The following is a 144,179-nucleotide window of genomic DNA, read 5'->3' on the forward strand; positions in this document are numbered from 1 at the left end:
TACAGCCACATCAATGTTCATAGCTGCTCAATTCACAATAGCCAGACTATGGAACAAACCTAGATGTCCTTCAGTTGATGAATGGATAAAGAAACTGTGGTATATATATATATACACACATACATACACACACACACAAAGGAATATTACTCAGCCATAAAGAATAATAAAATTATGGCATTTGCAGGCAAATGGATGAAATTGGAGAATATCATGCTAAGTGAGATGAGCTAATCTCAAAAATCCAAAGGACGAATGATCTCACTGATAAGCAGATGATGACACATAATGGGGGGTGGGAGGGGTGCAAGAATGGAGGATGGACTGTATAGTGGGAAAAGAGGGGTAGGAGGGGTGGGGGGGAAGGAAAAAATAAAAGAATGAATCAAAAACATCATTACCCTATGTAAATGTATGATTATGCAAATGGTATGCTGTTACTCTGTGTACAAACAGAAACCACATATATCCCATTTGTTTACAATAAAAATAAATTTAAAAAAAACCCTGCTATGTCCCAGGTGGCTACATGCCTTATCATTTCTAAACAGTGAGATTTAATGACAGAATCAACTCTGGTGGTACCTTTGTACTTTCTCAGTCCCTAATGCTTGACAAGGGACAAGTTGGTGGAGACAGGGGCTGAGGTGACCAAGTGTGCCAGCCTGGGTGTACAGGGGAACAAACAGATGTGCTCACTGGGCAGGGTCCTCAAAGCCTGCTCCTCCAGCGAGGCCTCTGGTGGGGAGGGAAGCAGGCATATGGCCTCCCCCATCCAGCAAGGGCGCCTCTCTTTCTGGGTCTCCCAGCTCTGCATTGGAAAGGAAGCCTAACTGGCCACACACAGGGTCTTAATGAGCAAGGACCTCATTAAGGAATCTCAATGACGAGTGATCAAAAGGGGTGTTTTGGAACATCAGTGATGAGTGAGTAAAAAGAGACAGATATCCCCCATCCCAAGAAGGAACATTCTTTCTCCTGGAGAGAGGTACTCCGGAGGAGGTAACGGTTTCATGACAGCTTACAAGGGAGGGACCTGTCTGATAGTGGGTATGGTGTCCATAAAAGAATGGTTTCTCCCAGGAAGTGACTTCAGGGCTGGTAAGGAAGAATGAGGAGACAGGAGTTAGGAAAAGAGGAAGGACTTCCCAGGAAAAGGGTAAAGAATGTCAAAGGCCTTGAGGCAGAGAAACATGAAGAGGAACCATGGAGGTTACCAGGGTCTGAAAGCCCAGGCCAGGCAGGGACTCCTGAGCCAGCCTCTTCACCCTGGGACGCCAGCATGCTCGGTACCCATGAAGATTGCTCAAGCCCCTTGAGACCCTCAATTTCCGCATATCCTCCACTTTAAGATGGATCTGCCTGAGATCAACCCGCACTGGGGCAGACAGGAAGATGTCCCTTTATCACCTTACCTCTCAAGCATCCTTTGTCCCTCCTTGGATGGAAAGAGAGGCTCACCTCTCACCCAGTGTAACTCTGACTGTCTTAATGTTACCTCGTCCTGAGGCATAAAACCATCAGGGATAATGTTGGTGCCTCTTTAATCAAGGCTCAAAAAAGTTCTCTTCCTACTCATTGAGTTAAGTAATGCATTTCTAATACATTTTTCTTTTTTATGTTTAATAACTATTTATCAAAATTCATATTATATATAATTCATATTATATATAATATTATAATATATGTAATATATTATATGATATAATATATATCATATAATATAATAATATATTATATATATCAAAATTCATATTATATATATAAGATATCTTGACCATTTGTGCATCGCTCATCATTATTATAATCAAACAATCCTGAAGGCAATTGAAAAACTTAGAGCTTGTGGTCATAAGAAAAATTTAAACAGTCGATGCATATCCACATTTGTTGCACTTCACATAATAGATGTGGTGAATAAAGAAGTGAAGGGAAGATCAGAGCAGGGTAAAATTCTGTTGGAAGTGGAATGAAAACACTTTGAAGGACACAATGTAAATTTTTTTGACTGTTAAAGGGAAACTTATTTGTATTTTGAAGCCTAAAGTGGTAGTACTTTTGCATTTGTATGTTTATATTCCATCAGATACATTTTAAAAAGAGATGTGATAGTTTTTTATATGAAGGTCAACATATGCGACAGGTCCCAAATTTGTAATTTAAAAGACCCATCTTAGATGCCAACTTAAAAAATTTGTAAGGCATATTTATTTATTTACTTATTTGGTATCAGGGGTTGTACCCAGGGGGACATAACCACTGACCCATATTCCCAGTTCTTTTTATTTTTTTATTTTGAGACAGGGTCTCCCTAAGTTGCTTAGAGTCTTGCTAAAAAATTGCTGAGGCTGGCTTTGAACTTTGATCCTCCTGCCTCAGCCTCCCAAGTTGTGGGGATTACAGGTGTGTGCCAAAGTGACTGACAAGGCATATATATTTAAAAGGAAATTCTTATGGAGTGGGGTATCATAAGTGTGTGAAGCTATCATGTCCTAGGAGTGGTGGCAGAGACCAGTAGCAGGCGTGTTCCTTGGAGCCATCTTCCTCCAGCTGGCCAGGCTGGAGTTGGGCGTGGCTCCCTGTGTTCCTCATTATCATGTGGCTACCAGATGTCAACACTCAAGGGCAAGGATTTTGTCTGTTTGGGTCATTTCTGTCCCCTCAGCATCGACCATAGTGCTGGTACACGGTAAGTACTCAACCTATTGAATGAATGAATGGCCGTCACTGACTAGGCTCTCACCATGAGCAGGCACTATGCTGAGAGACACCCACTCATGCCCGCTAATTCCCATAACCACCCTGCCTTTGGTCCAGTTAGTATTCCCACTTGAGAGATGGGGAAACTGAGGCATGGAATAGATACATAAGCTGCCCGTGCTCACCAAAGAAGTAGCAGACTGGGACCCAGGCATCCTGGCAAGACTCCTTAGAAATGACGCTTCTTTGAACCTGGGGTCCCTGTGTCTCTAAACCCAGCACTTGGGGGCACTCCGCGGATGTGATTCCCTCCACCGCCATCTTAACGGCTCTGTGCTATCTGCTTTTTCCTGCCACATGATTTTCCTTCTCCTTCTCTGTTTAATATTTAAGTCACATATATGCTGGGACTGCCTGGAGACCTATGTCACTGACCTACATACCTAGCCAACCATCTTTTCTTGCACTTGGGGGAGAGTGGCAATGGAAAGCATGGGGGGTCTCTGGAAGGAAGGAAGGAGGCGGAGAGAGTGGGGATGGCCACAGAACACACTGCTGCTCCGAGCAGACTCCTGCTGACAGCAGAACATTAATAAAACAAGGTCAGACTCCTCTGCCAGGAGACTGTGACAGGATAACACTGATTCTAAGTGGCTTTCCAAGAAAATCTCTCCCATTCCTCTGACCCAGAAGACGGGCCTCCAAAGCTCTCGCTATAAGTGTGTGTGTTGTGGGGGGGGGTGTTCTCTGTTTTGTAAAAGGACTTGGAAATCCAAGGGGGGTTCTTACCCCTTGGTAGTGAGAAGAGCTTGCATTCAGCCACAAACAGGCACTGTGTCCCTCTGACTACCTCTAGCCAGACCCCAGGCACAGCACTGAGGAGTGCCTTTCATCAGGGCACTAACTAGCTTCATCTGCCTGTAGCCAGGTGATCCTGGTGTCCCCAGAGGTCCAGGCCTGTTGTTCCTACTTCCTGAGACCGGAACTCAAGGGCCTGGGGTCCTCTCCACTCCCCATTCTCACTGTGGGCTGACACTGAGAGATGTACTCTTGTCTCATCTCGGAGTCACTGGCTTGAGGGTTCCCAGGGCTCAGACTCAAAGGGGAATGTGCATCAAGCTGCAGAGGTGGGGGAAGGTAGGCAACATTAGGTTGCAGGAGACAGCTTCCAGAGTGTTAGGGTTTGAATACGAGGTGTCCCCCAGAGCTCCTGTATTGATGCAGGAATGTGAATTGATTAGACTGTGAAAGCTGTAATCTAATCACTTCATCCTAGTTTGAATGGACTGGATGGTAACAGTAGGCAGGTGGGGCATGGCTGGAGGAGGTGGGGCACTGGCGTATGTCCTGGAAGGCTGCATCTTACCCGAGGCCCCTTCCTGCTCTCTCTGCTTCCTGACCCCCAGTGAGCTGATCAGTTTTCCTCCACGAGGTTGTGACCCCATGTTTTGCCTCATTTAGGCCCAGAGCAATGGAGTTGGTCGTCTATGCACTGAGACCTCTAAACCCATAAACTCCAAATAAAATTTTCCTCCTCTAAGTTTTGGTCACAGTGACCAAAAAGGTAAGTAACCAAAAGGCCTGGGAAGGAGAGGTCATCCCTGGCTTCCAACAAACACCTAAAGCCCCCTTTGATGGCACTTCCCCCACCGCCTTCTTTCACGTACTCCTGGGCCATTTCATCCACACCAAGGCTTAGAGGACCCTGCAGAGCAGCTAGGGTCACCACTTTGAGTCAGAAAAAAGCACAGACCCTGCCTCCTCGCCTTTGGTCCCCGACTCTTCTCCCGGGACCGTGGATCCCTCGCCCCGGGCTTCTGACCCCATCCCTCTGCACCCCTACCGCTTCACCTGGCCCAGGTCCCCGGGGCGGCGGTGCCTCCGCGGCCCCTCCCGCGCGGCCTGCGACGCCGTGGGGTGGGCGGAGGCCGGGTGCCCAGCCCCCAGCCCCCCGCCCCACTTCGCGCCGGCCGTGACGTCAGAGTCGGACCCGGTAAACCGAGCGCCGCGGCTCAGCGCTGGGCGGAGACTGCGACCCGGAGCCGGGGACAGACGGAGCCCACGTCGGCCGGGAGGCGCGGGCGCGAGGAACCGGCAGGAGCAGCAGGCGACCCGAGGTACGCCTGCCCGCCCTGGTCCCCAGCGTGGCGCGGAGGAGAGAGGGCGGGGAGGCCCCCAAGCCACACGCGCGGGCTCCAGGGACCCCCGGGAAGCGGGGGAGCGCGGGCCCCACGGCGCTCTCGAGCCCGCAGTCGAAGAGAGGGGACCTTTGGGCGCGGCGGGGAGCCGGACAGCCAGCGCCCAGGGGTGCCAGATCGGGTCCCCGACGGCGCTGGCGTGCGCTCGTGGGACGAGCTGGCAGCAGGTGATCGGAGGCTGGGCGCGGGCCGGCGTCGCCAGTCGCCCCTTCGCAGCCCAGCCGGGCTCAGTCTGAGCGCTCCGCCCTCACCGCGGTCGCTCCCGCAGCTGCGCCCCGAGCCATGGCCCTGAGCGAGCTGGCACCGCTCCGCTGGCTGCAGGAGAGCCGCCACTCCCGGAAGCTCATCCTGTTCATCGTGTTTCTCGCGCTGCTGCTGGACAACATGCTGCTCACCGTCGTGGGTACGTACCGCCCCGCTGTCCCCCGCCCTTCTGGCGCCTTTATCCTGGGCGCCCTCTTCCCGGTTGCGGTCCCGGAGCTCTGCGCCTGCCCGGGAAAGTTGGAAAACACGCTTTGCAAAAGAAAAACGAAAAAAGAAAAAAGGAAGAAAGAAAGAAAAGTTCCTAAGAGAAGACTGCAGCGCCTGGACTTGGAGGAGTTGCGTTTGTGGCTTGGCTTTCCTGGTGGTCAGGTCAAAACTGCGACATCCGATAAGACCCGAAACTTATGTTTCCTCTTGATAATTTCTTGTTTCCCTTTACCCACTTTCACCGCGATGAAAAAAAGGATTTCTATGAAAGAGGAGCAATTTCCCGAGTTCAAAATAATGCGTTAGAATAATTATGCTAAGGGGAAAGGTGTGCTAATAATTTGGTGTAATCCTTCCTAAAATAAAGGAAGTGACATTTAAATGTATCAGTGAATGACTTGAAATGGAAACATCTCAGCACGCAGTGTAAGAGCAATTGCATCAATCCCTTTTCCTATGATGGATTTTTGGAAAACTAAATAATCGAAAATCAGACCTCTTAATTAGCATTATTAACAGAAGAGAACTTGGCAAGCTTATCCTTAATATCCCAATTTGCAGCAAATGAAAAATCCATTTTTATTCAAACTCTTTAAGTGCTGAGTTATTTCCTTTCTCCCGGTTTTCAGGGAGTTCTCAGAGCATCAGGCAGGTTTTCAGCTCAGGAGTATCAGAGCTCATGCCAGTTCAGGCAGTTTGCCTTTGTCTTGAATGCTTTGTTTCATATATGCCCAAAGCTTCTGTTGTATGGCATAGTTTTCTTTTCATTTTTGAAAGTGTACAGAATTTTTAAATCTTACAGGTGGTATGGCAAATTGCAGATTCCCACTCACAGGAAGATGAAATCAGTCTGTTGCAGAATTTCCAATTTGTTGCTTCCTGCAGGTTTATTTTTTCTAAGATGTGTAGATGTGTCATGAAATTTGGATTCCTGTTTTGCTTCATTCATTTACAAATCTTAAGAGCCTCTCAGAGAAGCACTCACTGGTTGATCCCAGGTCAGTAATGACTTGGCTTCAGCCCAAAATTTGCTCTTTTACATATTTTTCTGAAGAAAAGCCATAATGAGAAACCCCACAAATGACAAAACCTCTGGGACCAGTCACTTTGGCACAGCAGCTGCCCCTGAGAGTAGACAGAACTCCCAGGGCGTCTTGGAGCTTTGCTCTCTCTCTCAGGGACTGAGCAATGTGAAATTGTTCCAGCAGGGTGGTCCTCCTTCCGGTGTAGATATGTCCCCTTGTTGGGTCTCATTTGGCTTTTGACTTGACCATAGTTTCGCTGGTTTTGAGGGTGGTCATCACCTTATTCTGCTCTTGTCCCAGTTCCCATCATCCCTAGTTACCTATACAGCATTAAGCATGAGAAAAATGCTACTGAAATCCAGACCTCCAGGCCTGCGCTCACAGCCTCCACCTCAGGAAGCTTCCAGAGCATCTTCTCCTATTATGACAACTCTACCATGGTCACCGGGAATGCTACCCGAAACCTTCATGGGGAACAGCTGCATAGAGCTGCCACCACACAGCACATGGTGACCAACAAGTCCACTGCCCCTTCTGACTGTCCCAGTGAGGACAAAGACCTTCTGAATGAAAATGTGCAAGTTGGCCTGCTGTTTGCCTCCAAAGCCACCATCCAGCTCCTTACCAACCCTTTCATAGGCCTGCTGACCAACAGGTAGGTGACGGGATGCTCGTCAAGGGTTTTGTTTTGTCACTCCATTCTCATCTCCCCGTGCAATTCTGACTATTCATGGGTCCAAGTCAATCAGTGGCACGTGGGCTGGGGAAACCCAGTCTCCCTACCCTCACCTCTCCATCCTCAGCCAACCGGGACTTCCCACTTGTTCCCTCTTCCCTCTGTTGTTCAGAGAGTATGAAAATAGTAAAGAAGACAGAATAAAGAGAACAAAGCACTGGTTCTGTCTAAATGCCGAGTTTCTTAATTACATTTGGCACAATCACCCTTGGGCAGCAAGAACTCAGCAGTCACCATGGCCGTCATCAGATTCTATATGCTCTGTGACTTTCTCTTGTCTTCTGCCTCTGGTTAAGCACCTGCTTGTTGAAAGCTGAGGTGGCAGAGGACCTAGTAGCTGTCCACGTGGGGAGTGTGGGGAAAGTCTGGGGACAATTGCACGGATCTAACTCTGAACTGATGCCCAGGGCCACGCTTTGTTCCTTACTGAGCTGTGTCCATGAGCACAGAGGAAGAGAACTGAGGCTGCTGTCTGGAGTTCCAAGCTGCCCACACTAGCTTTATATGAACACGGGTGTTCTAGATGGTTTTGCCCCTGCGTTATTTGGAGTAATGGTTCACTTCTCCATTGCTGGTGGCCATCCAGTATTTGTTCTTCTATAGCTGAGATGGCCCAGTTCTGCCTGATACCTGGGGGCTCATAACACAGGACATGGAGACTGTCACCAAAGGTGTCAGCTTCAAGAAGTGGAAGCGGTTGGGATTAGGCTGTCATATGAACAAGTAGCCCCACAGGCATATTCAAAAGTGGCAGAGAGGAGGGTGCCCAGAGTCTAACCTTCCAGTCAGTCCCAGAGCTGTCACAGAGATACAGACTAAAGGATCAAGAGGAAATGGAGGGGGAAGGTGAACTTAGGGGACAGGGCTCCAAGGGAGAGGCCCCGAGGGGAGACTGTGAGGCCCCAAGTGCTAGGCCAGAGTGGGAGGCAGTTGGGAGCCATTTGAGATTCCAGAACCGATCTGAAGAGTCAGTGAACCAAGCATTGGGAGGAGGACAGGAGCAGGGGTGGCTGTATCCTTTGGGGTCCCAGTGTAAAATGAAAATGCGGGCCCCTCGTTCGAATGCTATGAAGCCTTTCAAGATGGCAGTGATAGAGCACTGAGCCATGCAGAGACCCTCCTGAGAGTGGAGCCCTGTGCTTCTCTGGACGTGGGTGGGGGCAGGGGCTCAGAGAAGGTATAGCAGATCTCCTCTTCCTCCAGCATCAGTTGTCCTTGGACACATGAGGTTGGTTGCTTGGCCCTCTTGGTGAAGTGCATAGGAGCACATTTCCAGCTGCAGTTGAATTTTCTAGACTGAGTAGTGCCGTTGAATCCATGTTTACCATGCCAGGCCATGGCCAGCCCTCTCATCTGTGCAGAGCAGGATTATAAAGATCCCACAAAATATACTCAATTAATCCTGCCATGGACTGATTATGAGCCCACCAAGAAGCACCATTATGGAGGTGACATTCTGCCACTCCTCTGTTCTCCAGGAATAACAAACACATACCTCAGAAGTTGCAGAATTATTTCCTTCCTTCCTTTTTTTTTTCCTTCAAGGCTAAGAGTGCTTCTTAAAATACATGTGGCATAATTACAGAAAACTGCTCAGGGTTTTGTATTCCAGCAGAATAAACAGCCCTAATACTATATGTGAAGATTGAGGATGTTATTGTAGCAAGGTTTGCCAGTCTCATGGATGGGAATGTCACTAACCCTGGGTGTAATACTTGGAAATGCCCTGAAATGATGTGGCAAATGAAAAACCTTTTAAGAATCCCTGTCTTGTTTCTAAGATGTTCTGCTTATGCCACAAGGAATATAATCAGTGGAGACCTTTCCCCTACTATTGCTTTGAGGTTGCAGCCAGTTTGGGGCGACAAAAAGTTGACTTCCAAGAGAATACTTACTTTTGTCTTGTGACTCATGAAATTTAGTCTATTCTTGTAGTAGGCGATCCAGTTTAGAAATCATTTGGAGCAAAATTGTAACCCTTAACTGGTTTCCCCAGTTACCCAGCAGATAGAAAACCATCACCAGCATCCAGTGCTGCCTGTAATGTAGAAATTCAAATAAATTTTAATATTGATATAGGCAAAAATATTGAGTAAATTCTATCGTCCCTTCAGAGTGATCATGATACTTTCTAAGCTCAGTAGATGTGAATTTGGGGATTTATGGTTCCTCTAAGCACTCTGGGACTCTGCTTCCCTCCAGAGTTCAGATGGAAACTAGCACAGAAAGGACAAATACATTCCATTTGGACAGAAAGGACAGGTCCCTCTGCCCTTGTGAGCCATTGCAGATACTCTTTTGATGTAATTTGTGCCAGTCAAATCCTCAATTATCAAAAGGAGGTATGACTCACATTTTCTGTGTTGTTTATAAATACACGTATTTACAACAGCATTCTAAAGTTGGTTAGTGTTTTTGATTAAAAGAGGAGCAAAAACCATCATGCATAACTTATGTTTTCAGTGAAGTAAAAAAAGTGTGCTTACACAGCATTTTAAGATTGGTTCCTATATTCCTGATTAGTGAGAAATTAAAACCATGGAACACGGGAACTTGCAGAGACTTTCACGAAAGCTTTTGGGCCTGTCCCAGGATTTTATGGGCAAAGGAGTTTGCAGAGTGGGAGGAGAAAGTGTGATGGGAGTCCTTGACTTCAGGGGTCCCAACACACCAGGTCTGGCCACTGCCTGCAACAGAAGAGGTCATGGCCAAAGGCAGGAAAAGAGCTTTAATCAATATGGCCACACTGGGAAGGCAAGATGAGATCCAGCATCTCAGCCCTGTTTGGGGTGCTGACAGGAACTTTAAGTTTAAATACAGGAAAAATTGGGACAGGGGACAGAGGTCTGCATCATTCAGTTGTCTTGGCCAAACTGTAGTCTGGTGGATCATCATTTCATTTCTGGTTCTGAAGGGGGCTCTGGGAAAGTCCTTACTGCTTGAGGGGGTGATTTTCACTTGTTCCTGGGGGTGTTTGTCCATCAGACCCACGATCCTGGCAGGGGGCAATGACTGGAAGCTTCTAGGCACCCCTGCTACAGTCTGGAATGGGATGTTGTGAATCTTACCTAAGTCTCGAAGGGGGACCCAGAGAGGTGAATAGAGGGCTAGTCAACCTCGTGTTATTAATACTCAGATGAGCACTCTTCACATGATCCATGTGTCTGCCTGCAGAGCTGAGCAGGACCTGACCCAAGTTTAAGGTAATGAAGACCAAGTCAAGGCAGGGACACTGAGCTGTCTCCTGCTTTTACTTACCGTCGGGCACCTGCAGGCTTAAGAGTCACTGCTTTCAGTAAAGATGGACTCTAAGTCTCTGTGAGGAAAGCCTTTGCCCACAGCCGCATCTAATCCCACCTCCAGACACTGTCCCTGTTTCAGGCTGTGTTCTCCCCCCTCCTGCTCTTCCTACCTGCTTACCGTGTACAGCTTGTGCTTTTAGCTACTGAAAATAAAGAAAACAGGCTTAAAAAAAATCTGTCATTCTTGCATCTTCTTGGGTCCTTTCTGGTTGTACCATGACAAATAGGTAAAGGTGCAGGGAGTTTTAATCAGCGGGCAGAGAATTTGGAAAAAAATCAGCCAAATTTCTTTGGACCTAGACCTTTTCTGGCTCCAGAAAAATAGTCTTTTTCCAGTTCCTAATGTGAGCTGGAAATTGCCCCAAACTCAGGGAACTGCCTAGAGTCAGACTGGTAGGAGCCGCTCCTCTTTGAAGCCCCTGGCATATTAAGGGGGGCCACTCTGAGATGAGACACCAGCCCAACCCCTGTATTCCTGGTCATGGTGGTGCTCCTCAGTGGCTGTAATCAGATGAGCCAAAAAGGTGGACAACTTGTCTGTTGTTTTAAGTACTGGGGTGAGTCTCTGGCCAAACTCTGAGAACACAAAGTAGCAGTCTTAGGAAGTATTTAAATGTCTGTTTGGCTAGTAATCTGATACAAATTATTCTTTTGTTGACTCTTGGGTTGCTATATTTCTACTGAAAATATGTGACCAGATAAGGAACAAAGGGCCTTTAATTCTGTGGTATGTAACCGTCACACAGCTAGGCACTTTTCAGTGCCTGAGGCTGCCTTACTCAACTGTTTCCATCTTGGAGCTTCGTGTGGCTTACTTTATAATGCCACTTGAACTGTTCATTTCTCAGTTGTGGCCATGAAAACAGGAGGTGGCGTAATCACACTAATGACACCTGCCATCCTTTGGTCCAGAAGTGAATTTAGGCTTAGAAAGGAGTGTTCACAGACCATGTGAAAACAAGTTTTCCTTTCCCTCTGCCATAATTCAGGCCAAAATATGGCTCTTTTTTCTATTCTTTTCTTCTTGGTGCTGGAAATTGATCCTGGGGCCTCATGCATACTAAACGTGTCCTCTATGACTGGGCTACCCCTAACTCAGGATGTGGCATCCTGGTCTTCCTTTGCTTAGCGTAAAGTTTAATAGTTTCAGCTTTAGAACCAAAAGATATTCCAGACCATCCAGCTGGCTTGGGAAAGAGTTAACTGCGTCTCTGGGGGCTGTCTCCCTTGGCTTCCTCCTCAGCGTCATTATCTGGGTGGTCTGTTTTTTATCAAGCCAGCGTCAGTGGCTTAATTTATTTCCATAGTTACCTGGTGTATTTGAAAGCAGTTATTTTTCCACGCAAATCTTAGCTAACATCTGAATGAAAAGGAGGAAGTCGCAGGGCGTGACTCCTCTCTGAAATCTACTGGGGTTGGCTTTTTTTTTTTCCCCTCCAGCTTCAGCCAGTTTCTCTGAAGTGGGCTTTGCAAGAGTCACCAGTGACCTATTCAGCTTCTCTGTGAACAGGGGAACCAGCTGTTCTGGAAAGGGATCTCCCACTTCAGGTGTTGTGGGGATATTAAAAGTACAGTGTGACAGGGTCTTTGCTTTGAAATCAGAATAAACGACAGTGGAATTAGAGCACTTCTTGTGGGAGCACAGAGGGCAGTTGAGCTGGTGTTGGGAACAAGGCCCACGACAGGAAGGGCAGTCATCTGTGGTGCACATAAACCCCCGCTTACATCTTCTAGCTGCAGAAAACCAGCCAACCTAAGGGCTAAACCTGAGGATTTTTTTTAATTTAATAAATGACTGACAAACTTCCTATTACATCCAAGAAAATTTCAGATTTCATTCTGCTCCCTGACATCCATTTTCCTATCCCACCTTTTAGGCGTGATCTTGAGATCATTAAAAGGGAGCAGCTCCCTTTATCTTATCTGGTAGTGGTTCATCTGCCGGGTCCTTACTTTGTGTCCTTCCTTTTATCATTTCCCAAGGTAGAAGAAAAGGTGGCCTTTGCAAGCTGAGAATAGTCTCCCTTAGTTTCTAGGACAAAGAGAAACTGCTTGCTAGCATTTGAGAATAAATATCACTTGTCAGTGGCTATTAAGGGACATATGGGATTTCTCCCCTGACTAGGTATATATAATTAGCATAACTTTGGTTGTCTTCCTGTATTTTCCTAGGATTTGATATATAATTTTTATTCTGACTCGAATCGGGGTAGCTGCTCCCTGATACTCTTAGAGGGCGACCGTGGGCTGGGATGACTCATAGAGGATGGACGCGTGGTTAAAGGTCCTCTGAATCAGGTCTAGCTCTGCTAGTAATGCTGTAATTGAGATGGCATTGAATCCAGATAAGAGGCCAACTCAGATGGTCATGACTAATGTCAGCGGAGCTTCTGTCCATTTGGAGACACTAGGGAAAGACAAAGGGCTTTTGTATTCTGCCCACTACCCAAAGACCTAAGGGTATGGATGACCCTCCTTCTGAGGTGAGCGTGCCGTCTGTGGGCTGGAGGAGTCTGAGGGTGGTGACCCAGCAGCCACCTGTCAGGTCTTATTTGCCTTGGGGCTGAGGACCAGGTAAAGACGCTGCCAGGCCCTGGCGACTGGGTAGCCCTGTCAGTGGCTTGGCCAGTGTCGCAGGGGCTACAGGTGTGTGTCTGGTGGGCAGGTAGCTTTTGGCTTGCTCCACAGTTGAGGTGAGTCACTCCATCTCCCTGAGGATGAGTCTACGGACCAGCCGGTGGTGCTTCCGCCCAGCCCTGCACGCACCCCTTCCATGAAGGCTCTGCTAAACCCAGAGCAATTGAAAGTGGGTAGCATTGCAGTGTTTCTAAAGAAATGCAGCCTGGGGCTTGGTGGAAAGACCCCGTGTGACCCAGTGAGCCTGTGCACCCTCTGTCCCAACCATCACTAGGAACACCTGTCCCTGGGACTGGCGTACCCGCCTGTATGCCAGAGCGATCTGGCACGTTTGTATGGGGCGGTTACTTCCTCTGGAGCCCTAGCGTTGGCTGCTGGAAAGCAGGTGTAAAGGCCAAGGGACTGCACTGAGAATCCCAGGCCACCCACCTTCACAGTTGCAGTCACCAAGTGCCCCAGCCTCCTGGGAAGAGCAGGTCTTAGTGGCTTCCAGCCAACCTAGCTGTGTCCTGCCATGGGACCTTGGCTGTTGGCCACGGAAGACTGGCTGCGGTATTGCTGATGGTTTGGGAACCACCAATAGGTTGCTGCATTTTCTTGAGTTCTGGCCTGAAACCATGCCGAACTTCTGCCTGCAGTCTGCAAAGGGACCAGAAATGTCTCATGTGGCCACAAGGCTCCCGGTTGGGGCCTTATAAATAACCAAAGTGAAGAACTGGTGAAGGGAGGTGACCCCGAATTCCAGTGCTCTGACACACATATCGGGCACTTCAGCTGCTGGGTTTCCCAGTGTGTGTGGAAAGGGACAGGAGGCCTGCCTTTATTCCAGGGGAGCCAGGGGCATTGTGAGCTGTCTATTCTTCCACAAGATGTGTCACAGTTGCTGAAAATAAACTGCCTGTGAGTTCTTGCTAAGCCTCTTGAAGTTTTTCTTATTCAGTGCCCAGCAATGCCGTGGAAGACCCCGGTCGGGTGTCTTTGGTCCTTGTGAATAAGGAGCACAGAGGCAGGGCTGGGGTGGCTGAGGGGCGAGACGCTGCCCTGTGACGGCCGTATGAACTACAGTTCAGGATCCCCGTGTCTCTCCTATTCACCTGATTTGCTTGGAGCCCCCTTTGTGAATTATGAGCTCATCTCAGTTCACCTCAGGGAATCTTTCCCGGCAGTGGGACTGACCAACTGGAAATCTGTTACAATTTTGAGAGGCTATTTATATTTTTGGTGTTTGGTTTCCGGAAGCACACAAAGCCATTTTAAAAACTGTGAGTATAGTCAGGAGAACTTTTGGAAAGTTTCCCTTTAAAATCACTTCTGCCCTTTACCTACCTGGGAAAAGCCACCAAAGGAAAAGCTCTAGACTGGAGGGAAATTAGTGGCCCAGTTGAAACTAGACTGGTGACATTTGGCAAGTCACTTTTTCAAGCCTCAGTTTCCTAATCTGTAAAATGGGGATGTGACTTTGTGCTTTTTTGAAATCATTGAACTGGTGGGTCTAAGTGTTTGGAGGGTTGGGTGCAACCTTTTAATGAAGATGCAGTGATTGTGACATTTTACAAGAGCCTGGGACTCAGGCGTGCCTGGGCTCATCATGTTTTGTCCTTCTGCCTTCTTGGGTTCACTTGGTCCCTTTCCAGGTTCCCAGGGCCCAGAGATGGAGGGAGAAGAGGTCTAGAGATGCCCTGGGCTGTCGCGGTTTGGAATAAGCCTACAGTAGGGCAGTGGCTCATCCAGTGTGGGCCCCTGCTGCTCAGGACTGAGGGCCGGGAAGCTGCCTGCATCTGCCTGGCCTGCCGCAGAGCTGGGAGCTCTCGACTTAGCCCGGCAAGGCAGAGGGAGGAGAGGGAGGAAACAAATGTCTGAAGCTCCTGTCTGTGCTCTGGGCACCTGGTAGACAGTTTATCTTTCACATCTCTACATTCCGGCCCGGGAGATAGGGGTAGTCTCTTCCTGGGTCTTTCCTGAGCCACCAAAGGAAAAGCTCTAGACTGGATGGAAATTAGTGGCCCAATTGAAACTAGACTGGTGACATTTGGCAAGTCACTTTTTCAAGCTCTTCTGGGTCTGACCTGCCTGGGTTAAGGGTGGGGCCAGGTGTCAGCAGGCATCTAGAGCCCTGTGTGGGAGGTGATCTTTCTTGGAGAGAAATTTGGGTTTGGAATTTTTGTGCAGAAACATGAGGTCTGTCTTTTTAGGTGGCCTCAGGTTTTAAAACCTTGCTTCTTAACGCCTCCCAGATAGTGTGGTCTCTGCTGCCAGTTGAAGCACTTGATAGCCTTTTACCAGAGTCAGCTGATGGCGGTTGGTCCCCTTGGGGAAGTTCTAGCAAAGACTATAATTAAAGGGATTAAAAAAAAAAAGGTGTATATAGGGGCCGTGTATTTTGGATATGTTCTGGGTTACTTGCTTCTACTGTGTTGACATTTATTCCAGAGCACTCTGTTCAGAGTGGCAGTCTACAATATATTCACGTTCCAAGACAGCCAAACACTGAAAGGTCACATAGGAAGCACTGAGGATATGAAATCTTAGAAAAGCCGACCAAGTGCTTATCTGTCTGATCCCCAAGGGTAACCAGGAGAGAATCAGTATAAAGCCTTAAAAAAACACTCAGCAGTCACCAGATTTTCCTGTGCTTGTGTTTTGCAGAATCGGCTATCCCATTCCCATGTTTGCCGGATTCTGCATCATGTTTATCTCAACAATTAGTAAGTGTCTCATGTTTGCCTTCTAAGCGTGGGTCTCAGGATGAGTCTCATGGTTCCCATGAGCTGCATGCAGATCACAATCCAACCTGGGATGTGTTACACACAGGAGTGGACAGAGGGACCCCCTGGAGCCAGAGCCCTGTGGAGGAGGGAGGGCCTCGAATGCCCCTGTTGGACAGGTCCCATCCTGCCCCAGGGCTGTGGCCCTGACGGCTGGCCTGGCTCTTCTCTCCGCAGTGTTTGCCTTCTCCAGCAGCTACGCCTTCCTGCTCATCGCCAGGTCCCTGCAGGGCATCGGCTCCTCCTGCTCCTCTGTAGCTGGTAGGTGTGGCAACAGCTGCTGGAGGGGAGGCCCAGCACTGTCCTGCAGCCTGCGCAGTTTGTTGAACTTGGGGACTCAAGGCTGGGTGGCGGGGGGATCCTCAGAGAAGGGGCCCTCCTCCTTCTTGGCTTCCACTTGGTCTTCTGTGTCAGTTGATCTCGCAGGTTCTGGGAGATCACTGGTCTGGCTGGGGAGGAGGGTGAGTCACGGAGCCTGACTGCTCTGCAGAGCCCGTTGACCGTGTCTCTCTGCTTAGGGATGGGCATGCTGGCCAGTGTGTACACAGACGACGAGGAGCGAGGCAACGCCATGGGGATCGCCCTGGGAGGCCTGGCCATGGGGGTCTTAGGTGGGTAAGGCCCATGCGCGCTTGCGGGCAGGAGGGGCCTGTCTGGCTTTGGGCAGTGACTGTCCTTGCCCAGTGGGCCTGGCTGCAGTGGGAACAAGTCCTTGTTCACACTGACAGATTTCCCAGTTGCCCCCCCACCTGCCTTTCTATTTCCTGCTTTCTGGGAGACTGTGGAAGGTGGTGGGAAGAGTCCTGAGCTGGAGGGACCTGATCTTCTCTGGCCTCCCAAGCCTCCTTTGGTCCTGATGAAGAAGAAAGGGTTGAGCAGGAGGGTCTGTAGACCCCTTCCTCCCAAGCATTCTAAGTTATCTGAGAGAACTTTCCAACCTTCTGTGTCTGCCTCCCCAGACTGCCCTCCTAGGCTGACCTCACGGGCCAGGGGACAGATCTCTCTCCTGTGGGAGGGTTGGATGCTTTCCCACTTCTCTGACATTTGGCTTCATTTTGGAGCTGTGGTTCCCATCTGCCAGGGTGGGCTCAGGGGAGCCCCTGTCCTGGCTGAGCCCTGGCTCCCGTCCTGGCCACCCTGGCCTTTTCGTGCTGTGTATGCCCTTCCCCACTCTCAGGTGAAAATCCAGCAGGAGGAAGCTGCTGAGGCAACTTGGTATTAACTACACAGAATGTAGGGTGGGTGCCCCAGATCTCTTTTGCAGCAGAGTAGGGAGAGAAATGCAAGAAACGTTCTGGTCTGGGGCAAGGCGTCCGAGGCTGGCATGCCGCTCTCTCCCGCAGTGGGCCCGCCCTTCGGGAGCGTGCTGTATGAGTTTGTGGGGAAGACGGCTCCCTTCCTGGTGCTGGCTGCCCTGGTGCTCCTGGATGGAGGTGAGTGAGACCCTGTGAGCACGGTAGCTGTGACCTGTGGCATCCACAGGGTGCTTCCTGAAAGGGGATCCTCTGTTTTTCCCTTGTAGCCGTTCAGCTCTTTGTGCTCCAGCCGTCCCGGGTGCAGCCAGAGGTGAGCAGCTGGGGAGTGAGGGCCCTGCTGTGGCCACAGTGACTGTTCTAACCCCTATTTTTCTTGACAGAGTCAGAAGGGGACGCCTCTGACCACCCTGTTGAAGGACCCGTACATCCTCATTGCCGCAGGTGGGGCTCCCAGGTTCTTCAGAGTCAAGGACACACCCTTGAGGTGGGGGTGGGTGGCAGGGGCCAGTTTCCATATTGCTGCCGGAAATGTAGGGCAATACAAAGGCAGAGGGGTCATAAGTCTCCGGAAATGGCTTTCTTCTGTCATTGATTTCCAACCCTTAGACAAGGTCATTTTTGGTTTTTACTGAATGGTATGCAGTGTACTCTGCAGAGCGCTGGCGTCACAGAATGCCATGGGGATGCCCTGCCTCAGAGGTTGGTTTGAAGCTAAGCCTGCTCATTCCCTTCCTGTCAAACCCATCATCCTTTGGCCTTGAACTTTCTAGAAGGGTTCGCACTGCAGGGGTCTTAAGTGGGCATTCTGCTTCTCCTTGGTGTGGATGAATAGTGACTGAGAGTGGAGCCCCAGAGGGCCCAGAGGACCCCTCTCCTCCTGCAGGAGCACATCCCTGTGGAGCAGCAGGCAGGTCAGCAGAAAGCACCCTTTAGTGAAAGGTCATGCCTTTGGTTTCTTGGCCTAGGTGGGTTAGAAGAAAGCTCTAGGGTTCTATGACTCCGGGGACGGGGAAAGGGCTGCATTCATCCAAGCAGCTGACCCCCAGTCTGTCCAGGTAGCAGTAGGTCACCTCCTACCAGGTCTGGGGCTGCTTAACAAGGAACCAGGCTCCTGCAGGTGCTGCCTGGGTCTGAGGTCAACGTCAGTAGGGCCCTGGTGTCAGGTGTCAGGCCTGGCTGGTGCTCTCTTGCAGTGAGGCATCAGCTATGGAGAGATTTTTCTAAGCGGGAGGACTGGGCCCCATCCTCCCTAAGGACATTTAAGGGCTAGTTTGCTTAACCTGCTGCTGTTGGATTTTGTAGCCTGAGAGTTGGGAAGCTGGTGCTGAGACTTCGTCATGCAGTGGGGCCCGACTAGAGCAGGCAGTGTCCCAGAGCTGAGATGTCCTTCCTGGAGCCACTGAAGTGGAGATGAGGAGGGTATGGTAGGGAACCAGGTCCCAGAGATGTGACTCTGTGAACCTTGGGCATACCTGGTCTGCCTGCCTAGGACTTCTTGAAATCTTACTGCCTGGACCCCATTCATGAAAGGAAATAAAGATACCTGGTACTGTCAGACCCCATTTCTGGGACAAGGGAATTAGGAGCAAGGTAGGTAGGAGGAGAGTCCAACCATTTCTGTGTTCTGCCTTTAAATGTCACAGAGAATGAAAAAAATCTTTCATTATGTATGTGACTTCATCACTATTGCAGAGTTCTTTGAATTTGTTCTAGTAAATTACAGGTTCCTGGAACACAACACAGGAGGCTCCCGGAATGGTGGAGACTGCTGTGTGTGTCTTTTTCCAGATTGTTGTTTACAAAGGATTGGTTAACAGAGTGATAATATTTGCACAGATACCTTATATGCTTAGTTGATTTTTAAAAATCCCTCCGTAGCACACCTGTGCTAACTGTGCTGGGATCCTTCTTGGATTTTCTGGCATTTCAGAGAGTCATTAGAAATGTCCATGTTCATTGCACAACAAAACAGAGTCACAAGAGCTCAGGTTGCCCGACACCATGTGTGGCCTGGAAATTGCTGGCGGCTGGTGGCCTCAGGCAGGTTCCTTCATTAATAGATTAGGTAGGCTGAACCAAATGACCAGTTAGCTTCCTCCAGTTCTACACTTCATGACTCTGGGATTCTACTTGTTTAAAATCATAATAACAAAAAACCCCTTGTTAGCCCTTTGGCTTCTTGTTTCATCTTTTCCTTATGGAGAAGTTCTAGATAATGAGAGCTGGGGCGCATAGGGTCCAACTGTGTTTGGCGAGATGGTGGCGGACACTCAGAACCTGAAGTCAAAGCACACTCACCCTCTACCTCCCTAAAGGCTCCATCTGCTTCGCCAACATGGGGATCGCCATGCTGGAGCCGGCCCTGCCCATCTGGATGATGGAGACCATGTGTTCCCGAAAGTGGCAGCTGGGTAAGGACTGGGGTGGTCTCTTTGGATTCCAGAACTTACATCCCCAGAGTGGGTCACATCATGCAGCCCTGTTGAGTTGAACCAGGATGATACAGTGATTGCTTCTGTTTAACTGTTCTTAGAGTCAATGTCTAGGGCGACTTTTGGGGTTTGTTTCAGCTCTGGGTTTTGTATCATCCCTGATGAATGCTTCAAGTGAAAAGGTGAAAGTATAATATGAGATTGAGATTGATATAAAGAATATTCACCTAACTTTTATTAAATTGTTATAATTCTTTTATTTCATTATTGTTAATCTTTTACTGTGACTATTTTGTAAACTTTGGCACAGGTATGCATGTCCTATGTAGGGAAAATTATATATGTAGGATTTGGTGATATCTGCGGTTTCAGCCATTCACTGGGGGTCTTGGAGCATTTCTTCCCGAGAAATGGGTACCACTGTAAAGCATTATAGTTTGAAGTTGTTGACGACCAGCATTGATATTTTTGTGGCTGTAAATAGTGATTCAAGCTGAGCATTGTGGGGTACTGCAATTACATTTTTTTCTCTCTACAAACTTGTTTTTCCTGAAGTTATCAGTGCCTTGCTTTTTCATTTTTCTTAGGTTTCTATGTAGCATTTACGAAGCTACCCTCTAGACTCAGCTGGAGTCGAAAGGTCCTCTAAATGCAGTCAAGTACATCGGACGACCTCACCTTTCTGCGGTTTTGCTCGTGTGTGGCCATTGCCCCGGCTCTCTGGTCTAGACCTGGGGCTCTCCAGGCCTTGCTCCCCATCCCGGGCCTCTCTTTTGTTTCCTGTGTTCTTCTGTCCTCTGTCCTTTCTCTTGGGTCCCCCCTCATCTTGTGGAAGTGCGCTGTCCGGCAGCTCTGGGAGAGGTGCATGGTGGGAGTTCGGAGACTGCGTGTCTGCAGCCGTCTTCACTCTCCCCTGGATTTACTAGTTTGCCCTCATCATGCTGTCATTTTCTCCCAGTTTCGAGGCCGCTGTTCTGTTGCATTCTAGCATCCAGCACTGCTGCTGAGGAGGCCCGGGCTCTCCTGATCCTGGTTCTCTGTGGGAGCCGGAGGGACCTTGACCTCTTTGGGCGGTGGGGTGCTAGCTGAGAGCCCATTCACCTGGAGAAGCTTTTTCTATGATTACTCTCATTAACTCCCTCCCTCCTCGTTTTCTTCTTTTGTTCCACTTAGTTGGATGTTGGACCTCTATGTTTTATTCTTTTTATGTCTTATCTTTCCTTTCTTGCCCTTAATTTATTAATCTTTTATCTTTTAAACTATCAAAATTTTAAAGTTGGTGCTATCACATTTAATTTTGTTTCTGAACACTACGGATTGAACCCAGGGTTTTGTCCATACTATTACTCTATCACTGAGCTACATCCCCAGACTTTTAAATTTTATTTTGAGACAGGATCTTGCTGAATTGCCCAGGCTAATCTTGAACTTGCATCCTCCTGCCTCCGTCTCCTGGGTAGCTGAGATTACAGATGTGCTTTGCTGTGCCCAACTTCCTGTCTTCAATTTGAAGAGCCCTTTTATAGATACATTGAGTGTTGGGTGTGTAAGGTGGTCCTTATTGAAATGATACCCCTAGTCATTTCAGTAGGGACTTTCTTTGAATCTCCATTTCAGTTCTGTTGTCCCTTGCCTCCATGCTGCCCATGTCCCTAGGGACCCTAACATTCCAGTTTAGCTTCTCTGGAGAACCTCATCCTGCCGGGATGAGGATTGGAGGGCTGGAGGTCCAGCTGCCCTCACAGCCCTCTTCCTCTCACCCTCTTCCTGTCCACAGCCCCAGCTGACCTTCTCAGCACCTCACGCCTCACTCCTGAACCTTCTGAATTATGAGGCACAGGGCTCTTGCTTCTTGTTGGCATCTCCACACGCAGGTTCCAGTGTTCTCTGTGTCCCCACCACCGTTCCCCTCTGCTGCTTCTCCCGGCCCATCCTATCTGTCTTTGGCCTGGGGGAAGTGGGTGGATGTGTATCTAGAACTTTCATTTATTCTTTTAGGAACACTTAAATAGAGATTGGGTAGAAGTGGAGTATATCCCAGAGATTCAATCTGCCTTGTTTACCTGCAAGGCCATTATTTATTTTAATGGTGACTATCATTCTGTTTAAGATTGTGCCATAAATTTTCAACCAGTTCCTATTATCAGGCATTTGGATTCCTTCCAGTTTATGCCATTAGAAACCATACTGCAGGGAATATCCGTCACCTGCACCCCCTTCATGTTTGGAGACATATCTGTCAGGCACAATCCTAAAAGTCAAATGGATGTTTTAGTACCTGGCAGTGCATTAACACAGCTGTTATTGGTCTTCCATCTTTTCCAGTGATTAAAATGTGTAAGAAAGAGGAACCCATTTTAATTTTATTTAATAATAGGTTTATTAGCCAATTTTCTTATTGATGTAGTTTGCCTGTTTTAAGAATTGATTGCTATCCATCCTAGGGATTTGTTTTCCTTCATAGTTCTTTGAACTCTCATGGGAAGATCTCGGGAAGGCTCAGCTTTGACTTCGCTGGCATTCTTATGCCCTCAGCCTTTCTGCAGGCCACCTGCATTTGTCGTTGGGCATCCAGCCCTCTGCAGGGGTGTCTCCTTGGAAGCTCCTGTCTCCTGGTTTAGACTGTGCCCTGCTCTGCCTGGCTCCACCACGTGGCCCAGCCTGAGAACCCAACCCACTAGTCCTTCAGGTTCTGATCTGTTCTCTCACCAAATAATCCTTAAGCAGTCCTGAATTAGGGGCTGCAGATGGGAAGGGCCTGCTGATGGGTGTGAGGTTTCTTTTTGGGGTGATCATAGTCTTATGGCTTCAGTTGGTGGTGGTGATTGGAAAACCTGGTGAATATCCCCAAAGCCATTGACCTGTACACTGTCAAGGGCAAATTTTACAGGATGTGAATTATGTCGCAAAACCAAACCCCAAGCAAGCCCCAAATAACAAGAGTTATTCCCCCATAGGAAGGAGGATTCTTGTAGCTAAGTGGAGGCTATCTCTTAGGCAGAAAATGTATCTCTGAACTTCCTGGCAGTCAAGACAGAAGAGGAAATCCAGGGACCTTCAAGGTCCTGGGGAAAGCACCACACTCTGCAGGAAGGGTGCTTGCCTCTCATGCTTAGTGCTGAGCGGTTTTGCAAAAGCTGAGGACATTTCAGGCTTGCTGCTGCTCTTGCAGAAGTGTCTCCAGCTTTTCCTACCCTCTGGTCCTTGGGGACCTGGGTCTCAGGTGTCCTCAGGAGGCACCATCTCTCAGGTGGGCAGGCACAGCCCAGCCACGTTCCCTGCGCTGGACTGCACACTCTGGGCTGTAACTTTCCCCGTGTCTCCCATGTTCCACTTAATTGACCCGTGATCCTAATTGAATAGGGCTGGCACGTGCAGGGCACTTCAGCTGCTCCGCTCTTGTCCTCTCCAAAGCCCAAGGCTTCCTTTGTAAAGTCTGTAAGGTCAGCCCGGAGCCCTGGGCCACATGAGTGAGATAGCAGAGCACAGGCTGCCAGATGTCATGGGGAGATCATCTTGCAGATTCACCACCTGCCCTCCCAGTGTCCACTGACCAGTGCCGCACATTTCCGCCACTGAGTTCCTCCCACTTGCCTCGGAGGCAGACTCATCTTTCTCTGAGCGAATCCAGTTTCTCCTCCTGTTTTCTACAGGTCCAACTTGCTAGAGTTTCTGAAGTTTGGGGCCTATGGCTCCTGCAGCCCCCCAGACCCCAGGAGGGCCTGAGGACACTGTGGGAAATGCAGAACGAGGGACCAGTGCCTGCAGGCCATAGCCAGTCCCCAGGAGCCCAACAGCTGCCCTGTGGCCCAGCCTCTCTCAGCCCACAGACAGGAGCCATTCTGCCTCTATGTGTCCCTTGTCAGTTCTTGAGAAGGACCGGAAGTCAGAGCCAGATGATCCTAGGAGCTGTGTGGACAATACAGGGTTACTCTTCTTGGGCCGTAGTTTTTAGGGGACGTTAAGGGGAGAGCACATCCATATTCCAGAGGACTCCCTTGTGGGCCTGCCCCCCAAACTCCCGATGCTTGGCAGGATGGAGAGAGAATCCTTGCATGGTGTTTTCTTTTTACCCGAAGTTCTAGTCACATGACCTCCCCAGACACCTTGATTCTTAGGAACTCAGAATTCAGGGTGAGGCCTTATAAACCCCCAAGGGGGAGCGTAGGCCCAGGAAAGGCTGAGTCAAACTCACTCTTCTGCTTCTTCCAGCCTGTTTGTCTTGTATGAGGTGTGGTGATCCCATGTGGGAGGGAGCAGGGCACAGTCTGAATGGACAGGGGCCATTCTGCTCCTAGCGAGCTGTGAGCTCATGGCATGCCCTGTGCCTGTCCAGCAGGGATCCAGGACAAGAGGTCTGCCAGCATCCTGTGGGTCCCTGATGTGAGGCTTCAGCCTGCAAGCCTCCCCGAGGATAGGGCAACCTAAGACCACTGTCTCATTTCACTTCCAAGCACAACCCTGGGAGGATGGACATTTGGGGACAGCTCATCTGGAGCTGGGAAGAAGCCCAAGGGCACGCTTCCTGCCTCACTTCTAGGACTGCATATCCAGCACTGGCTCCTGGGCTTCCAGCTCTACCTGGTCTGTTGGCCATGGCTACAGGTGGGGCCAGACTCTTTGTAGGGCATGGGGCTGGGTAGAAGAGCTGCCAGGGGTGAACTTTCTGGCATGACCAAAGATGAGTGAAGAAGTCACCAGCATCCCTGTCAGGACAGCAGCGACCTACAGAAGGAGGGGCTCATGCATGTGGCCCTGGGCACCGTGTGAACACCAGGTCCAGCCAACACTTTTCATTGAATTCTGAAAAGCCCCAGGGAAAATTCTTGTTTTTAGCTGACAGAAATTTGGGAGGGATATAGAATCAGCCAGCAGATCACAGATCTCCATGGGCAGAAAAGAAGAGCTGAAGGGACATGGTGCAGTTTCTTTGATGAGAAGGTAGCATCACATCCTGCCTACAATTGGAAAAACTTTACTGTAGAGAGTAGGTGGGGGGCCTGGTGGGAGAGCCCCTTGTGGTCTAGTGACAAGGGGGCTCCTGAGAGACGAGAACAGGGAGGAGCAGAGTGACGAGGAGCTTGGGAAACAAAGCCTACGGGACACATTTGGTCCTTCTTTTCTTCCACACATGCTTATTGCTCATGTGTGTAGCCAGCAAGAACTTGGGGGTTGGGTCAGCTTTAGGCATCATGTTTCCAAGTAGAGAAAGAACTTGAACTTGTCGAGAGGGCAGCTGGTGGGAGCCCTGTACTGGTGAAGAATCCAAAGTCCTGGTGCCTTTCACTTGGACAGCCAGGTCTTGCTCTTTGTGTGCTGGTGGCTGTGTTGGGACAAGGTTGGAGCCATCTTCTGTTGACTCTGGATGCAGACCAGGACCAGCGGGTGGGTGTGCCCAGGGAGAGTTTAGGGCTTTGTGTCCAGAAGCCTGCCTAGTTGTTGGAGCTATCTGAGAAATGGCTGGAAAAGACCCCTGATTCTGGGTCTTGGAGCAAAGGTAGATGACCACCTCTGTCCACCACTGGCTGAGGGCTTCCCACCCCTTATGGGCTGCCACTTGAGACACATGTTCTGGGATTCTGTGGTTCTGTAAGTTGTGGGACAGGCTGGAGCCCTGGTGAGCAGAGGGTGCTGAGCAATATCAGAACAGGTGCTAGCAGGCTCTTCCCTCTCAATGGCCAATGCCCTGGGTACCTCCTGTGAGCCACTGTTAAGCTAGGGCACAGGGGACAAGCGGGGGGTTCCTGCTCACTGGAAGGCCAGCAGGCTGAGGTAGAAGATGGGGAGCTGGGGTTTGCATGGAGTGACAGGGCACTGAAATCAGACTGGAAGGGCTGTTTGCCAAGGGCCACGTAGTACACCTTGCCATTTGATCCTTAAAACCACGCTGTGAGGTGTGCACGATGGGAGCTGCCTATGGCTATTTCTTGGGTTCTAAGAGGTTGAAGTTCTAAGAGGTTCAGGCCTCAGCTAGCAAGTTCAAGTTGAAGTGAAAACCTTACTTCCTGCCTACCAATCTAGTGCTTTTTGCTTGAGACTCACGAGATGGAGTTTGCTGTAGAGCCCTTGCTGTCTGTGGGCGAAAGGGTCTTTTGACTCCTTGGTCCCATGTGTGAACTCTTCCCATTCAGCCGGTTGGGAGGCATGGCGGCTCTGTGGGTTCTGCTGGAGCTAATCTATGTCCCTGCCTGAGGTTCTTGGCTTCAGTGCTGCATCCCAGGCTCTGCCTCTGGAGTGAGTCCCCACCACGAGCTCTGGAGCCTGGCTGGGCTCCCTGTGAGCTACTTCATTTGACCAGACATTACAGTGGACTATCTGTGGCCCAAATTAATCTCTTAAATAGGTTTTTTTGAGTGACTGATATAGTGTAGACTTCTTGGGGTTTGTTTTTAAAGAATGAATCACCAACATTTAAAAAATCAAGAGATTTCCTATAAGAATCCAGAATTCCAGCTTATCTAGAAAACCTAGATCTTCCAATACTGAAGCTGTGGTCCCTGAGGGTGGCGACTGACTGTAGAGAGTGGCAGTTGCTTTCTCTGATGCGATCTAGGCCCTGCGGGTCACCACAGCCTCCTCCCCACTCCAGGGTTCAGTTGGTTTCTCTGACTCACGGGCTGAGCGTCGCTGGCTCTTTATTGTGGGACTTGTACTGTTATTTTTCTTATCGTTTCTTGCTTCCTTCATTTACTCCTCCCTGGCCCCAGAGTCACTTATCATGACACAGAACGACATGATTTCTGTACACAGACCAACAGTCTCTGGAGTGTGGGCAGTCGGCCGCTCACCTCGGAGGCCAGGTGTAGATTCCGTCTGCTCTGGGGAGCTTGGGTTCTGGGTTCCTGGATCATGGTGCCTGTGCTTTTGTTGCATTCTTAATAAGAGCATGTCTCTGTTCAAACACCATCTGATTTTTTTCTTTCAAAGACATTTTTGTGGTGACAGGAGCCACACTGTTGTTGCCTCTGCTGTAGGCCAGTGCTGTGCTGGGCACATGGCTGTCAGTAAATGTTTGCTGAATCAGATTACACTGAGCAATTATTTGGCCACTGTATATTGCCAAGTGTGATGGAAATGATTCCCTGGAACATGAAGTGAGATTGCTCTTTATTATTATTTCCCAGAATTCCCAGGCCTAGAATGATTTAGTTTCGAATTTTGCTCATGGAACCCATCATTCTGAAGTCCCTACTGTTTTGGAGGATTGACCTTTCTCCGGGTTTGATGGCTTTCATTAGTGCCCTATTCTTAAAGGTACAAGATCACACTTGTCCATTTGTGTGCTGGTGAGCTGCCTGGACCAGGAAGGCCCCAGGGCCTCTGCATTTGGAATGCAGCAGGCGCTTATGGAGTCTGGTATCTGAGGCCATCATGATTGAAAACAGGGAAGCTTTTACCATTTGTGGACAACGCTTGGAATCAAATATAGTTTATCTGATTTCAGAAAAAAGTCCTAAAATTAATAAGAGTTTGAAAAATAGTCTCTCTTAAAGAGGGACTATAGTGGACAATGTCATCCTATAGTGGACAATGAGTTGAGGTTGACACAGCCTGTGGTAGCCAAGCCTGTCTGTCTTGACTAGCCTTCCTGTTCAGTGCGGGGGCATGTTCAAGGCAGCCACTGTCCCACCTGCAGGAAATCAGAACCCAGGGGATGCAAGCAATTAGACCATGGGCACAAAATTGCCAGTCACATGACTTTGCTGCAAAAAGTGAGCGCACAGGTAGTTTTGTTTTTGACATGTAAAGCTGTTCATAAAGCTAACTGAGAGAAGCAGAGGCAGAGCAGTAGGCACAGCATAGCCCCATCTGAGGGCACAGAATCCTGCGCGCGTGCACATGCACAAACTTAGAAGAGAGAAATGGGGTTTGGATAATTTTAACTGCTTTCTTTTTGCTCAACTTTCCCTAATACTTCCGATGATTGTGTTTTACTCCTGATACGCAAAATCGAGAAGAGAAGCAGGACACGTACGTAGACGCCTGGAACACACAGGCACCTTTGCTGGCCTCCTGCAGCTGGGCGCTGTGTGTATCAGTGCACGTGTAATCCTGCTCCAGACAGATGAAGCCGAGGATAGAGAGATGGTTTTCATCTCTGGAGTGTCTCAGCAGCCATGTGGGCCATGTGCGGTCCAGACTGGAGCCGTGGGCTGCCGGATATGAGCTGCTTCGGCGCAGGCCCTGGGGCTTCATTTCATCCGCTTAATCAACACTGGGGTGTCTGTGATTATTAGTTTTCCTAACATGTGACTGCTCTCAGTACTGATAAGGTGTCCTTTTCATAAATTTACAGGCGTTGCTTTCTTGCCAGCAAGTATCTCTTATCTCATTGGAACCAATATTTTTGGGATACTTGCACACAAAATGGGGAGGTAAGATTAAATGAAAACAGCCTTCTTTCTGTTATACTGATGTGGTTCTTTTAAAACAATTCTAAGTGTTTCTGCCTTAGATGTTACAATCATTTTAATTTCTAAAATGAATATTTGGACTGGGAAAAAACCCTAAGTGTTCATTTATTGACGTGCTTTTTCTTTTGATAGGTGGCTTTGTGCTCTTCTAGGAATGATAATTGTTGGAATCAGCATTTTATGTGTGAGTAAAAGATGGCATTTGACAAGTGGGAGCAGTCTGAGACTGAGACTGGTTTTGGGCAAGACTTACCAAGCACCATTACAGCAATTTGAGTTTGGTGATATTTAGTTTTGTCATCTTCCATTTTTTCATCATCTTAAACATTTTTGGACAAGACTCTCCAATGGGTATAATTTTATGTTGGGAGTTAAAATGTTTTATTACGTAGTTTGCCTTATCCCCTTTCTCCATTATTTAAACATTACCATGTCTTAAACACGATAGAGCAACTAGCCTGAGACAACAGCAGGATGTCTTTCTAGAAGAGAACATCTGCCAGTGGCCAATCTCTATCCCGAATGAGACCTCCTTGTCCTTGTCAGACACTGAGGGTGGGCTTGGCTGATCCCTCACAGATGGCAGTTGACTAGTTTTTCATGGTAGTCAGAACACCTGTTTAAAAGACTGGGATGACAAGTCCTGTCTTCCTTTTCCTTGTGAAGGGAATAGCCTCATCAGGCCCAGAGAAAACATATGTTTAAGAAATTTTCAAGATGACTTGGAGTTGGATAGCTTGTTATTTTATCATGACATTTATTTCTTCTTACAGATTCCTTTTGCAAAAAACATTTATGGACTCATAGCTCCCAACTTTGGAGTTGGTTTTGCAATTGGTAAGTCACCTGAGGCTTGTGCCTAAATTTGACACTTATTTCCCTCTAGGCGAGATTTACTCTGGTAGAGTAAGTAGACTGTAATTCTCAGCCTAAATTTCTAGAAGTTTGAGCAGAGGCTACTGGCAGCTTAGCCCAGTGACAGCCTGTAGACCATCCCTATAGACACTTTCTTCCACATACTCATCATTTATGTCCTGGAAACCAGTATTTCTAAATGTCTGACGCTTACAGAAGCAGACTGCTGTGAGTGGGCAAACGGGGGACTCCCTCACCTGCAGCAAGCACATCTGCCAGGGCTCCTGTCTTGGGGACAAAACCTTGAAGTCTATTTTTTATAGGGCTTAGTGAAGAAAAGCAGACGAGGAGTGCTGAGCACTGTGTCACAGATTTTCAGATACAGGAGATGGGTTTTTGTGACCTCAGAAAAAACGATGGTAGGAAAGGGCTTGTTAATATTAGAGATGAACAGCTTTTGTTTCTCATTAACTAATGATTGATAATGATAAAGGTAAATGCCAAATCTGTCACAGCATCAAAGAGGGAACTTAATCTTTGAGTGGCACAGGAGAGGGGATGAATGGAGCCGTTTCCAACCCCTGAGGTCAGGATGGACTGGTGTCTCCGTGCCCCTCCAGCACCCTCAGCACCAGTCCCTGTCACATTCAGTTCTTTGCTTGGCATTCAGCTTGGCTCACCCCTTGGTCCCCAGCACCTTGGGCATATAAGGTGATCAGCAAATGCTTTTTGAATGAAAGACATGCCTCTCTGCCTGCTGCTGCCTGTGGAGGGGAGGGAACTCGCATTTCTGACACTGGAGTCCTCCACTGGGTGTGTTCGCAGACACCAGCTCTCTGCAGCCAGTCATCAGCACCTCCATTCTGTAGATGGAGAAACAGTGTTCAGAGAGGGTAGGCCTGGCCATGCTCACTCAGCCAGGCATCTGGACCCAGCATGCTGAACACACGTGCCCTTTATGCTCCCTGTCCCTGGCTGTTCAAGAGATCAGAGATTCAAATACTGGTCCTTGTTATTGTCAGTTTTAGCCAACTAAATGAGATGCCCTCTTTGGGTTTTGGTTTCCTGAGTAGCACCAGATGATCTCTCAGGTTCTGGTACCCTCTGATTTCTCCCTAGCATTTGCTACCTTGGTAACTCAGATGTTTGAGTGTGATGGCTGGTATGGATGGGGAAGAGCCGGGGTGAGACCTGCAGGTGTGCCAGGTAGCAAGGGACAAGAGGGTGAGAAAACAGTGAATCAGGGAAGCACCAGCAGGAAGTAGGCTACTAGGGATCCACACAGCTAAGTCCACTGGATCTGAAGAATGGCACGGCAGGTCACCAGAGAACTAGGCTCCGCCACCCAAAGATGGGCCATTTTGACAGAGAGGGGTACAAAGTGAGGTAAGGCAGAGAGCAGGCAAATGGCGGCCTGATAAGGACTCAGACTTGAGTTCCTGGGTTCCACCCCCAACCTCAGTTACCTTCTACCAACTGTCCTCAGTGAAAGGTTTGCTGTCAAGAGTGCCATTGCAGGTGGTGATGACTGAGGGGAAGAGCTGGCAGTGTAGTGAATTTAGGACACCGACACTCAGCCCATTTTTGGTTTATATTTGTTTTCTATACACTGTGCTCCCTGACTGTCCACAGGGATGGTGGACTCGTCAATGATGCCTATCATGGGCTACCTCGTGGACCTGCGGCACGTGTCTGTCTATGGGAGTGTGTACGCCATTGCAGACGTGGCATTTTGTATGGGATACGCGATAGGTAAGAACATGGCTTTCAAAACAACCTTTCATCTCGTGCAAGACAGATGATACTGCCTAAAAACATTGTAGTCTTTGCATTCTCTGTTGACAAGGCATTTGGAGAGAGCTTTATCTAATCCTCTGTTTCCTGAAAGGTCCTTCTGCTGGTGGTGCTATCGCAAAGGCGATTGGCTTTCCATGGCTCATGACAATTATTGGGATCATCGATATTGTTTTTGCTCCCCTTTGCTTTTTCCTTCGAAGTCCACCTGCCAAGGAAGAAAAAATGGTAAGAAAAATTGGGATTCAATGAAGTATGTCATGATCATTTTAATATGGTCATCTGGGTTATTTCCTCATGGTTCAATTCGAAAATATATTTCTGTTCCTTTTGAGCAGAAGCTTCCAAACACAAATAGAGATCCCTTTTTAGTTTGTACCACAAGGGTAGTTGCTTCTTTTATTTTTACTACCTTTACAGTTATTTCTTTCAAGTAGTATGTTTTTAAACTTGAAGAATGAAGTTATTTTGCACATAGATTAGCATCAGTACTCTTTTTCAACCAAGTCTAAGCCTGGTAGCATTCGATTTGATTTTCTGTGGTTCTTGCAAATCTTGGACATAATTTTTCTGCCTTCCAAGGTTCACTTTCTTTGCTTTCTCCTAACCCTTTCGGTATTCAGTGACAGTTCGTGTCTCGTTCCTTACTGTGCAAAGAAATACAGAGATGGTTTTAGGTATTTTTTAAATTGAAAACCATTGTATATGCACCCTGTGGCCCACATGTGAATATGTAATAGTTTTTAATTTATAATGTCATGACCAGAGTCATAGCCACAGGCAAGGCATAGAGAATAAATTGTCTCTTTCGAACAGATTCCAACTTATTGGTTCTAAATTTGACTTTGGAAGTGTACAAGTCATTCTGCCCTTTGGGAGGTGTTTACCCTACTCAGCAAAGAGAAGCTCAGTGTTTCTGATAATCATTCATACCTGGTAGTGACCTTCCTGATTTTTTAAATATCAAACGCCCATGTTCGTGTAATTAAAAGGCGAGGGACTTGGACAGGGCGTGAAGGAGAGATGAGCATGGGGTGGTGGTGTTTTGCGTTTTCGTGAGGTGGGTTTGTGATGTTCTCTTGGAAGCACATCAGAAGTTCTTTCCAGGAGTTGAACTGAATGGGTCCTAATGTGCTGGGCATTTGGTGAACTGCCCTCTGTTGATGGTTTTCTCCAAAAGTGGATTTAAAGACAGACTCTAAAGTTAGATTATATGTACCCTATGTTTTGGGCATTTAAAAAATTCATTAATTCATTTATCAAGTCTTAAAAAGACATCAAGTTTAACTAGACAGATAAGTTGCTCACGACCCACTAGACTCTTGAGAAGAAAAGGAGGGGAAGGTGCCATGCCCTCGAGCCCTCCTCCTTTCTTTCCTCTTGCTAGTGTGCATCTCCAGCTCCCTCCTCAAGTGGGCCTTGTGGCTTTCCAGTCTGGTTGTGTATATTCCCGCTCCATCTTGGTCTGGCTGACCCTAGCATAGTACCTTGCACAAAACAGGCCAGAATCCTTAGCACAACAATATATATAAGTTACCTGCAAATACTTCTGTCACTCAGACTGAGACTCTTGAGATGTCAGGGGCTAGCATGGGCCTGGGAGCAGCTGAGCTGCCCCTGCCCACAGGCCTGTGTGATTCTCAGTTTCCTCCATTGTCGTGTGGGGAAATGAGAGCTTCTGCCTCACAGTTGTGTGAGGAGCAAATGGAAGTGTCCCAGCAGAGTGCTTGGCTGTGTGGTTTAGTAAATGTGCTACTATCGCCAGGATCACCCTCTCGTCCTTGCTTTATCTACCTCTCCGCTTACTCTGTCCACCCAGTGGTACTGAATATCCTCCCTGCCCTGCCCTGCATCATCACAGCTTCCTTCCTTTGCTATATAGATCCCAGGGGCTGGGTGCCCCTCACCAGGGTGGTGGGGGGTGGCTGTGGTGTTATCTGTCTGTGGGCCACAGCATGATGGCTTATCTGAGGGAGAGGAGGAAATTAATCAGAGCAGAGGATGAGTGGGGGATGTGCTTGCCCACCCAGCTGCCGCTGTGTTCCGCAAAATGATGCCAAAGGCAGGCCTCCGGACCCCTTTTCTTTCTCCATGTAAACCAGTGCTTTAGTTCATTAAAAAATGCTGGAGGAAGTAGAAGAGACAATCTTGAAAGGCAAACAATAAGAATTACAGGCTTCCAGAAAGCCACATTCATTGTAAAATGTCACAATCCTTAATAAGTGGCTAGCAAGATAAATCATTAAAATCTTGAGAAAAAATGTGCATCTCACTGCCTATAATTGATGCCCCTAATGAAGGATGCCATTTGACTGGCATGGTGGTGACATTTGAGGGTGTCAGCCAGCAGCTGCTTGCCTGCTCGTTGTGAAAGCAGAGCAGGAAGAAAGCGGGTGGAAGCTGATAGCACCTAATGACAAGGGGATGTGCGGTGGGACACTGTGTGCCATGGAGGAGAAGGAATCGATTACTGCGCACTTGAGAAAACCCAGCCGAGACAAGTGGGGGCCTTCAGGGTTAGCAGGAACCTGGCACAGTTCTCTCGTTAGACCGCTTCCCAACAGCAAGTGTTCAGACTTGAGCTCTCCGACGCTACTGTCATAGACCACAACTCACAGAATCATGAATTAGCTTGTAAGCACTTGAGTCTTCCTTCCATTTGGTTTTATTGGATTTCTGTTTTTTATAATCAGTGTTGACAATATAGGAAGAGGAAAACAAAACAAAACAGAACAGAACAAACCCTTGGTGTTACTCGAATCCCTCTGCAAATACAAGGAATATCCATATTGCCATTAGGAAAACTGTTCCGGGGCAAGGCAGCCCTTAACTCTCAAAATACCCAGTTGAGAATAGCTGAGTTTCGGTATGGATTTTTCTCTTCCAGGTTGAATAGTAAGTTTTAAAGGCAGGGCAGGTTCCTAGTCTTGCTCTTGAAGTTGCTAACTGTTGCCAGGGCAGAAGAGTCCGTGGCAGGACTGCTGATTGCTTTGACTAGATGGCTCTGATAGTGGGCCATGAGGTCCTCCAGCAACAACCCTGTCTCCTGGATGCCACGGCTGGGCAAGGATGGGTGGCAGAGGCTAATGAGACGGATATGCTCCACACATAATCTACTTGTGGAAATCTGTTCCTTTGCAAGGCACTTACATAGTGGGTGCAAAACCACTGTGTTTTCTAGTTATGTTAAGAAAAGGATTTTTTTTTTTCCTTTACTAGATCTGGTACCTTTCAAAGTCTCTAAGACTAGGATAGTTCCTTCTAATGCTCTGTTTCCTTAGACCACAGTCACATTTCATTTGTTCTGACATGGTTTGCCACTTTGAGATCCAGGCTCTGCTCTGTGTCCGACTTAAGCTAGGTGTTTGCGGGGGCTAGGCTTGGCTCTTAGCATTTGGGCTTTGCTCTGCCTCAAACACCAATGCCCTGTTTTGATTTTCTCTTCATTTGAGAGTTGACACATCTTTCTCTCCACAGCGACGTGTGGAGTGCTGGTTTAAACTGCAGGCCTGTTGGGCCAGGGCGGAAGGGCACTGGCCTAGTGTAGTACGCAGGAGACCTGGGTTCCAGCCCAGGGATCCCTCCACTCCCACCCCTACACAACTGCCTGCCGCTCCAGACTTCCCGAGGGGGTCCTGAGTGCAGGACTTGCTCCTCATCTTACACTTGACTTACCCACTTATGCTATTTGTGTCTTGCTTTTCCTTCCTACCTCCCTCTCCCTGTCTCCCTTTCTCTCAAGCCCCAGGTGATCTACCAAAGAGCTACATTCCCAAACACTCCCTCTTTTTTGTTTCTTTGAGACAGTTAAGTTGCCCAGGCTGGCCTTGAACTTGTGGTCCTCCTGCCTCAGTCTCCCAGGTTGCTGAGATGATAGGCATGTGCCACCACTCCCAGCTGGTGCTCGCTTTTCACGGCACTTTTGCAATATTACATGCCATCTGTCTGTATTTAATCACATATTACTTAAAAAAAAAAAAAAAGTACGGCTATTGCATAATTACTCTTTCAAGACAGGTTCAGAAGCCAGTGAGCTAGGTTTTAGAAGCTCTGAAACAGTATTTCATGGAAGAAACTTCTTTACCGGAAACAGGGTGTGTTGCCACACACCATTTGGCTGTGTTAATAAATACTGGTCATTTACTTTTGCATAATGCCAAATAATCAGTCTGATAAAACTTTTCCCCCTGTAGTGCATTTAAAAAAATTTTTTTTTGCAGCGCTGCAGATGGAACCTGGGGCCTCAAGTATACTAGGTAGGCAAGTGTTGTACCACTGAGCTACATCTCCAGCCCAGCAAGGCAGTTTCACAGAAATTTTTTGTTGTTGTACATTTCACTTGTACATAATGGTGAGATTCATTATGCCATATTCATACATGCACATAATTTGATCAATCTTGTTCTCTAGTACTTTCTTTTCTCTCCCCTCAGCAATGCAATTATTAGTAAGTTCATATTATGTGCTGGTCCTAGGTTCAGGGCATCCTTTAGACTATACATTCAGGTGTAGTGGTGGGTGAGCCAGGAGATGGAAGGCAATCATAGGTAAGGCAGTGATGGCCATCTTCCCAAGGGGGTCTTGCTGCCTCTGGGCAAGTGTGGCTCAAGGCTCTGGTGGGGTCTGGCTCTGGTGGAACTTCCCACTGTCTTCTCCCCTTGCTTCCTGCCCAGATCTCTGGTGGTCAAGCTGGCTTCCTGCTGCCCTGTTGCTGAATAATGCATGCTTTGCTTGTTGCCTCCTCCCTGGGGTCCAAATCCTTTTGTCTTTCAAGGATTTTCTCAACTCCTTTTCTTCTGTATAACCTTCTCTGGCACTTGACCCACAGCAAGCACTCGATCTGTGACACTGGAGGACCTGTCCTTACTTGTGCAGGAAAGTAAGTAAGTTGCTGACACTCTAGAAGGTGTCCTGGAAGTTCTCGCTGGCTGGATGACTGCTTAGTATAGATAATGCCTTATAACTAGGGTAGTGGTTTTCAAAGCTGTTCAGAGCACTGTCACATGAAAGTAGGGACCTGGAATTTCATTTTTAACGTGATCCATACCACCACCCCACCCTCACAGTGATCCTTGGACACATTTCTTTGAGAATCACTAATCTGGACGGATGGGACAGCTACCAGGGGGTTAAATTAAACCTCTGTGTAACACAGGGAGAATGGTCCTGGTGTACGATGTCTGTTGTCTCAGTTTTTTTTTTTTTTTTTAATACTCTTTTTAAAAATATAAGCATCAATTCACTTGGCAAGCAGTATAATCAGAAACACAGTTAAGTCTGAAGCTGACAGTATGAGCTGGCGGCTCCACTCTGAGGTCAAAGAAGTCTTATCTTTATGTGTCACACAGGCAAATCATTTGAGAATTTCTTGGGAAATGATAAATGGGTTAAGCACTAACTGGAGTCTTATCACATCTGCAGGACAAGAGCTGGCCTAATAGCTAACAGACACCGAGATAGGTTGCGATAGGCCAGCATCAGAAACATTCTAATCCATTTAGATTTGCAGACTGCACAAAAAGGATTGGTTCACACGAGGGAGGAAAACCGCACGAGACATACCTGAGGAGGGAAAGAATCCAATCCACTATAGTTGCACGGGGCATCCCACTAGCGGCCTCTGCACGTTTCCAGCTGCCTGGGGGCTTGCCTTCGTCCTGAGGTTGCTGAGCCTCCCTCCGCCCTTCTGTCTCCTTCTGCTGTACTGTTGGCCCTTCACATCTGTGGGTTCTGCATGTGTGGATGCAATCAAATGGGTTGAAACATTTGAAAAAATTGTATCTATATTAATAGGTACAGACCTTTTTTATTATTCCCTAGACAATACAGCATAACAAGTCTATGCATAGCATCGTCAGTATGTTAGGTATTATAAACTAAAGGTGATTTTAAGTATACAGGATGTGTAGGTTACATGCAAACTACACCACTTTATATAGGGGATCTGAGCACTTGTGCATTTTGGCATCCCAGCAGGGGTGGTGGTGGTGGTGGTCTCCTAGAACAAATTCCCTGATAATTCAAGGGATAGTTGTGTATCCCTTGGTCAAATTCTTTAATCATTTTGTGCCTGCTTCCTCAGTCTACCCACAGGGTTATCCTGAAGTTCAGGCACTGCATCTAAAATGCTTAGTATACGCCCAGCCTGGTGAACATCAGCTGTCACCAGCCTGCCTGCTTGGTTCCACACACCTTCTGGAGGAAGATGGGCTACAAGTGCTTAGTGGTTGAGTATGCTTTGAGAACAAAGCAACAGTATTAGTAAGAGGGCATGAGACTTTTATGTTCATCAGAAGAGAAATACATTTTTTTAAAAATCACACATTTGGGCGAGGGAGGACAGCAAGGAGCTGAGGAAGAGGTGATCTGGACGTCACACTGATGAAAAGATAAGAGCCCTGGGATGTTTGGCCTAGGAAGAGATTTAACACGCCATATTTAGTAAATAATCTCAAGGCAGCATGTGAATATGGCTGATATCAAAACCACATCCATAAATGGAAACAATGGAGTAGGCTGTAGTCCAGACTTCCAGAGGTTTCTAAGAAGTGCGAGCTCCCCTCAAGTGGCCTTGTGAAATGTGCTGTCACAATAGTCTGTAAACAGAAGTTGGTCTGTAAACAGAAGTTGGTGACCCCCGAGTCCCCATGTCCATTTCCAAGATCCTAGATCCAACTCTCCTTAAACCTGATCCCTTGCTGCACAGAGTCTAAGTTTCCAGAATTGACTTTTCCTCCAACAGGTATACGAAAACATGGCAAAGGCCATTTCTGCTATCTCCTACCTGGAATTTTCACTTAATGGAGAATTCCAGGTCTTTTAGGCCAGGCACCTGGCAATTGTACCAAATGACTGGTTAACAGCAGATAGTGCAGAGCTTTCAAACTAGTAATCCTAAAAAAAAAACAATAGGCTAAACCCATCTTACCTTTACATAACAGGAGGGTAACGTACTTGCACTGTGCTCTCTTTTAGGCTATTCTCATGGATCACAACTGCCCCATTCAAACAAAAATGTACACTCAGAATAATATCCAGTCATATCCAGCAGGTGATGATGAAGAATCAGAAAGTGACTGAAACCCTCAAAAGTCATTGGTGTTTAATTGTATACAAGTGTTTCCAGTGAAATGACTCATCCAGAGCTGTCTTAGTCATACCATCCATCCCTGGCGAAAGAGTAAAACAACCAAAGGTTATTATTTCTTTTCTGTGGTTATGATCGACTGCCAACAGCCTTATAAAGAAAAAGAAGCTTTTCTAGGGGTTTGTATAAATAGTGTTGAAAACTTTATTTTATGTATTTGATTTTATTAAATATTATACAATATATTTTGACGAAATAGGTATATTGTAAATCTATAAATATTTGAATCCAAATCAAATATAATTTTTTAACTTACATTCACGAACACTTGGACAAAAATATCTTATCTATTTTCTGAATATTGGTAATGAGTGTTTAAAGCACACATTGAGACTCTTCCAATAATTAGAAACTAGAAGGGAGTCTGAAAAACAATCATATGACAGCATGTTATGTAGCGACACTGCAAGTATTATTTAACTTGTAATTACTATCTATATTTGAGTTAAAAGCTAGTTTATCTCAAGTGCAGAGGACAAGAATTTGAATCAGTCATCTTTTGGATTTCTTTGTAAATCTTTCGCCGGCATTAGTTTTGTATGTAATCACCTACTTGGAAAGGGATGGTTGTAAATGATGTTACACGTCCTATGGTTGGCAGCCGACATCAAGGTCAAGAAGGGGAGATGGTAAATGTTCTGAAAGTACAGAAAAGCACCCAAATGTAAAGTTAGGAACCAAAAGCTTTCCTTGTAAGATGCATACTTGTCTTAGTGGATGAGAATGGAGGACACAGGCACCTTACACTGTCAAGGTTGTAAAAGCAAGGTAAGGTTTGTCAACACCTTGTTCAAGTTTTAGAGAAAAACAAGGCTAATTGCTGCTATAAATTGAAAAATCAAGTCTGTAATAATCTTCGACCGTCTGTAGGTCATCCAAGTGTCTTTTTAGGGATCTGTTAATTTTTGGTTGTCTGAAACTATTATTTGTCCGGACTCCCGAAAGTTGTTCACAAATGTGAAAACAAAGAATTGTTTATGTATTTAATCACATTAGAAAACGAGATAAAAATAACGGGGTGGTCAGAACACACCCCCTTTCCAGGGCAAAGAAAAGCCAAACATAAAAAAATGTGTGTGTTACCATATCATCTGTGTGCTGGGTAATATACATTTTCTAAGCATGATAACATTGATGTCTTTCAGCATACCAGCAAATAGTGTTAGTGACTATTGTCAGTTTACATTGTTTCATATGAGATGTGACTGGAATGTGAAGATAGTGTGGAATATATCCCAAATAATACTTATCCTACAATTCTGTAATCATAAATTGTCAGTTTGGTTCAGCTAAATTGTGTTTGTGTTAACTTGGACATCAAGGAGCAAAGATCTTTAGAACAAAGTCTCCTCAACCTTTTTGACTACTACATATTCTCTAGGAAAGTGGCTAGTACTTCTTTTGTTTTATGAAACTTTCCTGTGGGGATTAGATGATGTGACATTTGGTTTCAAGGGCGGTGTTGAGGAAAACAAGCTTCTTACTCACTTAGTAACACTGGACTATTACAAAAGTTGGTTACTTTGGAAGATGGCTCTGGAGGAACTCTTAAATGGCTGATATAAAAAAGGCATGACTGTAGGCTTGTACAGAATAGCTTTTAAAAACAACATGCTATGAGCTGGGATGTGGCTTGGCAGCACAGAGCCTGCCTGACATGTGAGACCCTGGGTTCAATCCCCGGCACTGCAGAACAAAACAAACAAACAAACAAACAAACAAAAAACCAGTGTGCTGCAAATTGGTTCTCTTGGAGGGGCTTGAGGTTCTCCCTGCCCCTAATGCCCTACAATTTATTCCTATTTTACTTTTGCCTTTCAGGCTTTAGCTTCTGTAAGAATGACTGGCAAAGGCATGCCTCCTATTGATCCCTAGGAAAAAAAATAAAAGCTTGAGAACTGTTTAGGGAGCAAAAGATACGTTGCATGTATTTGAGGAAAAAATGATGTCTTTTATATAACTAATACTCTGGGTTAGCAAGACTATGAAAACAGAGGTGATGTTATATCATATATGTATCGGAACAATGAAAATACAGCTCTCTGAACATTTGTTTTTTGAAGAGGTGGCTTTTATGTTTGTACCTGGTAATACAGACACAAACATCTAAATGAGGTAGTAATGAATATTCAGCTTTCTTTTGACTGCTACATGTATCTGTCCTAATAATGTTCTAGCTAGTCTATTTAATAAACCTGATCACTATACTGTGCCTGTTTGTACTCTTTCATAAACTAAATATTGTTGGAATAAAATATGTAAGGTATCATTTTGATTGTGGATGTTTAATTAAAAACTATTCATCTGTGCTTGCAGGCATCAAGTAAAAGTCACTCCAGGTTGGTGTGAACAGTACTTTTTGGCTTCCTACATTTGCTTTAAATCAAAATGCATAACTAGCCACATTATGTCAATGTGGAAAATATAGTTATGCTCAAACCTCAACACTTGTGTTATTATTCTGATTGCTGTGAACAATAATTGTACCTGATGAAAAAGAACTATAATATCCAGCCATTTGGCATAATGGTGCTTAAGCCAAGGCCTCTGGGTCCTGGAAGTTTTGTAAAACCCTTGAAATCAGGGGCACTCTGAATGGGGTGAGCACCGTACAGCTTCCAGGGCTAACGATCCATAGTTTTAACCAGAAATTAAAGGGCAGCTGAGACTCAAAAAGGATGAGGGGAACCTCCCACTCTTTTGGGGTAAGGAAAACTATTACTTCAATTTAGAAACAAAGACAACATTTTTTTATTAAAGTGATTTTAAATTTATTCACTTATAGAGGACTTGAGAATTTTATTCTTCATTATCCTACTGTTAGAGCCAAATATTTTCAAGTTGCCTTTAAAAAATTCAGATACATTTAAATTTAGAACTTGGCAGTACCCTCAAAATTTTTATGTTGTTTTCTCCCCTCAGAATCACAAAATATCCACATAATAAATATTTCAACTAGTTCTGATATTGAAGAATGTTTCTTGATATTAAGAAATGTAGCATATTATGATTGCAAAATAATGCTAAAATGTTGCTCATTTTGTCTAACCCATTCATTCATGTAAATACCAATATAGAAAATACACTTTAGTCTATTACTATATAGCAGAAGCAAATCCATAAATATGATATTTCACAAGTTAAGAAAACAACAATAAAAAATTGTTTCTGCAATTTCATTCTGCAAAAGTGGACTTCAGTAGCTTATCTGCATGGCCAGATTACACCAGGCAATAATTCCACAGGGATGCAGCAATCACCTTTTTTTTAGATGTCATCAAATGAAGATATTCCTTTTTTCTGTGGTAGTCTTTATTTATTATTTTTAGCTATTGATAACATAGCATGGCAGCAAGATTACATCAGTAATGTAATAAAATACAACTTTTTCTCTGAAGCCTTATACCTTACTATACTCTAGGCTGTCTGGAGTGTTCCCCCTTTGCACTAAAGTACAACTGAGATGCCTCTACTGCTTCTCCCAGCAGATAGAAAAATATTGCACTACATTCAAGGTATATTTTACAAATGTCATTAGCAGCATTACTGAGCTTTCCATAATCATGGTTCTAAAGAGTTAAATACTTTTAAAACATAAGTAGATTCTTAGGAAACCAAAGTGTTGCATTACTTCCAATGCTCTTTCTAATGCATCAGCTTCAGGAGCATGCTTGGGTGTCACTAAAACTTCCATGGTTTAATCTACAAACACCAGCCACTTAGACACTCCACTTTTCCTGGTTAGCAATGGCAAGTTATTTTACAATATGAAACATGGTTATACATTGGGCAGACAGGTTCACACATACGCTGTGGGATGTTTGAGCTTCCAGGGGATTTGGTGTGGAAAGTCTTCTGTAGCAGTGTTCTTTTAAAATTCAAGCATGCTTAAACAATGAGAAAGGGGGGGTACACAGATACATTCTTATTATAAACCTGGCCAAGAAAGATATTTAGTGTCCTAATATTTTCCTTAGTAAAATAGTCTATTGATTTTGAAACTGGAATAACTTTCCTACCCTCAAAAATGTTTTTCTCATATAAATAAATCTTTTATCTATACAGCTTTTTGCTGTTCAAAACGCTTTTGTAGTTACGCTCCTATTTTCCTCACAACAACCCTGTGAGGTAGAGTAAGCAGTATTACCCTTGCTCTGGAGATGAGGAAACGGCTTCACTGAGCCCTTCCGTGACTGGCCTATGGCTGCGCAGCTCATTAGAAGAGTGTTTACAGTCCTGCACTACAGACTGGGTCACAATCCTTACTGTGCCTTTTTTTGCCCACTGTGAAAGCTGTTCCATCCCATTTTAAACTCATGTTGATTTATTTATCAATTTATCTGAGTAGTTAGTTACCTATAAAAGGGGAAAACATACATGTGTTTATTTTATAGGCATATAATAGGCCCAAACTATTAAGGTATATGAACAGAGGTCAGGTTTACACATTTTCCCTCAGGCATGTGTTATACTGCATCCATAAGTGGACCAGTATCAGAGAAGATCTTCATTTTCAGAGAACTGGTTCCAATTCCTATGTATATGGTCGGTCAATTTTTAATCTCTTTTAAAAAAAGAATGACAGTCTGCACTACAGAAATATTCAGAATGATCACCATTCCTTTAAGCCTGTAAAACACCACATGAAATAGTAAGTACACTGTGCATGACTCCTCTCCTTCACAACATAGTCCTACATGAGAATGTTTTTAAAACAAAACCAATTATCAATAGTCATTTAACACAGTCCTCTGCAACTTTAAATATCCTTATACATGCTTTATTTCCTATGAGAGAACTGAAGATAAAAAACCATCATGAATGCTTAGAACTTCCATTTAAAGGGAAAGCACTGACATTTTGAAAAATATTTCAAAACCCTACTGGCTACTATTTTTCAGTAATCTTGTTCTACAAAATTCTTGACCAACTGTATTCTATATTTATTCCCTATTATTGTTTTTTTTGATACAAGCTCTTCAGATTCATCACTATCTATCTACTATACTTCAGCTGCACACAAGCTTTAGAAAAAAATCTCAGAAGCATTGATAGCAAGCAATATATGTTAAAAATAATTTTACTCAATAGGCATAACAGACTAAAGCTGCAGCATCTGCTTCCATATTATATTTGGCAAAGACAAAAGAAAAAGCCCCACATAACTCCGAAGTAACAAAAATCTCAAGCAAGTAGAGACGACAAACTTTGTAACAAAAAAACAAAACAAAACAAAAAGATTCAAAACCTGTTCCCTCAATGATTGCTGTAGTCAATTTGGGCATGCAGCAAACCCGTTGTTATAACCGTGATGGAAATGAAAATACTAAGAATCTGGACAATATCCTATTGAACGCTAATTCAAAAACTAAGTTGAAGGAAAAATAACACAGTGAGACACTACACATACATAAATGTGAAAAATTAGCTTACATAATTAGAAAAAGTTAAAAATAAATTAGTAAAAATAAATTCCCAGTATAAACCCCCAAAAAGCATAGCTATAAATGCAACCTGAAACAATCAATTATTAAGCTGGTCATATTTTTACTGGAAAACAAACTTTCATTCCTGTTCTTATACAAGTAAATAACTGGAGAAGCAGGCTGAGGTGCATTACAAGAGGACTGAAACATGGTTGTATCCATGGTACTTTAGATGCATCTTTTCCCCAATCATTTGAAAGTTGACACAGCCTGCCGGTTACACAGACTCAGATGGGCCAAACAGGTCATCTGATATACTGCTGAATGGCTGAGAGTCTATCAGTTGGCTTATTTCACTATCGAGGTCTTCTTCTGTATCATCTGTGTACTTGCTTATTTTTTTGGAGTGCTGGTCTAAAGACAGACTTTCTAAAGTTTCAATATCTTCAATGCCTGCCCTATAGTGGATCATAAGAAGCGTGAGAGCTTGTAGTCTTTCACCCGATTTAGCCAAAGCAGCAGAAAGAAGTGATTTTTTCCTTGAATCAGTTGTCTCTTTTTCTTCTCTAACAAGGGAATTATTGTGTTCCAACTCCTGATCAATTTCATTCTGTAGTTTATCCAACATGAACTCCAGCTTCTGGATCCTTTCCTCTGTAGGCAAGCCCCTGTAAAGATCACGGCCAATTTCTTTAACTGCAATGAAAACACTGTCATCCAGTCCGCCTTCCTTTCTCACTAACTTTATTCCTGCGCTGTTTCCCCGTTTGGAAGGACTGTTTGGACCACAGACCTCTGTGTCACTGCCTTCATTGTCTGATGTGTTGGGTGTGTGTTTTGGTGAAGGTTCTACGAGATCGGTTCCTGGTTCAGAAAGGCGAGTTTTAGAGACTTGACGTAAATTAAGCAAACGAGAGCTTGTATTAATAATGTGCCTCGTCAAACCTGTTGTTTTATTAACTGACTTGTTAGCTTCGGCATCAACACGAGGAGACAGGCCCAAGAGGGGGTCCTGTCCTTCCAGCCTGAGGTTTTTCAGGGTTCGGTCTATTCGCCTCTCAGTTGCTCCACAAAGAGGAGTCTCAGCTAGACACTTTTCTTGACATTTTTTATGGCAAACATAAGCACAGAACATACACTGGGAAGCTGCTTTTGTCCAAACTTTTTTTTTACAGTAATCACACCAAGTTGGGTTTTGGAACTGAGTATCCTGGAAACTATGCTTATTTTCTGATGAACCCATCTGTCCAACAAAGTGCTCCTCTTTAGGGAGGGTAGAAACTTCTTCAACCAAATGGACTTCTTTTTCTTTCTCTATATTAGTGACTACATGGTGGTCTGGTTCTCCTTCCTTCAAATATTTGAAGTGAATAGTAATGTCACCAAAGCAAAATTTGTCATTGAAGCCCTTTTGCATACTCAGATTGCGTAATGCAGTTCTAGTGACCATGGCCTTAGGTGCAGGGGCTTCCAGCCTGAATTTTGAAAGGTATTCCATATTTGATGTGGCTAAGCATCCTAAAGCCACCTCTTCAAGTTTTAAACTAATGTGCCCCAAACAGATGAGACCCCCTAACTTGAAAGGATCCCTGCACCACAGTGCAACATTCAGGTATCTGTGGCATGCTTCTATATCGAACAAACAGGATGCTCTGGTTCTTGTCCACTTTCCCAGCTTATTCCGATAAAGAATTTCTGATGATTCCCACATCTGATGGTCATCCGAACTGTCTTTAGTAGGGCAGGAACTTTCTGAAGTAAAATCTTTAGTCACTTCTTGCTTTGTAAACTGCTTGGATGTAGTCACATCTTCTACGTGATCCACAGTTTTTGCCTGCTTTTCAGATTTATCTGCAGGAGGAGGAGGAGGAGGAAGCACCTTCTCTGGCTTTTCAACAAGAATGTCTGGTTCTGCCTGATTTGGGGTGTCAGCAGAAGGCAAAGGAACTTTTAATTGTGGTCGTGGTGGCACAGGTGGTTTGAAAGTGGATCCTTGGGTGGGTTTTGACACTTGTGCTGAGTCTAGTACCTCAGAAGTTTTTAGGGCTAGCGGTTTATTTCCTTCTTTGGATGGAATTTTTGGTGGTGGGTGACTTCCTGCAGCTAATTTACGGTTTAAAACTGGGGATATAGCGCCAAGAGGTTTAATAGTAAGTGTTGTTGGAGTGCGTTTGGGACTGTGACTTAGTGCCTGTGTCTCATCTTTGAACTCGTTTTGTACTCTGACATCACTTGCCAAGTCTTCAAATTCAGAATCCAGATCTCTATTTTCACCATCCACTGCCAGTCCTGCAGCTTCCTCTTCATAACTTGGTTGGCATGAACTTGACAAAAAGTTTTCTTCCAACTGGCCAAAATTGTCTTGCAGCACAGTACCTTGATTACTCTGGCCAACGGGCCTTTCGTAGTACACAAGGACTCGGTCACCAGCCTGCTTGATAAGCTTCAGCACTTGCAGTGTTGATGTAATTTTTACACCTGGTTCAAGATTTAAAAGGGAAAACATGTAAATTACTGCAATAAAAATGGCCTAACTTGTTAAATATAATTGCTATTACCTCAAAATTATTTAACATGGAAGAGTAATAGGGAAATCTAAGGATATCTGACTTGACTCTCGTATTGAATCTTAGTCAAATATGTGGATATTCTGCACACGTATCTTGTCAGCCTGGCTACTAACTGCTAGTTGCCTCCCATTCTTTTTTTTAGGTTAAATGACATTATTTCTTAATTTGAAATGAGAAAGTGAGCAGACAGAGACGTATTTAAGAGGGCTTTGTTACTGTTTAAACCAGACTTAGAATGACGAGAAGCTGTGATTCCACTGAAAGAAATTCCAAAATACTCCAGAGATTGCAAGCTATGTGCCAAACGATTCGAATTAAGAGCCAATCCTTAAAATAAATGTAGCAAAATACTATGCTAATAAACAATGGAATCTTTCTCAGATTCTTATTAGCTGTAGCCACACAACTCATCTTTTTCAGGATGTGAAAAAACAAGGGATAAATTGCTTAAAGTTAAACAAGTTGGTTACTATCTGAATCTGTGATATCTTAAATTTTATTATTTTCTAATTGTGATACCAACATAGTTTAACATTCAAAAGACACAAATGGATATAAAAAGTGAAAAACTCTCCACCTCCACCTTCTAGCCATTCTCCCTTTCCATAAGGTGTCCCATGTGTTAGATATACTTGGGGATTTGAAGATGTGACTTGTTTCCTGGAAGTCTTCCCACCTTCCCCAGAAAGTACTTGGCCACACTCTCCCTTATGTAGGGCTTAGGATTTAAAAAATCCTGTCCTTGTCTCATCTCTTCTCCAATCATCAGGTGCTTTTGGAGATGGCCACTCTAGCTTTCAGGGCTAGGTCATTCAGGTTTGGATTTTTTTTTTTGAATATTTAAATCATACTTGGAAGCTCCAAAAATAGTAAAACAGATTGTTACTGAAACTAACTATAACATTTTGCCAATCTTATTTCAACTATCACCAATACCCTGATACTAAGTACCTTAAAAATAACTGTATATCCATAAGTGAATCAATTACAAATAAGCAAAAAATAGCTGTTGACATGGGGTAAAGTTTATGAGATGTTAAAAAAAAATAAAGCCTATTACCAAAAATATATTGTAGGATTGTAATTTGATCCCTAGAACTGGGGCAGAGGATGTATTAATGTATAATTAATAAAATGTATAATTAATTATTCTGCTATGCTTCAAACCTTTTGTCAATGTTTATTGCACCTGTCTCATCAGTAAGTTTTCATAAATGTTAGATTTGAAAAGATAACTTACTTTTTTTACTCTGTATACATTTGTATTGGTTGGATTTTTTTGTTGTTTATTTTGAATTATAGGTATTCACTACTTGTGTAACTAAAAACAAAACCATAAAAGGGACATAAAAAGTAAAAATATTAATTTCATCCAGTACGTAAAACTGAAACAAAGTATGTGTGAACATAAAAAATTTACACTGAATTGTAATTTTAGCAGTTTGTGTTAGACAACTAACTTATTTCATGCCCTTCCTAGTATCTTCCTAGTGTTAATGGACTAGTAGCACAGGCATCATCTAGGAGGTTGTTGGAGAATTCTGGGCCCTGCCCATGTCTACTGAGTACACATTTGAACATCACGTCTACATGACAGAAATACACATGGAAGTGTAACAAGTCTGCTTAGGCCATGATCAGAGCATGTGACAATGCTAACTTAGCTGAGTTTCATTATTTTCTTGTCATGATGAAATTGAATCAAAGACAGGTTTTTAGTTTTCTGTATTAGGAATTGAACCCAGGGGCACTTTACCACTGAGTTACATTCCCAAGTCCTTTTTATTTTGAAGCAGGATCTCTCAACGCTGTTGAGGCTGACCTTGAACTTTGTAATCCTCCTGTCTTAGGATCTAGTCACTGGGATTACAGATGTGTATCACTGCACCCTGACAGTTTTTCAACATATAATCAAGAACTGCTCTTTGATTTGGGAAATGCTCTATCATATTTAGTGTCTTAGTTGTGAAAGAACATGCCACAATGCCCTGGAAAGGATCAAATGTGAACAACCATGTGCTCAAGAAATTTCTTACAAGTCACAATGGCCAGGTTCTGCGAGGTTAGAAAAGGGTTTGACTTCCCCCCACTGCTGTGCTGTGCTGAGGCATACGTAGCCAAGAGAATAATCTGCCTATTAGTAAAGAGTTTTTGGTGCTGTTATTAATAATCTAATTGATAAAAAGGTATGCAGTATGCAAATGATATATTTTTCCACTAGCGATTTAGGCTTAACGCTAACTAACAGCCTCTTTACAAATGGCTGGCTATTCAAACAACATAGCACCTTAGGACAGTGCAGATGTATCCTCTTGGACAAGGAATAATATTTCCTCTCCTCTTCATTTTCTGGTTGTTTGGGATGGGGGCAGTAGTTCCAGAACTCAGAGTAGCAATGATAGTAATTATGAAGAAATTGTAAGTAAGAGTAAGTCTTAACTTATCCTTATTTTAACATCCAATAAAAAAATTAGAGCAGTACAAGATAGGAAGGGAAGGAAAATTAGAGAAGTTATATAATAGTGGTCTAAAATGAACTATTTTAATGATTTATATAGTAGGACTAAAATAGAATCTACTTTAAATGCATTTTTAAGGTATTCTTCCAACTTGCATTTAAAATAGTTTATTTCTTTCCATTATAAAAGTAACAGGTGCTTATTTACAGAAGGAAGAAGAAAGACAGGAAAACCTCCACATCTACTTTCCAGTTTCTCTGTAAATATCAAATATGTATACTGCACATTAGTATAATTACCTCCAATAGCAATGAGTCGATCTCCCCGCTGAAGATCTGCAACTGCAGCAGGTGAGTTTGGGGCCACAGTTTCAATTATGACATGCCCAGCATATCCATCAGTTGACTGAACAAGGCGAAGTGTAAGTCCAACGCTTTGTAAATTCCCTTTTATTAATTCAACCTTTGATAAAGCATGAAAAAGTAAAAACAGATTCAATGGATTCACAGTAGTAGAGTGAGATAATAGTAACACACCGAGATCACCACAGATGACTGTGACTTTTGCACAATGGCAAAGATAATTACAGACAAAGGAAGAATGAAATCATTATTGAAGCAATATAAGTTTGAATTCTCAGACTACACATTAAAGTCACTGAAAAATTAAGCACTTTGTCTTTTGTGTGTTTTATTAAAGATTCATGCTCACTCTAGAAAATACGGAAATAATTGAATGGAAAAATAAAAGAAAATCACTCCAAATCATACCATCTAGAGCTATTGTTAATATTTTGTATTTTCTAATATGTATTTTAATAGAAAATTGAGAAATGTCTCAAAACTGAGACATTGTGAATATAAACAGACATCCTATTAATATAACCACATATTTTGAGTAAAATTCTAAATCTTGCTTTTTTCAGATACAATGGGAATAATCACTTTTTTCCTTGTCATTATTCCCTGAACAATATAGTATGACAACTATTTACATGGAATTTACATTAGATAATATAAGTAATCAAGAGATGATTTAAAGCATATGGGAAAAGATGCATGTTATATGGAAATACTTTGTCATTTTATATAATGGACTTGAGCATCTGCTGATTTTGGTATCACAAGGTAGGAGGCTGGGGATGGGGACCAATCCCCTGCAGATACTAAGGGTGAACTGTGTGGCTGTTTCCTTTTCTGGGGGAAAGCAAAGAAAGAGTTTACATTTACATCTTATTATCTTATAAATGAGATGCTTTGTTCTAATTCATCAAGATCAGTCACCTAATTTATCAGGAATATAATCCCAGATTAATCTCATCTATGAATTAAGAAGAAAAACATGTCATTCAAATCACTAATTTAAAACCAAACAAAAAAAATGACAGATGACAAGAATTCAACTGGTGTTTATTGTGCTCAATTAGAAATCAACCTAATTATATTATCCTCTAGTCTATCCTATTCTTCTTAGTCCTATTCTTTAAGGATATATCATGAACTTTGTCAAATACCCTAATATCCAAATCTATCATTGTTTGTATGGCTTTAATACATAAATCACACTTAGCTAGAAATTCAGTTTCCCTAACTAATGATGCTGGCTGGTAAAAGAACCCTTATTAGAAGTTGGGTGTAAATAGGGTTTATGGTTTTTTTTTTTTTAATTTGGGGAAAAACTTAATCATATTATGTTGGTAGAACAAGAAATATGGCCAAGGTCTGGATTACTTAGAGATTTACAAAACATAAAGATAACCCCTATAACAACCATAATTTTGTGTTCAGATCTCCCCAGACACCCATCACTGAATTCCTGCCTTATGATCTAGTACATAAATCATCTTATAAAGTATGTTTCAGTTAATAAAGCCCTAAGAACACATTCTTGCAAATCAAGGGATATAAAAATATTTTAATATACAGAATGCCAAAGCTAAAATTCAGAATGCAAAATCTTCTAGTTACTCTCAGAAACGTAAAGACAGCCAAAAAGAAATGAAGTTGTATGAGTCTGAATACTGTATATTTAAAAAATTAACACCTGGGCTCAGAATGTGTTTTCTGTGACTCTTTGCTCTTAAAAGTAGAACAGAGGTTGGGGGAATGGGTTTGAGAAATGAACTGGATCTAGTATAAGTATCAGAATAATTTAGCTTCTTTATTTTCTGCCTATAAATAATGTTCTTTCTCATTTCAAATGATATTTGAAGTAAACATTCCAGATGAAGAAAAAGATTAATCAGGGGAAATACAAAATACAAGATGAAGAAAAAGATTAATCAGGGGAAATACAAAATACACTGTCCAATTAAGTATGGACAGTGACTCAAAAGTTTCCGAGTATAAAAATATCTTTTAATTAAAAATCTGACAGAATGATGCACTTAAAATGAGTATCACATGAAAATACTGTATTTTATGATAAAATTTAAGATAAACTTTTCAAGACCATTCGAATGATACCTAGCTTGTAGAACAAAACTGACATCTCCGTGGAGTTACGACTACTCTTTTTAAGCAAGAACAGTGAAAAACACATTATATAATTATTTCCCATATATATGTATCTATATTTTAAAGCTATACATGTCAATGAGATATACCATGCACTATATATATTATAAAACATATGCCCAAATACAACTTCTGAAAAGATATGATAATAAATAGAAATAGAAATCCTAAATATTTTTTCTATGTCTGATGAAGCATATGACATGCATTTCCTGAAATATGATGTATTACCTGAGAAGTTGTTTTTAACATTTTATTGTGGAAAATTTCAAATACATTACAAGACTACAGAAAACAGTAAAATAAACTCTATGGTCAGTTGTAAAATACGATCACAGATTTCTCCTGTCCTTGTATGAACGTCCTTTGCAATGTAACTTTACTAACCCTGCAATTAGAAGTGTAATTTATTTCTCCAGCCTTTTCTCAGCAACTAATATAATTAAAAGGGGGTGGGGAGCAGAAACACAGGTGATCTGAACTTTACAACTTTAACTAACACTTGAAGAACAATCTACCTGACCGTGGGAGAATACACTTTCAAAAGCTTCCAGAATGTGGAAGACCATAAAACAAGTGTCAATACATTTAAAAAGACTGAATTCATACGATGTATGTTTTCTGACCATAATGGAATTAAGTTAGAAATGAATCATAATTAGTAAAACCCTAAACGTTTGGAAAGTAAAACAATATACTCCCGAATAGTTCATGGAGTCAAAGAAGAAAATTCAAAGAAAACTGAAAATGGTTTTAATGAAATAATGAAAATACAATCAATGTGTGGGATACACCTAAATCAGTGTGTAAAGGAAATTTATAACTCTAAATGCTCATGTTAGAGAAAATAATCTAAAATTAGTAACATAAATTCCCACTTTCAGAAATGTAAAACCCAGAAGTAAGGAAACAATAAAGGGCAGAAACAACTAAGTGAAAAATAAAAGAGAAACCAATGAAATCTGAATCAATGAAATGATCAACAAAACTGATAAGTCTCTAGGTTAAACTGACAGATGGTATGCATTGTTAAAATCAAGAATGAGAGAGAGAGACAGAGAGAGAGAGAGAGAGACAGAAAGCACCACAGATCCTAAGGACAGTAACACGATAGGGCAACAGCATGAACAACTCCACGTCAACACTGTTGACAACTTAGATGAACTGGAAACATTTCCTTCAAAGATAGAAATGACAAATACTCCCAAAATACAGAAAATTTTAATACTCCTATTATCAGCTGAATACATCGAATTTACAATTTTAAGACTCCCGTCTCCCCCAACACAAAGAAAGCCCCTTCAGGTCTAGGTTACTTCACTTGTGTATTTGTAAAGAAACTGTAACAATCTTACCTGGAATCTTTAGAATGAGAGAAAAAGGGAACACTTCCCAAATCAATTTTCACTGATTTCAAACACACAACAAGAAAACAGAACTATGAAATAATATCTCTAATATTCAAGCATGAATGAGAAATGAAACAGTTCAGCGATATTCAAAAAGGGTAATAATCATATCCAAATGGGGATTAATTCCAGGAATTCAAGACTGGATTAGCACTCAGGAATTGATCAGTGTGATTTATCATATTAACAAAAATAATGGAGAAAGCCATATAAATATTTTAACTACCAAAAAAATTAATTAAATCCAACATCTATTCCTGAGAAAAGCCTTCAGCAAACTAGAAACATAGGGAATTTCTTAAAACTGATTATGGGCATCTGCAAAAATCTACAAATAACATAAAACTCAAAGGTGAAAGAGAAAAGAATCCATGCTTTCTATCTGAATGAGTAATAGAGCAAAGATTTCTGCTCTTATCACTTCAAAATTCAATATTGTACAGGAAGCGACAGTGTGATGAAAAAAAATAAAGCATACAGACTGTACAGGGAGGAGAAAAACTTTTTATTTGCAGGTAACAGCATCCTATTCATAGATAATTCCAAGGCATAATGCCAATTTCTGTCTCAAGATATTTAAACATACAGATCACTATTTTAGATAACCCTTAGTTTTTCAATTTACCTAATTTAATAAAAACTTGGGATTAATTTAAATGATTTTTAAGTTAATCAGGAGAACACTTAGTTTCTTCATTTAACTTGTTAATCAAATGCATAATAACTTAATTACAGATAAATGGTATTAACAGACTATAGATAAATAATTAAACCACATATAATTAGAAGCAAGAACAAAAATGTTTATGAAAGGAAAAAATGTCACCAAAATAAAATCCAAGTTTTTATTTTACTACTATTAGAGAAAAAGAATTAGACCATTTAAATTTTTATCAAGTATTTGCATGTGATTAAAAAATAAGTGGAAAGAATTTAAAGAACAATAGTCTTGTCTCCCCAAGTTGCCGCCACCACCAAGGCAACTACTTTAAAACTCTGTTTTTGGTTGTTCTGGAGGTTACCTTTTTTTTTTTTTTTTTGCTAGATAATATAGGCATATGTCATCATTTCTTAATATGTCAAAATTTAGAAAACATTTTGACTTTCAACTATTAACAGACAAGTATGTTGGCCTATTAGCCTTTCCCCAAATTATCATAGAGCTGTAGCACTATTTTTAGTTCTGCTATATAACCTTTTTGTAACTTTAATACACTTATACCCCTATTTCTTATTCATCAACTACAGATAATATATATTTTGATATTTTTATATGTATTTTTCACATGTTGATGAATCTTATTTTATTCATTTATTTTTTATATGCGGTGCTGAGGATCGAACCCAGTGCCTCACACATGCTAGACAAGCACTCTACTACTGAGCCCCAGCCCCAGCCCCGTGTTTTGATATTTGAACTTCTACCCTTCCTTTCGCCTTTCCTCTTTATACCTTCTAAGTTCTACCATCAAAGTTAAAAGTTCTTGTATTTGTTTTCTAACTATATTTGGGCTATCAAGGTTGACTGATTCTAAAAGCTAAAATTTGGGGAAGGGGCGGGGCTTAGGGCCCGACCAGCGGGCGGCGGTCACCGGAGCCCGAGGGCCGGGCGGCGGACAGAGCCGTGCCGTCCGCCATGACAGATCAGACCTACTGTGACCGCCTGGTGCAGGACACACCTTTCCTGATGGTCCAAGGGCGCCTGAGTGAGCAGCAGGTGGACAGGATTATCCTTCAGCTGAATCGCTACTACCCACAGATCCTCACCAATAAGGAGACCCAAAAGTTTCGAAACCCCAAGGTGTCCCTGCGCCTACGACTCTGTGACCTCCTGAGCCACCTGCAGCGGAGCGGTGAGCGGGACTGCCAGGAGTTCTACCGAGCCCTGCACATCCACGCCCAGCCCCTGCACAGCTGCCTGCCCAGACGCCACACGCTGCAAAACTCAGATTGCACAGAGTTCGACTGGGGCGGCAAGAGCCACGAGCTGAGTGACCAGGGACCCATGAGCTTCCTGGCGGGCCTCGGCTTGGCCGCTGGACTGGCCCTCCTCCTCTACTGCTGTCCTCCAGACCCCAAAGTGCTGATAGGGGCCCGGCGTATCCTTGGCATCTCACCTGTCATCATCGATAGGCATGTCAGCCGCTAACTGCGGGCCTTCCTGGCAGATGACCTCGGGGGGCTCTGACAGATCCAGGCCTAGAGGATCTTGCCCTCTGCTCAACCAAAGAACCCCCTGGCTGCCTGCCTAGGGGCTGGCACTTCTTTTTCTAAGCGCTATTTTTCATTATTTATAATTTCTATATGAAGAACATCACCTTTACCCTACGAAGTGCTTAATGATATTAAACATTCACGTCCAATAAATAAGTAAATAAATAAATAAAAGCTAAAAATTAACAAGGTGTTTATAATATTCTGACTATATTAAATGCCGTTTATTACAAAGATGAGTATCCCTGCATTTCCTGTCATGTATGCCTTTTATTTTTCTTGGAGGTTAATAGTTTGAATGTCTCCTCATGATGAAATTTAATTGCCACTGTGACACTTTTAAAGAGGTGGAACATTTAAAAGGTGATTAGGTCCTAAGGGCATGGCCCCATGAATAGATTAATGCTGTTACCACAGGAGTAGCCCACTTATGAAGAAGTGTGATTGCCGCAGTTCAGCTCCCTCTCAGTCCCCTCTGCCTCACAGATGTTCACTGGCCTTTCCAGGTGATAAGGAAGCATAAAGGCCTTGGCAGATGCTGGAACCATTCTCTTGGGTTTCCCAGCCAAATACACTTCTATTGTCTATGTTACCCATGCGGTATTTTGGTACAGCAGTAGGAAACTGACTAAGCAGTGTTTTTTCCCCCATCAAGATACCTATTACTTTAGTTGTAGGATTTATAAAGTGCTACTTCTGAGATTAGCTCATAACTTCATCTATTCACTCATTTATATATTACTTAACATCTGGTTGAGGAAAAGTTTATCTGTGATGCCCATGCCAAAAATAAGTTAGTGAACAAAGGATAAAAGGAATGACCAGATTGGGGGGCGGGGAGAACACCCTTTTGCACACCCGCCACTCCCTCCCCAAGTAACATGAATCTTGATCAGATCCCTAGCTCTTTTTTTTTAAGCCATGAAACACATTTATGACATATGGTACACTTTGGAGACATTTTAATAGTATATTAAATATCACATATAATACCAAAAATCAGATGAAATTAGTCAATTACTGATTTTCTGATGTGTGATAATGATTATTATGGTTATGCAGAATGTTCTGTGAAAACTCATACTGAAATATTTAGGGTGAAATATTATTATGGATAGGGAATCTGAGCCTGTGATTTTTAGGCAAATGTTAATCTCTTTGAACTTCATTAGTGAAACAGGATAACAGATATTTTAGGTGGTGTTATAATTTAGATATGAGGTGTTCCCCCAAAAGCTCATGTGTGAGACAATGCAAGGATTTTCAGGTGAAATCATTAGATTATGAGGTGTGACCTAAACAGTACATTAATCCACTGATATGGATATGGGCAGTAACTGTAGACAGGTAGGGCGTGAGGATGTAGGTCATTGGGGGCCTGCCTTTGGGGTTTATATTTCGTCCCTGTGTGAGCAGAGCATGGTAACTGTCCTGAGCTGCTTTCCTCTGCCATGCCCTTCTGTCAGGATGTTCTCTTTTACCTTACAACCCAGAGCTATGGACTGAGACTTCTAAAATGGTGAGCCAAAAATCATCTTTTCCTCCTATATTTTGTTCTAGTTTGGTCCTCTAGTCACAGAGATGAAAATAGCTGACTTAAAAAAAAAGCTTTAAATAGACTCAGTGGATTATCATTACTGTTATTGGTAAGACTTAGCACAACTAGTTGAAAACAGGAATGCAAAAGGAAATTTTCAATACCAGTCTGCAATCAATGAATGCAATATCCAGTTTCAGAAACAAGACAAAAATATTATGAAATAAACATTAATTCAAGACACAAGAATTAAACTTCAGACCAATATCCCTGATGAACATAGATGCAAAAATTCTCAATAAAATTCTGGCATATTGCATACAAAAACATTAAAAAGTACACCACAATCAACATACGGAAATCAATAAATGTAATTCATTGTATCAATAGACTTAAAAACAAGAATCACATTGATCACCTCCATAGATGCAGAAAAAGCATTTGACAAAATACAGCACCACTTCATGTTCAAAACACTAGAAAAACTAGGGATAGGAGGAACATACCTCAACATTGTAAAAGCCACATATGCTAAACCCAAGGCCATCATAATTCGAAACGGAGAGAAATTGAAAGCATTCCCCCTAAAAATTGGAACCAACAAGGATGCCCTCTTTCACCATTTTTATTCAACACTGTCCTTGAAACTCTAGCCAGAGCAATTAGAAGAAAGAAATTAAAGGGATACGAATAGGTAAAGAAGAACTTAAAATTATCACTATTTGCTGATGACATGATTCTATATTTAGAAGATCCAAAAATTCCATCAAAGTATTTCTAGAAATAATAAATTAATTCAACAAGTAGTAGGATATAAAATCAACACCCATAAATCAAACACGTTCCTATATATCAGTAATGAATCCAATGAAAAGAGAAATGAAGAAAACTACCCCATTCACGTTAGCCTCAAAAAACAAAATAAAATACTTGGGAATCAATCTAACAAAAGAGGCAAAAGACCTCTACAATTAAAACTACAGAACAGGGCTGGGGATATAGCTCAGTTGGTAGAGTGCTTGCCTTGCAAGCAGAAGGCCATGGGTTCAATCCCCAGCACCGCAAAAACAAAACAAAACAAAAACCTACAGAACACTAAAGAGAAATTGAAGAAGACCTTAGAAGATGGAAAGACCTCCCATACTCCTAGACAGGCAGAATTAATATTGCCAAATGGCCATACTACCAAAAGCGCTACACAAATTTAATGCAATTTCTATTAAAATCTCAATGAATAGAACTAGAAAAAGTAATCATGAAATTCACTTGGAAAAATAAGAGATCCAGAATAGCCAAAACAATCCTTAGCAAGACAAGTGAGGGAGGAGGCATCACAATACCAGACCTCAAAATACACTACAGAGCTAGAGTAATAAAACCAGCATGGTAATGGCACCAAAACAGACACAGACCAACAGACAGAATAGAAGACAGAGAGACAAATCCACATAAATAAAGTTATCTCATACTAGACAAAGGCAACAAAAACGTTCACTGGAGAAAAGAGCCTATTCATCAAATGGTGCTGGGAAAAATGGAAAGCCACACGTACAAAATGAAATTAAACCTTTATCTCTCACCCTGCAGAAAACTCAACTTGAAGTGGATCAAAGACTTAGGCATTAGAACAGAGACCATGCGCCTACTAGAAGAAAAAGTAGGCCCAAATCTTCACCATGTCGACCTAGGATCTGACTTCCTTAACAAGACCCCTAAAGCACAATAAGTTAAATCAAGGGTCAATAAATAGGACGGATTAAAACTAGAAAGCTTCTTCTTAGCAAAGGAAATAATAATGTGAAGAGAGAGCCTACAGATTGGGAGAAAATATTTACCACATGCACCTCAGATAAAGTATTATTCTCTAGGATATATAATGAACTCAAAAAACTTAACACCAAAAAACCAAATAACCCAATCAATAAATGGGCTAAGGAATGGAACAGACACTTCACAGAAGAAGAAATATAACTGATCAACAAACATGAAAAAATGTTCATCATCTCTGGCAATTAGAGAAATGCAAATCAAAACTAAGATTTCATCTCACTCCAGTCAGAATGGCAATTATCAAGAAAACAAGCAACAATAAGTGTTGGCAAGGATGTGGGGAAAAAGGTACACTTATACATTGCTGGTGGGAATGCAAAATGGTGCAACCGTTATGGAAAGCAGAAGGGAGATTCCTCAGAAAACAGGGAATGGAACCACCATTTGACCCAGCTATTCCACTCATCGGTTTATACCCAAAGGACTTAAAATCAGCATACTACAGTGACGCAGCCACATCAATGTTTATAGCACCTCAACTCACAATAGCTAAACTATGGAACCAACCGAGGTGTCCTTCAACAGATGAATGGATAAAGAAAATGTGGCATATATATATAATGGAACATTACTCAGCTTTAAAGAAGAATGAAATCATGGCATTGGCTGGTAAGTAGATGGAATTGGAGAATATCATGATAAGCAAAATAAGCCAAACCCAAAAAACCAAAGGCGGAATGTTTTCTCTGACAGCAGATGCTAATTCACAATAGGGGGCAAGCACTAGGGAAGAAGAGAGTTACTTCAGATAGAGGGGAGTGAAGGAAGGGGTAGAGGGGTAGGAATAATAGTAGAATGAAACAGACATTATTACCTCATGTACACATATGACTGCATGACCCATGTGATCCTACAATAGGTATAATCAGAAAAATAAGAAATTATACTCCATTTATGTATGATTTATCAAAATGCATAAATGTACTCCACTGTCATGTATAACTAATAAAAAATTTAAAAATTTTTAAAAAGACTAGAATTTGTTATATCATTCAAACATTAATTCACTTTATAGTATCAAAAGATTAGAGAACTAAAACAATTTTATAATTATGTGACTAAAAAGCTGTCTTCTCAAAAAAGACAAAGATGATGACTAAATGTCAATGTTTAGTAAAGGAAAAACAATTAGCTCAAAGGAGTTCGGACACACTAGAATAATGTACTTCCAAAGAGTAGAAATGACTGATGCAGTAAATATCTTCTTTTCTACAAACTTACAAGTCTTCATTCCTCCAGAATGTGTCCTCTATGCAGGGGACTAAAGACATATCATGTTTAGGTACAGACAGAAGAAAAAGGAACAGCAGAGGAGGAAATCTGTATTTCTTACAGCAGAGGGAAGAAAGAAATCAATATGGCACAACTGATTGTCCTTTGGACTGCTAACCATGAATCCTTTATTAAAAAAGAAAAGCGGGGGTGATAGTTGAGATAAACATCTATGATAACAAATACATACCACAGATTATACAGGGGGGAAGGCCCTCAACAATTCCAACCATCATCAGTAAGAGTGTTTCTTTTCTTACAGGAAATCAATTGGCTGTTTGAAGTTTCCCCAAGATATGGGTGCTTTCCTACTCCAAGATAATCTACAATTAAAGTAAAGTTAATATCTATAAAACTTCTCACTCAAAATCTTTGTAGATGGTGGAAGTTTGCTGTGTTTCTCTTCAAGAACCAAGAAAACCTGGCTCCTCACCATTCCAAGTAAAGATCAAGACTGATACAGCAGCAGAGGTAATAACATGGCTTCACCACACCTCTTACCTTTCAAACAGTCCTGTGTTACACTTGTGGAATTTGTCTGGAAGTTTCAGGCTGAACTTTGCAAGTCTGAATCTGTAGTGATGTAAGCCAAATCAATTGCTCAGCTCACAAGCACCCTATCTTTGTCAGAGTTGACATCATCATGGCCAATATCTAAACAATGGTTAACGTTGTATTAGAGTATCTAAGCTATACTTCCAAGACTGAACCACGATGTACATGACATCCCTATGTAAGTATGGATAAGGTGTAATGGGAATTCAAGGGAGGAAAAGACTGCCTCTGGGTGAGTGGTTTGAGGAAGTCTTCACGTAAGCATATGGCATGCAGGTTATATCTTAAAAAGCATGAGAAGGTTTTGAACAGACAGTCCAGGAGCTGGAATGGGAGAGGCCATTATTCTGGGCCATGGCAATAATACTATTAGAGCAAAGAGAAGGCAGCAGAGGAATATCAGGAAATTAAAATCGTCAGTGTTATCAGCTGAGATTTAATAGAAAACTCCCACCCTGATTGTAACAGAGTATGATTTACTTGGAAAAAGCAGCAGCATTTCACAGAACATATCACAAAATCCTACATATTCAGGTTATCTAATAAATGAAAGATCTTACAGTATGTTATCTTGCAATAAACATATGAAGTTTATATTATCCATTAATAGGTTTTCTATAAACATGTTTCTAAAACCTACGCTTTGAGGCATAACTGACATTTTACAAGAGAAATAAGAAATGAAATATATAACAATTATTAAATACTTACTATATGCTTATTATATACACCAATGTTTGCCAAGCCCTCTCTGGTTTTAGAATCTATGCAACCCTCTAATCTCATATATGGTTAGAGTGGGAACATCATTCTTATGTAAACCTGGTTCTACAGCCTTGCCTCATTTGATGGTTCAGGGGCACACACCTGGTCAAGGTAAACCAAAGTTCCAAGATGGTCTGAATTTAGACTCAAAGATTTCTTGAATCTCTTTTTATTCTAAATATAATTACAGCTCTGTGTGTTCTTAGGAACTGGAAGTGGAGAATATCCCCAGAATGAAGAACAAAACACCCAAGTAACCAAGAGAAAGCAGACAGAGATACCAGCCCCAAAGTGGCTTGGTCTTCTGTTCTGTTCTAGTTTCTTTTCTTTCTTTCTTTTTTGTACTGGGACTTTTACCACTGAGCTCTATCCCAGTTCTTTTAAAAAATATTTATTTTGAGACAGTGTCTAAGTTGCTGAGGGTCTTGCTAAATCATCCAGTTTGGCTCAAATCTGTGAGCCTCTTGCCTCAGTCAACTGAGCTGCTAGGATTAGGTGCATATGCCATTGCGCCCAGTGTGTTTCAGTTTGTTTGTAAGGCCTGCTTGCACACTTGCTTAAAGGTGTGCACAGCTTAATCCACACTACCATGCAGGGGCACTGATGGCTGCCCTGGGGTCCAGAAAGTAACCTAGTATCCTTAGGGTAAGTACTTTTTTTTGCTTGCACTAGTTTTAGTGTGTATCTGATTTTCTCTAACAGGTTCTAGCTTTGCCAGACACTGTGTTAGACACTGTTATATACAATATCTTAATTAACTGGAAGTGCTGATTTACCAAATTGGAAAGCTGAAAATAAATTATAAAGGTAGGATGTACTCTGTGGCTTAGCCTGTGTTAACTGGCCTGAATTTTGTTGAAACCAGGTTGATTTCTTCTGGAGTTAGAAATACTATTTCTATGGCATGCACAAAAATGTCTATTAATTACCAAGAATTGTGACACATGCTAACTAAACATCAATTTGCATTAGTTGAATCACAGGGGGCAATACACACAAGATTGTGAACAGCCTGTGTTTAACTTCACCAGTCATGTCAATCACTGTTAAAAAATTCTAGCTGTTTGTGCATCTCTCTTGGAGACAGCCATTTAATAACAACAATACTGCCTTTAAGAGCTCTCACACTCTGACAGCCTTTTAGTTTTTCTTGGACACAGCTGAGAAGCCCCTTGGCAGGGGGACAACACACGGATCTTTTAAAAAATCTCTTCTTAACATGGATGAACATCATTTTATATGCTAGATAATAGGGGATATATTTTAGTAGCATCAATATAACTCTTACTTTACAAACTGTCCTCTCCTTCACTGGCTTATAACATCAATGAAAAAACAAAAATCCAAGAAAGAGTTAAAGGAACACCAAGTCGAAGACCCTAAATTACTATGATCAGGCATATTTTAAACATACTTTTATCAAACAAAATTCTTCAGTGGTAGAAAACTTGCCTAGCATGTGCGAGGCACTGGGTTCGATTCTCAGCACCACATATAAATAAATAAAATAAAGGTCCACTGACAACTAAAAAAATATTTAAAAAAAATTCATCACAAGAACTACTTCTCAGTTTTATTTATTTATTTTTGCAGAATAGTGTCACAGGAAAGGGGGAAATGTGATATAAAACATAACAATCAGTACATGTATGTCCATGACACTAATATAAAACTGAATTTTCCATAGAAGGTATACAATTCTGAACACAGATGAGCTTCCCTGTCCTCATAGAAGCAGGAAAGGAGGACATGAGCAAGTAATTGTAACCATACTTATTTTAGTAAGAGTCACCTAATTAACATGAATAAGGGGAGGTATGTTAGTCAGCTTTTTATCACTGTGACAAAATGCCTGAGGGAAAACAGCCTAGAGGATGAAAGATTTTTGGTTCACGGTTTCAGAGGTTTTAGTTCAGTTTGCTTTGAGCCTGAGGTGAGGAAGAGCACCACGCAGAAGGGTGGAAGCCCAGAAGCAAAGAGAAAGGGGCTTGGGACAACATACAGTTCCCAAGAGCATTCCTCCAAGTGACTAATTCCCTCAATAGGCCCTACCTCCTACAGTTTCCACTACCTCTCAAGAATGTCTTAATCCATCAATATATTAATCCACTGATGAGGTCAGTGACTAAAGATCATTGTTTTTGATGGACCAGCATATTGATCACCTTTGCTTGGCTTTCTTTTGGAATATCAAAGACTCAAGCAATTATAATTAACATATTAAAGGTTTATCTCCAAACTTTGTATTATAATTGAGAAGTCAAGATTTCTTTTTCTTTCTTTCTTTTTTTTTTTTTTTTGGTACCGGGGAATGAACTCAGGGGCACTTAACCACTAAGCCACATCGGCAGCCCTATCTTGTATTTTATTTAAAGACAGGGTCTTACTGAGTTGCTGAGTGCCTCACCGTTGCTGAGGCTGGCTCTGAACTCACGATCCTCATACCTCAGTCTCTTGAGCGGCTGGGATTACAGGTGTGCGCCACTGCATCCGAGAGAAGTCAAGATTTCTAAAACTAAATTTAAACTAAGTTATTTTATTAATTGTAAGGTGAACTTCTATGTACAACATATTTGGCATAGAATATATCAGAAATGTAATTTTCTGATCATTTCATGTATTAGTTCAATTTGTTTGTGGTTACCAGGAACAAATTACTACCAGGTTAGGGACTAAAAGAAAGTTTACGATCCACACAACTGGGAGCAACAAGGTTGTTGAAGAGCTAGAATAGATTTCCTTTTTTACCATCCCTGTTACCTTTAAAAGTCACAACTATAAATGATGATTCCCACTAACTCCATTAGTACCAGGAAAACACTCACAAAAAGAAGCACATTTTTGTTCATATTAATTTTCTTGCTCCTTCCTTCCCCAACCCACTTGGTATATTAGGGTTCTCTAGAGGAACAGAATCAATAGGAAGTATGATTATAAAAAGGGATTTATTAGAATGGCTTACGGGACCAGAAACTGGATAGTCCACAATGGCTGTCTGCAGCTGGAGAGCTGGAAGAACCAGCAGCTGCACAGTCCATGAGATAGAAGTCCCAGAACAAGAAGAATCAACAGTGCTACCGAGTCTGAGACCAAGGCTTCTGGAAACTACCTGGAGAATCACTAGCAGAGTCTGCTTTGGAAAAGCGAAGAAGCAAGAGTCCAATATCCTAAGATGATCAAAGCAGTGACCAAGAACCCGTTCAAGAAGACTTGAGCTTGCATCTGCATCTGCTTCCTTGTTCTTCCAACTTTAATTCCACCCAAGCCACCATCCTATTGGGCAGTGCTGCCCACGCTTAGGGAGGGTCTCCCCTTCAGTTCACAGTCCCACATTCCAATCATTCCCTCCTGACACACCCAAAAGCCTCTTAATCATGGGCATCCCTTAATACAATCAAGTTGACCATTCAAATTAACCATTACGCTTGGGTATAAGGTAACACAGGAAACATCTGGCTTAATTAGAGGAGGCTGAGTTAGAAACAAGAGTACTATTACTCAACATCTATTTAAAAGGCTATTTCTTTCTTTACAAAATATATTTTTAATTTTAAGACAGGGTTTCACTATGTTGCCAGGCTGCCTTTGGACTTGATTTTCCTGCCTCAGCCTCCTAAGTAGCTAGGGTTACAGGTGTGCACCACCATGCCCAGTTTAATCCATTTTGTCTCATTGTCCTAGGTATGGAAAATCCATAAAAACTTAAATATATAATACATAAGATAATCGTATAATTATACAATAAGAATATAATTATAATATCAAATAATATAATACATAAGCTCTATGATTTCCAACCTATTTTAATGTGCCTGTCAATTTCATTGAAAATTTGAGGATTTAATGGATTAAAAGGATATGCCAGTAAATTATAATCCCAAGAAGTCACTAAAACATCCTCTAGATTCTAGAATAAAAAAGGAAACATAAGAAAGAAAGAAAAACCAACTCTGAAGGGTCATTCTGGTATCAGTCTACTCTACTTCTAAACACCAATTATTTTTTTAAATACACAGAAGACACAAATATTTCCTGCAGCCTCCCTCAATTACTTAGAAATTATGTATACTTTGTTCCCAAGGACCCCATTAAATTCTCAACTATCATTCAGTTCCATCACACTTAACAAAAGAAAGGAGATACGATATTTATTAGCTGTCTTCTTTGAAACTGTCTCTTACAAAGTAAAGATTCACAATGTGAATGCACACAATCATACTGTCTTTTTCACAGGAAGAATAACTCGTTGAAACCAAAACATGGCAAGTACCTTGCTTTTATCTCTTGGCAGAAAAATTACTATCAGCTCCCACAGAACTTTTCAGAGGTCTGTCATTTAAGTTTGACCAATTCCTAAGGGTATAAATTAGAATAGTTCTTAGAACCTGTGAGCCAGATAAATGAAAAAGAATGTCAACTAATGTATTTCTGCTGAAGTAAAATTTGATGTCCCCATTCCAAAGATGACAAAAATTACATGTGTGCATGTGTACACACTCATACACAGTTTTGTTTGTTTGCTTTGGTACTGGGGATTGAACCCAGGGGCGCTTAACCTCTGAGTCACATCCCCAGCACCCCCCGCCACTCTTTAATTTTTTTTAGAGTCAGGGTCTCGCTGAGTTGCTTTGTTATGGGCCAGGCTATATGGACAATGACCAAACAGACTCCATATTACCCTGAGACTCCCTGTCATGTAGGAAATGCTTCTCCCATGGGAATACCCCACTCATCAACAGTTGGTAGCATAGCATGTTGGGCAACACAAAATGGCAATTCTTACATATTGTAAAATTGTTCTCTTTTTCGTTCCTATTTTTCTTAGACAATGTACCCTGTCAGAGAACGACTGTGTAAATGTTACTTGACTAAATGTTACTTGACTAAGGTCGTTTTGACCCACTTCCCCTTCTGCTCATGATTTTAGTTCTCATGATGTTAGTTTGTAGTTTTGAATCATTGCAACAGGCACTTATGATTAATGTACTGACATGCTTTACTTATGGTATAAAACCCCTGCAACCCTACACTGGGGGCTGCTATCCCAGTAGCCATTTTGGGTACTGTATGAGACAGTCAGTTGGCCAGTTAATAAAGACTCTCAAATTAGAACTTCTCAGTGCTGATCAGTCTGTTCTTAAGTTGAGCCCCACAACAGCTTAGGGCCTTCCTAAGTTGCTGAGGCTGGCTTTGAACTCACCAACCTCCTGCCTCAGTCTCCCAAGATGCTGGGATTACAGGTGTGTGTCACCATACCCAGCTCACATAAAGTTCTTAATGGGAAAAATCTGAATAGTATAAGATATGAATTCTAAATTGTCTCACATGGACACTCAGAAGGTAAATATTTTCTGTGTTATAATAATGCCTACATTTTCAGTAATTACCTCTTAATGGATAGTAAAAAAACATCAAAATCAGACACCTCTACCCTGCTCTGGTGTGGATACTGTGGTAGATGGCCTCACAATAAGGGGAGCACATGTGGGAAGAAGAGAATACATAGCAAAACAGAAGTCAGAGAAAGATCCTGGGCCTGGGTTCACTCTTATAATCTGCTGTTTCAAGAGCTCAGGAGTCCTAAGAGAGCTACTTTCTGAAGGCAGCTCCCCGTCCCCCAAACCCTGACCTAAGGGTTTCCTACTAGGCTCCACCTCTTTAAGGTTCAATCACTTCCCACACTACCAAATTGGGGACCAAGCTTCCAAAGCCTAACCCTAACCTTTGGGGGATATACTCAAACCATAACCAACCCATAGCAAAGAGGCTACTAATAATGATCTACCACACTGGGGGGTGGTTGTCAAGATTAAAGGAAACTATGGACATAAATGTCTGGCACTTTCATTATCTTCCCTCAGGAAGACTTCTTTCTAGGTGATGCAAGTGAGGTCCCTCAAAACAAAATGCCACCTTGGCCATCTGATAACTTGGTCTCTAAAACTACTAGAAAGTAAATTAGGACTAAATCCATAAGTATGCTAAAAACGTAAACACCATTGTACAAATGCAACATACCTAAGAGATCTAAGGAATAAAAACATTCCTCTAACTTAAAAGGGTTCAAAAGGCGGTTAGGAAAATAATCATATCTGAATGATTATAACACACTCAGGTTTCTTCTTTTTTCTTTTTAAAATCTGATTGAAGTCTCCATTAATGTTTTGATTTAAAACAAATTAAATTTTATACAACCATTTCAGTAAAATAAAAAGCTAAGAAAAGTAGGTAGAGGTTGAGGTTGTTATGGAAACAATAGAGTAGAACATTCTTGCCCTTTTTAATTCCTTTGTCAAATAGAAACAGCTCTTATTTTGAATCAGGAATTCAACCTTTGCCTTCAAGTATTATCACTATAATCATGCAGGGTAACTTGTATTTTTCTAAAGAAGAGGGAGAACCTAAGAGATAGTTCTTTCTTTTACAAGTTTTTAAAAATAACTTTTTATCTTGAAATAATTCTAAAATAACAGAAAATTTGTGAAAAATATGAAAAAGATTTCCCATTTATCCTAAACCTGTATTTCTCAATTGTTAATAACAGCTTGCCACATTTGTTTTTTTCCTGAATCATTTAAAATTTAAGTTTCAGACATCATATCTCTTACTCCTACTTAAGTATGCATTTCCTAATAAGAACATTCTCTTACATAATCATAGTACAATTATCTACCAGTCAAAAATTAACATTGGCACAATATACATATATTGATATTAATTACAGATTTCATTAAAATATCAAAAAATGGAATAAAAACCCCTAAATCCCTAAACATTCATCAATAGATTGAGTGATTAAATAAGGTACATGTTGAAATATCATGCAGGCATAAAAACAATGACACATGTACATGCAGACAGAAACATGTCCTCATTATATTGTTATGAAAAAGGCAGGTTATAAAAGAATCCTGATTTTATTGTTAAAATATGCAAGCTTCCTTGCATTTTGAAAATGAGTACATCATCTCAAAAATTAAAAATATTTCATATTATCTTCCTTATACTCAATGGCTTCTGACAGACTACTGACAACATTCTCAGCACTGATCAATTTATGAAAGATACACCATTTATCATTTAGAAGACAAGTCATCTATCTGTCCATACTCTAAAAATTACTAGATAACTTTTTTGGGGGGGGCATGGGGCGTGGTGGGGGCACTGGGAATTGAACCCAGGGCCTCATGTGCGCTAGGCCCACTGAGTTACATCCCCAGCCCTGAGCTAAATCAAGTTCAATAGCAACCATTAGTATGTGCCAGTATTGTACTGTTTCCATACATTTAACCCCTGTATGCTGTAAGGCATATGTTATTCCCCTTATTTTAGAGATAATGAAACCATTTGCTCAGAGTCATAAAAGCTGAGTGGAAATGTGGATATGAACCCAGGTCTACTGGGTACCATTTGTAGAGATGATGAAGTAGTGTTAAGAACACCAGTTATGGAGTCGCTATACCTGGGCTTGCAGATTGTCTTTATCACTTGCCAGTTAGGTGTTATTTTCTTTTTGTACCTCAGTTTCCTCATATGTAAAATGGAGATAATGACAGTGACTATTCTCATTTAATGAGGATTACACAGTTAATGTATGCACAGTCTTAAAACTGTGACTGGCATAAAGAGACTGCATCTTGAAAGTGCAGACATCCCCTGGGTTGAATACATCTGGGTCACGAACTGGATACAACCCCAGTTTTCTGATAACATCTCTCCTAACACTGTTCTAAATCATTCATGATCTAGTTCTACATCTGCATAAATTCTGTATATGACTCATAATACAAGTTATATGGCTAAGTGAGTTTTTAATGGGAAATTGCTACTGTGCTTGATGTTTTAGTCTGTGAGAAAGTATGGATTGAGTCGATCAATTTTACTTGGGTCATAGTAAATTGCAGGGTCCTGAGAAATGAAATGTACAAGTAATGTTTAAGTTTTATGAATATTTACAACTTAACTTTCTCTAAAAAACTCTTTTTAAAAAACTTTAGAGCTACGGATGTAGCTCAGTGGTAGATTGTCTAGTATGCATGAGACCCTGCATTTGAGCCCCAGCAAAATAAAAATAAATTAGAATGTTGCCACTATATTGTAAAAACAGTTTTTCTTATCCTATTTGAAAAAAAAAAAAGAGATAAAAAAATACAGCATAGAGATTAATAAAGTGTTCATCTTAAAAGTTCACTAGAAGTTGAAATAACAGATTTGAAAATTCAAGGGGAAAAAAAAAAAAAAAAACCAGATCACAAAATCTCCATCACTGGACTGGCCTTTTCTTATAGTTTGCCACTATAATCTCAAATCCAACTTGTCCTGAGTGAGGTCCTCTTTGGCCTCTTCCTTTACCCTCCTTATAACTCTGGTCTTTCTGGCTTCCCCTCTCACTCTCAAACCTTTCCATTCCCAGAGGTATGCACAGTCACATTGATTATATTTTCCATTTCCATTGTCACCATCCTGGGTCAGATTTTCATTAGATATCACCTCTAGTACTTCAAGTTCTTCCCTTGCCAAATCAAACCATCCTTGACTTTACCCACTGTGACCAGATTCAATATGTATATTATCAACAAACTATTATGTGCCAGCTATGTGCTACATATTTTCATATACAGAATCTTATTTAACCCCCATACAACCATGAGAAGCACTATCAGTTCCATTTTATAGAATAGTAACTACTTGTGGATGAAATGGTTTTAGGAACTTTGATGAAGGTCATGCTGCCAATAAGTGGCCTAAGACTGAAATCCAGTTCCAAGACTCCCTAAAGCAAGATTCTAATGAACTCATTTTCATTTTAAAAACCTCCATAGCTCCTACTGTCTTTGACAGTAACAGTCAAATTCTTAGCGTAGTATTTAAAGCATTCTATAAGATCCAAGTTTTCATTCTCGTTTGACATGATCCTCCTGTGCTACCATATTCTTTAGCTAACTTTGAAAACTCACTGTATCTTAATTACACCCAAACATTCTTACTTTTTATTGGGGTTTATGCCATATCCTCTATCTTGAAATGCCCTCCCTACCATCTCAAAATCCCACATACACTGTGAGGCTAGGTTCAAATGTCATCTCCTTAATATATTTTCTAGTTTTCCCAAAATAATGTTACTTTACGAAAGCTCAGGGCATTTTATACTGAAATTCATTATTGCCTTCATATGTTAATAGTAATACTGATGCACACAGTACCACTTTTCGCATTTCCTTTAGAGAAAAGGATCACAAAATGACTTACACCTTACATTCAGTTTCTTCCTTCTCATGCAACATTGCCTTACACTGATTTGATATGGAGACTTTATGTTTCTCTATTTTAACACAAGTGCCCACTCTTTTCTCAGCATTTCATAATCATACTAAATAGTAAGAAAATCTAAGGCAGAACACTGCATCCCTCATTTTTAACTAAGACAAACTTCAAGAGTGAAAATTTTGCACAGGATTTACTATTAAAGCTCAAAGGCATTTAGTATTTTAAAAGTCAAATTACAAAACATTATATGTAGTTAAAATTCACTGAATCCCTACTGTATTTGCAAATATTATCAGATTGAACTAAACCAGAGTTTTCATAAAAACTGACATTTTCAAAAAAGCTTTATTTGCAGTAATCTTTCTTTTTCTTTTCATAAGATTAAGACTGTAAATGGCAAATGGTTAAATAGGTGCACCAAAATGTTACCTGCAAGGCATCTGGCCCTACATAAACACCAAAATGCCAACTCTGAGGCATCTGGCCTAATGTATTTATAAACCTGTCTCAGATGTTCTTACTGGAAGTCACAGTTCTTTAGGGAGCTCTTTTATGCTCTTTGTGTGAACATTCAACAATATGTGGCTAATCATTCACTATCAGCAAGACTTCTAAAATTCTCCAAAACTACAAGGGTAAATCTTAGATCATACTTAATCATTTTATTTAGGCAACCTTGAACTTACACAAAGTCAGAAGTTCTTTTGACATCTTTAGTAATTTCAAAAATAAAATACACCTTAGGTACCACGTTTGATTTGTAAACTAAAATTCTTACTCTACAAACCAGACTTTTTTTTTCAAACCAGACTTTTTACAAAATTAATATTCAGCAATAAATCTTGTTTGGTGAACTTCCTCTTCCTAAAGGTTTTTATTTGGTTAAAACAGGTCAGAAACAGCCTTGAAGGAAGGAAAGATGGGAGGAAGGAAGGAAGGAGATAGAAACGTGACTAAAAGTCACTCTGAAACCCTAAAGATGTAAGAACAAGAAAGTGTTGAGAGTACCTGGAGGCTGGTGACCAGAGTAGTCTCAGAAACAGTTACTGAACACTCAGAACAAAATCAATCATGACACTTGCTGTAATGAAAGATAGTAGTGGAGATAACACTGATCAAATTAAAATACAGCTATAAACGTAAAATTCTAACTGGGACACGTATCTATCAAGGAGTGTTGTGCTAGTTAGGAAAGGCTTCCCAGAGGAAATGATGATTGGTCTATCAGTCAGGCTCTGATAAGAAAAAACATGTGAGTATTTGAAAGCATGGAACTTTAAGATGGGAATGGCTACTTGGTGATAGAAAAACTGAGTACCAAAGAAGGAGAGAGTGACAAAACTCAGATATAAGCTACAGTAAGAAGTCACTACCAACCTTAGGCTGGAATGACAGAGCGAGGAAGTGGTATTAGTAGATGCCATGGTTTGGAGTACCAAGCAGAAGCTGGAAACATGGTGGGTCTGTCCTGGGAGAAACAAGGAGCATGGAAGAGAAAGAGCAGCTGCCAGACAAGTTCTCCAAGACAGAGGATAAGAGGAAGACCACTATGGCTTCCCCACTGTTTCATTTCCCATGAGTGTTTCACACTGGTCAAACCCAGCTGAAAGCTGGATAACACAATAGCAGAGGTCAGTCCTCTTTAGGCATGGAGCAGGGAGAAGGCCCAAGAACATATCTGAGGGCAAACAAGCTAGTATCTGGCACAAGTGGAGCTCTGAAGAATGGGGTGGGTGAAAACGTATGGCGAAAAAGAGCTGGGGGAAGACAGTGTGAGTAGATACGAAGGAGTAAAGGACAACCAAGTGCTGCTAATGCTGAGAATGGGAGGGAAGAAGGGAAGGCAGGGAAAACAGGAACCAGACCAGGCAAGATGACTTTGTTGGTCACATCAAAGAATGTATTCTTATCCTAGGCACAATAAAAAACCATTGAGGGATTTAAGTGGGCAATGGATAGAATCAGATCTGTATCTCAAAAGATCAATCATCTTTCTTTTTGCTTCTAGGACATCAACTAAACAACTGCAACATACCAGGAATTCTAGTAGGTGTAGGACACATAGCATAAAAAATATAACACATTTGTATCCCTGTTAAGTCTACCACAAAGTAAGTAGCCTATAGTATTATCAAAGATCTTTTAAGTATTCTTTTAGCATTAATCACCTGATTATCATCAGGACCTGAGGTTTATATTCATAACTCCATAGACCTCATTGCCTATTCCATTATCTATTATTTACTTTTTGGATTTACTCTCATCAATCACATCCACCTGTCTTTTTTTTTTTTTTCATTCATTTACTTTTATATGGCCAACTCATTTTCATGTACTTCAGAGTACATTTTAAGAAAAGCATTGAAGGACAAAATTTGGCTGACATGTGCCTCTAGCCTACCTTAGACCTTACCCTTCTCTTAAAAGATGTGATACTTAGGGGTGCATTACGTATCTTGCAGCAATAATGATAAAACCACATGCTATACAGATGATGGAAGAGAAAGTCAGGCTATTTCACTACAGTATTGTACTGCCTTAAAAACTCAAAGGCACATTAAAATATGGAAGGAATTAAATTTCTTTCATTCTGCATATTCATTACAATTAGTGGTTAAATATACTGAACAAGTTTCAACATTAAAAAATGGATTTAAACCTGCAGACTGTATTTATATAATAATGTCCTAAATTCATCAATAATTTAGCATACTTGTTTTCTAATGATCTATTTTTTTACTCAGATTTGTGACATATTCCAAATTATCAAATCCTATTCTCTGAAAAACTCGCTAATTCTCCTCCCTGGAGTTATTAAATTCAGACATGAGGAATGTAATGCCTGAAGACACTTACTGTTTTTGACATTTTCAACATGAGATTACTAAATACAATAACCTAGAATTCTTTCTTGAAAACTATAAATGACATATGCTAAGATCTAAAATAATAATTCAAGATTAAATCTAACTAGCCTTTGCTCTGAAGTATTAAAGCTGTCTAATCTCATATCTTTGCAAACATAATAAAGGAAACTGAAAATGCCAACAGCAATGCCAAGTTACAATCAACTCAAAGTTAAAAATGTACTCAGACAAAACAATAATGTTTTTCAATGTAGTTATGTATTTCAACACACACTCAAACTGTTTATTTTATTCCTCTGAGAAGCTGATTCGAACAGCTGAGATATAACTTAAAAAAGAAAGTTGGGCAATGACAGTTGCCAAATAAAAAAGGAAACCACCTTTAAACCTCTATTTTGGCCATCTCATTTATCATGGTCAAAATCTTCAGCAGCTCCCACTATTTTCATAATCTCAAATTCTGTGGGTCAGTCTATCCTCTCTTCCAGTTTTATTTCTCTCTATTTTCCTATTCTCATCAAAATTAGTTTATTTCTTCCAAGAGAATTTCATCTCCCACCCCAATTTTTATGTAAGGATGCTCACAACAGAATGAAACTGGAAACAAGTCAGTAGTCAAAGGAATGTACATAAAAATACCTTGCAATTGCCTGTTAAAAAGATTTAGCAGCATTTTGACTGTTAACCCTGAAATACTGGGGAGATATTAATATTAATGTTGTGGAGATAATAAAAATCTATTCATTGTTCACCTACAATTCAGATTTACCTGAGCATCCTGTATTTTCTCTGGCAAGCCTGTTCCAGCATCATCTTTTAGATCACCAGATCTAAAAAGCCTCCTTTGTCATGACATGTAACTCCTTTGTCCTAAACCTTTTCATGTACTTTTGTTCACAGTCCTTGTCAATCTCTGGAACTTTGTTCCCTTTCTTGGCTTATCATTTACTGCTACACTCTATCCTATAATGTGAAGTTTGCGTTCCAGGCAGCTTCTAAGCCCCACACCATGCCTCTACCCCATGTTAATATAACAGGTATAGGATCTTTTCTTTTCTTGAATGGTCTCCCCGGCATCCAAACAGTGCCTAGCACAAAGGAAGTGTTCATAAAATATCTGCTGAATGAATGAATGCTATGAATTCACATGTTTTCTCAGGTGTTCAGTAAAATTATTTCCTTATAATCCCATAACTGAAACAATTTTAAAGTTCTGGAATGAAAACTAGTCAGATTTTATTTCTAAGGCAGGCAGTCTGAACATTAACTATTTTCATGTGATTTATTTTATTAACAATGTTGTACTATTTTAATAAGATAAATAAGAACTGTTTATAATTATTTGTTCATGACTAAAAACAACTCTAGGAATATAAAATATTAATGGAAGTATGCTTATATAATAAAATCTTATACAGATGTAAAATTAAGTAAATCAATTTTACCGTCTTAATAGAACTCCTTTGTTTTTCTTCCCAAACACCGGTGCTCAACTCAAGCGTGCAATGAATAGTTGCTTCTCTATCATAGGATCCAAAAATGAGTAATCTGCAGTACAAAATAAAGCAGGAAGAGTATTATACCAATTCTATGCATTAAATTTTTTCTTTCTGATCATTTTAATAAGAAATACTTATTCCGTTACTATTGTGGTTTACTCAGAGAAAAAAAATTAAACCTAACATTTTGTTCGCCCTCTAGTGGAAAAGTGATGTAAAGATAAAATTAGATGAGATCTGAGGATATGCAGCCAAGTCAAACAAACAGAAAATATTACCTACTCATGAAGCCCCATGTAGTAAGCAAGAGTTAGAGATTTTCAAGACTGTTGAATTAAAAATGTAAGAAGTTGCAAAGCCATACAGTACACCACCTCCATAAAAATTAAATACACAGAAGTATAATACAATTGTTTAGAAACAAACACACAACTTCATCTCCTAACATGACCATATATAAATTATTTCCTTCTCTAAATCCAGCTCCTCCTACAGAAAATTTGGAGTAAAAATAGTACTTACCTTTAAGAATAGTTCTGAAAGTAAAAGACAATGTACAAAAGGCATCTAGCAGAATGCCCAGAAAACTCTAAGAGCTCAATGAATGTGTGTCATTTCTATATCTTGAAAACAATTATCAACAAATGACAACACCTAATTTCCTTAAAAAGAACAGCTGAGGTCCAATTATAAAATGATATAAAATAATTTTTATTACTGAATCTAAAAAAGATATCACCTCTGTGTCCAACTTCTATTTTATCTATCTTTAGAATCAGACTGTAATCTTCTGATTTGTTTTAGGAGAACAGTTTAGCATTAACCAACATTTTGACTGCTACTCGACTACTTCATCCCTACATGATAATTATGAATAAGAATGAGATAATTAAGTGAATAAAATACACAAGAGAAATCTGAGAAAACTGTGTCTCAGGTTTGGCAAATCATACAAATTATGACATCATATCCATACCTCACAAACTTGTCTTTTCATAAACTGAAAAGTCTGAATAAACTTATGTGGAAAAAATACCTAAGTTTAAATAATCCTTGAAGAATCTTACAAGAAACTCGAAACAGCATTTAATAATCTATTACCAAAAAAGAAGGCAGGCCAAAGGAGGATTCATAATTTTAAAATACTAAGTTAGAATAACTACAATTTTCACTCACCAAACTCTGCTGCCACCATCTGTTCAAGGAATAAACTACCTCAGAGCTTTTGCTACCATACAGAGAAAAGAGGTTGGGCACCACCTAGTGCTCCCAGCAGAATTCTCAGGAATTCTCTGTGAATTCATAAGCTATTCCATATTTTCCAGTACTTTAAAAATGCTTTTAAAAGAATTACACAAAGTATAACAAAAATTGACTTAAAATGGCTATAAACCTAAATGGAGAGCTAAAACTAAAATTCTTAGAAGAAAACATAAAATCAAACCTTTTTGACCGTGGACTATGCAATGGTTTGTTAGATAAAACACCAAAAACATGACTACCAAAAGGGAAAATAGACTGGACTTCATTACAGAATATTTTTGTAAAGGACACATAATGAAAATGAAAAGACAACCCACACAATGTGAGAAAATTTTTGCAAATTATGTATTTGGTTATGTCTCTAGTATCTATAAAAAATAAACTCTTGCAAGTCAACAATAAGTCAAATAATCTAATCTTAAAATAGGCAAAAGGATCTGAATAGGCATTTTGCTGAAGATGTGCAAATGACCAGTAAGCACAGGAAAAGAAGCTCAATATTATTAGCCATCAAGGTAATACAAATCAAAACCACTTCAAATCCAGTAGAACGGCCATAGCAAAAGAGGCAGCGAGTATTGGTAAGGATATGGAGAAACTGGAATCCTCAAATTTGGCTGGTGGGAATGTAAAATGGTGCTGTCACTTTGAAAAACTGTCTGGCAGTTGCCTTAAAAGTTAATGTATGAGTTAATATATGACTCAGCAATTTCACTCCTAGAAGAAATGAAAGCATATATTCACGTAAAAATATGCCTGTGAATGTTCACAGGAGCACATAACAGCCTCAAAGTGTAAACGACCAAAATGTCTATCAAGTGATAAATAGGTAAAATAAAATGTGGCATATTCATACAATGAAATATTTTTTTGGAAACAAAATGAACTATTAGAACATGCCACAATAAAAAGCTAAGTGAAAGGTCACAAAACACACTATATGACTCGTTTATATGAACTATTTGGAACATACAAATTTATAGACAGAAAGGAGGTAAGTTAGTATAACAAAAATTATAAGAAGCTATTGTTTATTTTATTTATAATTTATTTATTTCTGATCCTGGGGATTGAAACCAGGGGTGTTTTATCACTGAGTTACATCCCTGTCTCCTCCACTCGTGTTTTTTCATGTTTTTATTTTGAGACAGGTTCTCACTTAGTTGCTTAGGGCTTCACTTGGTTGCTGAGGCTGGCTTCAAAATTGTGATCCCTACTGCCTCACTCAACCTCCTAAATCCCTGGGACTACAGGCATGTGCCACCACTGCTGGCAAGAGGTTACAGATGAAGAGACCAAACCAAAACGAAGCACATAATCAAAGTGAAACTTTAAGGAAGCAGACAGATCACAAAATGGACCAGTTTTCCCTAAAAACAGTACATTTCAGACAACGCGTAATAAGTCTCCTTAGCTTTAACCTTGACCAAAAAGCAATCTGAAGTAATCTGATGTTAACCAACTTCCTTTTCCCTTCTACTGCTGTTCCCTTATTCCTATTTTTCAAAACCCACTGTTTTACTACTGTCCATTGAGAAAAATAAGGGATTTTGTAGAAGGGATGCCACCTGCTATTCTGTAGAATAGCTGCTGCCCTGATTCAAGAACTGCAAATAAAATCCAATTGGATCTTTAACTAAATTTGTCTTAACTTTGTTTTCTGACAAAATTTCCCAATGTAGAGTTAGGAAGAACTAGAGAAAAATGGAATCGTCTGCTAATGGGTGTGGGGTTTCTTTGAGAGAAATAAAAATGCTCTAAAATTAGATGGTGACGATGGCTGTATAACCCTATTACAAACACAGTAAAAAACAGTAAATTGTACTTTTTTTTTTTTTTTTTGCGGCGCTGGGGATTGAACCCAGGACCTTGTGCTTGCAAGGCAAGCACTCTACCAACTGAGCTATATCCCCAGCCCTAAATTGTACACCTTAAATGGGTGAATTAGATGGCAGATGAGTTATATCTCAATAATACAGTTCAAAAGAAAATTGATAATGAGTGATTATAATAATAAATAATAATTTTTCTGTGATAGGGTCATAATTAGTTTCAAAGATGTTACAAAAGATAATAAAGCTTGGTTCACTATTATTATGAATCAATAACAGTATTGCAACAAGATTATATACCTCAATAAAATATAAACATGATCTTTACCTGATACAGAAATTTGATAACACAACATATTTAAAGGTATCTTAATACAAAATAAATTCTTAATAGATATCATTAAAATATTTAAAAGATAATGACACAAATATTTAAAATCTATCTTTCTTTTTTTCTTTTTTGCTGTACTAGGGATTGAAGCCAGGGCCTCAATCATAGTAGGTAAGTATTCTACCACTGAGCTGAAACTGTAAAGTACACAAAACATTATTTGTCCTATTCAAAAGTCTTTATTTTTTTAATGACAAATACCCCAACCACTGGACTTCTTTGCATTGACACTGACTAGTCCAGTCATATGAGTATGGGTTAAGTATCTCTTATCCACAATGCTTGGGACCAGATGTGTTTCAGGTTTCAGATTTTTCTGATTTTGGAATATCTGCATATACCTTTGAGATGCCTTGGGAATGGGACCCAAGTCAAAACATGAACTTCATTTATGTTTTATATATGCCTTATACATACAACCCAAAAGTATTTTTAGTGTACCTGAGTTTTGACTGCAACCTGCCACATGAAGTCAGATATGGAATTTTCCACTTGTGGCTTCATGTTGGTGATCAAAAATTTTTGAATTTTGCTACATTTTGGATTTCAGATTTGGGATGTTCAACCTGCATTTCCATTGTTCCAGATAAGTTTATTTTGTTTTTTAATGATGAAAATATTTTTGTCTGGTTGTTTAGAATTCAGTTTTGCCTTTGTTATGTATATTGATTTAACTAACTGATTTTAAATCAGCTTTCTGATTCAGCTTTTGATCTTCTTATATTTCTTCTGTTAAAGCACACAGAAAGAACTGTAGCCTTTAGTAAATGTTCAAATACTAGAAAACACCAGCAAACAGTATTAATACTCAAGAAAGAAAGTAACATCAGTGTTTCCTAGATCAGTTAACTTCCCTATTGCTGTGGTCTGGATGTTCCCACCAAACCTCATGTCGAAGTTTAAATCCCCACTGTGAGGTATAAAAGGAGTAGAAACTTAATCCAACAATATTTGGAGGTGGGAATAATGGAGGTAATTGAGGTTAAATGAGGCCAAAAGAGTAGGACCCGGATTCAATGGAACTCTGGCTTCATAAGAGGAGGAGAAAACTAAGCTAAGACACTCAGTCCTCCTCTAGGGGATCTGTCTTTAGCAACACTGTTTTCTGTCAGAAGGCCTTCATCAGGAGTTAAGTAAATGCTAGTGCAATGTTCTTGGACCTCCAGAACTGTGAGCTAAATAAACCTCTTTTCTTTATAAACTTCCCAGTCTCAGATATTCTATTATAACAAAAGCAAACAGACTAAGACAATTTCACAGAAGCACTTGTCAAAGTTGCCAATCAAATATTTTACTCCAATTTTCTCTTGAAAAAAGTATTATTTCTTAAGATTTTAATAAAGTAATATGTGTACAAACTTAATATTTAATATTTATTTTCATTTTAAGAATGACTCACTATTAGCAGCAGACAGGACAAAAACTTACTCAAGACTATTTAGATTCTGTCTTCCACAAGCTCCATATCTAGTTCCAGGGACGTAATTCCTTATCTCAGTGTTTCTTGTGCCTGCTTTTGACTTGATTATTAGTGGATTCCTTTGAGCAATAATGTCTCTATGTTGACTGTCAGACTTTCATTCTCTGAAGAATAATATTATTTTCCTGATTTCTAAACTGTTATCTATCTCCCAAGATTTGGAAAAATGGAAGTTTCTGAAGAAATGACAGAAAGAAATTTCTATGGGAAATATGAGTACCAGCCAGTTAGATGAATTTAGGAGACGTGTGTTTTTAGCTTAAGATGAACTATAATCTCTGTATTTAAAAAAAGGACCAATTTTCTTTTTATATCTCTGTGTTCTTACAATCCAATCTTCAGTAAATAAAGCCAGGCTTTCCATCCAAGTTATACAATCATAGGAACAAGTAGTAACAACCACTGGCTAATACATGTTTTGATTAAAATAATCAAAATATATAGAATAGGCAATAAATGAGTAGAAACAAATTTTTACTATTTCCAAAGGGGCGAGAAAAGGTCAGTACTATTACACAAAAAAGTCAAAGGAAACTGTCTTTAGACTCTTCTGTCAGTTGAAAGAGCTTTTAGCTCTATGAAAGTCCTTACAGAGTTCAAAAAAAAAAAGGAAAAGGCACCTTGAAAGCTTATGTTTAACATAAACACAGACCTATCAAGAGATGGGGCAAAAGAATTTACATGACTCAAGAGCAAATCACTGAGAAAAGGAAAAGTAATTCCCAATGCCCTCTACATAAAAAAGTTGTTTTTTACAATTTAATAAGAAAGGAGAGCCTTGCACCTGAGGGGAGTCAAGTGACCAACTCATGCGTTGTTAGAGAACCAATCGTGGCTGCTCACTCCCTCTCCCGCCCCTCCCACTAGAAACATCCTCACAGAGGACTCAACTCTCCTGTCTGTGACACTGACTTAAAAATCAAATCTCCAGGCCTCATCTTTCTCCTTCTCAGTCTCTAAAACCCCAAGAATTTGCAGAAAACTTCTACAGGGAAACTCAACCACGCCCTTCTCTTATGATACATAAAATCAAATTCATTTGCCTCTGAAATTAAGCACCTGTTTCCCCTACTACTCTTAAAAGGTAGAAAGCTAAGTTTTGCTCTTTACACCCTCCAAAATCTGAAAAATAATGAATACTTGCTGGCCAAATCAATGTCAGTGATGACATGAGTCTAACAAGAACCCTTAGCATTCCTTTGCCTCCCCGCCTATACCACCCACATAGTCACTCACTAAGCCCTGGCCCAGTTACCCCGCGGGGTCTCTGCCTTCCTGTTTCTACTAGTTTGTCTCCTCACTCTTACTACTACACCCCTTGCCTCTGTGGGTTCGATCATTCCTTATAAAACCCACCCTATGACAACCTTCTGAAACAGGTGTTCCTTAATGATACCATTAATGACTTTTCTCTGATTAAAGGGTCACAGACTTCCTTTGCTAGTGAATTTGGCCCTCTTTTTTGGGGTTGTTCGGGCGGGTACTGCGGATTGAACTCAGGGGCACTCAGTCACTGAGCCACATCCCCAGCCCTATTTTGTATTTTACTTAGAGACCGGGTCTCAATGAGTTGCTTAGTGCCTAGCTTTTGCTGAGGTTGGCTTTGAACTTCGATCCTCCTGCCTCAGTCGCCCCAGCTGCTGGGATTATAGGCGTATACCACAGCGCCTGGCTTGGCCCTCATTTTTTATGAGACTTCTACACTTCATTCAGACAGATCCCCCAAAACACTTCACAATTCTACTTTTCTCAAACTGGTTCTTTTTCAGTTATATAACATCTATGATCCACCTGTCTGTCTCTTATTCATGATGTTCTCAACAGCAGTCTCAACTAGAAAACACTTTTTCCTTGCACTAATTTCTATCTCTATCTCTACTTAAACCTCAATGCAAGTCAGATAGCCTTATATAGATGATTGGCTTATGCATTTTTTGTTTGTTTGTTTGTTTGTTTGTTTGTTTTTTGGTACCGGGGGTTGAACTCAGGGGCACTCAACCACCGAGCCACATCCCCAGCCCTATTTGTATTTTACTCAGAGACAGGGTCTCACTGAGTTGCTTAGCACCCCGCTTTTCCTTAGGCTGGCTTTGAACTTCGATCCTCCTGCCTCAGCCTCCCAAGTCACTGGGATTACAGCGTGGCTATGCATTTGTTTTTGTCTGTTAGCTCAACTACACTTTCATTTCCAGAGGGCAGGCAATGAAAATGAACTTCACACTTATCTGTATTCACCACAGTGCATAGACAAAATGTTTTCACTAGTGAGGGTAACAGAATGACTGGCAGTAGAAGTGGTGGTGGTGGCAGTAGTAGTAGAGGCAATCAACATTTACTACAGGAGCAGTTCTAAGAGCTTTAGATTTATTATCACACTCAATTTTCACAATTACTCCATGAGGTAGATTATATTATTACCCCTGATTTACAGCTTACAAAACTGGTCACAGAGAGGTTGGGTAACCTGCCAAATATCACACAGCTAATGAAGATTACATAAATTGAGATGAGTAAGTTGAAGAAATTTTGACAATTTGGTTCAAATCATTAAAATTATTTGCAAATAAAATACATTAAAACCACTGACTGAAGTTGTGGCATAATGGTACAAAGAAAGGGAAAATTCAAAGACATAATCGTCTTATGAATTCTTATTTTCTGACCCCAGTTCATTTTTTATAGCTTTCTCTGTGGAAGGTATTAAATATAGCAGGCCAACATAACATTCAAAAAAATTTGCAGATTGGCATTTTAAAACAGTACTGGTTTTCTGTCAGCTGGCTCCCTAGTTTTCTTAAATTCTTATAATTCAGGCACTAGAGGAATTAAAACAGTTATATTTTGCCATATGAAACAGAGTAGAAGTATACAAAGAAACAAAACTATTTTCTAACATCACAACTTTAGGGGAAAAAAAGAGAATCTACGCAAATGCAGGACAGATGAATTCCAAAATTGGAATTTTCTGTAAAGTCTGCATTTAGTCAAAAGCAACTTAATTATAGGGAAGATTCTTTAACTATACCCTACAGAAACATAAAAACTAAGAGAAAATACCACTTGGCTTTTTTTAAAACTGCTACGGGGAACTCAAATAGCTAATAAACACAAGCATAGTCTCCAAACTTCTTACAGGCAGAGTCATTTCCAAATTCATACAGAATCATTTAGCTTTAAAAGTCCTCTAGCAATAATAATCTGCAACAAATCCAGGAAATTCCTTCCAGTTTTGTTAACTTTGAGTGGAACTTTTCCTTTATACAAATTTAAACATCTCATGTTTGAGCTAATTTCCTCTTCTCTCTCCTTCCACGAAGAAGAAAACTTTCAGCCTTCATCTGAATGATTCTTCATTCTTTTTTTTTTTTCTTTTTGGCAGCACTGGAGACTGAACCAGGGCGTTGCTCATGTTGTGCTAGGCAAGTACTCCATCACTGAGCTACATGCCCGCCCTTGGCACTTCATTCTTAATACACATTTCTAAATCACAAGACCTTGAAAAGATAGCTTATTTTTAAAATACTGAACAGCTCTAAAAAAGGCAAAAATTTTCTAAAATTTATTTTTTTTAATTTTATTTAATTGTATGTGGACACAATACTTTATTTTATTTATTCATTTTATGGGGTGCTGAGGATCAAATCCAGTGCCTCACACATGGGAGGCAAGCACTCTACCACTGAGCCATGATCTCAGCCCTAAAATTTATATTCTTCTAACATAATATCAAGTTTTCAGGACAAAATATTTCTTCTTCTGTAAGTTGAAAAGAAAAAGAAAAAGGACATAAATAAGATAATAGAGTGAGGAATTCTGGAGTCAAACACAGATCCCTATTCCAGCTACACAGTCTTAAGCAAGTAACTGATGGATCTTGCTTCATCTATAAAATGGATATAATAATACTAATCTTGCAAAAATGCTCTAAGCTAGAAATAATGAATGCTAAATGCCTAGTACTATAGGGACTACACATTGTTGTTAATTAATAACAACAGAATTATTTGTAGCATCATATCCTCAAACATTTAGTTCTTCCTTTTTAAACATTAAATAAGATGTCAAAAATTAAAATAAATGCAGAAATTATAAGGAATAACCATATGTTAACTACTTGGGGGGAAAAAAACCAAAGGTTATTATTAGCCTCATTTGTTTCCAAAAGAGATTTTTTAAAAACACCTGGACCAAAAATAATCAAATAAACTCAAACTCAATGTTAAAATAAATGAAGACTTTGCAAACAAATGCAAACTAGAAATATTTTGGGGTTATAACATGTAAACACTAAAGCATTATTGTAAATGAATTTCAAAATTCTATAATATTAACAGGACAACCTATAGGAGAACTAAACATTTCACTATAAAATATGAACATAATGCGATTTAAAGGAGTAATTCCCTGTTTATCCCTTCTAACAAATCCTCATCTTCAAACTGTTTCACCAAATACATAAATAAGACCAAGTGATATCATTTAAAAAGAATTAAATCACAATTAAACACCTCCATTTGCCTTATAAAAATCAAAGTAAAACTATTTTTGGTTCTTGAAGAATGTCAGGGGCAAAATCACCATGATAAGAGCATCTCCTCTGTGCAAGGATTAATGATCATGATAACCTAGTAATAGCATTCTGTATTACAGACAAGAAAATAGTTCAAATGCATACCCCAGGCTAAGACTCAGTAACTGAAACAAGAGATGGCGATGATGATTCAAATTCTAAAGCATAGTGGCATGGTTTGAGTCTCTTCAAATGCCCCCCACAAAAGCACAAAAGGTAACCAAAGAAAACTACAAAGAAACTACCTTTCTACAAAAGGTAACCAAGAAAACTAAAACAAAACCAAGCGACCAGTACTTGAGGTAATAGCAGTGAAGTAGTCAAACCTTCCATAGACTGAAATTTTAGAACTGGATAAAAAGAATTTTTAAAACACACTTAAAGACAATGAAAACTTTCTCAAAGCAGACTTCTGAGATTAATATTTAATCTGAAAAAACTGCATCTGGAAGGAGTACGAATTACTAGCTTTGTGGTTTTCAGGTCTGAGGGTACTGTTCAACCTGAGCCCAATTCACCTAGCTCAGAGCAAAGGCTGCAGGAAAATGGTGGTCCAGTTTGGGCGGCAGAAGTCTGAAGCTTTATGGGCTTCAGGTTATTAGAAGATAGAATGCAAAGCCAGCAGAGCTAACGTAGTTGAACATGTCCTCAATCTTGGGTAAGATCAGAAGAACTGTAAATAAATCCTCAACTCCTTGTAGTAAATATTCTTTGTATCTGAAAAAAAAAATGCCTGAAACTATTCAAGATGTATTTTATAGGACTGAACAAATGAATTAAAAAGTACTGATGTACTGGGAGACATAAAATACAAAATGGGACAACTGCCAAGGCAAGAAACAACCCCATGAGGATGAAGTGGAACTGGACACATCAGATGAACTCATCGGATTTGTGAATTATGTATGTGTATGTATGTTACATGTAATACGTGTAAACAAATATATATATAAATGCATTCCCTAATTCTGCTCAAAGAAGGGGTTTATAAATATATGAAGGAACAGTGAACACACCCAGATCCTGGTTTCTAAGACTATGTTTTAGTCAGCTTTTGTGACACTGTGACCAAAGTACGTGACAAGAACAACTTAAAAGAAGGGAGAATTTATTCGGAGCTCAGTTTCAGAGGTCTCAGTCCACAGTGGTCATTCCAGTGCACTAGGCCCAAGGCTAGGCAACATAACATGGGGGCAGGGCAGTGAAAGAAGGCTGCTCAGCTCATGGAGGGGTCAGGAAGCAGGAAGAGAGGGGAGAGGGGCCAGAGAGAATATGCAGCGTCCAGGGCACACCCCGAGTGACCCATCTCCTCCTGCCACACCCCACCTGCCTACAGTTACCACCCAGTCAGTTCATTCAAACTAGAATGGACTGATAAGGTTGTAGCTTTCACAATCCAATCATTTCACCTCTGAACATTCTTGTATTAACACAGACGCTTTGGAGGACATCTCATATCCATACCATAACAACTATTTCTATTAAAAGACAATAGACAAAAGACAACTCTTTGGAAAAAGAGTTGATACTAGGATTATGGCAGAGAGAACACAATGGCTTGTTAACAGCAGAAAGTAATGATGAAGTTCTCAAAAAATAAAAAGTTGGGGTCATGCCATAAGCACACAGGGTCCAGTCTGAGAGGGGCTTCTACTTGCCAAACTGGGACACCTTAGGCACTAAAATAATTAAGGACAATAAGGAATTATAAACATTGAGAAAAACTGGAATTCATGAGTCCACGATGACAAGAGATTAATGAGAATAAGGCAATAAAGAATGCCAGTTGCTTTATTTTATATTTAACATTAAGAAGTTTTTTAAAGATGTATTTTTGGAATCCAGTAAAACAAAATAACACGTTAAAAGCTGCTGAGAAAACAAAGGTCTTAGTACAGCCTAAGTGTGCCTCAGTGAGGAACTGACCTTAATTAGTATCTCCTATCTAAAATGAGTATGGGCAATCCTAAATAAACTGCTTTGGAGTAGGGGAGTCTTACAAAACAAAGCCTTTGCTTTCACTGACTATAATCTTAATTTGTTTTTAAAAAATGTAACTGGGTTAGTAAAATCAGCTCCCCAAAATGTTTCCACTATGTTATTCAATGTCTTACATAAAGCTCTATGTGACAGATCCCTCTTAGAATGTGAAATCAGAATTTTTTTCTCCTAAGGAACATGTGTAGTTTATCAGAAAATATGAACTAAGTGCATGTGAGATAATACATGTTACTTAGCTTGAGTTAGCCATTTTACAATGTGTGTAAACCTATGTCTGATATCTATATGTATTTCAAAACATGTATAAGATAAACACAATTTTATCAATTAAAAATACATTTTTTTAAAATGATAATAAGAGCTAAATAATTCATCAAGTTTCCTTTGTTGCCAAGACTGTCAGAAAATTGATCTCTTTCCTAGATGGTTGTTTTGATCTAATTTATCTTGTATTTAATCACACAAGGATATGTTTTCTTTGAAAAACACCTCAAGTTCTTTAAGATAGAAGAGACGCTGTAGATTAAAAGTAAAAACTTAACAATATGGTTGAAACTGTAATGTAAAATAATAGGGCCTCTAAATAGCATTACTACAAATATAGCAAATGAATTGATCTGTGGTTAAAAAATAACCTCTAGTCAACTTAAACATGCAACCATTTAGAATGACTGCTTTTAAAAAAGTAATAGACAAAAGCAAAACGTTAGAATCAATATTTACAAACAAAATTGTCTATCCACTTCCAAGCTACTGCTTGGGAATTTCAAAACTATATTTCACATAATTAGAACTGCACCTCCCTTTACACTGAGACCCTTTAATAAAACTCAAATCCAAGTTCTCACAACAAAATATGCAAAAGAGAAGACAGTTTTGTTTAACAATTTTTTTCTTGATAAATACTACCAGGATTATCTTGAGACATAACAACAGAAGCTACATCTTACTGCAGGTGTACTGTGAGGTAGGCACTGTGGTGCAGTTACCTACCTCTGATCACAATTACCGGCTCTGAGAGTTTCAAAAAGTAGTGGGTTTTCTAATAATGTTTGTAATGTTTCCACATTCTCAAAATCTTACAACAGGAAGTTCAATAAAAATCTTCACAGACTTTTCTGTAAGCCTGAAATTACTTCAAAATCAACAGTTTTAAAAAATTTCAAAAGTTCTCACAGAACTGTTTTATTATTATTTCAAGATGACACTTTAAAAAACAAAAGTCCTGGGCTGGGGTAGAGCGCTTGCCTCGCATGTACAAGGTACTGGGTTCAATCAAAAAAGTCCTCACATAGTACCATGCCTATCTGTGGATGATGAGTATGATATTCCACCTTATGGATTTGGAGAAACAATTAATGAAGTTATATTCTTTGTACTTGATTCAAGTTCTAAAGAACTTGAATAAAAATTTTAAAACTAAGCTAAAATTAGCAATAAATGATCACATATGATATCATAACAACTCATATATGTTTAAATAGGAGAAATGTGAATACACATGCCCAAATGCTAAAAACAAAGCAAACTCCACGGCATGAAAGCATGCTAATTCAAAACAACTTTATCTACATATAAGTAGTCTACAGAAACACCTTAATTTTAACTGGCTTTTGTTCTTTTAAAAATTTGGACCATTTTATGTATTTCAAATTTTTTTGTATCACTAAGTAGTTAAGGTTAAAACAAACACACACCTCCAGGTGTTAAATATTTAACTTGTTTCCAATATGTGAAATAAACATTGTCTTTGGTTCTTCCTGCAAAGAAGGGGCACTATTATTCATTTTGATATATTCTCTAGTGTCATTCTCTGCTTCAGAGACGACAATAAACCACCGAGGATGAATTTATACTCAAAGTAAGACGAAAACTGAAATAATGCTTAGTAATATCTCCTCTTTAGTTTGAATCCCACAAACTTAGAATCTACCTGAGAGTTCTACTTTGTAAAAAGTGCTGACATCTTGACCCCACCCATCATCATCAACCTAGAATCTGCCTTCTTTACCATCATCAACCTTGATCCCTGTAAGAATTTTTACTCGTTTCTCATGTATCCTTTCAGAATTATAAAGTTCTTTATTAAAATAAAGAAGGTTGCAAGTTTTCCACAAATTCTAATGCTTTCCTTTTTATCATTTATCTCAACTTGACATGACCTAGATAATGTCTGTCTACCCTTCCTCAAGCCTAATGCAGTCTCTGGTTCCTGTGGCAAGACTTTGCGTAATACCACAGGTAAAGCAAAAGAATGACGAGCAAAAGAAACACCAAAACTAGTAGTCACATAGCCACAAGCTAACAGACATCAATCAATCTTTCACCTCACAGCAATAACAAGGTAAAAGAACTAGTCTTTTCTAAATACTGAGCATGGTACCTAGTACATCCATTTTACTATAGTTCCTTTTACAAAATATAGAGGATACTTAGCCCCCCCCTTTTTTTGGTGGGGGGTGCAGTGGTAAAAGAATTGTCAACCAGACTTTCTGACATAATGATGCATAATCACATGTCACCTCAGGACTTAAATGGAAAGTTGGTACTCAAGTGCTTATTTTTATTATGGATTGGAAATAAACACTGTAAGTATAAAGTAAATGATACAAATGAGTGTCAAAAAATGTAGCAGACAGTATATTTTACTTAGAATGATCACGAGAGACATTAAGGTTGAAATAGGCAAGGTTGATTTTTGTTGTTGTTTTGTTTTAATTAGTTATATATGACAGTAGAATACACTTTGATGCATCATATATAATGGAGTATAATTTCTCATTCTTCTGGTTATACATGATGTAGAATTCCATCAGTCATACAGTTATATATGCACACAGGGTAATAATGTCTGATTCATTCTACTATCCTTCCTATCCCCCATATCCCCTCACCTCCCTTCAATCCACTCTACCTAAAGTACCTTACAATATTGGTTTTAGGGAGCAGAGAATGGGATAAAACAAGGAAAGAGCGAAGAGTCAACTTAAAGGGTTTGGTACTTCAAAATATCTAAGCAGGGAATGGCAAACTACAACCAGTGGTCAGAATCCAGTTCACTGCTTATTTCATGTGGCCTGTGGGCTACCAGTGGTTTTATGTTTTTAAGAGGTCGAAAAAAATCAAAAGAACACTTCATGTCACATGAAAATTAAGATACTCATATCTGAAGTTTTATTGTCACAGACCCATGCCATACATTCACATCATGTCTGTGACTGTTTTTGCACTATATGGCAGAGCTGGGTAACTGCAACAGAGACCACATGAATCACAAAGCCCAAAATATTTACTACTGGCCCTTCAGAGGACAAAAAAAAAAAAAAAAAAAAAAAAAAAAAACTGTTGATCTCTTCCTTAGGAGAGCCTATATATCTGAAGTATTATGAGTGAGGAGTTGGGTAGAGGATGTTGAGAAAGAACAGAACAAAAGACTCATAGGTGGAAGTAAGGATTTGCATCTACATCCTAGGAGCAGTAGAGAAGTTATTAAATAAAGAGTTTTAAGGAGAATGACAACTAGATTTGTATTTTGAAAAGATCATTCTGACTATCATACTGGGAGCTAGAGTGTTAAGAGTTAAATAAGAAAATTAGTGTCGTAAGTAGTTCAAGCAAAATAAGAACTTAATTTGGACTATGGTGGGAGCCAAGTAAAATAATGAGCTTAGGCAATATTATTTCTGAACCCAGAGGGAGTTAAAGTCTGGCTATGCAACTTACCAGGTTACCAATTATTGCAATTCTCACATCCACTATGTTACAACAGCTCTCCAATAGCAGAGAGTTAATATGTTTTATATCTGTTGTAAGTTGGAAAGGACTATAATTAAAGTTACAATAAAAGAAGTTATAAGTAAACAGAACATAAATTTTTTAAAAAAGGGAATATAAACAAATACACCTGAGGACATTTTCATAGCACTTTTTTCCATAGTGTAGTAGTAACAAGACAGAACATACCTGCTACATTCTAACAAGGTCACCTTAAGACGGCCTTCAGTAAGTGCCCATTGCTGTATATGTATATGCTCTTCATCTTCTTCAAATTCTTGCGAGGTCTGGTATGGAAAAAACGGCTTAAACCTGACAAAGAGTAAAAATAAGTCTAAATTTCTGAATAATGCATCGCTATGAAGTTCAAAACATAACAAAACCTACATGTGGTTTATAAAACAATACAAAACACCTAATACTGCATGTGCTCTACAAAATCAAAGCTTTCCACATTTGCCCACAACTGGAAGCAACTGGTGGCACTTTTTTTTTTTTGTACTGGGGATTGAACCTAGAGATACTTTATCACCAAGCTACATCCCCAGTCCTTTGTATTTATTTTGAGACAGGATCTAGCTAAGTTGCTTAGGACTTCACTAAATTGCTGAAGCTGGTCTCAGCCTCCCTAGTCATAGGCATTACAGGTATGTGCCACCACACCCAGCAAGCAAATGATACCTTCTTTATAGGACCCAGGAATCCTCATTTTTTGGTCTGCTCTCATTGAGAAGGCAGGACACATCACTGGAAAGGAAACTCCAGAAGCAGCCAGAAGGTTGTGAGGCTTAGGTGAGGCAAAGAGAGAGTCTTTGGACTGGATGGGAAAAGTGTCCCTATGGCACACAATCGTAATTCAGAATTCACTGTTCCATGGAAATAATATGAGATATTAGCCCATGATGATGACAATAGTAATATCAATAACAATTAAGAGCAGCAAGGTATTCATCAGAGATGTTTACCATTTGCCAGGTAGCAGTTAAGTGTTTCACAAGCATTGATTTATTTAATGCTCACAAACTAAGTGGGTGCTATTGCTAGTTCCCTTCTCCAAATGAAGAGTGAGTCTTCATCTGAGTGAAACATTTGTTCAGCTTTACAGTGTGAGTGGCAAAACCAGAATTCAAGTTAGTTTGACTCCACCAAAACCCAAACTACCTAACAATTCTGTCACCCATGAAGAATTTGGGCACTTACATGTTCACTTTTAATATCCTTGTTTTTATGGTGATGCTTATGCTGAATTATAAACTGTGGGCTTTAAAAAACTTTTAATTTGAAACACAACTCATACTCTCCCCCCATTACAGCAAAGGACAGAGAAAATGACAGAAAACTGGGCTTGAAGCCCTATAGTTTTCAATTCACCCTAAACACTACCACTAACCATGACATTTGCTTGCTCACAAAATTTTCATGGCTTCCCACTGACCACAAAAGAACAACAAGGAAAGAAACAAGTGTGATGGTGCATGTTAGTAAGTCTGCAGTCCCCTATTCAGGAGGCTGAGGCAGGAGGATCACAAGAGTTCACAACCATCCTGGGTAATATAACACTATCCTGTTTCAAAAGACAGAGTCCTAAGTTCCTAGTTTCACATTCAAGATCTACCATAATTTTTCTAATTATACATTTACTTAATATAAACCTTTCAACCTAAGAAGTCACCTTCTATATTCCAAAAACATTATATATTCCAGCAGTCAGGTCTTTTGGATCCACTGTAAGCCCTTAGTCCTCAAGGCTTGTCGAACTCCCAAGCGCTTTCTATACTTGGCTTCAGCTCCTAGACCATAGCACGCCCACCCACTAGTTTCACTCCTCTTTATCTTACAGTCATTTAAATTGCTGTGCATTTATACCCTGAAGTCTCCAGTATGACCCAGTCTCACAATTCTTTGCACACCTCATATACTTGACAGGGCTCCTCACACACTTAAAGACTTGAGTATGTGCTGAGCAAATTTATAAAAATCCAACACTAAAAATGAAGTAAAACACTTGGCAAGTATCAGTAGCCCACTACAGTTTACACTGAGAAATACTGATGTAGGGAAGGGTACTGTTTTTGATTTCCCAGTACACAAGACTAAAGAAAAAAATCTTTTTAAGGAAACCAAAGTAGAGACACAGACAATGCTTGGTGTCTCTCCTATTTCTGAACTAGCATAGAAAACAGAAGCCCCTTCAGTCTCTCCCAGCTACTATACTAATTTGCATTTGAAGTCATTTGATTCAGGCAGACTGGCACCAAAGTTTTAGAGGGAAGAATCTAGGAACTAAATTCATTATATTAACACAAGGCTGTAACTGAGTGCTTTTAACACACAGCCTTATGGCTCCTAAACAACATACAATCTTGTTACTCTGTAGAAAAATATTACAAATATCAATACATACACTAGAAATTTCAAATTTAGTAATCCAAATTTATTAGCTAAAATAACAACTGCTTTTAAAATCAACTTTTCATGTCAAGTATAAAGTTACAAAATTCAATAAAAAATTTTTTCAACGGGGTGTGAATTGAATGTTATATGGAATAAAGTCTAATTTGGCTAAGTAATACCTAGAGGGTTTAACTAAGAAAGTTTATACACAAAAATACATTAAAATCAGAAAAACATACTCCATTTAAAATGAATACACTAAGCTGGGGATGTAGTTCAGTGGTGGAGCACTTGCCTAGCATGTGTGAGGCCTTAATTCAATGCCCAGTGCATCCAAGAAAAAAAGATAACAGAACCCACAGAGTAATGTTTTCTAAAAACATTTGGTTTTCAAAACATTTAAGTCCAAGCCTTTTAAAATATTTCAAACCCATAAGGAGCACAAATGATTATGCAGACTACCTGTATCTCTTTCTTTTATCTTCCCATCCTACCAAATTATCTTTCCTTAGTCTTCAACTCTTGTTAGCCTAGCAAATCAAAGATGTCCATTTTTTAGGGTAACAGCATAAGAAACTGTGAAACTGGTGAAAACTATTTTAAACAAACCTAAGAACAAAACACTTAAAGCCTCTGGAAATGGTCCTAAGGGCAACAGCAAATGAAGAAACTCTATTCAAGAAAACCTACAAACATTTGGTAAGAAAGTCAAGTCTATGGTACTTGAACCAAGACTACTTCCCTACCCTGCAAACTCAGGGAGGCAGAGCTAGGAGACTCTCCAGCTCCCAGGTGGAGGGCTTTCTTAAAGGAATAAGACACAGCAGCTCTTATCTGCCTCCAGCTACCTGTTACTAGACAATTGTGTCAAATGGTGGGGGCTCCCATACTGAAAGTCTAATCATCTTTGTCTTGGCACTTGAGGTGATAGTTTCGCAGTAGGAAAGGCTGCCGTTCCCATTCAAGTGAACTGCAATTAGAGTGGGCAATGTCATCCAGAGGGAAGCTTGCCATTGTTTCTACCCCTTGGCTCAGATATTTTGCTGGGGGAGGAGAGACAGAAACAGGTCAGATCATAAAACAGATATCTCTAATCTCTTCCTAAGAAAAACGAACTTCATTTACCGTAGACTAAGAATTCAAGCCCAAGTGGCCTATCAAGAACAATGAAGACTACACAAAAGGCAACGGGAGGAGACTCACTGATTTAAGGAAGAGGCAGTCTGCAGAGTTTGCAGACCAGACCAGAAAGCCAAAACAGCTGGGAGGAGCTCTCCTGGGTCAGAACAAATATCAAACATTGACCTCAGAAATTTCCTGAAGGAGCCACGATTTGACTGGATTAACAAAGGAGGTATTATGATAATGTCACATTCGGTAGAGGAGCAATAAAGAGGAATTACTTTAAGAAAAACAAAATGGATATTCTGGAATTGAAAAGTATAACTGAGTTGGATGCCATGGCACATGCCTGTAATCCTAGCAGCTCAGGAGGCTAAGGCAGGAGGATCTCCAGTTGAAAGCCAGTCTCAGCAACTTAGTGAGGCCTTAAGGAACTCACCAAGACCCTGTCTCTAAATAAAATTTAAAAAGGGGCCAGGGGTGTGGCTCAGTGGTTAAACACCCCTGGGGTTCAATCCCTGGTAACAAAAAAAAAAAGCATAACTGAAATTTAAAAATTCACCTAAAGGGTTTCCAATAGATTTGAACTGTCAGAAGAAAGAATTACTAAATTTGAAAACAGAATAACAGAAGTTATAAGCTAAAGAAAAAAAATGAAAAATGAACTGAACTTTAGGGAATATGTGACACCATTAAGCACACCTGATAATACCAGGAGGAGAAGGGGGGGGGACAAAATATTCTAAGAAATAAAGAAAGATGGTCAGTAGGCTCTGAGTTCCATTCATATTAAAATCTGGGAACAGTGAAATCTACAGAGTGGCTATTTAAGATTGAGGGTACATAAGAGAATAGAAGGGTAAACGCTAAGAGTTATGAGTTTTCTTTCTTTCTGAGGTGTTAAAATGCTCTAAAACAGACTATCCTGACGGCTGCACATATATATGAATATGCTAAAATCCAGTGAATTACTATTTTTAAATAGGTAAATTGTATGGAATATGAAATATATTTCAGTAAAGCTATTACTCGTTTCTGCTTTGATATGTTTGGTTAAAATTATTTGATTAAATAATAAAACCATAAATGACACAGTTCCAGTTAAAACAAATTATAGCCTCCTTCAAAGATTATGAAAAACAAACATTTTTTGAATGGCTACCACACCGGGTGCAGACTGTAAAGCACTTTATTTTCTACCTCAATCCTTAACAATGATCCCCAAATTAGGCATGCACATAGTACATAAAGGAGATAGTCTTAGCACTTCTACACCTAGTAAACCTTAAGAGCTAAAACTGGAAAGTCTACTAAGACTTTCATAATAGAATACCATGGCCTGGGTATTCTGTTATGAAATATTCTGGGCAGTTTTAGAAGCTGGAAGTCTAAGGGGCTTCTTGGTTGCTGACATATTCTGCTGTCACTTGTTCTGAGGGCTGGTTCCATGGGCCTGTTCATTTTGTCAAAACTCGCTGAGCTGAACTTTTACAACTGGTATACTTTTTTAGGTAATGAGTAATATTTTAAATATTACTTTAAATAAAAGTTTAAAGAAAGTTTAATTTTAAAATGTGTATTAGTATAGTAAAATTTTAAAATATATTTAAAATTTTACACCTACAAGAAAAGCAAGCCTTTTTCTCACATATGGATCTGAGAAAATCTTTTTTTAACAACTAAAGATGTCTTTTCAAGATTGCTCTATAAAGCACCCTGAATGCCAGCTGGTGACATCTTCATCACATGGCAGCAATAAAACTGTTAGTAAACACTACAATCTTTAGAGAAAAAGAGTTTACAACAGATCCAATATAAAAATATGCTGTGGTCTAAATCTACTCTTGCCTTGAGTGGGGCTTGTATGTCCTTGCCTGAGTGATAAATCTGTTAAGACTTTTCAGCTCAAACTGGGTGCAGTGGTGTACCTATAATCTCACCAGCTCAGGAGTCTGAGGCAGCAGGATACCAAGTTCAAATCCAGCCTCCACAACTTAGCAAGGCACTAAGCAACTGAGCTAGAGCTTGTTTCAAAATTAAGGAAAAAAAAAAAAGGTCTGGGGATGTGACTCAGGGGTTCAGTACTCCTGGGTTCAATCCCTGGTATCCCTCCACCTCCAATCATAACACCAAGTTCCTCTATGCTTACCAAGGTTGGTCCTCCATATTATTTCTCTTGATAAACTGTACCTGCTACACCATTCTGGTTCCATACCTAGCCCTCTCTGGTAAACTCCTCTTTACTATTCAACTTCTACTTTAAAGTTACTTTCTGTCTGTAACCTGTCTCCCTACCTCCTTTACCATCTGGCAATTTCTTCCTCACTTACGTTCTAAAATCACTTTATAAACACTTCTATTATGCTACCAATCAACCCATTTGCATGCCTTTCTCTTTCTAGCGCTCCCCAAATGGCATTCTCCTCACAATTAAATTATGAGTTGTTGAGAAAAAGAACCATACATTATAGGTAGTAAAGAATAGTGGTTAAGAGCAGAATTTCAAGCCAGACTGCTTGGTTAGGGATCCTACTGTACCAATTCCCAGCAATGTGACCTTAAGAAAACTGTCTTTAAGCCTCAGTTTCCCCAAATGAAAAAATTACAACTACTTCACAGAGGTATTATAAGGACTGCATAAAATAATGAAAACAACTTAGAAACATGCCAGCAAATTCTCAATAAATATTAGCTATTATTTTTGTTCAGCTTAAATTCCTGCGATTAAACAAAATGCCTAGCATGTAAATCGGCCATTTAATACATATCCACTAAAATAAAGGATATTTGATTTTAAAATGGTATAACTTTCAATTATACTACAATACTTGGATTTTTCTGAAAATTGTCAGAAATTTCTAAAATTCCTTAAAGGTTTCATTGATCTGCTTTTTTATAACAACTATATTTTTTATTTTAAGTTACTATATACACATTTTTCTCTTTTCTAAGACTATGGTAGCCTTAAGTCTTGGAAAGGATCTCATTCATTATTACTCATTACAAATATAATGAGCTTTATCAACTTGTTAATTCCATGGTCATTCCTTTTTTCTTTTCTACTAATTGAATTATTGATAAATTCTCTTTTTAAAAAGAATTTGAACTCTTTAAATTCTGTGTTTTATCTGGAACTGCCTAATATTTAACATAATTTTCCATCACAACATCAGTTAATGACAAATAATTTTTCATCTTATTTAATATGTTAAAAAGAGTAAACTCTATTTGAAGATCATCATGAACAACTGAAAATAACAAAAGCACTTCCAAATACTAATTTATTCCATAGACTGCTAAACATGAAAAATAACTCCAAAGACAGTCAAGAATTTAAATCCCTTCATTTTACTGATGAGAAAATTAGAAACTAAAAAGGATTAGAGATATGACTGAATCTAAAAATTTAAGTACATTGACCCTCAGGCCTGGCCTTTTTTAGGGATATATTTGAATGCACCAGACTAGCAATGTTACCCACTTTGGGCGGAAACCATATTATTCGTATTCCTAACAGCATTTACAAAACTAAGTTTGGCTGGTGTGATAACAGAATAGTATGAGCTCTACTATTAATCTATCATTAAGGAAGGAATCCTACCCTGGGTGAAGGAAGGAGGGGCAGAATCCAAAAGAAACAAAAGGGAAGGAGAAAAATTAGAAATAACCCAGATAGCTTTTAAGTCGTAAGTGGTTATTATTGAGATTACTATCAATACAGAAAGAGTTCATGTCTGCTTTATCTAAGGTTCTGGAGTAGTCTCTGCCCACTCACCTCTCATGATTGGAAATCTTTAAACTTTTAAGAAAATATTAGCAAATAATTATTTTAGCTCACCGTTTTTCATAGTGACAAACTTTCTTCCAGTAAAAACAAATAAAACAGAAGTGTTTAAAGAAAACAAAAGAATGAAGTCAAGTCTTAAAGACAATTTTACAAAGTTAAAATAAAACACAGAAAAATATTTAAGTTAAAAGGCTATAGCCAGGGCCAGGCTCAGTCATGCATGCTGGTAATCCCAGCGGCTCAGGAGGCTGAGGCAGAAGGATACCAGCCTTACCAGCTCAGTGAGGCCCTATACTACTTACCAAGATTCAATCCCAAAATAAAAAATTAAAAGGGCTAAGGATGTGGCTCAATGGTTAAGCACCCCTAAGTTCAATAACCAGTACAAAACAAACAAACAAACAATGTAGGAAATCAGAATTCATTGCTGAATCTCAGAGCGTGATCACTGATGTGTAAAATTAACCAAAAGTCTATGTTCAAAAATGCCTATAGGATCAGGAAAATTTAGACACTAATTAGATATTTAATGAATTAGGCATTAATATTAAAATTTATGTTAGATCTGATAAAAATTAAAATTCTTCTTCTTAGATATATATACTTAGTATTTGTGGATAAAATATGTGAGATTTGTTTCAGTATAATCAAGGTGACTGGGAGAAGGTTAGAGATACAATAAGATTGGCCAGGAGTTGGACTGTTAAAGTTAGGGGACAGGTATCTGAGAGTTCATTTTACTATACTTTTTACCTCTGAACTATGAAATTTTTCCCAATAAAAAGTCAAAATAGTGTCCAATGTGGTAGCGCACACCTGTAATCCAGCAAGATCTCAAGTTCAAGGTTAGCCTCAGAAACTGTCTTGAAATTAAAAAAAAAAAAAAAAAATTTTAAGGGCTGGGGACGTAGCTCAATGGTAAAGTATCACTGGATTCAATCCTGAGTACCGCAAAAATATTTAACAACCCTCACTACATAGTGGATATAATATAAAAGCATGAGCTCCATAATCTCAGAAACCTAGGTTTCAAATCGAGCAATTCATTTAACCTTTCTGAACCTATACTGATTCATTTATATCTGAAATATCACTATTATGGTACTACTAAATGGATTTAATAGATAACAAATATATATATATATAAAATATAGTACCATCTTGGCCCAAAGTAGAAGCTTAATAAATTTAATAATCTTTCTTACTTTCTTCTACAACTCTTCTTTCATGAATTGCAGAGAAGTCCTCTGCCAATTGCTGACCCTTAATTCCCACTGCTGTATTCCACATCCATTTTTAATACTCATCAGTCTAATCTTTGTCTTTCCTCTGATTTTCTTCTCTTGGATTTTCTATTATTTCTCCTTCACATATCTGCTTCTTTTTGACAAAGTAGTTTAAAATAGTGTTGTTAAGCACACAGGCTTTAGAGTTAATAGTTTTCAATTTTGGCTCTAACACTAGCTTTGAGACCCTGGGCAAATTACTTCAGCTTTAAAACCCGAGTCTCTTCATCTGTACAGTAAGATAGTTATAGAACGTATTTTTTGAAGTTGTCGTAAGGATAAGATGAGAAATTTCTCATAAAGCATTTGTCACAGTGAGATGCTCCAGAAATACTATCAACTTTCTATTTATTTATATTAAGGCTGGTTTCCTACAGATATGTCAAGCAGCAAACCGATTCCCCCTCACAAGGAACTACTTCAGGACTCAGCATCCACCATGTGTGAGGTTCAAATTCATGGCTATCTCTCTATCTCTAACTTCACATACCACATGGCCACGACTTCAGTTCTCATGCTAGTTCATTTTTTAAAAACTGCATCCTCCGTGATACTATTAACTTGTAATTGCAAAAGAACAAATTAACAATAGTTAGTATGCCTATTTTAGGTATCACCTTTCTACTACTTCTGTGTCACTAAGTTTCATAACAAAGATTATATTAAACGGAATATATTAAGGTAACCCATACAGAATTGTTCGGTTTATGGAATTCCTTGGTATGTACTATTGCTGGCCAACACTGTACTTGGGGAAAGGATTTTAATTTCTGTACTTCTACAGAAAAAAAAAATGTACTCTTGAATACTTATGAAACCATGAACAAGAAAAACAAATAACCGTTACCAAAAAAAAGTTTCCACCACACATTCCTATACCAACTATCTAATAATACTTTTATTCTTATCTGCATAAGAATAATCAAAATCTAAAATGGCAGTTTTATGTATACAAGGAACAAAAGAGCAATAATAGAGGCTTGCAAGCATCTCATAAAAGAACTTAAAGACTCGGAGGTGAATCAATGGTAACTGATATCCCATGCCCCACAGAGATAAGGTATCAACTGAGATACCAAAGTAATTCTCTTGACCACATCTGTTAAATCTAATATCCTTTTTATGTTCACCAAAACCCAAAAAGTAAGGGTCCTTTACCATCACCTATGATCAAAACTGTCAGTTCATTTATTTCTAGCACTTATGCAAATTATACAATACTTTCATACACATATTTTATTCTCATGACTCATAAAAATGTATGGTATTATGTACATCTGTGTAATTATTTTATGTGAATATATGTGGTGCTAGGGATTGAATCCAGGGTCTTATGCATGCTAGGCAAGTGCCCTATCACTGAGCTACATCCCCAGCCCAAAATTTTACGTATGAGGAAACTAAGGATGAAGAAGGCCAAGTAGTTGTACATGATCATGTAATAAATAGTACAGACAAAACTGAAACAGATCTACTCAACCCTGTGTGCCGAGATGGACAAGCAATACCAGATAGCAACTGAAAAGAGTGCTATATCTAATATTTATTAAAGGTAACTGATAAAGTGAGGCAAAATATGGTAAAAATATGGTTAGACCAGTGGTTCTCAAACCTTTTGTTCTCAAGACCCCAATACAAACTTTAAATTATTGTGGACCCCCAAAGGGCTCACACATATGTGAATTATATTCGTAAATATTTCCCATATGAGAAATTTTAAATGATAGTGTTTATAAACATAAGAAAATACAAGCTTATAGTCCATTAGTAGTCAGGGTAATGAGGTCATCACACATCATTTAACTTCTGGAATACTCTACCCATACACTCACAAGAGAATGACAGTGCTAAAGGCAGAAGCAGTATATTACAGCAAGTTTTGATTTGGTAAGCCCACCCTGGGAAAAATTTGAAATACAAAAGGGTGCCCCAACAACACTTTGAAAACCATTTAGTTAAACTGTAATGACTCTTTAATAGTGGCAATTCTTTTTTAAAGAGTTTAAGCCACAACTCATTAACTTACTTTGAGTTCACTATTTCTTACTACTTGATAAAAACAAAACAAAACCTTAAAGATGACTATTTTGATGTATTCCCTTTTAGCACTAGTTCTTTCTTCAGTATACTGTAGAATGTGCAAAGATGGTATTAAACATTTATTGAATAAAATGAATCTTTTCTGAAGTCTTTGTGAATTGAGGGACAGAAAACATTTTAAGGTAAAATTATCACCTCACTACTACAGTAAAGGCATAAACAATTAAGTATAAATACAGAAATCTAGTCATCTTAAACCATTCAAATGAATCAGACAAAAACAAAACAAAAAAAAAAAAACAAAAAAAAAAAAAACTCTGTTCCAGATATGAAGTAAGGAACGGCAAAAATATAAACAAGAGAAATGATGAGAAAGCTAATACTTTAAGGTTATAGGTTATAATTGTTCAACTTTTTCCCAATTTCACGCTGGCCAAGTAAAAGAAAAACATCTTCAAAAGTTTAAATGATTTAATACTTGTATTTCTACATCTCAGTTTTTAATTATTTCATTCAAGTTTGAACTTATTAAATGAAAATAAAATTTGTATCTGCATATTTGAAAGGTATCTCTACATTAGACTTATGGTAGGATAAGAAGCAGCCTGCAAAAATCACAAAAGAATACTAAACAATGGTGCCTTACATTTTGCATAATTGCCTTCTCTTTCAAAATTTTAGATTTCTATTTCATTTGGTCTAAAAAATAATAACTTGCATGACTTATTCAAGGATACATTAAACCAAAAAATCAACAGTAATTATAGAAACAGTTTCCTTACCTTCTAACCCTACTTTCTGAGAATAAGAGGCCGAGTTACTATTAAGAAAAATCTTAAGAACACAGGTATTTTGTAAGCTCCAACAATTACTATCACTGAATCTAGTTCAATAAATTCTTATCAACTGCCATGATTCTCGGAATTATTGAGTCCAAATTCTAACTCTGTAGTACTAAAAATTATAGATAATTTACTCAATTATTTCACTTAAGAAATTTATTTTAAAATAGACTATAGTTTAGGTATACTGTATTTATGGGTTTTATTTCTGTCTAAGGCTATCAGGAATTTTCTCTTAACATTTTACTAATGTTAAAATAGCTAACGTAAATTCAATTTGTGTAACCTACCCACACAATTAGTACATAAAAGGATACACATTTTTTACTATAAACATTCAGTTAAATTCTTCCAAGAGTTTGCCACTCTGGTCCTGATTAAAATCTATAATGTTAAATAAACACTAATAAATCTTTCCAAATATTGAAATAGATATATCACCTATCCTAAATTTTACATAAAATAATAATATACTTAGAAGTAGTGGAAACAAATATGATTTTCAGTGCATTATAAAAATAATTATCAAAACAAATGAAATTAGCTATATGATAATGGCTTACTTCAACCAAAGCACATTGCAGAGAAGTATAAGCTTTGAATTATTTACTTGCATGATTAAGTAAACAATTTGCATGAGTGAAAGATTAAGAAGACTAGTGAGTTAGTATAATCTAGTAAGTATGAAAGACTATTAAGTGAAAAAGATAAAAAAAAATAAGCACACAACAAAAACCCAATGAATTTTTTAGTAGATACTGATGTCTGCATGGAATAGTTGTTTCTAAGAACAAAATATAAGATATTTTCAAAATATAGATTCTTGTAGTCAGCTACTACATTTAAATAGTCTCCTTATTACAGCCAAAAAAAAAAAAAAAAAACCCAAAAAACAAAACAAAACAAAAAAACCAGGCACAACTGTAGCTTATAGAGGTAGGATACAGAACTGATCCTAGAGAAACACCATTTGGGAACATAGTTATGTCAAAAATGTCTGTTTAACTGCCACCTATCTTACCAAAGGCCCAAGTAAATAGGCTCTTAGTATAAAAGAATAAACTTCATTAGCTTATTTTTACCATGCAAATCACAGCATTTTAAAAGTACATAGCAACAAGAACTAATTATGCCAGGGAGTGGGAAATTTTCTAGCTGTTTTATCAAGTTAGGCAAATCAGAACTCAGATATTTCAGTACCCCACCCACCATCTCATCAGCTCCATTCTCCTTATAATACATGAAGAATTCATGGGCATAAATACCCAAAGTGCTGATAAGGAGGATAAAGAGAAATATGTTCTAAAGCATTCTGCTGATTTCACAAAAATGCATCAGACTAATGAAAACAAGTTTTATTGTTATTCCATATTAGTCCAGGGGAATGTATAAACTGTAGTTTATCAATACTGACTTCTCTGTGAAATTAAAAACCAAGGCTTCCAGAGTGTAGAGAAGGTTGCAATCACATCTGTGCTTTTGTGTGTGTGTGAGTACCTGTATGGTACCAGGACTGATCTGAGTCAGCAAGGTGCACTGCTAGAGACCTTTATCACCATAATAGTTGTGAGCATGTATACAGGGAAGGAGGCACTTCTCTACAATACAGATTTTTTCAACAGTATTGGGTTACAGTCATCAGCCTGTGTTTATAACAACTTTTAACCATTAAGCGGGTGGGGGGAATAAGTTCCACTCATTCTGTTAGAGAAATCCAAAAATACAGATGTTCTTTAAAAAGACTAAATTAAAAAACACATCATTTCAGTTAAATGACTGAGTTTACTTTGTAAAAATTTATCATTTAGAAAAAAAAAAATTTATCATTTAGAATTTTGGCAGTTTCTGTACAGACATATTCACATATTATACTTCAGTAATAAGTTTATGCAGAAAAGAAATCAGTATTTAAAGGGTTAACGCTCTTTTTTTATGATGTCCCAAGGTGATATTTTAAAGTGACCTGAAATGTGATGGAGTGAGCCTTTGACTTTCTGTGGAAAAGAACGTTGCAGAAATAAGAATAGCAAAGGTCCTGCAGTGAGAGTAAGTACAGTTCTATGCTTGTAGAGTAAAATGAAGAGGCAAGACAGAAGGCATGAAGAGATGAAGAGGAAAAGAGAAGGAAGACAGGTCTAGCTAGAATGTGCAAGTAAAAAGTAAATGAGGAACGAGTTGGATTCATATATATTGTCTGCAGACATGTCCATGTTATATTTATAAGCCAATTTGCAGGGTCACATTTATATTACACTCCCATTTTATATTAAGGACACAGGGAGGGAGGGATGGAAAGGAAGGAAGAAAAAGGAAGAGAAAGGTACTCCTCAGTATATAAGTTTGTGTGTGTCTGACAGTTAGGTATAGACCTCAAACTTAACACTGGGTGTATCAGGGAGACAAAATTAAAATGGAGAAGTGATTTTTAACTACTAGTATTTTAACTACTCAGTAGTATTTGAATACCTGCAAAAAAATTGGCAAAAAAAAAAGTTAAAAAAAATTCAAAACCCAGTATCTACCCAAAGAGGTGGATAGAAGGATGTTTATGGTACTATTATTTACATTAGCGAGGAAAAAATAAAGGAAAAGAAAAAAAACCTCTCAACAATATAGTGGTTAACTTATGGTAGTACTGATCAATGCAATTCCATGTACCCATTAGAACAAAGGAAGTATACTTAGAAAATCCAAGATAGGTAAGGGGGTGGGGAAACAAGATGCTAACACTGATACTGAGTATGACCTTGTTTTTGTAAATTAATAACAAATGATAATACATTTTAAGTGGAAGAATAGTTCTCAAATTTAATAGTTTTCTTTAAGAAAATGTATTACAGATTTTTATTATATATTTTCTAACTGCCTAAATAGTTAAAATGAGTTTATCACTCATTTGAAAGGGAAAAAAATTAATGTTTCACCAAGAAAATATCTGATATATCTCTAGCAAAATGTTGACAAAAGTAGGGTAATTAACAAAAATGTATCTGATTAGTTAAAAAGATATTTATTCAACAACTATCACATATATGACATTATCTATAATTAAACAATTCTATTTCTATTTTATAAATAAGGAAACTAAGACTATGAAAAATGTCTTTTCTTCAAGGTCTGTTGTTCAGGGCAATGCTAATATATGAAATAGGTCCACATTACTCCAAAGCTCTATCTACTCAAAGAGACAACCTAAGTATTTCTCTACAGCTTCAATCCAACAAAAGTTAAAAATAATTCTATAGTGCTGGCATTCTCTTATCACCTGCAGTTCTACTCATCTGAAGGTAAATAATATTCATGCCTCACTTTTCCTTAGTCAAGTATAGTAAGTATGCAGTTTTATGTCAGTGTTATCAATTTGACAAGGATTTTGAAGCTACTCTGTAAAATGTCTGCAATAACCAGATAGTTGGCTTTATGGTTTTCCAGTGAAGTGTGATGTGCTCTGATGCAAGCCAAAAAAAAGTCAGTTTGTTCTCTGACTCTGAGTTAGGAATGAAGTGATTTTAACAACACATGTATCCTGGAGACATTGTTCTGAGAAAATGGAGACTGTGATAGGAAGAATGATAGGTCTGTATCTAACTTTTAAACAAGGCAGTTTAATAGACGAAAACTCCAACTTGAAATGTTAGGTATTCTTACTGAACTGATTCAGAGTGCCTCAGCCTACTATAGGGAAGCTGATCAAGATGGAAAAAAGGTGGGAAGGGAGACAAGTTACACTTAACTAGATGGAGGGCTACATCCCCCTCTAACTTGTTTAGAAATGCCTGAGCCATACCAATCCTGTATATATTCTAAGAAGGTAAGCAAGATTATGAAGTTTGAATGTTTATTTTAGGGTGTTAGTGTTAGTTATATTTTTGACAATAAAGTTGTAACCTGTTATTTCCAACCTGAAGCAGAAGAAACCTATGCAGGCTTCAAGAGGACTCTGAATTTCATGAAATGAAATAAAACCTGTTTATGCATTTTTTTTTAACTGCAGAAACTATCCACAGCTTTCATTAGCTCTCCAAAAAACAAGGACTCTTCAAAAAAGATGAGAAGTACTTTCAATGTATATGCACAAATTCTCTCTTTTTTTCCTTTTTCTTTTCGCAGAACTAAGGATCCAACACAGGGGTGCTCTACCACTTGCTACACCTCTAGTACTTTTAAAATACTAAAACAGGCCTCCCTAAGTTGCACAGGTTGGCCTCAAACTTGAGATCCTCCTGCTTCAGCCTCCCTAGTCACTGGGATTACAGGTACATGTGGTAGCACCCCTACATATCCTCATTTTTATTAAGTATTTTAGCTTTTTTATTTTTATTTTTTAATTTAAGAGCAGGGATCAGCGAGTCTTTTTAATAAAAGGCCAGATGGAAAATATTTTAAAATTTGTAGGTGTATATAGTCTGTCACATTTTTTTAAATCAACTTTAAAGTTCAAAACATAAAAGTCCATCTTCACTACGGCCTAATGGGATCTAGTCTGCATGAACTTTGGGAGTCTAGGACTCCAAGAACTGAGAAATTCACTAATCCCCTCTATGTTTCAAGTTTCTACATCTATAAAAAATGAGATACTACACCTCTCCTATATATAAGTGAGAGAACAAGTACATGGTCAACGCACACAGTGCTTGAAACACACATACTTAACAAAATTATTACCCTGGCTTATCCAATAGATTGTTAGTAATACCTGTAATCAATATTAAATGTTTGAACAAGCATGCACCTCCAATTCAATCTGCTCTCCAATGATCTACTTTAGCTATTTCCAGGAACAAACTGTGGCTTTCTGGGATAGCCAATACACCCATATATTACTGGTTAGAACTTAACATCCTCCTCAAAATTACTCTTCTTCCCTCAATGTGTAAATCAGATTTCCAGAGCAAAGATTTATCAATTATTTTCCATCTAAACTGTTTTAAAAGCCTAAATCACAATAATTCAAAGCAGCTTCAGGAAATCCAACTTGTAAGAAGTAAAACTAGTACCAAACCAGAGTACTGAGTCACAATATATTATAAGTTGTCTTCCCTTACCTCCAAGGAATATGTTCTAAGACCCCCCCAGTTGATGTCTAAAACTACAGATAGTACTAATCCTGATGTACTGTTTCTTCACTGATACAATGAAGTAATCCGTAGATATCCTTAGCAGAGAGAATGATCTCTCTTGTTCCTGTTTCTCACAAAACTTAAGTATATCCAAATATCATTATAATAAGCTTTAATAATTCCATGCTTTTCCTAGAAAAACTAACCAGTGTGAGAGCATGAACCACCTTATAACTACTTCACCTATACCATACTTACCACACTAGGCATGGTAGTCTGTAGTGGGCACTTAAAAATGACTAATCTTGCAATTCCAATCATAAGAGATATAAAAACATATCTTCTGATGATTAAGTACAAGAAAAAGCACAATAAAGCAGGCCTGGTGGCATGCGCCTATAATCCCAGCTATTCAGGAGACTGAGGTAGGAGGATTACAAATGCTAGGGGCCAGCCTTGGCAATTTAGTTGAGATCCTGTCTCAAAATAATAAAAAGGGTTGGGGTAGCTCAGTGGTGAAGCACCCTTTCTTTCAATTCCCAGTACAAAAGAAAAAAAAAAAAAAAAAGCATAATAGATTTAAAATGAGCTACTATCTTACTATCTTAAATCATTACTCCAGGACAGCTAGATCAATACACAATGCCTGTTGTCTCTAGTATACCAAAGGATCAAACTTAGTTACATTTTCTACCAACACTAGTAAGTAAAACTATGATGACTATAATCACTACAGAATTTTAGTAGCTGTTTTAAAATATTTTCTAACCTAAGACACCTTTTTGAGGTTGTCTACACATACACACACACACACACACACACACACACACAGATAATGAAATAATGAAAAAACATGTAAATAAATTTATTAACTTCAAAAATGGTTTTGTCAGTTTTTAGGGAATTTGCTTTAAAATTTTTAAGAAGACATAGATTACTAAAATCACCTTTACCTCAAATGATCAATAAAGTAAAAAGCTCTAACATTAAGAATAAACATTTTTGTTCCTCATTTCAGAAGACCAAGGAAGATATACATTGTGTACAATGTACAGACTATGAAGCTTTACAGACTGGGCCTAATTCAGTTATCTGAAATTAATGGCATATAGATTAATATAAAGATGCTACAGTTCCGTACCTCACTCTTAAAGGAGACAGTGGTCTTTCTTGTCTGCCAGTCACTAAGAATATTTGAAAATTTTTCATGAATATATTTCAAAAACATTTTCCAGAAGTAAAAGAACAAAATAATCAGTAATGACAAAACCAGTCAAGCTCAGAAGACACTGGATGAAACTATAAAGTCAAGTTTTCCAAAAATGTATTCCATATTCATAAAACTCAAGTATAGTGTCAGTAAATAGATCTTCTGTAGATCAAAGAAGTAAGTACTTATATAGTTAACTAATGAAAAGCTAAAGCAAAACATCCACCAAACTCAAGCAAAAAAGCAGTCACTATCTATATACTATCACAACATGACAGAAAAGTGGAAATATTAAGAGATTTTTTTGTTTTAAGTTTCTGGCAGAAATGACTTTTTAAAATTCAGCATTATAGAAACACTATCTTTTAAAATAAAATTGATCAATGAAAATCCTTTCAAAGATATAATGGTTAAAGAGGGGTTCAAACCTTCTTATCTATTAGCTCTCCCCATTTACTCCTCCAAGAAGGGTCCACTCCAGGCCAGGCCAGTGCCAGCAGTTAAATGGGCAAGTAAGTGGGGACTGTAACTACCTGCAGGGGCTCACACACTCCCTCCACCTGCAAAGCTACTACAGTTCCCTTCTCACCCTACTGTTAACTGCCAGGAATGTAGACCTGATACAGACCTCAGTCAACTCCTAACAGAAGTCAAAAAAATCAAATCTGTGAAATCTTCCATTTTTTTACCATTAGCAATTAAAAATCAAAACAGAGAACAGTGCAAGCTAAATAACAAGTATGTACAAACTGCATTTGACCTTCCAGTAAGCAACTGAAGCTAACTGCAGGGAAAGAATACTCTACAAACAGAAGCATCAGAAAGAATCTCAAATATGTGACTCCTAAAACCCCAAAAAGCCCTCCTCACCCCAGGAATAATAACTCAGATTTCACAATGAAGACAAGTTCTACCCATACTAAAGAATACCAGCAGTAATCTTTTCCCCTAGAAGATGAATTTTGAGGTTTTTTTCTAATAATACTGCTTTAATATACTATTTTAGTATACATTTTTTTTTCCCAAAGAATCATTGCCTATACTGGTGTCTTTTTTAAAAAAATATTTTTTTAATTGTAGATGGACACAATACCTTTATTTTATTTTATTTTATTTTTTTTAACGTGGTGCTGAGGATCAAACCCAGTGCCTCACAAGTTCGAGTGCCTCATGGGTTTGAGGCAAGCGCTCTACTGCTGAGCCCCAGCCCCAGCCCTAGCCCCTAGCATACATTTTAAGGGAAAAAAAATTAAAAAAAAAAAAAAAATCAAAACAATTATCACTGACATGATTAACAAAGTTTTTATAAACCAAATATGTTAGTGCAACAAAATGAAGTGTCAATCAGCTGGGTCCTTAGGAAGCAACTACTTGAGCCACTTTAGCATCACTAGGTGAGACAGCAGGAACTGGTAATTCTGATAGAACATTTCAATTTAGCAACATTAAAAAGGAAAAACAAAAGAGGGAGAAGTGACAATAATATTAACTGGCAAGATATTTCTGTTTTGTAATGATTAAAAGTGCCGAAGGACCCAAGACTCAATACAATTTTCTTTACTGCTTTAGCTCTACTAAGAAGATTAGATGGCTAAAATGGATAAACTAGCAAGACCTTCTATTTGGAAACACAATCTGCTGGATTAAAAAAAAAAATGCTATGTGGAGCAGCACTCAAAGATTTAATCTTATGCTTTAACTTTAAAAGGATCCTCTCAAATTTTCCAATTTAAGGGAAAAATAAGCTTTATAGTCAGAGTTCTCAGTTAAATTGGAAAGATATCCCACATATATTATATTGATGGCATTTTTTTAAAAAAAGTCCTTAAGAACAATGCAGTGTAATTTTTTAGAAGGCAACCTGACTTCTTCAGAGCTGGATTTCACCACCTGACAGCTGTGTGACTTTATGTAGGTTACTAAACTACTCTGAGCTTCACACCCTCATCTATAAAACAAGATGAACACTAGGCTACTTTAATTTCCATAGTGAGAATTGTGATACATCTTAGGTGTACTGTAATTTATTCTCTTATCTTCAATCAGTCCCACATCACCAGTTTAACACACTTCTTGCAGAGCAGGTATACAAAAAGAAAAAGCCTTTTTCAACACTATAGTTCTATTTTTCTTTTACAAAGCAAAAACCAATTTCCTGGTTACTTCAACCCCATCAATCCCACTCTACCTTAAATCTTATTAAGTATAGGTAATTCAACTCTCACTAGATTCTAAACTCCATGAGGGCTGAGGCTATTTCTGTTTAGTATTAAAGCCCTAGCACCTAGAATAATAAGCATATAGCAGGTGTCCAATAAATACCTGCAGACTGAGTGATGCATTCTGTGCAGTATTTACTGAGTGATCAATGAGATGCCCTCTTAAAAAAAGAGCACAGGTGTGTATATTTTCAGACATGATCATTTAATGAGGAAGGTTTAAAGTTAAAATAGCAAACTTACGTTGTACTTTTGCGTGTATGTGTGTGTGGTACTGGGGATTTAACCTGGGGGCACTCTATGGCTGACTACACTCTCCGTCTTTTTTTTTTTTTTTAATCCTTTCTGTTGGGGTGGAGAGTGGGAGAGGGAGAAAGACAAGGTCTTACTAAGTTGGTGAGGGTCTCCCTAAACTGTGCAGGGTGTCCTGGAACATGTGATACCCTTGCCTCAGTCTCCTAGTTGTTGGGATTACAGGTGTGCACCACGACACCTGGTTATGCCCTGTTTTCTTTAAAATCTTTCTGTATACAGTAAATGAAAGACACTTTAGCCATACTTAAAATAAACAGTAATCCTGTTCAATGATAAAGTTCCTTCAAAGTAATGAACTTCTCAGTGGCTCTGTAACTCTTACTCATCATTTCTTTCAGATTTAATTGCATTCCAAATCTACATTTTAAAAAATTCTCAAAATAATATGCAACCTCACCACCAATGACTATTCTATAAATAAGCCCCAAATAATAAAACCTAGTCAAATTTTATCACCTGAAGACATCAGTATTAAAGTTGTAATTATAAAACCTGTAACAAGTTTTTCTCATTACTTTCTCAGCAACACACTGTTATAAATAAACATCCCATTGCTTAAACACCCATTTATAATTTAGTCACTTATGTTCCACAACTTAAAAGTAGGTTTCATAAAGTATGATCTATTTCACAAAACCAGAGAGCAAACACAATGAAGGACAAGTTCACCATACTCTGCAAATCTATAGGAAAATTTCCATTATAAAATAAATGTCTGCCACCCAACAATTTGGTCCCTCTGTGCTATTAGCCTAAACAAGTCTGCTAATACACAAGTCAAGAATCCATTCCAAATTCACAACATTTCTGGATTATCTGGTTTGAGACTATGGAAGGAAACTAGTGATCCAGAAATATTCAGCCTCATCTCAGGGCCATTAGGTAATGCTACTACAATACTGACATAATTTCCTAATAAAGAGTAAAATCCAAAAGGCTCAAACATTTCAGGAAACACAAAATTAAGGGATAATAATACAAAGAGAAATAAAAAATTCAGCTCTTTTAAAAGAAAGCCACGTAAGCTCCTTCCCACTCTAACCACAAACTTTCCCAGACCAAAGTGGATAAAGCCTATAGTCCTACAAAACTTTCTTTTCCCTTCCACTTCTTCTGTGATACTAAAAGAAACTCATACATTAACCAAAACAGTATATTATTTAAAAATAAGTTGTTACCTGCAGGAGGACTTCAAAAAATTTAAATCACTACATCATTCAAATACTATCTGAAGGGTGACTTCGAATATTCAGTGAGGAACTTAAAACTATACAGTAGCCACTTGAGGGGCATATTCTGGGTCAGCTACCCCCAAAGGGAAGATGACAGTAATACAAAATGCACCGATCGGCACACTAGGTACAGGCTCCCAACTCCCTTCCAATTTGCTGCGGAAAGCATTCCCTTGCTAGGGCTACTACCTCTGCCCTCAAAGCTGCCAAAGCACCAAAGCAAAAGTGGTTGGAGAGGACAAAATAGAACCGACCTGGGCTAAAAGCACACCCCGCATGCCTGCCCTTCATGCAGCAAACAGCCACAGGAAGTTTCTCCAAAGTCCCAGAGGCGACTTCTGGGGATAACTATCAATACACTTCCATTATCGGTGCGCTGCTTGCAAGAAGCCGATCCTGCCCAGCTGACAGCACCGGAGTGCCCAGGAACACAGGAAAGGTCTGGAGCCTGTGCTAGCGCCGATCGGGGGCAACGTGCCCACTACTGGCCTCTGCCCAGGTCCCTGCCCTCGGGAAGCAGGGGCCGGGGGTACAAATACGCCTCTGCCCTTGACTCCCAGCAGCAGCAGCGCCGCCCGGGCCCGACCCCGCGGGTGGCCGGCCTCGCTCACCTGATCTTGTAATTGGGCAGCGTGTGCTTGCGCTTGATGATTTTCTTGAGCTGGTTGACGATGATGGAGGTGAGCTGGGGCATGGGCCGCCCTTCGAACTGGGAGCGCACCTCGAAGTCGATCAGCGGGTCCTCCACGAAGGAGAAGAACCAGTGGGTGAAGGGCACGCGGGTGAGGACGAAACGCAGCCTCCCCACCACCCGGGACAGTTTGACGAACAGGTAGGCGGACTTGCCGAAGACCAGGTCCACGTCGATGGCCAGGTGGAAGCCCCCGTTGTACTCCACCTCCGCCTCGAAGGCCAGCTCCTCGGGGCAGGCGGCGGGCAGCGCCTCCCCCTCGGGGCCGTCGGGCTCCCCGGTGGCCGAGGGCACCACGGGCCGCACGAGCCGGATGGTCTTGATGAAGGGCACCGTCTCGCCCAGGAACACGTCCCGCAGGCTCAGCCCCTCCAGCAGGCGCCCAGCCGTCTTGGTCTGCAGCAGCTCCTCGAACTCCACCTTGATCTTCTTGGTGACCCAGCGGCGGGTCAGCGCGGTGTCCCGCAGCTCCCGGAACAGGAACAGGATGGTGGCGTTGAGAAAGTAGCAGGTCTCCCGCGTCGGCGGGGCGGGGGCCTCGGGGGCCGGGGTCGCGCCGCCCTCGGGCGCCCCGCAGGAGGGCTCCTCAGCCCCGCCGCCGCCATAGAGGTACTCCCGCAGGGACAGGCCCGGCACCGGCTTGATGTAGCGGACGCCGTCGCCCGCGCGGGCCGCCTCGTCCTCCGGGGGCTCGGGCTGCCTGCGGTACAGCAGCAGGAACTGGGTGAGCAGCGTGAGGAAGGAGCCCAGCACGGCCGACGCCAGGATCATGAGCAGCAGCCCCATCCCGCCCCCGCCGCCGCCCCGGCCGCCGGGACCCCTGCTCCCGCGCCCACAGCGCCGCTTTCTTCACGCCGCCGCCCCCGCTGCCTCCATCTTGAGGACATGGGGCGGCGGGGTCGGGGCGAGTGGCTCCCTGGGCCTCGTCCGGGACTTGGGCCCGCGCGCTGCGGCGCCGGAGCCTGCAGCGGCCCGCGCCTCCTCAGACTCTCCGGGGGCGGCCGGTGCTGCGGCGGCGGCGGCGGCGGCGGTGGCGGGGCGAGGGCGGGAGGAGGCGGGGACGGCGCCTCCCCCAGGCTTCCGCTCATTGGGCGAGCGGCGCGTGACGCCGGGCGTGCTCGCTCCCGGCAGCGTCGCCTGCCAGTCGGCGTCAGGCGCGCGGACGCGGGTCCTTCACCTCTGGAGCGCCTTTCCAGCCCCGCCCCCCACGCCCACATTCCATTCCACGCCGCGCGCGCCGCGACCCACGTGGCTGTCACTTCAAGAGTCGCGGCCCGGATCTGAGAGGGTAACTGAGGGCACACCTTAGAGGCTGCGAGGTCGGCGGAGATGGCTCGTCGCGGTCATCCGGTTATCTTCCAGCGCGCCCATCCCCCTCTGACCACTGCCCCTGCCTGCTACCTCTGCCGCAGCGTCGTTCTTCCCGCAGTGTGGACCTTCCGCTCGCCGCCGCCCCCCTCTCCCCGCGCCGACAGCTGAGCTGGCGGCCGCGGCGGCTTTCCCTGCAGATCCCTGCTGCGGAAGTCCTGAGCAGGCCGTTCGGACACTGCCCAAACCGACTAGAGGACTGACTGTCTCAGAGACCGCCATCGCTGGCCAGCCATCCGAGGGGCAGTCGCCCCGCGTCCGCGACGGGTGGGCCCTGGGAAGAAGAGACAAAGGCAAAGGACCACCTTTCCCACCTGAACTTTAAATGAGAGCGGACAGGAGGATGACCGAAATGCATCTGCCAGGTGATTGGAAGTTGAATTAGTGACTGTCGAGTTCTCGTTGAACCCCTGTGTGTATTACCACCTAGAGTCCGTCTCCGAGGCAGTTTTTGTGAGCCCTCACCCATTTTACAGATGTGAATTGGCACAGAGTCTAAGGAGGTTGCATAGTGGATCTTGGTTTATCTAACATGAAACCCTAAGTTTTTGGTCACTACTCTGTACCATAACACCAAGATTGCTAGTGTTGTAAGCGAGCTGATCAGTTTGCTGTTGCACCAGAAGGTAGAGTTGTAGGAGGGGTGTCAGCGAAAACAGAATTTTATCCCAGACAGCATCTCCATCAAATGAAGCCAGGTTGCTTAGCAACCAGTGTTACTCCTTTGATCTCTAAGTTGTTGCATCACAAATGCTTATGTCCCTCCATCCACGTGGACACCACAACACCTCTAATCCTACAGAGGCCACATATTCTATACTAAAAATCAGGCAGATTCAGAATCAAAACAGCACTCCTATTTAACCCTTAAAAATCTTCAGGCCACATGTATAACTAATTAGAATAAATATAATTTTTTTTTTTAAATCAAAAAATCTTCAGGCCAAGAATTCTCTTGACTCCAGGTGATTCTAGAACAAAATCAGAATTCTGACCCAACTAGAGCAAGTACAAAATTTTGGAAACAGTCTGATCTCACCTTATCTATTCATGCCCAAGTCAGAGACCAGAATGGCTCTATTACTAGGAAGACAAGACAAGTGTGTGCTCAGGAACCAGTGTGTGCTCAAAACCTTGCTGAGATTTCTGGAAGCTTCAGGCAACTTCTGTTCTCATCATCACCCTCTGTTTCTGGGCTGCTGTCTTAGAAATGTACACCCTGTCTCAATTTCAGAAACCTTATGAATAACACTCATGCACCATTGTAAATGTTACAGAAGCCAGAGGTAGAGTGGGGAGAAGAAGGAATGCTTCACATCACTGACACATGAAAACCTCCAACTCTATGTTTACCCCTCCTGGATCTAAAAGCATCCTTCACCTACCCTCCTCCCCACAAGAAAAGATGGGAGACTTCATGGTCCTCAGTCTCACAGTCCATCTTGCAGACTCCTCTTCTTCCCTTCTCCCACCTCTGCCTTATTCCTCCAAATACTTCTGGGTACCCCAAATCATCTCAAACCCTTATTCAGTCATTCAATCCCTAGCAACACTTGTCCCTGAGGGGCACATGAAGGAGTTCAGCAAACCTCTTGGGGAAGATAAAAGAAAAATATTCCCTTGTGTTAAAAAGGGTCACCATTTATTGAGCACCAATAGTAACAATACAGAGAATTAACATGTGCCAGGCACAATGTTAAGCACTTTGTGATTTAAAAATACTTAACTATTTTAAAAAATATTTGAAAATCAAAATGTTAATGAGCTTTTATACAGTCAAATGTATTTGATATTTAAATTAGGTGGTAAGGAGCATGATAATTTTGGTGTTAACATACCCTTTATTTTATGAAATGGATGTACTAACAGAAGCTTAGTGTTTTTAGTACTATTCTTTGGAAGAATATAAATACAGCACCCCCCTTCTTGTTTTTAAATATTCATGCTGGTTCATAGAGATTCTAAAGTCTGAAAGCCACTGACCTTGGCTCTGAAAATCTATGATTCTGAGTAGGTTTTTGAAGAAAGGAGTTGTACTACAGACCCCTTAATGTGCTTTAAATGACATCATTGAAATTAAGCCACCCCAACAGCCTTCACAGAAAGTGTCCATTTCAAAGGCAAAGACAGTTGAATACTGAAAGACAGGTTTTGTGTAAGACTCGAAATCCCACCAACCACAGAGAGACTTAGTGCTGCTAAGCTCTGACTCCTTCCTGGTGCCCCCCAAATAGAAAGGCAAAGCATATGAGAGTGGGGAGTTCGTGAGTACATGAAAGCCAATTTGATTAAAGCCATATAAAATAATGCAAATATAGCAACATGGGGGGAGGCATAGAGAAGTTTAGAGTGTTTGCTAACAAATGATACATCAACTCATCCTGTGAAATGTGAGGATATCAATTCAACAACTATTTTCTGAGCATGCAACCTGTGTCAGCCTCTGGAGGTACTGAGTGAACAGGATCAAGTCCTTGCCCTCAGGGGTGCCAGGCCCCTGTGTGCTTGCCAGGTGAAAGCAAACATGGCAACATAACTCTGATGATGAAAGATCGTTTTTGCGATAGCAGAGCCTGCTGGTTCATGGGCAGGGACAGTTGACTACAGGGAACAGAAACTGCCTCTGGCTAACTTAACTGAAATTGAATTCATGTTAAGGACACTGGACTATCTCCAGGAACTCAACTGCAAGATGTTCAGCTGGGGCACTCAGAAACCCTGGAATGAGAGGGCTGTTTCTCTCTCTCTCTCTCTCTCTCTCTCTCTCTCTCTCTCTCTCTGTCTCATTTCACATGCCCCAACCCAGTCTAGTATCTTGTGCCTACAGCTTTCTGTAGGTCTGCCATTTTCTTGCACATGGCTCTTGATTTCTGTTCCTCCTATGGCCTCCTCATGTAGGCAACTTGGAAAGCACCAGCTCTGCACCCAGTCAAGAGGGTCACATATATCCAGAGCCCCATGTGGCCTGCTAGCTCAATCTCAAGTGCTGGAAGAGTGCCACCTGGCTACACCAATCCAGCCATTTATGCCCAAGGACTTGCTGCTTTTGCACTGCTGGGTAGGTGAAGCAACTTCTCCAAAAAGAGGGATTGAGAAAATGTGGTGGGCAATTCTAGTTTGATAGGGAATGATGAGAGATGAAGGCTGGCTAGGAAAAGTGAGAAGTTCCCTGGGGCAAATGGAATTTGAGGATTAGACAGGTGCTCTAATCAGAAGGAGGCCAAAGCTCAGAAACTGGAATTCCAACAGAACCTAGAGAGATAGCGGGATGAGTGAGAGGGTGGCATGAGTAGGACTGGTGCAGAGAGGAGGGAAAGAAGTGGGGGAGGACTGCAAAGTGGATGTAAACTGAGTTATGGAGGGACTGAATAGCAGGGCAAAGATGGATTCTACTTTGCAGGCTTTGTAAAGTCTCCAAAGTTTTTGGGTTTTTTGGTTTTGGGGGATGGTGCTGGGGATTGAACTTGGAGGCACTCAACCACTGAGTCACATCCCCAACCCTATTTTTTGCATTTTATTTAGAAACAGGGTCTCACTGAGTTGCTTAGCGCCTCACTTTTGCTGATTCTGGCACTGAACTCAAGATCCTCCTGCCTCAGCCTCCTGAGCTGCTGGGGTTATAGGCATGCACCATTGTGCCTGGCTTCAAAGTTTTTTTAAAGCAAGAGCATGGCATTTAATACCTTTCCTTCCATCTCCCCCACTGGCAAAATCTCAGCCTTAGTGTGATCCTCCTGTCTTCCTTCTCCCCACTGCATCTGTGAACTTAGGCTCTTCATTCTCACTGGGCCTTCATAGCGCCCCCAGTCCCCACCTACCCTTTTTCCCATTACCCCAGCCGCATCATCTTCTCTCCCACAACAGTGTCATCAAACCTTGACTATCTCAGGCCTCGCACCCTCACCTGCCCCACCAAGCTCAAGAGAGGACCCAGGTTCCCATTTCAGGGAGGAAAAAGAGAAAAGAGGCCCTGAGGCTAGCCTGTCCTTCGTTCCCTGCCTGGCCCCAGATCACTTGCAGGACACACTCATCTTTTCTTCCTTCTCTTCTGTGGCAACAACAGAATGACCAAAAAACAAAAAAAGCAAAACAAAATATTTTAAAAGGAGGAGCAGGAGGAAAGAAAGAAAAGCAGACAGACAAAACACAGCAAAAACCTGCTTCTGCTGTAGATCCCACTGCCTCCCAGAGTCTATCTCCTCTTCTTTAGCAGATAAGCCACTCTTTCCATTTTCACAAAATGAAAACGAACACCCTACCTTAAGTCCTCCTAACTGCTGCCTTTCTTGCTTATCTTCACGGTCAAGTCTAGTTGATTCTCTCGGACTGCATCCTTCCCTTCCACTCCACTGTAGTCTGACTTCTGCCTGAACAGCTCTCCTGGACTCCATGAACCCATTCTTGCCAAAGCCCCAGTGACTTCCTTTTGGTCACAACCAATAGACTATTTTTTAAAAATTTCTTCAGAGATTCAAGGATCTTCTGACACTATGGATCATTCCTTCTTTCTTGAAACCCTTCTGTCCCTTGGTAACACCATAAAGGACATTGACTGAAGTTAAATGTAAAACACATTTCCTTGTCTATGTTGTCACGGAGAGAAATTGCCACTTGAACGTTGCCTGCCACTTCTGTGTCTAGAGATGATGACGAAAAAAATTTCCACAAAGAACCCTCCAGGTGTAGGATGGCCAACAGCTCCAGTTTTCCCACAACTGAGAGAGTTCCTGAGAGCAAGATCTTCAAGGCTAAAATTAGAAAAATCCTGGGCAGATTGGGCAAGATGGTCAGCCTACCTGAGTGGTACTCTCAGGAATTAAGATGATAGGGGAGTTGGTTCCCATCCTGCTGAATGACTCAGTATTTTATGGAATAGTAAAGGGACCGTATTCTTTATTTTCTCTTTCTCAATTGAAATGAAAAAAAAAACCTGCTTCTAATAATACATTCAGGAGAGTCTATCAGAAGTTCTAAATTCTATCTACTTTACACTTTAATCATTGTACTTGGCAAGCTCAAAACTTCTTATCTTTCGTTTAAGGCTGTCTACCAGTTTCGACCTCCTTTCATTACAATTCAGAAACTGAATTAAATCCTGGAGCCGTGAGGCTTCTTAGAAGGTCATTTTGACTCTTCCCTTTTTGGAACACCTATAATCAGATCCTTTCCAAATGGATGAGGCCTTAACTAGCATTTGCATTACCCCCAAACTGTCCTCCAATCTGTTCCATTTCTGTCCTTCCCCTGATAATATGTGCGTCTGGACCATTGTCATCTGAACCCTTTAAGTTCAGACTTGAATATTTCTCTCAAGGAGGCTCTCCTTGACCCTGGACTTGGCCCCAGCTCCCTGCTCATGTAAATCTTGTGCCTTCCCTATTCAGATGCTTGTAGCAGAGACTGCTAGTAGTTCCTCCCATATCCATCCACTCCTTCCTTCATTTCAAAGAATATGAGAGCAGCAAATTGTTAAGCTTAAAAAAAGTGTTTCCCCAACTAGCCTTGCAGAAGTTATATATATATAATTTAGTTGTAGGTGGACATAATACCTTTATTTCATTTTTATGTGGTGCTGAGGATCGAATCCAGGACTTCCCACCTGCTAGGTGAACACTCTACCACTGAACCACAACCCAAGCCCCTCTTTAAAGATTCTGGCTCAACATGCTCCATTTGTTTTATGTCCTTCCCTCTCCCACCTTTCTGCTGGAAAGCAGTTGGAATGACTGGAGCTGCAGTGGCTATCTTATAACTGTGTGGTAATCTTGAGGGTAAATGCCACATGCTAACGAAGGTTAGGCAGGACAGAAGACGCTCAGAATACTGATGACATTGAAACCATACTCAACCTTGCAATCCCACCTCTGGATGTCTTTTACATTAGAAGGGAAAAATCCTCTTAACCTGTCAAGTAACTATTTCTCTGGTCTCTGCTACTAGCAGCCAAATATAGTCTTGACACAGTATTCATGGTGCTGCTTGACCTGCAGCACTTACACAAGGTATATTTTGTAAATCACAGTTTCCCAATCCTGGGCACAGGGCCGGCACCTAGGCAGTGTGCAGCTGATAATTATGAAGAATTAAGATATTTATGTGGTATGCTCTCCACTTTTGGTGAGAAAGAGCCAAGTTATGCTGCTGAAGCTTTGTCACCACCTCTTTGAAAGAAGAGACTCAGTGGAGGCAAAGCCAGCCTGCAAATGTTCTAAGCGACCTGGAAGGGCCACCACGTTGTGTGCTCCTGGCAAAGCAGGGAAGGTAGTGGTGGGGAGAATAACCTGGAGAGCAGTCACAGGCTCTGAGATGGTTGGTCTTTGAGATCTACTGTGGATCCAAATCCTCTGTTTGGAGAGCAGTATACCTATTGGGGTCCCAGAATACCTATCCTCGCCCCTCTTGTCACTCATCTCGTCTCATAGCTTTTATACCATTCATATGCTGATGCATCCCAAGGCTTTTATTCAGTCAGAGCTCCTCTGGGAAGCCCTTGTGTCCAACAGCCTGCCAGACACCTCCACGTGACTGTGGAATGGCCTCCTGAGAGCAGAACTGAGCAGATATTCATCCCACCACACGTCCTGGGCAGCCAGTGGTGCCTCTGTACTTCCAGCTGCTCAGGTCAACAGCCTTGTCTTGTCCTTGCCCGCTTCTTTCTCTTGTATCTACATTCACTCTGGCAACAAATCCTGTTGGCTGCACCTGCTTCTCACCACATTCACTTCCTGGCCTGGTGTAAGCAGCATCTTGAACCTGGCTTATTGGAGTGGCCTCTTAACTGGCTCCTCCACTTTTGTCCTTGCCACCCTGGCATCTGTTCCAACACAGCAACCACAATAGCTCTGTTAAAGTATAACACATCATGTTCCTCATCTGTTCCCAGCCCACCAGGGGTTTCTGTGATGGATAAAGAATAATGGTCTCCCAAAGAAGTCCATGTCCCAATCCCCAGAACCTGTGACTCTACTAGGTTACTTAGCAAAGTGGAATTAATGATGCAGATGGAATTGAGCCTCTTGATCAGCTGACTTTCAGATAAGGAGATTATTCTGGATTACCCAGTTGGGCCCAATATAATCACAAAGGTCCTTGAAAGTGGAAGAGGGAAGCAAAAAGGAAAGTCAGAGTGATATGATGTGACGATGACTCAACCCCCCATTGCTAGCTTTGGAGGTGGAACTAGAAGTAAGGAATGCAGACAGCCTCAGAGCAGGAAAATACCAGGAAAAGAATTTGCCCTGAGATTAGAGTCTCCAGAAGGAATTCATCTCTACTGACACCTGGATTTCAGTCTAGTGAGTCTTGCTAGAGATCAGATTATTTTATGTCCAGAACTTTAATATAATAAACTGCATTCTTTTAAGTTGCTAAGCTTGTGGTAAGTTGTTTCAGCAGCTACAAGAAACTAATACAGTACCCTCATGCAAGGTAAAAGCCAAGGTCCTCCCAGCGAAGACCTGGGTTCCAAATGACTGAATCTTGGTTACCTCTCCAGCCTCACCTGTGCTCAGCCTGATTCACACTCTAGTCACACTGCCCTCTTGCTCCAGCCTCCATCTTTGTAGAATGAAGGTGATGTTGAAATTCTTCATTTCCCAGAAGAAAGAGAGAAGTGTTTCACCCATGGTCCTGGCAGAGACTTAAACCCAGGCCTCCTGCCGGAGTACTAGTAGGTTACCATTTCTACATGGGCTTAACCTTCTCCCTGAGAAAGACTGTGGTCAAGCCTCCCCTGGCCACCTGCTTTCATGGCAGAAAAAATTACTAATTATATCATTGTGATCAAAGTATATAAATAATTTATGTGTTGTTGACAGTAATTACCTAAAGGATTAAAAATAACATGTAATTGTATTTAAAAAGTATCAAATTGGAATATATTTCCATCAAAAATATAAAGTGAAAGTGAATGTAGAAATAAAAATTGAATGTTTTAGAAGAAATTTTATTTTTTAAAACATGAAAATTATTACCATTAAAGGGAAAAGTAGAAATTATAATTAATGAATATAAAAATGATAGATAATATTATTTAAGTAAAGCTGTGGCTTTTACTTAAACTTTTGGCAATTTTTCATTTTCATCAAAGTAAACTGTTCACAATTCCAGCATTCATTCTCGCTGCCAATATCAATGATTAATATCTTGCTGTACTTAGGCTTAGGCTTACAAATGTATCTGAGCAATATGAGCTTTTTAATATTATTGTCTATTTTTCAACTACCCATGTGCATATATTCATGATTATGCCAACTTATGAGTTCTTTAGGAAGCACAAATGAAACACAAATAAAGAAAAAAGCTGCTCAGCCTGGGGCAGTGACATTGTGCTACACCCAAATCCATTCCAGTCATGCTCTCTGGAAGAAAGGAATCGACAGCTTAATTAATTTGCCCTGTTTCTTACTAAGGGCTCCGACTGTTTCAGCCCTCTCTGCCCTCTAAAGCAGTGTCCATCCACCTCTGCTGTGGGCAGGAGCAATCCACAAACTTCATGGCATTTGGGCTTGGTAGAGGGCAAAAGGCAAGACATGTGACAAACATTCCCTAAGGTCTGGGCAGTGTTGGACTGAGGAATGGATGAGGGAGCATGATGTGCCAGTGCTACCAGATCCCAAGGGACAGGCACACAGGTTCTTGTGTGTGTGTGTGTGTGTGTGTGTGTGTGTGTGTGTGTGAAGGTGGAGGGTCATTGAGGTCAGGGACCTTCTTTCTTGCCCAGGTCCGATGAGGGCAGTATAGAAAGGACGCTCAAGGGTGGTTGACTGACAGGTCACTGGGGGATGTGCACTGTAAGCGAACTCTTCTGCTTAGCCTCCAAGGACTCTCTGGAATGCGTGGGGTCTTAAAAGGCAAGTGTGAGCTGAGGGAATGCGCAGTGCCTCTTGCCTACGCTCTTCCTCTCTGCCCACCACTGGTCGGAAGAGGGGGTGCAGCAGCTCTGCAGTTCACTCTGACTCTGGCTTCTGCTAAGGAGGAGAAGGAGCCCCGTGTGATAAGACAATTCATACCTGGCAATCAAGGGCTTTAGTTCTTCATGTCCTGACGGATAGCTGACTCTCAAAAAAGGAACTTTGATGAGTAACTTAATGATAAACACATGAAGATGAAATGGCTAATGGGAAAGAAGGATAAGATCCTGTTCTGCAGAAAGTACCAACACTTTAAATCAATGCTTACTAACGGCCTTTTGAAAATGGGATTGGAGGTGTAGCTCAGAGGTAGAGCATTCACCTAGCATGTATGAGGCCCTGTTCGATTCCCCCATAAAGGTAACTTTTATGGGAATACTACAAGGTAGATCTTCAAATAAAAACTGAAATATAGAATTCCCATTTTTCAGAGAAGGAAATGGAGGCTCAGAGAATCTACATAGCTTGCAGAAGTTCATTCAGCTACTAAGTGACAGGGACATTATTCCAAGCTAGGTTTGTCTGTGTGCAGATCCTGACCTTGTAACCAGTATGGCAAACCAGTTCTTACTCCCTTCTACCCAACCTCCAAAGGAACCAGATAATCAACATTAGCAAAGAAGAATTCAGTGGGACCCTGGCTGACCATCTTTCTCCTGCTCATTCTTCAGGTTCACCCCAAAAGACAAATAAATCTTATTAACCCCATGTAAACAGTTAATAAGTATGTGTTACAGTGTTATTATAAAATATTAAAAAGCAACCTTTGTTGACCTACTTTTCTGATTGTGTACAAACCTGACTGCTGAACTTCGGAGAACCTTTAATTACAAAATGCTGGCTCACTTCATCCTTTGAAGCCCAACGTGCTTTACAGGGTTATGGCAAGTTGAAAAAGTGCCTGCAGGACCTTGAATCATAAGATGGGGCAACGTGTTGTAGTGTTACAAAAATATTGACAACATCTATATGTTCTGCCAATATCTTTATGATTAATGATATTTCTAAATAGCCTTGTCAAGACATTTTTGCATTCCATAAAATTTGTCCATTGAAAGTATAAAGTTCATCAGTTTTAAATATATTCTGAGTGTGTCAGCATCACCACAGTCTAATTTTAGAATTTTGCAACACCCCAAGAAGAATTTTGCAACACCCCCATCAATAGTCACTCCCTGTTCCCTCCCAACCCAGAAGCCACTTTGTCGCTTTCTGCCCCTTATCTGAATATTCCATATAAAAGGAACCATTTTCATGGTCTTTCAAGGTTTCTTGCTCTTGCCATGTTTTCAGGGTTCACCCATGTTGTTGCATGTGTCCGTACTTGGTTCTTTTTTATAGTCAAATAATGTTCCATTGTGTGAATATGCAATTTGTTTATGTATTCATAAGGAGAAATATTAGATGCTTGGGATCTGTCTACTGTCTTTACCCAGGAATCTGATGACCATCTATTTTAAAATACAAAGTAAAAGATGAGTGACTGTAATCAAGGCCTTTCGTCTTCTTCATATTCTTTTTCCCCCTTGGCGTTCCATTACTCCATCCTCTCCCAATGTATGTCTTAAATCTCTGATTTTGCTGCCTCCTCTTTCTCTCCCTGTCCCCTAAATGATAGAGACCTCCAGATTCAGGGCCTTCATCCTTATCTCTGCCCTTCATATTCTTCGGGTCTGCAAAGGTCATTGACCCAGAGTGACCTTCCGAGGTCAAGCTTTCTATGATGCTTCCCAACCCGTTTCCTGATTATGTCTTTTATAGCACTCATTATCATCTGAAACTATGTTTGTTTATTTGTTAATTCTTTGTCTCATCCCACCAAAATGCAAACCTCATAAGGGTAGCAACTACTTCTGTCTTATTTACTGCTGTATCAAACAGTATCTGCCTGGTACATAGTGGGTGCTCAGTAACTATCTGAATCAATATGTGAAAGATCTGGCCTCTCCCTGTGCTTCTTCACCTCCATCTTCCATGTCTTCCTATCCATTTCTATCCTCGTCCTACCGACCATCAACGATCCCTTGAATGCTAAGACTTTGTACCTTGGTGCCTTTGCACAGGCACTTGTCTCTAATGGATCGCCTCTACCTTCCTGTCAGACTGTCTCTTCATTCTTAAAGGTGCTGTCCCCTCCCCAGGCATTCTGACCACCACTTCTTTTGGGTCTTATTGTTCTCTCTGTCACTCTGTCCTTGCCTCTGTCACTCCACCAAGTCCTTTAATTTCCTAAGATGCTCATCACTCCAACTAGATCGGGCTCCTTGAGGGCAGAGACAATAACCTCATCTGCCTTTATAGCCCCATACCCCGGAATTCAACATGTGTCAAGCGAATGATTTGGATCCATATGAACTCCTTCGGGAAGAAGAGCACACTCAAATTTTCTAACCATTAATCCTGAAAGTTTCAGCATATCTGTGGACAAGTCTTTCTTTTACAAACTGGAGAGAAGTATTGATGATTATTAGATTCATCGACAGAGATAGGTTTACTAAGAAGTTTTGCAGGACTTTATACATGTATGTTTTTTAAAAATCCCAATGAAAACGGAATTTTCTCAAATGCCTGTATGCATTGGTTAAATAAGTCCCAGGTTGTCAAAACTCCTCTTTCCTGGAACTCCACAGAAGTTGACCTAGACTCTCATTCAACCCCCAGAAGGTTCTGTTCTCATTTGCACAAAAGCCACTTTTCTCAAACCACACTTGGGCTCTTGACATCCTCTGCTACCTTTGGATCAATAGGTGGAAGATGCTCATGGTTTTCAGATGTTTTTACCCTCACTGTCTCACTTCCTGGCTCAGACCAAAATATCTTTGGACCGAAGACAGACCAAGTGCTGGCCTGAGAACATCGACCCTGCCCATTTTAGACCACACACCTTATTATAGTCATTCCCATCAGCATGGGAGTGATCAAGAGCATCCCTAGAATGGTGGAGGTTGAGTCCTTTCCACAAAATCACTTAGCTGGCAGACCTTCCTTCTTGCATGTTGCTAGATTGCCTCAAAAGTCCACAGGGATGAGTTGGAGGGGATCCCTTTCTTAAGGAAAAGGAGCCAAACTGTCTTTTCGACCACGGGCAATTTCCTAGTACATTTAACACTAGGAATGAACAACACTGACCCATGCTTCCAGTGCAATATGGTTAGGAGTCCTCTGCTTTGAAACTACTCCACGTGACTCTACTTTGCAAAGACTCCTTGAGAGGATTTCATATAAAGCCAGTATAAATGGCCTTGCATACCCCAGCCAGAGGGGTTCAGAGCTCAGAGGTCACGCAGAAAACTTGAATAATTTGCATGTATCTTGTGAAATCAAGAATTCCTTTCTGTTTATCCTAATCATAAGCTTTTTAAGAAAAGCATTCCTATTGCTCATTCTACCATCATGATAGATGCAGGATCAAAACAAAACAAAACAAAAATTAGAAGAAACTTTAGAGGTATGGTGTGTCATATCACAAAAACAAAAAACAAAGATCCACTTAGGAAAACCCTAGTGGAAAAAAGGGGAAGAGGGGCCAGAGCCCCCGGTTCATGCTCCAATCATGTACATCACTCTTCCCTTCGTCCTCCCAAGGGACAGAGAGAGAGAGGTCAACAGCCTTCCTCTGATGGAGTTTCTTTCACATAGAAACGTAAGATGCTCCGCCCCCAAAGGGATTGTTAGCCACATGATTTGGGGGAACAGTGGGCTAAGGTCTAGAAGCAAGGTCATCTATCTCCTCCCTGCAGACCTGGGAACCTCAAACATGCTAATGTCAAGAGAGAATGTGGTGTGCTGTTTTCTCTGAAGGCATTCAACCATTGAAATTCTCTTCCCAATTTCTAAATTGTCTTCCCTGACCACCTCTTCTCAAGGTCAGTATTCCATGGCACATGCATTTCACCCCTGAGTCTATGAGTCAGTTCATGCTGCTCCATCCAGCCTGGGGAGCCTGTTTGCAAAGCAGTCACTTCCCAAGAAGGAGAAATGCAGTATTGCCTATGGCATGCGTGGTTTCGTTCAGGGAAGTGTCACCAAGTTGTCTGGTCAGACCTAAGCTGTGTCCTCCAATATAATTATCAGTGATAAAGGAGATCTTTGTTTTTTTTTTTTTTTTTAAAGATTTTTTTTGGGTGGGAGGGGTGGGGGAGAAGGAAAAAAAATAACAGAATGCATCAAAAACTATTACCCTAGGTAAATGTATGATTACACAAATGGTACGCCTCTACTTCATGTACAAACAGAGAAACAAGATGTATCCCATTTGTTTACAATAAAAATAAATTTTAAAAAAGATTTTTTTAGTTGTAGATGGACGTAATCCTTTGTTTTATTTATATATTTATTTCTATGTGATGCTGAGGATGGAACCCAGTGCCTCACACGTGCTAGGCGAGCACCCTACCACTGAGTCACAACCCAAGTCCTAAAGGTGATCTTTTCATTTCTATCTCCCAACTTGTTTGAAACTCCGGCATAATTTCTCTACTAGTCCTTAAAAATCCCAAGACCATTAAACCAGGGTTCTTCTGGACATATTTTTAAGAACCGCTGCTGTAGGCTAATGGAGGCCAGGGAGTAATCACAAAGTTGAAATCAAAGGAGCAACAAGACCAAACCAAGAACTGATGGAGGCATGGAGACCTGAGAGTCCTGTGATCTAATCCAGGGCCACAACAGTCAGGGACAAGGGGGAGGAAGACACAGAGGGACGGGTAGGCAGAACATGGTGATGATGGCCCTGGGCAGAGGACAAAGGGGAGCTGAAGGGCCAACTCCGGTGAGCCTGTGGGTGGAGTTACATGGGGAGCAACAAGGGAAGACGAGGGTTGCAGTTGTGATCTGAGCTGTGTCCTCAACACTTGAGGGTAGAGGAGGAGAGGAGTACCGTAGGGAGGAAGAGAGAAACTGTGAGACCAGCATGAGGCCTTTGAAAGGAAGTCCTCTCCTGGGGTTAGGGTGGAAAAATCACTAAGTGAGACCCGGGTCCGGGGAGGCTGCCTCACTTCCTTTCCCATCCAGATCCATGACCTGGGAAGTGACATTAGTAGCTTCTTCTGCAAGAAGAATATTCTATTCGAGGGGGTATTTTCTTACCTAACATCTGTAGTTGCCTTTCTGGAATGTATCATTGTCATGTTTCCTTAAGTTATTGTGAGCAGATCTGGAGGATGGTCCCCTGGGGCCTGAGAAGCTGGAATGTCTGATACTTTGTCTTACAGACTTCTGTGGTTTACACCCAAGGGAAGCCCTGGCTAGTGGGATCAGCCTTCTGCACCAGCTTCCTGTCAGAAGAGCCACAAAGATCAAATGAGATAACTGACATGAAGCACCAAACACAAAGGTTGACACTTTGTGGTTTCTGCCCACATGGCTGAGTCCATTTTCTGTTGCTATAGCATAATACCAAATACTGGATAATTTATAAAGGAAAAAGGTTAATTTTAGCTCATGGTTCTGGAGGTCAGGAGTCTGAGATTGGTGATCCTAGCTGATTTAAGCCTCATGCTGCTTCATAACATGGTGGAAGTCGGAAAGACAAGAGAACACATGAGGAAGAGACAAAACCTGAGTGGTGGCCTGGCTTGATAACAACATACTGTCATATACGAATCCAGTTGTGTGGGATTAATCCAGTCCTATGAGAAAGGCGCTAATCCCTCTTAATGATCTAATCACTTCTTGAGCCTCCACTTCTTTCTCCTTTCTTCCATCACAATGGAGAATCAAACTCAACATGAGCCTGGGAGAAGCCAAAACCATAGCCCTACAGCCCTCAACTGTGCTGGGTCTCCATAAAGGGCATCCTGGGATGAAAAGCATCACGTGGGCACCAACTTGGGTATGGCTCTTGGGGATAATAAACCCACTTCTGGAAGCTCATTGTGAAGATTCTATGTGACATCCTATGTAAAGAGCCACACAAAGTGCCTGGCACCTAGCGGTATATCAAGGCAGCCATTTAGCTGTATTATTATCATCAGTGCAAAGACATGAGACCAGAGAAGAAGGTGACTTCCAATATGACAGAGCAAAGCTCAACTCCATCCCAGAATATTCAAAACCAAAGTGCCACAAAACACATTGCCCGTAAAAAACACAACACATATCGCTTTATTCATCTACCCATCCTTTGGAATCTATAAGCCATTTTTATTGTGGGCTGTGTATCAGTTGGCCACTCTCACTTTGCGAGGATAGTCAGGAATATTCAGCAAACTGAGGACTCTGTGCTGGAGGGTGTAGTGGTTGAATGATGGCACCCCAAAAGATATGTCTGAGTCCTAACTTTTGGGCCCTATCAATGTGACCCCATTTGGGAAAAGGGTCTTTGCTGATCTAAGTAAGTGAAGGATCTAGGTCGTCCTGAGTTAACCAGATGTGCCCTACATCCATTGACAAGTATCTTGTGAGAGACAGAAGAGAAGACCCAGAGCAGAGACAGTCACATGAAGAGGGAGGCAAAGATTGGAATGATGCGTCAGAAGTCAAGGAGCACCTGGAGCCACCGGAAGTTGGAGGAAGCAAAGGAGGATTCCTCCCCTAGAGGCTTCAGAGGGATCCTGACTCTGCTGACACCTTGATTTCAGACTTCTAGCCCCTGGAACGGTGAGAGACATGTTATTGCTGTTCTAAACCACGCAGGCTGTGACAGTTTTTTACAACAGTCACAGGAAGCTAATGTACAAGGAACAGGAACACACACAAACCAACTGGCAACAGGAAAAGTGGTGAGAGGGGTTTTCCAGAAAGACTTGAAGGATATTATGATTCCAAGGACAGGGAGTTCAGGCTGATCTCATGAGGAACGAGGCCCGGAGCCTGGACAGTTGGAAATGGCATGGCTCCTTCATTCATGGACACCTGACCTCTCGTCTCTTGTCATTCTTCTTTCTTTTTCTGCAGGCTCACTCTCTCTAGTTCTTTACGCAGTCAAACCTTAAACTTGACCTGTCATCACATACAGAGCAACAGATGGCTCTGTGGTCTGACTCCAAAATCGAGAGAGAGAATGGGGGTATCTCTCTTCCTTGTAATAAATCAACTCTCCCCAAAGGATGAGTTCTCAAGTCTGGGGACCTTTGTCTGGGATCAGGAGTTCACTGGTAGACACCTTTGCTGGTTTTCACTGGAATGGCAAGGACTATTTGTCCAGATAACTAGTTAGCTAAACACCCCCTGGCCTCCTGTGTGACAGGTCTGAGAGAATCTAACCTCACATCTTCCCTTCTGCATTAGACCATGTCCTTGGCCTTCTAACCTGTCTCCTCAAACTCTTCTCTCTGCATCACTTTACAGAGGGGGAAAGAGCAGCAGAAAAGCCGTCCATTTAGATTCTCTTCCTACTCTAAACATGAAGTTAATCTACTGGAACAAAAACCCTATTGATTTTTACCTATTATAGTCTTTTCCCTAAAATAGCAAATGCATGCTCCTGCTGGGGTCATATTTGCCTTGTTTTGGATTCAGAACTTAATACAATTTCCAGTTCATTATTTTTACATGCTGCTTTTGCATGACTCCTTGAGGCCAAGTGGTACCTGAGATATTGGAAGTTGGAGGACTTTGCCTTCAAACTTCAAAGCAAAGTCTCAAAGCAAACAGAAATGCAAGCCAGGCACAACAGGAGAAATGGGATCTGGGGAAGAATCCCATTACTTGATGCGCATTCAATAGTCAATGAGAATCTGTTGGGTGTGGACCAAGTGCTGGGCCTTGGGTTCCAGACATGAGCAGGTGGGCACTGGGCTGCCCACATGGAGTTTATGCCTTGGGAGAAACAGCAGAGATGAAAGAAGATAACACAAATGAATGCATAATTGCAAGCTATGAAAGGCCATGCAGGAGAGGCACCTTGGTGTGGTGAAAGCGAATAACTCAGGCAACAGCCTCAGGGTCAGGGACAGCTTCTCCAAGGAAGGCACGTTCCCCTGAGATCTGAAGGGTGTGTGGGTGTTTCACTGGGTGGAGGAGGGAGGTGGAGGTTAGAGGGGGATGTTCCAGTCACGGGAACTTAGCACGCAGATATTCATTATGTATCCCAGCCGAAACTCATAAAATGCCCATATGTCTGTCTGTGGCATTGTGAAGGAATGGGCCAGCAGGCAAGCTTGCTATGCTTCTTGTCTTCTATCTCTTCTGCAGGTAGAGGAGGCTGCTTGAGTTTCTCCACCCAGCCTCTGACCCCTTGTAGATCTCTCCCGAGTGTTTTAAGAAGCCCCTCAAATCCTGGGCCCTGTGGAGAATCCCCAGGGCTCTGTGTCAGCCTCATGCATAATATGAGAAGATGCTCTTGGTCTAACAGGCTTAAAGAATCAGAAAACAATAGGTTTTGTCAGAATGAAAATTAATGTTGAAAAGAGGAGCTATTGTGTGTTCTTCTATCTTGTTACTAAAGGAGGCAGACGGGATTCTTCCAGCACAGGGAGATACCCACCTGTGATTTTTCCATCTGACACCCGACCATCTCAGACCTGTGTGCCTAAGGCCTGCCAGCTGGAGAAGGCCACTTGCAGGAGTAAGCTTCTCACCCTGGAGCTGGGATCATCATAGAGAAAAGTGGAGGATGTGAGGAGGAGGTGCTGGGCTTCTCCCCAGGACACCTTCTTGGCCATTCCTAGGAGACCATTCCTTCCAGTGTGTTCCAGGAGCCTGGGGTCACATCCCTATCACAGCCAGCTTATCAAGCTGTCTGACCTGTCTGCCTCCCAACAAGGCTCTGGAGTCTCCAGGGACTGTGTTTTTCAGTTTGTTTTGTGCCCAGCACCTGGAATCTACATGATAAGCATTCACTAAATATTTATTAAAGGAATAAATACATAGACCTTATTAATTTATACTTTGTTCCAGTCTCCAAACATTTTGAGACTGAACCATGCTGCCTAGATAAAGGTAAGTGGGATTATTATATTAAGGATATTCTTCCCACTGGCTTGTACATAGTAGTTGCTCAGTGGTGACTTAGATGTGCAGCCATAGATGTGTTCACGTGCATGCTTTGGAACTTGTATGTAGCACAGTTTCTTTCTTAATGGCATTGATTTTGTAACAAAGCCACACTGTGGGGGTGCACTCACACTGCACACTATTCCAGTGAGGCAGAGAGCCTCCAGTGAGTGGGTTTTGCTCCTTCATTAAAGCAGAGCAGAACTTCTTTAGCTGGAACCAACCTTTGTGGGTCAGGACACCGGTTCCCCTATTTTTTTTCCCCTTGTATTCAGGAAACAAGGGCTGAACGTCCTTCAGCAAAGGCAGTTGTGGTTCCTCCAACTCCTTGCATAATGAATCCTGCCGCTGAAGACTCTGCCAGGGTGGGAGCGGGTGGCAGCTAGCCAGGATGGCCTGTGGCATTTCGATAAACAAACATCAATATTTATCAGAGCTACTCTGACGTGCTTCCTTGGCTGTAGGAACAGGGAGTCCTCCCTGGGCTTGTATATAGTTTTCTCTGTATGAGATAAATGTTTGGGGCCATTAAAGGGGGAAAAGATGTTTATACTCTGCTCCCCAGTTACCTCGGCTAATTTACTGCACTAGGAGGTCCTGTAGTTCATTAATAATATACAAATACAAATCAAGGGGAGAAATTGCCTTGTTAATTGACTTTTGTGATGCTAATCTAAGATTCAGGCTTTTCAGCATTACCCTACAACCATGTTTATATCACACCAGAACAATTGACTTTGGAGAAAGCAGAAAGCCACCAAAGCAGAAGTCTGAAATCATTGCTGAGAGCTTTGTAAACAGATCCCCTCCTCCCCTGGCTCTCTTTAGGAATCTAGAGGTAGAGGAACACAAATAAAAGAGAATACCACCCAGGTGGCTAATGAGAAGTCCTGCTGGGCTGTGCTGGGCTGTATGGGGAGTCCCATTTCCCTGCCTCAGCCCAGATGTCTGCAGCAAGATTATGGAAACAATACCATTAGACTCAGCTGACTGATCCAGCTAAGAGGTAGGTTCACCAGTCTTAAGAACCAAATTGATGCCACATCCGTGTTCCACTGACACCCCTGGCTGGGCTCTGTCTCTTCTTGCTCTCTCTGATCTTCACCTGTGGAGAAGACGCATAACTTTCATCAGTTCAACAATGAAGTGGGAGGTGGTAGAGAGTAGGGGCGGTCTCCCAGCCAACCTTGGAAGTCAAATGGATCTGGATTTAGATCCTGCCCATTCTCTCTTCCCCTATAGCTGCCAGTCACCCACCATGGCGAGTCTGGGAGCTGGAATTTCAAGTTCATGACTGTGATCTAGACATTAGCATCCTCCCAGGCTCCAGTACAGCCTCTGTTCCCTCTGAGTCTGCTTGGGTCATCTGATGACAAATCTGGCTGCTCCTTGAAGGAGCTACTCACCAGCCCCATGGGGAGCCACGAAGGTTTTTATGGCAGATTTCACAGGAGGAGCAAAAGGAGACTTTAAATTGCATGCTCCCTGGAACATGCCCGGGGTGCCATTGCTGGAACCTCCCCAAGTTTCTCCTTGATTGTTTTGCCTCTGGGACTTTTTCTCTTTCACGTGATCCTTTGAAGTCTCTTATTCCTCTTATTCTTGTTTTTTTTTGTTTGTTTGTTTGTTTAAAAAAACAAGTAAACAAAATAAACCAAAGTCATCTTGATTCAGATTGTAAAGTTTGAGACTCATTTTTCTATTCTGTAAAATGGGGATGATAATTCCTGTCTTAGAACATGAGATGGAACACTAAATGGGAATTAAGTACATGTGAACTCTAGTTGTGAGTGAGCTATATCATTATCATAGACCAAACCCCTTTGTGTCTTTCCACAATGTCAGAAAGCATTGAATAGCAATAAATTCACAGGCCACACCACTTTCATCAGTGACACTTTACAGAACACTTTTGGGATACCTGGTAATCCTAAACTGGGCAACTACAGGTCCTTTTATTTCAATCTTATTTTCTATTATCTATGACACTCAGGTCACATATCACACTTCACACAATTATATATATATAGATCACAGAAAGGCTAAGAAAGGGTTAAGGAAGTCACCAGGGACTAAGGAGGCTGAGCTGAGAGCAAAGGCAGAGAGCAGATAGGAATGCAAACAGCCACGGTAGGTGGTCAGATAAGATTAGGAACGTGTTCCCGGTGTAGAGCTGTCAAAGTGCAGGAACTTATTGCAGGCCAAAGTCCAGACAGATGGCAATTCACAGTGTCAGTGTGGAGTGTTAGCTTGAGATGTCAGCCTGGAGTGGGGCTTGCGTGGTTGTCGTGGGCACAAGTAACCGCATTCTGCTAGAGCCCAAGGACAGAGGTTTGGAAGTTCATCGCTGCGGCGATTTTTTCTGGATGAGACTTGTGATGAGAGAGCAGGTGATGGGGTCAGGGTGCTGCTGGGTCCAGTCTCAGGCTGCTCCTCCTTATAGGGGCCTCCAGTGAGGGGGTTCTTCATTCAGTGGCCTGGTGTGTTCAGTAAGTTCATGGGTCTGGTTTTTCTGATAGGAGTTTAATACATCCATGCATCTATGTGCTTCTGATTAATTTGGTGAGTTCACAGGTGGGCATTCTTATTAGCACCATTAATTCATTTATGGGTTTGTGCCTTATGGTGGCTGTTTACTTGTACACACAAGGTGTAGACTCATCCCACCTCAGCACTTAAACTCAAAATGGAGTAGCTTCGGGCTGGAGTTGTGACTCAGAGGTAGAACGCTTGCCTAGCATGTATGAGGCACTGGGTTTGATTCTTAGCACCACATAAAAATAAATAAGTAAAAATAAAGGTTCATCCACAACCAAAAATATATAAATAAAAAAAATTAAAAAAAATTGAAGTAGCTTATGGGAAACTACTGGTTCAGGTTTAGGTACAACCTTAAAAGAGAAATTCTCTCAAAATACTCACCAGGGCAATAAGGCAGTGGAGAGTCAAAAGAGCTGCTACATTTGTGTTCTAGGAAATCATTTGTTTTGCATAAGCATGTGGTCAGATCGTTTTATGCATACGTAGCCTGGATTGGCTATCAGGTATTATGCTCATACTATTATTTTTATCAATTAATTTTATTTTGACTTTTGTCCTGTAGAGTACTGCCTTGGTCATCATAATGTGATCTGTATTTGTGTACTTTTTTTTTTTTTACATTAAAAACTTTAAATAAAACATAATACCCATCAAAAAAAAAAAAAAAAATGCTATCCTATACATCATGGAGTAACTCCGCAGAGTATGGCCTGCTCTGCACAATTCCAAAGTAATGTTTTTCAACCACAATCAGTGAAATTACCATAATGTGTTGCCACCAGCGTTAAAATGAAATAGAATGGAAAAAAACAGCATGTGTCGCATACAACTGGGTAAGTTTTGTTTTCTATAGTCTTCTTTTTGGTTTCATTATGCACATACGTGTGTGTGTCTGTGTGTGACCACTAGCAAAGTAAAATGGACTTTTTGTGGTGGGCAGTGGTAAAAAGGAAGTGTGGAGTCAGGCTGTGCCCTGCTCTGGGTCACCCCATGATGAACAGAACAGTAGTTTTCAGGTTGTACCTAACCCTGAGTTATTCCCTTTTATAAAGCAGTACTTTGCCTGGAGTTACTCCATTCTGAGTATGAGTGCTGAGGTAGAATGACTCTATACTGTTTGTACAAGTAAACAAACACCATCTGCCTCGCACAAGCATAAGGTACAAACTGATTAAAAAAAAAAAAGAATCATGCTAATAAAAACGACCAATTGTTAACTTAGCAATTACATTAAATTAGAAGCTCATGGATGTATGGGCATATCAAACCCATATCTGAAAAACCAGGTCCATAAGCTTATCAAACACACCAGACCACCAAATGAAGCAATCCCCTCACCTGAGACCCATAAAAGGAGGACCACCCCAAGACTGGACACAGTGGCACACTGATCCCCATCACCTGGTCACTTGTCATGATCCTTGCCCAGGAAAATCGCCACTTCTGATTCTCTGCCCCTGGGCTTCAGCAGAATTTCTCCTGCCTGTAAAGACAATGCTCAGCTTATTCCAACTGACACCTCAAGCTGACACTCTAAAACTGCATCTGTCCAGACCCTGACCTAGAGTAATTCATTGTCCAGTCCTGTGTCCCCCCTCCTCCCACACTTCTTGGTCCTGAACGAGGTCTCCACTGGTTTGTAATGTTATCCGATTGACTTCCCATTCCTAGCTGCTCTCTGCCTTTGCCCTCAGTTCAGCCTCCTGAGTCACTGGGCCACCTTAACCCCTTTCTGTTATACATTTGTAATCATGGCAAGTTTGATATGTGTGTCTTCAGTGTTACAGATTTTAGTGCTCGAGATTGGAATACAAGTAGTTAAGATTACCCAGCTTAACTACTAGGTGACCCGCAAGTACCCAATGAATAGCAATGGAAAGTGATCTAGCTTGTGACCTTATTGCTATTCGATAAATTCTGACATTGTGGAAAGACACAGACATGTTCGATCTATGTTAATGGCATAGCTCACTCAATGACAAAATGTTGGAAAATGATTTCTTTAAAAGCTACACAGATTAAGGTATTTATCATTAAAATTTGACTTTCGCTCTGAGGCAGTGATCTCTTAGACTTAAGTGAGCTGCAAAATCCTGATGTTGAAAAGATCAGGGACCCCTATCTAGTCCCCTGCCAGGGGGAGAGGATGATGTCACACCAAAAACAGCCTAGAGACCTAATTCTGTTCACGCACATTTTTGTTAAGCTCACATGGCATGTATAAAAGTGTTTGCAATGATTGTCATTTGAAAATGACTAAAAATCCGGATTTTCAAGTTCTCTTGAAGATTTGGAGAGCCGACCACACCAGGAGTCTCCCCAGCCCTTCACCTGCCTGCACCCCCTGCTTCATCTGCTATTTGGGTTCTGGATTCTCTCCAGGCTTCCAACTCTGGGTGGATGCAGGGTCCAATGTTACTGCCCTTCCCTGCCCTGGAGTCCTTCTCTACCCAGTGTTCAAGGTTTGTTCCCCCAAACCTGCAAGGCTGGAATATCCCAAGGGCTCCTTTTGTTCCAAACATCAGCTGCCAGTGAGGGAAAGAGGCCCAGGCAGGAGGAGGTGATTCAACCAAGGTCACAGGGATCTCTAGGGAAAAGAAACGAGGTCTCCCTCCCCCAGGTTGTGATCCTGTCCAGACATCCTCTTCCTCATAAAAATGGAGGCCTTATTAAGAAATGTGTTCGATTCACCTCAGTAGTCATTATCAGCCCTCACTTTTCCCTCTGGTCTCAGCCAAGGCAAATGTTTACCATGTACAAGTGAAATTAGATCCAGAGTGGCTCTCGCTTGGCTGACCGTGTTTAAATGTCTGTCTTTGTTCTCTGTGATGTTTCCTGCCATGGCTGCAGCTGCCCCTGAGCAGCTTCAGTCTGCAGAAGACACCCAGGCAGAGGGCAAAGGGACTCGCTGAAGTGGGCATTTGGAAAGGACACACATCTCCGATTTGTTTCACCTCGGTTTAGTTCAAGGTCGGAGAAAACCAGCTTGGGGCAGGTGCATTTTTCATCAAGTATGACTCCAGGCAATGCCAACATCAGCAGCAGCATGATATAAGTGCCACCCCGTGACAGTCCCAGTAGAGGTACAGGACAGCCCTGGAGAGTCTGGTCACAGGGAGAAAGCCACCCTGTGTCCCACACTGCATGGGGAGCTGAAGCACATTTTTCAATTTCTTTAACTTTTAAAAATTATGTTTGCATAATAAAATAGTCAAAATACAAAAGTAGAAAGAATATGTAATGGATCTTCACGTATCCATTGCTCAGATTCAACATTTATCAAGATTTTGCTACAGTGTTTCCTATCCCCCTTTTTAACTTTTAGTTTGACAGATTAACATATATACAGCAAAATGCATCAATCTTAGGCAAACAGATGGATGAGTTTTTAAGTTTTTGTTACTACAAAATAATTTTACACATAGAAGTTGCAAAAATAAGACAGAGTTCACATATTGTCTTCACCGACTGCCCAAATGTTCACATTTTTACCACACTTGTGTTATGATTGTATCATGCTTTATACACACTTGCTATTGTTAATGATTTTTCTGAATACCCAGACGCTATTATTCTTCTTCTGAAGCATTCGCAGGTCAATGAGTTTTGAGACATAATTATGCCCATGTTATCATCACTCATATCAAGTTGAGTTGTAGAGCATTTTCCGTACTCCATAAATTTCCCTGGTGCCCTTCCAAAGGAAGTCAATGTTCTAATTTTTATCACTATAGATTAGTTTTGCCTGTTCCTGAACTTGATGTAAATGGAATCATCCCCCACTATTTGTGCTGAATTATTTTAAAGCAAATCCAAGATCTCAGGTTCTATCATCTCTATATCGTCTGTAAACATCTCTAAAAGGGGCCTTTTCTTACATCATGATGATCCACTGATTATGTAAAAAGTCTTCATAGCAAGCTACTGATTAGTTCCGTTTTATGGAAGAGCATACAGGTCCAAGTTTATCCAGGGAGCAACTGGGCCAGCAGGCCCCCTTTCAAGCCTGTACCTTCCTTCCACTGCTGAGCAGCTGCTGTGGCCCGGGCAGTGTCCCCTGCAGTGCTGCTCTGGGGAGGAGGAAAGGCTCCTGTGGTTGCTCTTGGCTGGGGCTCCTCCAGCACCTGTGCTCTCTCACACCAGTACCTTCTGGGGCCACTGCCTGCTGCCTGCTGCCTGCTGCCTGCTGCCTGCTGCCTCCGGCTGCTTATTGCTGAGGACAGAAGAAAGGTACCACTCACCCCCAGTGGTCGAACAGACGGAGAACCCCGCAGTTGTGTTTGACGGCTGCTGAGAGCCTCCCCTTCAGCACAATCTAGACTTCAGAAACAACTGAAATCATCAAAATGCAGAACCGACCCATGACTTAAATATTTCAGATCATATTTGCAAATGAGTTCTAATAATACACAAACTCACATTTGTACAAAAAGGAAAACCAAAGCCCACAGCAACCTGTTCTTCCAGAGACAGAGAGGTAGTAACAAATCTAAAAGCATAGGTTTTCCCCCTGGAAACCCAACACAGAGCTCCTCAGGAACAAATAACTTATTATAAGCTGAATCAACTCCTCGTGATCATGATTTTATTGTCTCATAAATTGGAAGGTGAAGCAATTAGAGAAGTCAAAGACTTAAATGCGTTCACAAATCAAACACCTTATTGCTTGTTCCCAAAACAGAGCTGGATGGGGCTGTTTCAATGGAAGTGGGTTTTCAGCAAAACTGTATTGCCCAGTTACTTAGAAATAGCTTTCTCTGTTCCTCAGATGGAGGGCCTGTGGACTATCACCAGGTTTTCAAGTTGTGTTCCTTTCTAGGCACAGAGAGCAAAAGAAGGGCTTTGACAAGGGCCTAGACTGGGAGGTGCACAGAGGAAGAGACCACAGGAGGCCGGGTGGGGCTCTAGCCCCCAAGTGTGAGACCTCATTTAATCCTCATGGCCGCCTAAGGAGAAGGATCTGTTCCCCGTTCCCCAGGCAAATGAAAAAACGTGACTCACCAAGAACTTGAATTGTTTGGTCAAGCTCATCAGGTAGTAGGGGTGGAACTGGGACTGGAACCGTCTCCTGCCTGGAATCCCTTGACCTGTGCTGTGACCTCCTGGCCATGATTTCAGCTGCTCTCCCCCCGCCCCCCACAGGATCCCATCGTCACTAAAGGACTTCCATCCACCTGCCTGTGGCTGCAGGGGCCAGCACAGGCCCACTCACACGGAAGGCACAGAAGCATTCTTGGCCCCCCACAAAGGCCTCATGAGCCCCCAGAGCTTGATGGTGTTCAAAGATATGGGACAAGGAGAACTCTTTGGAGATAGGGCTTTTGTAAATTTTATTTCATTTCACAAACACAATGAAAAAAAAAAACAAACCTGCTAATAGGATTGCCAACTCAGCAGGCCTAGGCAGGCGATGGAAGGAAATAGAAAGCATCCTGGCACACCTGGAGATTGATTGCAAGTCAGGAACAAGGACAGGCAACCAGAAATTAATCAGCAGAATCGCTTCTCACTAAAGGGACAAGGATGAGAGAGTGTGCGGTGCAGCCATTACTACCAACTCTATTGATTCTGTGTGTTTCCCTGGGGCCCCCGCAGCTCCGGGAGCAGGGAAGCAGCCAGGTGGCTCTGCAGGCTGTCCGAGGGCCAGCCGCCTCTGTTACCCCTGTGACAGGCAGCTGCACTGTCAGCAAAGGAGGGGCTGGTGCAGGTGATAAACCCTGGTCCTGCCCAGCCCCAGAGGCCTCTCCTGGGCCACAAGAGGCCCCTTGTGTCTAATCCTGGCCTGCCACCAGCAGCTCTAACTTGGGGCTCATGCAACAGCTTCCAAACTGCCATCTGCCACCTCCCTGGCTGGGCTGATTTCACAAGGCTCTTCAGCGTGGTGGCCTTCACGCGGGTCTTATCACTCACCTCTGCCCGGCAGCTCACTGTGGTAAGGGGGCTGGGAGTGATCAGGTGGGGGTCCCTGGGGAGGCAGCAGCTCCAGGGCAAGGCACAGGGGTCCTGGCCAGGTTTCACCCCAGCACCTGTGTGACACAGGCCCCCTCCACTTTCAGGTCTCAGACCTGCCTGGAAAAGGAATGTGTGGGTGCTCAGTTCCCGGGTTATAGTCTAAACTCCTCAGGTGATATCCAGGGTTTTGTGAGCTTACCCTTGACCTCACATGCTGTGCTCTGGTCAAGAATTTTCCAGAATGCCCAGTTCATATAGCTTTCTCCCCTGCTCCTGCTTTACTTGAGTTCTCGCTCTAGCATCACCTCCTCTCTGGCTCCCGTAAGACCTTCCCTGATGGAAGCTCCAAACCTCGCCCTGTCTGCCCTAGAAAGAGCAGGCAAGTGCCACTTCCTTACTGCTATCTACTGTTAAGCCCAGCCCGGTGCATAGGCCTGCTAAGGGTGTTTCAGGCACCACTTGGGAGAATACAGGTCAATCTTAGGGACGGCAAGCACTGGACCTGTTTCTGACCCTGAAATCCCGTTACTCTGGACTGTGTTTTAGTCTTCTTTTGCTATTCAAAAACATCTGCCTGAGCCTCCAGACCATCATGAGGAACAGCTGAATTCATCCATTTGTGTTCATTTTAAGACCCAGGAATAACTGTCAAGAAGGTTGCCCCTGCTGACAGGAAGCATCGATTGCTTCCTTAATCTCACTGTCCTTCTGTCCTGTAGAGCAGAGGTCGGGGCATCACCATCCAGCTGCCCCTCTGCTGTGTGCTGTTTCAGGGTGACTGTACATATTTGGAGGAGACCTGGGTTTCCCCTGCAGGGGACGTACTTGCTCCCCTGTTGGAGAGGTGGGTGCTGCACATCCCACTGCCCCATTCCAGGACAGAGTCTTCAGGGGCTTTGGGCTCACCTCGGTGGCCCTCCTGGGATGGGAGCTGGAGGGCAGGGACTCTGCCAAGCACTGTGTTTAGAGGCCAGCATTTTCTTCCCACTGATCACAATGCAATTGAATTTTGACCTCTCCAGTCCATTTTCTTTTCCAGGCTCCCTGGCTTTCTGGGTGCCTGCCTTCTGCTTGATGAGGAGAGATCAGAGGGATGCTCAGATCTGGGGGAGAATGTTGGGACTGTAGAGAGACTGCCAACAAGAAATTGTAGATGGGCGGGGCTTGGCAGGGACTTGAGGGACCGATCAGCTCATTTCTGTCTTAACACTTAGTGTTGAGCGCTTGGAGGGGTTTGTTTTGTTTTAACTTATGAAGAGCAAATGTACTGTGAAAGTAATTGGGGGGATCCTTGGTCACTTGATCAGATGCCAAAATGCAGGGATTTCAAGGGGTAGATGCTCAGATCACAGCAAGCAGCCTTCTTGGGAGGAGGCTCAGAGTAGGACCAAGTATGGGCTACACATTCCCAAACCCATGTCACACCCAGGCAATTGATTGGTCTAGGGGTGGGCACCTAACCAAAGCTGAGCCAATCAGAGTTCTTCCCTGGGAATTTTTCAGATTTGGAATCATCTGGAGGCAGGTGGCACCAGGATGTGAACAGAAGCTGTTGGTACGTTCTCAACCACCTGGAGAAAACCGGGCCATAGGGAGAGAATGAAATCAAGAGGCAGAGGAAAGGTGGCACTTAAACCCCTCCCTGGTCTCAGTTGTTCCCATGGTCCTGCAGCTCCATCCTTCCTGCGTTGAGGTGAGACAGTTTCTTTCAGTCTGAGTGAGTCTGATTTACATTTCCATTGCTGTGACAAAAGTGCCCAGCTTCACAGAAATAAAACCCCATCTAGCATTGGTCATGCCAGGAACTATTTTTCCTTAAGAACCTTTTACCTCTACCTTAAGAAAGACCACTGCCTCTGTAGAAGATGAAGCTTTCAGCAGCTGGGCACAGTGACCCACACCTGTAATCCCATTGGCTTGGGAGGCTGAGGTAGGAGGATCGCTAGTGCAAAGCTAGCCTCAACAAAAGCGAGGCACTAAGCAACTCAGTGAGACCCTGTCTCTAAATAAAGTACAAGATAGGACTGGGGATGTGGCTCTTTGGCTGAGTGTCTCTGAGTTCAATTCCTGGTATACCCCCAAACCCCCCAAAAAGAGAGGCCAGCAACCTGAAAATATCTGTATTGAAGCTATAGGAAGCTCACTGGAAGAATTTTCACAACTAAACCAAGCACAACTTCTGACTCTTCCTCACCTTCTGTTCTTGAAACATCCTCATTGCTGCTCCCTCTGCTGTCCTTGGTCTGGCTTTGACAGGCATGTGCTGGGTGCAGGAGCACTGGACTGGGAGGTCCAGTTCTCACCCTTCCCAGTCGTGTGACGACAGGTAAACCCTCCAGCCTTGGGAGGGTTCGTTCCCTCATCTTCAGGATGGGAAGATCAACACGTCACTCAAGGATCTGCTGGGGGGCCCACTGGAAGGTAAGTTCTGAACCCCAGGACTGTGGCTAGCTCTTGTGGAACAAGTGTAGACCTCATGTCTGACAGCCCTTCAATCGTGTGATTCAGTTCAATTCCACTTAACACATATTGCCGTGAGGCTGCACAGGTCAGTTCTGTTTTGGGAGCTGAAGGTCCTGTAGTGAGCAGGACAGCCAAGGACATTCTACTTGGGAAAACAAACAGGTCAACCAAGAAGGAGCAACTGAGGCAGTGTCAAATGGAGAGAAGCCCTGTGAAGAGACTCAGCGGGGTTCAGAGGAGCGGGGCTGTGCTGAGAGGGAGCAGGCGGGTGTTGAAACTGGGGCAGTCCCACAAATCTGGGGCACGATGTCCATAAATATAAGCCTGTCTACTTAGGTCACACGCCCAGCATGCCGGTGACACCACGGCCAGTGGAGGACACAAAATGGGGATGGCTGAAGACTCCCCAGGCAGTTTTGTACTCTGCAACTCAAAGACCTGATAGATTCAGGTTTCCCCAGCATTGAGAAGCAGCGCCTCACCTGAACAAGGGCTTCAGGAGGGGAAGCGAGCTTGCCTTTCTTCATGTCAACTGATGTCACAACAGCCTGATAGGGTGCCATGGACATTTTTATTATGACTCGTCAACTCCCCTTCCCTCTGCCTTTTTTTTTTCTCTCTCTCTTTTTCCAAGGTACTGCATTTCTTACTTCAATGAATTGCTTATAAGACCATGGTAATAAGAATCTTGCTCCCCGTTCCCGGCTACAAAAACAAAAATAAGAGGATCCATCTTGGTACCTTGCTCTTCTGGCTGCAGGGATTGTTCTGGCAACATGCATGAGGCCTTTCAGGCTCATTCTTGGAGGTTCTAATATTTTGGGCTGGAGGAAATGAGCCATTTCCTCACAGTGGTAATCCCGCACAGGAGCCCAGAGCTGAGGGTAGCCTAGCTGAGTTTCAGCCTTTAAGAGAAGCAGGTTTGAGAGAATGAAGCCAGATGCTCAGGAGAGAACGCAGAATCCTAAGGTGTCAGTGACCCTTGTTTTTTGATTACTCCTATTTTCCAGTTTGAGTTAACTTGCTAGGAGGTGCATTTAGAGAGTTCTCACTAAGAGGCCAGCAGGAACTAGTTTAGGGGGTGACAACAAGGAACAGTGCCTTCATAAGAGAAAAGGTTATATAAAAGTGCCTGTGGAGGATATGCAAAATGTTCTCTCTCTTCATCAAAACTCTTTATGACACAATTGATAGAAAACTCCAACTTAAACCAGTTTAACAATAAGGAAGATTCAATAGCTAATGTAATTTAGAAATCTATGGAGAAAACCCTACCTTCAGGTAATGCTTGATCCAGGATCCAATGTTATCCCTGAAGTTGTTGCTTTATCTCTTAAACTGCCTTCCTTGGGTTTCATAAAACAACCCCTAGAAGCTTTGGGCTTCCTGCATAGTGGCAGCATGCCTCAGTTTCAGACCTGCAGAGAAAGAGGGTGTATTTTTTTTTCCCCATAGATTTTGTACAGTGCTGGGATTTGCCTTCCTTGATGATTCAGGCTGGGTCAGCTGCCATTTTCAATTAAACCACTCGCTGAGGTGGGGCACTATATTGCAAGGGGATTTTTAGAGCAATCTGTCCCCATTCCATGGAGAAGGGAGAATTCTCCAAAGGAAAATCAGAATCCCATTGGAGAGAGAAGCAGAGTGGAGACAACCGACACAGCAGCACGTGTCCACTGAGACTGTCATTGCTAAGGTCACTGTGTGCCCAATGTAGACAGAGGCTGGCCGAGGTGCTGGGGGCAGCTCAGCTTACATAGAGACAAGGGGAGCTTTTAAAAAACAGCCATGGAGGAAACATGCTTTGGGGCGATCTGTAGTAGCCAGTCCTACTTGGCCAAACAGCTCACTCTACTGAGGACCCAGCAGATGAGGTGTGCCGCGGCCTTCCTCCTGCCCCCCAAATCCCCTCATGTGGCAGAGTGAGATTAACCCAAGGGCTCTGATGTCCCCAACTCTACTGCCCATCAGGGTCAAAGTCGTGTCCTCTCTCCTGCTCTTTTAGCTCTTGGCGCTTCTCTCTGGTCCTGTCCCTGACTAGCTGCTGACAGCCCTTCTCTGCAGAGGGCAGGCCACTTAGGACAGGAGCAGGGAGCTCTGTGAATCTGTCGTGATGACAACCAAGGTTCCCTCAATTTTGACCCAATGCCTGCTGAATCAAAATTTTTAGGGCTTCCACTAATTTTTTTGAGTCTTAAAAAATCAGCTAACTGGACTCTCCTGACTTTGGGTTATTGAGAAGATACAGCTTCAAAATACAGCCCAGATTTTTCACTTCTAAAAATCTGACCTTTCCAAATGCCCAAACAGCTGTTCCTTCTGCATTATGTATAATAGGGAAGAGAGAGAAGCCCATTTTCCGTCAGCAGGGTACCTCTCTGACGGGACACTTAGCAGCTCTTTTTAAAAGAATGGGTTAGTCACATGTCCTCTCATGGAAAGATGTCCAGGATACATATTCGAGTGACGTGACAAGTCCCAGAACAGTAGGTAGTACAACCCCCTTCCCCCACTACCAAAATAATGCACAAAAACCACGGACAGGCTACTCTCCAGTCTGTTCATAATGATGCTGTTTG

The 144,179-nt window shown here is 41.2% G+C and overlaps 3 protein-coding genes across 3 annotated transcripts; 2 read left to right on the plus strand and 1 right to left on the minus strand.

Moving 5' to 3' along the window:
• The first annotated feature begins 4,736 nt into the window (after positions 1 to 4,736).
• Positions 4,737 to 40,049, plus strand: Slc18a2 (solute carrier family 18 member A2). Its single transcript, XM_047552416.1, has 16 exons — positions 4,737 to 4,817; positions 5,167 to 5,301; positions 6,695 to 7,049; positions 15,716 to 15,774; positions 16,012 to 16,095; positions 16,353 to 16,445; positions 17,178 to 17,267; positions 17,357 to 17,400; positions 17,471 to 17,531; positions 19,406 to 19,501; positions 27,819 to 27,897; positions 28,069 to 28,120; positions 28,710 to 28,773; positions 30,424 to 30,543; positions 30,680 to 30,813; positions 37,561 to 40,049. Exons 2-16 carry the CDS (start codon positions 5,181 to 5,183, stop codon positions 37,663 to 37,665), a joined length of 1,557 nt encoding a protein of 518 aa, XP_047408372.1. The 5' UTR covers positions 4,737 to 4,817; positions 5,167 to 5,180; the 3' UTR covers positions 37,666 to 40,049.
• A 2,466-nt stretch (positions 40,050 to 42,515) lies between these two features.
• Pdzd8 (PDZ domain containing 8) lies at positions 42,516 to 112,482 on the minus strand. Its single transcript, XM_047552414.1, has 5 exons — positions 111,348 to 112,482; positions 89,419 to 89,541; positions 73,865 to 73,967; positions 48,487 to 48,649; positions 42,516 to 45,636 (listed from the first exon to the last, which is right to left on the minus strand). Exons 1-5 carry the CDS (start codon positions 112,211 to 112,213, stop codon positions 43,436 to 43,438), a joined length of 3,456 nt encoding a protein of 1,151 aa, XP_047408370.1. The 5' UTR covers positions 112,214 to 112,482; the 3' UTR covers positions 42,516 to 43,435.
• LOC124984604 (caspase recruitment domain-containing protein 19-like) lies at positions 53,741 to 54,261 on the plus strand. Its single transcript, XM_047552415.1, has one exon. It carries the CDS (start codon positions 53,749 to 53,751, stop codon positions 54,259 to 54,261), a length of 513 nt encoding a protein of 170 aa, XP_047408371.1. The 5' UTR covers positions 53,741 to 53,748.
• Positions 112,483 to 144,179: the final 31,697 nt, after the last annotated feature.

Source organism: Sciurus carolinensis, chromosome 5 (assembly GCF_902686445.1).
Source record: "Sciurus carolinensis chromosome 5, mSciCar1.2, whole genome shotgun sequence".
Lineage (NCBI taxonomy): Eukaryota > Metazoa > Chordata > Mammalia > Rodentia > Sciuridae > Sciurus > Sciurus carolinensis.

What these genes read in the sequence shown, in the direction of transcription:
- Slc18a2 (XM_047552416.1), top strand. Translation starts at nt 5,181, where the DNA reads ATGGCCCTGAGCGAGCTGGCACCGCTCCGCTGGCTGCAGGAGAGCCGC. An exon ending in ATAGGCCTGCTGACCAACAG is followed by an intron (nt 7,050 to 15,715) that starts GTAGGTGACGGG and finishes TGTGTTTTGCAG; the next exon opens with AATCGGCTATCCCATTCCCA. An exon ending in TTGTATGGGATACGCGATAG is followed by an intron (nt 30,544 to 30,679) that starts GTAAGAACATGG and finishes GTTTCCTGAAAG; the next exon opens with GTCCTTCTGCTGGTGGTGCT.
- LOC124984604 (XM_047552415.1), top strand. Translation starts at nt 53,749, where the DNA reads ATGACAGATCAGACCTACTGTGACCGCCTGGTGCAGGACACACCTTTC.
- Pdzd8 (XM_047552414.1), bottom strand. Translation starts at nt 112,213, where the DNA reads ATGGGGCTGCTGCTCATGATCCTGGCGTCGGCCGTGCTGGGCTCCTTC. An exon ending in CTGCCCAATTACAAGATCAG is followed by an intron (nt 89,542 to 111,347) that starts GTGAGCGAGGCC and finishes ACTCTTTGTCAG; the next exon opens with GTTTAAGCCGTTTTTTCCAT. An exon ending in AAAGGAGTTCTATTAAGACG is followed by an intron (nt 48,650 to 73,864) that starts GTAAAATTGATT and finishes GCTTTATCAAAG; the next exon opens with GTTGAATTAATAAAAGGGAA.